Source organism: Tachyglossus aculeatus, chromosome 26, assembly GCF_015852505.1.
Source record: "Tachyglossus aculeatus isolate mTacAcu1 chromosome 26, mTacAcu1.pri, whole genome shotgun sequence".
Lineage (NCBI taxonomy): Eukaryota > Metazoa > Chordata > Mammalia > Monotremata > Tachyglossidae > Tachyglossus > Tachyglossus aculeatus.
Genome location: NC_052091.1, coordinates 11,385,650 through 11,529,828, shown reverse-complemented (window position 1 = coordinate 11,529,828; position 144,179 = coordinate 11,385,650).

Sequence of the window (144,179 nt, the reverse complement as noted above, 5' to 3'; positions counted from 1 at the left end):
AGAAGAGTAATAATAATAGTACTCCGCCACCCCTCACATCCCTCTCCACCGCTGGTTCCACCCTAAAGTACAGGCTTAGACTGGGATTCCATTGCTCTAAATTCTTCCTCTGCCACCAGAAGCCAGTCTCCTCCTGTGAGGGCAATGAACTACATTGCCAGTTTTCCTTTCCCAGAAGAAGCCGCAGAGCAGGCCAACTGCAAACAGAGGGGTTGGATGGTCCACTCCGCCTCCTGCGGAAATCATCTACTGTAGGACAGGAGCCCCTCTGACAGGATGAGGCTAGCCCAGAGGCATTTGGGCATTTGCCCAGTGGCTTGAAGAGTAAGCCGTGCTGTAATGTTACTACTGTTCTGGGCCCAAATATATACCACAAAAAGCTGGTTTGTTGACCTACTTTGAAATGCTACGGCAACTTCTGCTGCTTCTCCTTGTTCTTCCTTCTCTGCTCTAGCCCTTCATCTCTACTGTTGGAACTTTCCTAACTCTTAGTAGGGCACTGTTCTATCTGATGGGCATCACTTAACCAGGGGCAAGTGGGGAGAAGCCGCCTCTCTGGCCTGCCCTAACGCTGCCCTGAGTGATGTCATGTAGGCAACAACTAATCCCCAGGAGTCTCACTGTTGAGCATCCTGGTAACTTGCCCAGCCTGCCCAGTGCTATGACCTTGCACTTTAGGTCCTGGGATTCTATGATGTGAAGATTCCACACAGAGGTTAGAGTCCACTGGTTGTATGAGTCTACAGGTGACTCCAAGCCAAGCAGAAAATTGGATGGTAGATGCATCATGGTTTGGTCTCAAACAGACTCAGTTCTTCCTCCAAGAAGCAGTGCAATCTAGTGGCTAAAGGATGGGCCTGGAAGTCAGAAGACCTGGGTTCCAATCCTGTCTCTGCCTGCTGTGTGACCTTGGGCATATCACTTCACTTCTCTGTGCCTCAGTTCCTTCATCTGTAAAATGGGGATTAAGAACCTCGAGTGGGACATGGACTGTGTCCAACTGATTAACTGGTAACAGCGTTTAGAACAGTGCTTGGCACATAGTAAGCACTTAGCAAATGCTATCATTATTATTATCTAGATAGAGACGCAGCATGGCCAAGTGGATAGAGCACAACCCTGGGAGCCAGGAGGGCCTGGGTTCTAATCCTGTCTCCTCCACTTGCCTGCCGTGTGACCTTGGGCATGTTGCTTCACTTCTCTGTGCCTCAGTTACCTCATCTGTAAAATGGGGATTAAGATTGGGAGCCCTATGGGGGATAGGGACTGTGTCCAACCTGACAACTTTGTATCTACATAGTAAGCACTGAACAAATGCCATAAACAGAATTTTCTGGAGAAAAGACTCTCCTACTACTGTTTGCATTTAGAAGCATGGATCTATCCCTTAAAAGACACAGCCATGAGACGTAAACTGTGCTGTGCTGGGTCACAGTGATGGGTCACAGCGATGGGTCAGCCCATCCAGAGTGGGTGACTCAGCCCATAACAGTAAAGATTATTTAGGCGAAGTGCCTGACAGTTGCTCTCTCCAGCTTCCAATCTCATAGTCTCATCGAACATCCTTAACATTTCCCTCTGGACCTGACCTTCATGAATTGGGGGTGTACTTTTATATTCTCAGAGAACTCAAAAATCTATTATCTCATAATTCTTGATGAATTGATGCCCCAAGAACTTCTTGAGTTAATGTTTTCTGCTTCTGCCTCTTCCAGGGGTAACAAATTCCATACCTTGCCTTCTCCCTCTTAATAATCATCCGGACTGCAGTTTTCAATAAGTGCCCCCTTCTCAAGTTGTTGTGGGCAGAGAATGTGCCTGCTTATTGTTTTATTGTAGTCTCCCAAGCATTCAGTACAGTGCTCTGCACAAAATAAGCGCTCAATAAATACGAGTGAATGGACTACAGCATGATGCTTGTTAATAGATCCAACATTGTGTGTGCCCTTTGTAATGATGATAATTATAATGATAATAATAATAGTAATATTTGTTACATGCTTACTATGTGCCAAGCACTGTACTCAGTGCCAGGGTGACTGTAAGATAATCAGGTCAAACAGAGTTCCTGTCCCACAAAGGGCTCATGGTCTAAGTAGGAGGGAGAACAGGTAATTAATTCCTTTTTTACAGATGCGGGAACTGAGGCCCAGAGAAGTGAAGTGACTTGCCCAAGGTTTCACAACAGGCTACTGGATCCAATCAATCAATGGTATGTATTGAGCTCTTACTATGTGCAGAGCACTGTTCTAAACTCTTGGGAGAGTACAAGACAATCAGCAGACATGTTCCCTACCTATAACGAGCTTAAGGTTTAGAGAAAGCAGCTGGAGAAAGGGGGAGAGGGCCAGTCAATGATAACCTTGGAAAGGCAGGTGGTAGGAGCCAGGATTAGAACCCATGTCCTCTGAATCCCAGGCCCCTGGTCTGCTCCCATCATCATCATGTTAGCACAGACTAGTGGATAGAGCCTCTGAGAGTCAGAAGGTGATGGGTTCTTATTCCAGCTCTGCCACTTGTATGCTGTGTGACCTTGGGCAAGTCACTTCACTTCTCTGTGCCTCAGTTACCTCATCTGTAAAACGGGAATTGAGACTGTGAGCCCCACATGGGACAAGGGCTGTGTCCAACTTTGGGGTTATCCTTGATTCCACTCTCATTCACCCCACACATCCAATCCATCACCAAAACCTGCCGGTCTCACCTTCACAACATCACCAAGATCCTCCTTTTCTCTCCATCCAAACCACTACCTTGTTGGTACAATCATCATCCTATCCCGCCTGGATTACTGCATCAGTCTCCTTTCTGATCTTCCATCCTCCTGTCTCTCCCCACTTCAGTCTATTCTTCACTCTGCTGCCCGGATTATCTTTCCACAGAAACACTCTGGGCATGTCACTCCCCTCCTTAAAAATCTCCAGTGATTGCCTATCAACCTTTGCATGAAGCAAAAACTCCTCACTATTGGCTTCAAAGCTCTCCATCACCTCGCCCCCTCCTACTTCCCTTCTCTCCTTCTACAGTCTAGCCCTCACACTCCACTCCTCTGTGTGCCGCTAACCTCCTCACTGGGCCTCGTTCTCACCTGTCCCACCATCGACTCCTGGCCTATGTTCTACCTCTGGCCAGGAATGCCCTCCCTCCTCACATCCGCCAAACTAGCTCACTTACCCCTTCAAAGCCCTACTGAAAGCTCACCTCCTCCAGGAGGCCTTCCCAGACTGAGCCCCCCCTTCCTCTGCTCCTCCTCCCTTCCCCATCGCCCCTACTCCCTCCCTCTGCTCTACCCCCTCCCCGCCCCACAACACTTGTGTATATTTGTACATACATATTATTCTATTTATTTTATTAATATGTAGATATCTATAATTCTATTTTGATACTATTGATTCCTGTCTACTTGTTTTGTTTTGTTGACTGTCTCCCCCCTTCTAGACCATGAGCCTGTTGTTCGGTAGGGATTGTCTCTATTTGTTGACAAATTGTACTTTCCAAGCGCTTAGTACAGGGCTCTGCACACAGTAAGCACTCAATAAATACGATAGAATGAATGAATGAATGAATGAATTTGCTTGTATCCATCCCAGCACTTAGCACAGTGCCTGGCACACAGTAAGTGCTTAACAAACACTGTAATTATTTTTATCATTTTTCTACGTGTTTTCAGAACCCTCATTAAGTGAAAGATTCTACCAATTTGTCAGGTATGCTTTTAGCCTCCATTGGCCTATAATTCTCAGGTTACTCCAACTGCCACCAGTCCTTTGGGGCAGTGGCCATTTGAAATTATAGGTAGCACTCTTTCCTCAGGGGTTCTGCAGTTTCTCCTCCCAGTTGTCCCTGAAGGCTTGGAGGGTTGCTAACTGATCCCAGCAATTTGTTCACATCTATTTGGTCAACTTGGTCAAACATTCTTTGGTTTTATCTCAGTTTGATCCAAGACCTCGGACCCTGTCTCCTACAAAAAAACCATCTGAGCGAGGGCCTCTTCCTCAGTCAGATCTTTGAAGACCACTGGTTTGATTTTTCGGATTGATGGAGCTCCCAAGTCATAGGGAATGTGCGTTCTTGACTTGTCCTTCTCCAAATTATCCAACTGGTTTTAATCTACTCTCTTCTGCTTGTAAGCTTCAAAGTTATGAGGAGAATGTTCAAAAAATGGACTCTGGAAATGAATTGGAGAGAGAAGCCAAATAAACGAGCATCTTAAGTGAAAACATTTCATTTTCCTCAAGTGTGGGGACCAAATGTTCTAAACTTTTGATCTGAGGCTTATAAGAAGCCTATCTAGAGAGGCAGGAGCAGGGGGTGGGGGAGGTGGAAGGAGAAAGGAAGGGGATACTCCAGAGAGAAGCCCCCGTGATTGCATTTTATTTCAGATATGTCGACTCTCAGTTTCCAGCTGCTCCAGCTGCAAGTGAATCTACCACGCTGTGTCATCAGCACAAGAACATTAGCTTTCTTCTGAGAGGAATTTCCCAGCAAGAAACAGGAGTCCCCATCCTGATTTAAGCAGGGTCCTGATTCAACTCCATAAATTAGCTAAGTGATTCAGGTCCAGTAGCTACTGGAAATCAAAGTTGGGAATTAAAATTCTGCTCTCCTCCCCACTGTGGGCAAGCTGAATTGAAGATGAAAAGGAATTAGAGGGCTTCCTCCTAGCTATTCAGCCTCATTCTGGAAGATGATCTTGGTCTCTATAGGTCATCTTGGCCATTCTCCTATCTTTGGGTCTGATCCGATCAAGTCTAACCCATCCCAGGCCAAGGAGAGACCCTCTCGTTTGAGGCGGGGTTGTGTGTGTGTGGTTATGGGTTTTTTTTTGTTTTTTCTGTGGTATTTATTAAGTGCTTACTACATGTGTCAAACACTATTCTAAGTGCTGGGATAGATACAAGTGAATTAGGTTGGACACAGTCCCTGTCCCATAAGGGCTCACAGTCTACAGGTGTTGAATAATCAGGCTTTTATCAACAAGAAACAAGGAAGCTGGTCCCACTTCAGTTTAGTAGTGATAGTAATAGTATTTATTAAGCATCTACTATGTTCAAAGTCCTGTGATAATAATTATTATTATGGTATTTGTTAAGTGCTTGCTATGTGTCAGACACTGTACTAAGTGCTGGGGTGGGTACAAGCATATCAGGTTGGACACAGTCCCTGTCCCCTTTGGGGCTCACAGTCTCAATCATTTTACAGAGGAGGTAACTGAGGTCCAAGGAAGTGAAATGACTTGCCTAAGGTCACAAAGCAGACAAGTGCTGGAGCCAGGATTAGAATCCATGGCATTCTGACTCCCAGGACCCAGCTCTACCCATTAAGTGATGGGGAAAAAAAATAAGTTTAGACATGATCCCTGGCTCCCAAAGGACTCTGTGCAAAAATCTCAGACCACCTTGGGAATTTGGAATTTGGTCTCCAAATTCCCAGATGAGCATCAGCTGCTGGGCTCCCAGGGAAGCCACCCCTTGCCATCCCCTTCATCAACTTTTGCACTACCCAGAGGGCTTCAGTCCTGTGTCGTCTGGACAGTCAGTCAGTTAGTCAATCGTATTTATCAATCACTGTACTAAGCACTTGGGAGAGTACGATATAACAGACACATTCACTGCCTACAACAAGCTTATGGTCTAGAGGGGAAGACAGACATTAATAGAAATAAATTACAGATATGTGTATAAGTGCTGTGAGGCTACTATTATTACTACTACTTCTGTTACTGCTAATGCTACTGCTGCTGTTGCCACTACCACTCCTACTATTACCTTGGGCCTTGTGACCTTGGGCAAGTCACTTAACTCCTCAGTGCCTCAGTTACCTCAGGGGTGGTGGAGGCAGGGCAGGACTGGTTTTAGACGACTCACAAGGTAGGCTGTAGCCTTGGGGGTGCTGTCAGAGAGGTGGGATTAGAGTAAGAGCCTTGGTGAAGTGGGTAATATGGTGGAGGGTGGGGAGAGGGAGTCACTGTGAAGCGGACGAGGCAGTGGGGTGGAAGTCAGGGTGAAGTGGATGTGGTGGTGGGGAGTCATGTTGAAGTAGACATGGCAGTGGAGCAGGAGTCATGAAGTGTATGTGGAGGTAGGGCAGGAGTCACGGTGACGAGGGCATGATGGTGGTACGGGAGCCGCCATGAAGAGGGTCTGTAGACTGGGAAGGTTTTTTTTTTAATTTTTCTTATGGTATTTATTAAGCACTTACTACGTGTCAAGCACAGTGTAAGTACTGGGGTAGATACAAGTGAATTAGGTTGACACAATCCCTGTCTCACATGGGGCTCATGGTCTAAGTAGGAGACCAGCAGCATGGTCTTCTCCTCCTAGAGAAGCAGCGTGGCTCAGTGGAAAGAGCCCGGGCTTTGGAGTCAGAGGTCATGGGTTCAAATCCCAGCTCCGCCACCTGTCAGCTGTGTGATTTTTGGGCAAGTCACTTCACTTTGGGCCTCACTTCCCTCATCTGTAAAATGGGGATGAAGACTGGGAGCCCCCGTGGGACAACCTCATCACCTTGTAACCTCCCCAGCACTTAGAACAGTGCTTTGCACATAGTAAGTGCTTAATAAATGCTATCATTATTATTATTATTATAGGAGGAAGAACAGAAGAACTGAGGCACAGAGAAGTTAAGTGACCTGACCAAGATCATAAAAAGAGTAATTGGCGGTGCTGATATTAGAACCCAGATCCTCTGACTCCCAGGCCTGTGCTCTTCCCACTAGGCCATGCTGCTTCCCAGTGAGTATTTTCAACAGCCTGAATCCACTTTCCCCAGCATTCTGGGAGAAAGAGTCTCCATGTTGGCTGCAGTCTTAGGTTGATGGGTTTGACCTGTCAAGGTGAGTATCGATTACTAAACAAGCTTTTTCCAATGGCCTCCGGCTGGAAGGACTGAAGACGTGCAGGCTAAGGGAAGACCTACCATTCTGGCATCTGATTCACTGGGCTTTCTAAAGTGGGGGGCAGAGCTGCGTGTTGTACTCTACTAGACGCTTAGTGCAGTGCTTTGCACACAGTAAGCATTCAATTAATGCGATTAAATGAAGGGAAATGCACACAGTAAGCGCTCAATAAATACAATAGAGTGACACAATAATAATGATAGCAATCATCAATGGTATTTATTGAGCACTTACTGTGCACAGAGCAGTGTACTAAGTGCTAGGGAAAGTACAATATGGCAGAGTTGGTAGATAAGTTCCCTGCCCAAAGGAGCTTGCAGTCTAGAAGGGGAGACAGAGCTAGACTGTAAGCTCATTGGGGTCAGGGAACATGTCCATTTATTGTGGTATTGTACTATCCCCAGTGCTTAGTACAGTGCTGTACACACAGTTAGCTCTCAATAAATACTAATGAATTTATTAAAATAAATTATGGATATGGGCCTAAGTGCTGAGGGCCTGAGGGTGGGGTGAATACCAACTAGCCAAAGGACACAGAGCCAAGTGCAACTATTATTATTATCATGATAATAGCAATGGACATTATTGCAATTATTGTTAGCTACTGTAGTGTATTATTGCTATTAACATTAAGTGCTTGTTATGTTGTATTAACACTGTTTTTATTATTATCATTAAGTACCTGCTGTTACATTGTATTGCATTCTTATTATTATCATCACAAAGTGGCTTGCTATGTGCCAAGCACTGTGCTAAGCCCTGGGGCAAATACAAGATAATCAGGTCGAGCACAATCCCTACCCAACAAGGGGCTCACAGTCTTAGGAAGTGGGAGAACGGGTATTGGATCCTAATTTTACAGATGAGGAAACTGAGGCCCAGAGAAATGAGGTGACCTGTCCAAGGTCACGCAGTAGTGGTAGAGAAGGATTAGAACCCAGGTCCTCTGATTCCCAGGCCCATGGTCTTCTCACTAGACCACACTGCTTCCCAAAGTTCTGAGGTGGCTTCTCCCTCTCTGTCTTCCTCTTTCTCCCCCTCTTCCCATTCTCCTCCCTCTCCATCTCCCACTCCCTTCCGGTCTCCTTGTCCCCAATAACTGACTCATTGGCAGAGAGGGATGAAATTGCTGAGATCCCCTCAGGAGACGCTCCTGTTCAAAACGTCACCGACTGGGGCACCTGTCCAAGGAAGCTTTACAATCAATTAATCAATCAATCCATCAATCAGTGGGATTTATTGAGTGCTTCCTGAATGCTGAGCACTGTACTAAGGGCTTGGGAGAGCACAATATAACAGAGTTGTATCCACCCCAGCGTTTAGTACAGTGCCTGGCATATAGTAAGCGCTTAACAAATACCACAATTATTATTATTATTAGGGGTGAGTGTGTATGTGTGGTGGGGGTAGGGTGGCAACTGGAGTTTGCAGCTCTTGTTCAGTCTGGACAGCGGCTCTTTCCCCAGGAACAAGAGACCCGAGCAGGGTGCGTAGCCCAATCCCCGAGCAAGCTAAATCCCACCTTCTCCACTATGGCTCTTCCCCCTTACATTATCCCCTTTTCTCTCCAGTGGAGTTGGGGTGGAGGGTCCATTTGGAAGGGGGCAATCCTCTCTGGCCGGCTTCCAGGGGGTGGGCAGTGGAATGAGGCAGGCAGTGTAGGTCAGGGAGCTCAGGAGAAGAAGATATTGAAAGCCTGGATATGAGAGAGTATGCATGTGTGTGTGTGAGAGCCTGTGTCTGATTGAGTGTATGAATGTGTGGGCCTGTATGTTTGTTTGCACAAGTGTGTGTTGGGGGATGGTGCACGGTGTGGGGAGGGAGGAGAGAGAGGCAGGCAGTGTGAGTGGTGAAGCCCTGGGAGATGATGGCGAAGACCTGGACAGGATATGTGTGTATTTGCCCTTGTGTGTGAAAACATGTATACATTTGAGTGCATGCATTTGTGTGTCTGTATGTTTGCACAAGTGTGTGTGCATGAGGGTGTGTGTGTGTATGCTCATGTACATGTGTGAGAGTGTGTGTGAGTTTGAGTGTATGCCTGTGTATGCCTGTATGTTTGCACAAGTGTGTGGGCCTGAGGGTGTGTGTGTGTGAGTGCACAGTGTGGGGAGGGAGAGGAGGGAGGAAGGCTGTGAGGGGTGGGGAAGCCTGGGAGAAGAGTATGGCGAAGACCTGGAGAGGATTGTGACTCTGCTGTGTGCGTTTGTGTGTGTGTGCGCGAACAGACATGCACTTGGGTGGGGGAAAACAGGCAACAGTAGTGGACGGTGGCAATGATATTCTAGTTCTGAGGTCAGGATCCTCCCCCAAGTCTGGCCTAGAGCTGCCCCATCACACCCACAACTCTCCCCCTGAATCCCTGCCCTGCACTCCCACTGTCCACACTGAACCTTAACGAGCTGGGCCGGGCTGAGCTGCCCCAGCCAGATCTCCATGTCCACCATCAACACACATTTGCCATGTGGCTTCCCACCCTCTCTCCCAGCAATGCTCTGCTCTGCTCTGTTTTCACGGAACAAAGAGGGGTTCCATCATCCCCAGGCTGCCCAGTCACGCTGGGTGGGTTGTGGGGTGGGGTGGGGGTGCGACCAAGCGTTTGAGGACCTCCTGGGCCCAGAGACTCTGCCCTCCCCCCAACCCGTCCCCATCCCCTCCCCCTCTGTGGCCCATCGCTTTTTACCTCACAGAGCCCTGGTGCCATTTGGGTTCGTTGTCCTGGTTAATTGATTTAAAGTGACAATATTCCCCGTTGAAGCTGTAAATGAATTTGGAACAGGGGAGCCAGGCCACCCATGGCTTGGATATCATATTGCAGTGACAACATTCAAACTTGAACAAACCCCAACTGAGGAAAATAACCTCAAGTGAAAACACATTTCCAATTCTGTGTGCTCCAGTCCCTAAGAAAGTGGAAACAGATGGATTGTGGCTTTGATAATGAGAGAGGCTGATTGCTTTAGATATCTTTTTTTGCAACTAAATACTACCAAAACGGGACAGTCCTGACAGTAGAACCCAGATGCACAATGTTCCATTTTCAAGGCTGTTGACTTGGTAGATTTCTCTCCCTGAGCTGTCTTCTTTCAATCTCTCTCTCTCCCTCTCTCTTTCCTTTCCTCTCTCTCTCCCTCCCTCCCTCACTCCCTTCTTCCCCCTCCTTCCTCTTTTCTCCCCATCCTTGTCCCCCCTTCCCTCTTCTCCCTCCCGCTTTCCTTCTTTCCCTCTCCTCCCCAACTCTCTCCCTCCCTCTCTTTCTCTCTCTCCTCCCTCTTTCCCCTCCCTTCTCTCCACAACTCCTCTTTTCCCCCCTCCCCCTTCTCTCTACCTCCCTTTCTTCCCCTTCCCTCCTCTCTCTCCCCTGCCATCTCTCCTCCCTCTCCCTTTCTTCCCCCTTCCCTTCTCTCTTCTTCCCTCTCTCCCCATCCTCCCTTCATCTCTCCCCCTCCTCTCCCTCCCTCTCTTCTCTCTTTCTCTCTCTGTCTACCCCTCAGCCCCCCATGTTTCTAAAAGCCCCAAATGTCAGCTCTGAAAAAGTAGATCCCTGTGGAAATGTCCAACACATGAACTCTGTCATCTTTCCTTTGGAGAAAGGGGAGATACGCAGCGAGCATATTCCACAGCTCTGGAATATTAACTGTTGAGGAGATGGGGCCCTGGGGACTGGTGGCCTCCCTAGGGGTCCCCTGATAAAAGGGTCTGGGTCTGGTATATCTGTGTCTCTTCCTCCAGGACCCTTGAAGGAAGGCCTGTGCAGCCAGAGTGGAGAGGGGGAGAGGAACCATGGAGTTTCTGGGCTTCAGGAAGAGGTGATTTGAAATTAATAAAGGGAGAAAACTGAACGTGGAGAAGAAAGCATGCCTGGAGGTTTGCCCTCCTGAATCAGATCCCAGAACGAGCCTGTGCCAGCCTTGTGGTGAATAAAAGAACAGAGCAACATGTTCAGGGGGCACCTGTTACATGGAGACCCTGCTGCGGTGCAGATGTGGGGAGGTGGGGGGGGTGGGGTGGTCTGGGAACTTCCATGGTGGTCTCTGCGATGGGCAAACCTCTAATTGGGCAGCCCTCCGTCCCCTCGGATGGTCTCTGTTTACATGATTATTTGCATTCCTGAACCCCTGCTAGAAAGGAGATCTTCGAAGGGAGGAAAAGAAACATTTAAAAGCGCTGGATTCTGGGTGGCTCTGCGTTTGAGCATGTTCCTGAAACCAGGCACTCTCCACAAATTCGTTCAGCTTCAATTTCCTCTGGCCTCTGGGCAAACGTTCCACCACTTCACTGGCTCCCCAGGGCCCTGCTTGCAAGAAGTTTGTCTGCTTTCCCCATTAGCTGAGTGGAAGAGCCCTCCTGCCCCAGCCCCCCCAAGACCGGCAACGTGGTGCTTGAAGCTGACCCAGTTCACATCCTTTTTTTTTCCAGTCAGACTTCAATCCTGGACATGGCTGTCCGGTGGCTGGCAGCCTGCAAGCCTTCCCAGGCAAGAGGGCGGCTAGAGGGTGCTGGTGGTGACTTCTCTCTCCTAGTTGTCCCTGGCTCTCGGCTCTCCCACCTCCATCCCATCATTCACATGGCTGTCTTGGCTCGGAATTCCCTCCCTTCCCACATCAGATGGATCCCTGTCCTCCCAACATTAAATCCCAGCTAAAATCCCACCTCCTTTCCCACTAAGCTTCCCAGATTGATCTCTCAGCACCCTTTGCCATATGATCCCTTCAGTCATCTCTTGCACTTATGAATTCCTTCACATCTTTCTTAGTACTTGTGTATATATGTCCACACTATTTATTCTCAACATTCTAGTTGCAAATAGTTTTACATTTGTCTCTTTGATGGCAGAAAACTTACCGTTTCTTCTCTCTGAACCTCCCAAGTGCCTAGTACAGTGCCCTGCACTTTGGGTGCTCAATAAATGCTATTGATACTACTACTGATACTACTACTACTACTACTACTACTACTACTACTACTACTACTACTACTGTTATCAATCAATCAACACATTTATTGAGCACTTACTGTGTGCAGAACACTTTACTAAGTGCTGGGAGAGTATAGTATAACAGAATTGATAGATACGTCAATCTATCAATCTATCAATCTATCTATCATTGTGACTGCTCACAATGACCTTACAGTCTAATGTAGTAACAGTCTAGACTGTTACTGCTACTCTTCCTGCCCAGTGCTTAGAACAGTGTTTGGCACATAGTAAGCGCTTAACAAATACCATTATTATTATTATTACTACTACTACTACTTCTGCTACTGCTACTACAACTGCTGCTACTATGATTACTTCTGCTACTACTACTTCTACTACTACTACTAATAATAATGACAGCATTTGTTAAGTGCTATGTTCTAGATACTGTACTAAGTGCTGGAAGGATACAAGCAAATTGGGTTGGACACAGTCCCTGCCTCATTTGGGGCTCACAGTCACAATTCCCATTTTCCAGAGGCACATCTCCTCCAAGAGGCCTTCCCTGGCAAGTTAATCAGGTTGGACATAGTCCCTGTCCCTCATGGGTCTCACAGTCTTAATCCCCATTTTACATATGAGGGAACTGAGGCCCAGAGAAATGAAGTGACTTGCCCAAGGTCACATAGCAGATAAGGAAGGAGCATGATCTAGTGGATAAAGCATGGGCCTGGGAGTCAGAAGAACCTGGGTTCTACTCCAGGCTCCGCCACTTGTTTGCTATGTGACCTTGGGCACCTCCCCTTCCTCTCCCTTCCTGGAGAAGTGATCTTCAGCAGAGAAATGGTGAAAAGGTTAGTAGAGGATGAAGCAAAGGTCCTAGATAGTCCAATCACTGGCTGATCAGCCCCTGCAGAACCCAGTCGGGAGGTTTTTTATGGTGTTTGTTAAGTGCTTATTATGTGCCTGGTACGGTACTAAGTGCTGGGGTAGATACAAGCTAATCTGGTTGGACACAGTCTACATCCCACATGGGACTCAGAGTCTTAATCCCCGTTTGACATATGAGGTCACTGAGGCCCAGAAAAGTGAAGTGATTGACCTAAAGTCACACAGCAGACAAGCCGGGGCAGGATTCCTCAGTTCATTGTCTCTCACCTTTCCCTGGGTCCCTTTCTCTTCTCTGTCGCAGCTCTGACCTCTTATTCAGTGCTCAAGCAGCCCAGGACCAGGTCCTTGGGAAAAGACGTCAGAGAGAACACGAGCTGAGCCAGAAAACAGGTCAGCAGCATCTCGAGATAACGAGGTTATGTTGAGGGCTGGAGTTTGCTTATTCTCCTCTGAGGCAGCTAAAGGAAATATGTACACAATGTGCCTCGACGGGACAGTAGAAAACCAACAACAAATCATTATAATCTCCCCTCTGCCTTGTGGTAGGATGTAGGCTGACTGCGAAACCACGTTGGCTTGTGGGAGGGATCCACAGAAAGGAATGGATATTCTTGCTTCCACCCAGCTACACAGAGAGAGAAACAGAGAGGGAGAGAGAAAGAGCAGGCCCTTAACTTCTCCCAGTCTCACTGGGTTCCCGCTAGCAGATACACATACCGAGGTCCAGAGAACTGAAGTGACTTGCTCAAGGTCAGATGGGAGACAAAGGGTGGAGTTGGGATTAGAACTCAGGTCCTCTGACTCCCAAGCCAGTACACTGAGGAAAGGCAGAGCGAGAAGAGGGAGAGATCTGCTAAAAGGAGGAAAAGGCAAGATAGTTGAAGCCACCCGTGCTCTATTCACTACGCCATGCTGCTTCTCTTCTTTTGCATTGTACTCTCCCAAGTGCTTAGTGCAGTGCTCTGCACATACTAAGTGTTCACTAAATACCACTGATTAAGAGGAAGAACAAAACCCTCTAACCATAGTCTGGCCCTCTGCCCCTCCTGCCCCACATAGACCAAAAGGCTCCCAGTTGAGTAAACTGAGTCACAGTTTCTCACCCAGGGGCAAGTTCTAGAACCGGTTCTCCAGGTGCTACCTTAACCTATCAACCACTCAATGTGCTCTGCACATAGTAAGTACTTAACAAATACTATTATTATTCCCTTCAAGGCCCTACTGAGAGCTCACCTCCTCCAGGAGGCCTTCCCAGACTGAGCCCCCTCCTTCCTCTCCACCTCCTCCCCTTCCCCATCCTCCCTGCCTTACCTTCTTCCCCTCCCCACAGCACCTGTATATATGTATATATGTTTGTATGTATTTATTACTCTAATTTGTACATGTTTATTCTATTTATTTTATTTTGTTAATATGTTTTGTTTTGTTCTCTGTCTCCCCCTTCTAGACTGGGAGCCCACTGTTGGGTAGGGACCGTCTCTGTATCTTACCAACTTATACTTCCCAAGCGCTTACTACAGTGCTCTGCACACAGTAAGCGCTCAATAAATACGATTGAATGAATGAATGAATGAATGTTGATTGTACAAATAATACTAATTATGATGATAGTTATTGCTATTAATAACAAGAGTTATTTGTTAAGCGCTTATTATGCAACACTCACTGTTCTAAATGCTGAAGTAAATACAAGGTGGGACACAATCCTTGCCCATGTGGAACTTCCTGCCTAAGTAAGAGAGAGAACAGTCCTGTGGGGAGAGCACCGTAGAATGGTAGACATGACCCCCACCTTCAAGAAGCTATGGCCTGGTGGGGGAGACAAATCCTAAAATAAGTTACAGATAGGAGGGAATAATAACTTGTAGACAGTAAGCTCCTTGAGGGCAGGGATCACGTCTTCCAACTCTATTGCATTGTCCTCTCCTGTGTGCTTAGTACAGGGCTCTGCACTCAGTAAGCGCTCAATAAATGCCAGTTATTGACTGCGCTTAAATGTGGGTGTGGTCAGTCAGTTAATCATATTTATTGAGCACTTACTGTGTGCAGAGCACGGAACTAAACTCTTGGGGGAGTACAGTATAATAATAAACAGACACATTCCCTGCCCACAATGAGCTTGGTCTAGAGGGCAGGGAGACTATAAATATAATATAAATATTAATATAAATAAATAAATTACAGATATATACATAAGTGCTCTGGGGCTGGGAGGGGGGCTGAATAAAGGGAACCAGTAAGGGAGATGAAAAAGAGAGTGGGAGAAGAGGAAAGGAGGGCTTAGGGAAGGTTTTTGCAGGAAATGTGCCTCAGTAAGGCTTTGAAGGAGGGGAGAGTGATTATCAATTAGCTCTGAGGAGGGAGGCTGTTTCAGGCCAGAGGCAGGATGTGGGTGAGGGGTTGGGGGGTGAGAGTAGATGACGTGGAGGCGCAGTGAGAAGGTTGGCATTAGGGGAGTGAATAATAATAATAATGATGGCATTTATTAAGCGCTTACTATGTGCAAAGTACTGTTCTAAGCGCTGGGGAGATTACAAGGTGATCAGGTTGTCCCACAGGGGGCTCACAGTCTTAATCCCATTTTACAGATGAGGGAACTGAGGCACAGAGAAGTTAAGTGATTTGCCCAAGGTCACACAGCTGACAATTGGCAGAGCAGGGATTTGAACCCGTGACCTCTGACTCCAAAGCCCATGCTCTTTCCACTGAGTCATGCTGAAGTGTGTGGGCTGGGTTGGAGTAGGAGACTAGCGAAGTGAGGCAGGAGGGGGCAAGGTGGTTGACTGAGTGCTGAAAGGTTGTGAGGAGATGCCAGTGTTCAAGTGATGTGGAAGAAGTGAAGTGGCAGTAGGGGGAGATGAGAGGTGAAATGAGGAATCGGTTTCATGTTGGGTCCTTCCAGGAAGAGGGGATTCCTGAACTCTGGGGTCTCTTCCTCTGGGGACCCCCATCCATTCACCCCCTCCACCTCAACGAGAGGCCATCCAACTCTGCGACTTTCAAGTTAGGGTCTCCGTGAGTCTGCCAGCATTGGGGATAGCCACCAGCTGGCAGAGACCAGTTTTTTTTACAGTAACTCATTAACCTCTTGCCGTCCTATAATGAAGAAAGCATTTAATTGCTTTCTCCTCAAGCTATGATATGAATGACGAAGACAGCTTGATTTTTCCTGGGAGCAGATTTCTATCCGGCGCCAAAATCTGAACAGATTGGCACGAACAGCTCAGACGGGAGTGAATTTTCGTGGCTGAATGTGGTGGCAGTTTGAGGGGGGCGTGAATCGGACTGGTGGCATGGCAGGGTAGAGAGCACACAGCAAAGGAGGTGGGTTTTCATCCCTTTTCTGGCAACACCACCTCCAGATTTGGGTGTCTAAATTTATTTAATTTATTCAATTACTCTTGTGGGCAGGGAATGTGTCTGTTTATTGTTATATTGTACTCTCCCAAGGGCTTACTACACTGCTCTGCACACAGTAAGCGCTCGATAAATAAGACTGACCGACTGACCTTCAAAGCCTTATTGAAGACACATCTCCTCCAAGAGGCTTTCCCTAAGTCCTCATTTCCTTTTCTCCCACTCCCTTCTGCTTCTCCCTTATTTGCTCCCTTTATACACCCCGTCAGCCCCACAGCACTTATCTACATATCCGTAATTTATGTATTTTTATTAATATCTGCCTCCCCCTCTAGACTGTAAGCTCATTGTGGGAAGGGAACATGTCAGTTATATTTATTTATTTTTATATTTTTTTATGGTACTTGTTAAGTGCTTACTATGCGTCAAACATGGTTCTAAGTGCTGGGGTAGGTACAAGTTAATTAGGTTGGACACAGTCCCTGTCCCACATGGGGCTTACAGTCTTAAATTGGAGGGAGGACAGGTATTGAATCCCATTTTACAGTTGAGAAAACTGAGGAATAGAGAAATTAATTAACTTGCCCAAGGTCACACAACAAGCAATTGGCAGAGCAATTGGCCCAGCCGGAATTAAAACTCAGTTCCTCTGACTCCCAGGCCTGTACTCACCCTGGCTTGCTCCCTTTATTAAACCCCCCTCCCAGCCCCACAGACCTTAAGTACATATCTGTAATTTATTTATTTAATTATATTAATCTCTGCCCCTCTAGAGTGTAAGCACATTGTGGACAGGGAATGCGTTCACTTATTTTTCTATTGTACTCTCCTCAGCACTTAATACAGTGCTCTGCATTTAGTAAGCACTCAATAAATATGATTGAATGAAAGAATTTCCACTAGCCCAAGCGCTTAGTACAGAGCTCTGCACACAGTAGGCGACAATAGATACTATTGACTGATTGATTCAAACTGTGTTTATCTCTGTATGTGTGTCCACGGACGTCAAACATTGTGAGCCCTTCCCAAGAGACTTAGGAAACTGAGATTCAGAGAGGGTAGTTGAAAATAGGCCAGCGAGGCAGTTATCTCTCCACGGGCAGGCCCTAGCTCAGCCCTGCCTTTGCGAAGACAAGTCTCGGTGGACAAGTGAAAAGCAGTGCGGTGTAGTGAATAGAGCACGGGCCTTCAGGAACAAAGGGTGGTGAGTGGAAGAGGAGGAAGATTCCTCCCCACCATGTGTTTACCTCTACCTCTCCTTCTATCTCAATTTTTTAAATCGTACTTGTTAAGCACTTACTATGTGTTAGGTACTGTACTAAGCGCTGGGGTAGACACAAATTACTCAGGTTGGACACAGTCTCTGTCCCATATGGGACTCACAGTCTTAATCCTCATTTTACAGTTGAGGGAACTGAGTCACAGAGAAGTGAAGTGACTTGTCCCAGGTCACGCAGCAGACAAGAGACAGAGTTGGGATTAGAACCCCGGTCCTTCTGACTCCCAGACCCATGCTCTATCCACTAAGCTATGGTGCTTCCCTACTTTCATTTCACCCTTCCTCTTCCCCGTATTTTTCCATCTCTTCCCCTTTCATCTCTTTCCTTTCCCCCTTTCTTTCCATTTTTTGCCTTTTCCGTCTCTACCTTCTCCTTCTCTCTTGCCCCCGTTTCTGTCCTTATCCCATTTAAGGGTAATAGCGGCACATTGTAGAGCTGGAAGGGAAATGAAGAGTTCATCTTGTCTACCCCCCTGCCTCCCAGCGGAGTGACAGCCCTGGATTTCTCAGGTATACTCTTGTCAAAGTCCTAGCCAGTCCGGGTTAAGCCTGCTTAGCTTTCCAAGACCAGATGTTTTTGGGGTCTTTCTGGCTGACGAAACAGCTCAGAGGCTTTCAGCTCAGTCTCCAGACTTCCTTCCGGGGAAGCCTCTCAGTTAGAAAGATGTTCCTCAGAAGGAGCCATCTGCCTCTTTGAGTCTCTGTAGGCACTTTGGTCCTCTCTGGCTTCCCTACCTCTGGGTTCCATGAACTCTGGAAAGTGGCCCATTTTACGATGGGGAAACCGAGGAAATCAAGACCTTTGACTCAGGTTGGGCCAGATGGAGGCATAGGGCCAGGAAAGAAATTCTTGTCTTTGAGTTTTCCTGGGAGCAGATTTCCTGGAAGTCAGAAGGTCATGACTCTGACAGTTGTCTGCTGGGTGACCTTAGGCAGGTCACTTCACTTCTCTGTACCTCAGTCACCTCATCTGTAAAATGGGAGGAATTGAGACTATGAGCCCTATGTATCCACCCCGGTGCTTAGTACAGTGCCTGGCATGTAGTGTTTAACAGATACCAGAATTATTATTATTCTCCTTTCCATTGCAGTGTCTCTCTAAGCTTCCGTTTTGATTTCTGGGAGACCTGGGCCCTGTTACCTCATCCTCCTGGCCCTCTGAGGTATGGAGTCAGATCCTGGCTAGAAAAGACTCCACGTTCCTCCAGCTGACCTCTCCCTCCACTTGGGGCGGGCCCTGGTGGGCAGAGGTGGGGTGTGAGATTGAGGGGCAAACATGAGGGACTTTTGGAGCTCTTCAGGAAGTCCAGCCACAGTAGGGGGGGAATCCCCTGTACCCCACCCCCAACTGCCTTGCCTTCTGGGAGGTTATGGTGAGCCTGCTTCTTTCTGCTCTGAATCCGTGGGCCGCACCCCCCTCAAGAGGCTCCCCCCAACCCCCAGATGTAGAAATGGGTGCTGGGGGCTTATTTCCAATTAAAATGTAACTTGGCTACGATTAGATCTAGAAGCCAGACAAAAATGTAAATAAGCAGTTTTATTTTTCTGCTCATCATCGTTTCTACAGATGGAGCACGGCAGAAGTGGCTCTGATTAGATTATCTGATATTTTTCGAAAGAACAAACTGTTCAGGAGAAACGGCTTTGCTTTTTTTTTTTTGAGAGGTGGGGAGGGTGTTTCTCATTTCAGCCCTGTCTGGAGTCATGGCTCTGGGCCTGGTGGAGTGGGAAGCAGTGGGTCCTGTGGATGGCAGAGGAGAGTGTGCCTCCATCTAATTCTGGCTGTGTGGGGCTCAACCTGCTGTCCCCTCCCTCCCTCCAGGACAACAGACTGGGGGAAGGAACGCCTGGGACCCTCTCTTCCCAGAAGTGAGGCTCCCTGCAATGAAACCACTTGCAGTAATTACAGCACGCAATTACAACTCTAATTGGCTAATTAGAGAACTGATGATTCCAGATTTGCAATGAGGAAAGTGCTCTCTTTTCATTCCCAAGGAGAGTCTTGGTTTTCTCATCCATCTCTTCTCACCCAGTGGTATTTATTGAGCACCTACTGAAGCACTGTACTAAGTGCTTGGGAAGTTGGACAGAAGTACAAGAGGTTTACTGCCCACAAGGAACTTGTGTTTGATCTAAAGAACACTGACAGCCCTCGCCCTTCCCTCTCTCCCTCCCATCCTCCCTCCCCAAGGTTCTGATCTGGGTTCTGCCACTTGGTCACTGTGTGACTTTGGGCAGGACACTAAACTTCTCTGTGCCTCAGATTCCTCATCTGTAAAATTGGGATTAGTTGTCCATTCTCTCTCCTGTTTAGACTGGGAGCCCCATGTGGTACAGGAAAACCTTCCTGATTTTTTTATGGTATTCGTTAAGCACTTACTCTGTATCAAACACTGTTCTAAGCACTGATTTATGATATCTACATCAGTGCTTGGCACAGAGTAAGTGCTTAACAAATACCACTGTTGTTATTATTATTATTCTCTTTTTTATGGCATTTAGTTCAACACACTCTATTTTAAGCATCTCTAGTCTGTATGCTTGTTATGGGCAGGGAACATGTCTGCTAATTCAGTTGGCTTGTACTCTCCCTAGTGCTTAGTACAGTGCTTTGAGCATTGTAAACACTCAATAAATACCATTGATTGATTGATTAAGCCCCAGGTTAGATAGTGAGATATCAGATTGGACATGATCCACATGGGGTTCAAAATCCAGTTTACTCCCATTTTACAGATGAGGATACGGAGGGCCTGGGAGGTTAAGTGACTTGCCTAAGGTCACACACAGCAGGCCAGTGGTGATGCCAAGGTCTAGAACCCTGATCTCCTCACTCTCAGTTCTGTATTCTTATCAGTAGGCCACACTGCCTTGTGTGGACAGTAAGCTCCCCTCTAGACTGTAAGCTTGTTGTGGGCATGGGATGTGTCTGTTTATTGTTATAGTGTACTCTCCCAAGAGCTTAGTACAGTGGTCTTCACCCAGGAAGTTCTCAATAAATGCAACTGACTGACTAACTGACTGACAGCTCAGCTTGTTAGCAAACCACTGGTTTCTGATCATGGGGACGGTCAACTCTCTCTCTGGAGAGTCAGCCAATCAATGGAGTGTAGAACAGAAGCCTCACTGCTCTAACCCAGAGCTGATTGCTGGAACAATACTGCTGAGAGGTAATGGCTCGTGAACATGTTGCTCATGTAAGAATTCCTTTCACTGAGAAAATGCAAATTCACTTGCAATAGGGCTCGCTGCTGCTACAATCCCAGAAAATGGGGAGTGGAGGCTGGGGCGAGGAGCCAGGAAACCTCAGCTTCTCTGCTGTGTCCAGCTGGTCTGTCCCTGGTCCAGCTTTGATCTGGCTCTGGATGGCTTTGCGTCCGCTGTTTTTATTCTCAGCTCCTGGCCTCCTTCTACCTTGGCTCCCACTGCTGAGTTCTGTGGCTCGGAAGTAGTGCCCGTGTCCCTGGGGGTGGAAGAGGGGGAACCTGGAGGCTCTGGGGCGATGGAGAGGGTCGAAGGTCCCCTGGAGACTTGTTGTGGATTCTTGCACACTCAGGCGGACACCTGCAAAATGGGGTTCGTGGCATCATGAAGGACAGATACACGTCCGGTGTCACATGTGCGACGTCCCCTGCATCCACTTACTCCAGCCTGTTCTCCCATAGCACGAGGGTGATGTGCTTGACCTCCAGAAAATGCGGGCAGTGCCACCCGCCCGCTCCCTCACCATACCCAGCTTGGGCAGACCCTCTTTCACATCCTCACAGTTTTAATAACCATTTTAAAGTTGAGCTAACTGAGGTCCAGAGAAGTCAAGTGACTTGCCCAAAGTCATGCAGCAGACAAGTGGTAGAGCTGGGTTTAAAACTCAGGTCCTATGACTTCCAGGCCTGGGCTTTTCCCATTAGGCTATGCAGCTTCCCGTATTTTCAGTCAAACGTGGCTTCCAGCATCAAGAAGGTGGTCCTAGGCCCCTGGCAGTGCTCTAATCCAGCGGCCACGTCAAAGCCCACATTCTGGGGAGGCCGAGGATGGGCAAGCAACAGCACAGCCTTGGTGGACAGAGCATGGGCCTGGGAATAAGGAGATCTGGTTTTAATCCTGGCTCTGCTACAAGTCTGTTGTGTGACCTTGGGCAAGTCATGCAACTTCCCTGGGCCTCAGTTTCCTCATTTGAAAAATGAGGAGTCAATACCTGTTCTCCCTCCTACTTCATTCATTCATTCAATCATACTTATTAAGCGCTCTTGTGTGCAGAGCACTATACTAAGTGCTTGAGAAATTACAATACAACAATAAACAGTGACATTCCCTGCCCACAGTGAGCTCACAGTCTGGGGGGAGGGGGCGGTGGGCAGACATCATTACAAATGAATCAAATTACAGATATATACAAAAGTGTTGCGAGGCTGCTGGGCAGAGGGAGAGAAGAGGGCAGGGAAGAGCAAAGAGAGCAAGTCAGGGCAACCCAGAAGGGAGTGGGAGATGAGGAAAAGTGGGGCTTAGTCAGGTAAGGCCTCTTGGAGGAGATGTGCCTCCAATAGGCTTTGTAGGAGAGGAGAGTAACTGACTGTGAGCTCCATGTGGGACGGGGACTGTGTCTGACCTGATTATCCCAGTACTTGGCACACAATAGTCTTTAACAAATGCCACAGTTGTAATTATTATCAACATTATCACTATTGTTCATTCAACTGAATTTCATTCAATTGTATTTATTGAGTGCTTACTATGTGGAGAGCACTGTACTAAGCACTTGGAAAGTACAATTCAGCAATAAATAGAGACAATCCCTGCCCATACCGGGTTTACAGACTAGAAGCATTCTTAATCTCCATTCGACAGATGAGGAAACTGAGGCCCAGAGTGACTTGCCGAAGTTCGCACAACAGACAAGTGGCAGAACTGGGATTAGAACCCAGGTACTTCTGACTCCCAGGTCTACTGTCTAGAATTATATTATTATCATTATTATTATTGTTATTCCCAGGGGATCATTCCTGCAGAGCAGCCTCTGCTGGGACTTGTTGTATTGTATTCTCCCAAGAGCTTAGTACAGGGCTTTGCCCACAGTAAGAAGAAGAGGAGAAGCAGTGTGGCTCAATGGAAAGAGAGCGGGCTTTGGAGTCAGAGGTCATGGGTTCAAATCCCAGCTCTGCCAATTGTCAACTGTGTGACTTTGGGCAAATCACTTAACTTCTCCGGGCCTCAGTTACCTCATCTGTAAAATGGGGATTAAGACTGTGAGCCTCCTGTGGGACAACCTGATCACTTTGAAACCTCCCCAGCACTTAGAACAGTGCTTTGCACATAGTAAGTGCTTAATAAATGCCATCATTAGTAAGAGCTCAATAAATGCGATTGAATGATTGTGGGTTTCCCAACCAGCAGACCTAGGGCCACTAGAGACACAGGTTGTCCAATCCAGGCTGAGCACCTGAGCTAAAGCCTGTCAGTGCTTCCTCTGTCAAGGGACAGGGAGCTTAACCTGCTTGGGAGTTGACTGAAAATGTGGAAAGCTGCATAGCCTAGTGGGAAAAGCCCAGGCCTGTAAGTCAGAGAACCTGAGTTTTAAACCCGGCTCCACCACTTGTCTGCTGCGTGACTTTGGGCAAGTCACTGGGACTCAGTTAGCTCAACTGTAAAATGGTTATTAAGACTGTGAGCCCCATGTGGGACAGGGACTGTACCCAACCTGATTAGCTTGCATGTTCCACAGTGCTTAGTACAGTGTCTGGCACATTGTAAGTGTTTAAAAAGTGCCATTATTATTATTATTATTATCATCATTATTGAAGATCCTTGTGGTCAGGGAACGTGTCTATCAACTCTATTGTATGGAGCTTGGGAGAGTGCTGGAGTTGGCATCAGGAGTTCTGGGTTTGTGCTCCCAGCTCTCTCTCTCAGTCTTCAAGGGCCCTTAGACAGGCACCTATCCTCCCTAGGCCTCAGTTTCCCCTTTCTGTAACTGAGAGTGGGGAGAAGTCTCCACTCCTGCCCTCCCAGGGATGGGGAGAGGGTAGGTGAGGTCATTGCAGAGGGGGGACTGGTGGGAGAGAGAAGGGGGTTCACGACCCCTGGATTTTATCATGAACATTTCCAAAGTGTGCACCACCACCCGACCCCACCACTTGTCAGTTGTGTGACCTTGGGCAAGTCACTTCACTTCTCTGTGTCTCAGTTACCACATCTGTAAAATGGGGATTGAGGCTGTGAGCACCACATGGGACACGGCACTGTGTCTAACCCAATTTGCTTGTATCCACCCCAGAGTTTAGTACAGTGCCTAGAACATAGTAGGTGCTTAATAAATACCATTATCATCATCATCACCTGGCCCCCATGCCCCCAGTCTATCTGCTTCCGGAAGCTGGTGTCTGTGTGGATTCGGGGTCTAAGCCCAGGGTGCAGAGTCAGGATGAGTAGAAGGTTTCTGAGTTTTTAGCTGGACTAAATCTTAAATTCCTCCAGGGCAGGGATCCTGGCTACCAACTCCATTGGACTGTTCTCTCCCAAGCTCCGAATACAGTGCTCTGCAGGCAGTGCTCAGTGCTTGATAAAGGCCACTTGGTTGATTGACTGACTTTTCCACAGTTTCACCTCCAGGCTCAGAATACCTCTCCATTTTCTGCCTGGTTGTGTCCCCTTGATCAGGGGGTGTGGTGGCGGGTGGGGAGAAGGAAGCAGCAAGCACTGATGCTGCCCTAAGTCCTTGGGAGAGGAGGAGAAAGCCAGAGCATCAGAAGCAGGAGGGGATTGAAACAATTTAAAATTGCAAAGTAGAACCATCTGAGCCGTCCTAAATTTGAAAAGTGTGAATCTGTTGGAGGGGGTCTCATGCAAAAATTCCAAGATGAAAGCCAACTTGAGTGTAGTAAAACAGAAGGGCGGTAATACTCAGTCTGACCTGCTTTTACTTATGGGCCCCGAGTGTGGATTGTGAGGCGAATCAATGACGTAGCTGGACCTCAGTTCATGGAGACCTCTCAGAGGCCTTCAAAGTGCTTCCCAGATGGTATGCTTTTACAACTGTTTTATGAGAAACACCATGGCCCAGTGGATAGAGCCTGGGCCTGGGAGTCAGAAGGACCTGTGTTCTAATCCTGGCTCTGCCACTCGTCTGCTGTGTGACCTTTGGCAAGTCACTGCACTCCCCGGACCTCAGTTCCCTCATATGCCAAATGGGGATTAAGACCTGGAGCCCCAGGTGGGTCAGGGACTGTGTCCAACCTGGTTGGCTTGTATTTATCCCCAGTGCTTAGTATAGTGCCTGGCACATAGTAAGTACTTAACAAATACTATTTAAAAAAACACTGTCTCTGCATACTAGAGAGGAAAGTCTGATCCTCATTCCACCACTTGGGAAACTGAGGCCCAGAGGACTCAAACAACTGGCCTGGGGTCATACATCAAGGTAGGGGTGAGGAAGGACCAGAACAGAACCCAGGGGGCCTGATTCCCAGCTCCATTGCTATTGAATAAACCAATGATACTAACTGAGCACTTACTGTACAGATTACTGTACTAAGCACTTGGAAGAGTGCCATACAGTAAAGTTGGTAGATGTGTTCCCTGCCCACAAAGATCTCACAGTCTAGTCGGGGAGACAGGATAAAATAAATCACAGAGGGGAAGCGGCAGAGTATGAGGAGCTGGACATAAGTGTGGTGGGGTGAATATCAGAGTGCTTAACTACTGCAGACTCAAGTACATAGATGACATAGATGAGGGGGTTAATTGGCTCACTGTAATTTTCCTGGTTTTTAAGCATTTTTCTCAGAGGGTGGCAATCAGGATAGGGGACAGGTGAGGACAGTGTGTTAAAGGATAAAGACCAGGAAGATGCTTGCTGCTACAACTCTACTTCTCTTCCTACACCTGCTACTACAACTGCTACTACTACTCTGAATTTGAGTATACGGGTCAGGGACTGCATCCAACCTGATTATCTTGAATCCACCACAGAGCTTAGGGCTGCCCAATATGCTAATGTCTCAGTTCTAGAAAGACTTAATAATAAATGTTAATGGAAACAGAAATTTTTCCATTGAAGAAAACAGGTCAATTCCTATCTTGGACTAAAAATTCAGTCTTTCCTGATTCGCTGCTGATGTGTTTGACATTTCATAATTTTCTCTATTGCCACTATTCATTTGGGGGAATTTTTATAAAATGGCTCTCGCTCTTCTCTTAACCACACACACCCTTCATGAGTTCATGCTAGGATTTCTCAACTCAGGGTTGAAGTCATCATTACTTGGTTACTTTGACTAAGCACCCATCTATTATGCTCAACAGAGATGCAGCATGGCCTAGTTCATTCATTCATTGATTTGTTCAATTCATTTAATCATATTTATTGAGCGCTTACTGTGTGCAGAGTACTGTACCAAGCGCTTGGAAAGTACAATTCAGCAATAAAGAGAGACAGTCCCTGCCCACACCGGGCTTACAGTCTAGAATGTGGGGGGAGGCAGACATGAAAACAAGTAAACAGGCATCGATATAAATAGAATTATAGATATGTACATATATACACAAGTGCTGTGGGGCGGGGAGAGGTGGATGGAGGAAAGGGAGTGAGTCGGGGCAACGCAGAAGGGAGGGGGAGCTGAGGAAAAGTGGGGTTTAGTCTGGGAAGGCCTCTTGGAAGTGACCCTTCAGTAGGGTTTTGAAGTGGGAGGAGTGTGATTGTTTGGTGGATTTGAGGAGATGCTCCAGGCCAGAGGTAGGACATGGGCTAGGGGTCGATGGCGGGACAGGTGAGAACGAGGCACAGGTAAGAACGGGCAAGGTGATGGAGAGCTTTGAAGCCAATAGTGAGAAGTTTTTGTTAGTGGAAAGAGCCTGGTAGTCAGAGGACTTGTGTTCTAATCCCAGCTCCACCATTTGTGACTTGCTGTGTGACTTTGGACTAATTGCTTACCTTCTCTGGGTCTCAGATCTCTCCTCTGTAAAATGGGGATTAAGACTGTGAGTCCTATGTGGGACAGGGACTGTGTTGGACCTGATTGTCTTGTATCTACCCCAGTGCTTAGAATAGTGCTTAGCTCATAGTAAGTGCTTAACAAATGCCACAATTATTTATTATTATCTGACTAAATCCTTGACTGGACAACAGAATTCTCTGGGACACAACCCAGCTGAATTTAATTGATTACTCTTTTACCTGGAGGTGTAGCCACTGCAAAAACCATCCACATTTAATTTGCAAACCCAATTTGCTTTTTAATCCACTCACTTATTTGGCATCCATTTTAGGCTCCAAGTTGTTGTATTTTTCAAGAGTTGCATTTGTTAAGACCTAACTATGTGCCATTTAAGCACCAGCAAAAGTAATAATAATGTTAAAACTGTGGCATTTCTTAAGTGCTTACTATGTGCCAGGCACCATACTAAGTGCTGGGGTAGATACAAGCAAATTGGGTTGAACACAGTCACTGTCCCACATAGGGCTCCCAGTGTTAATCCCCAGCTGAGGTGGCTGAATCCTAGAGAAGTGAAGTGACTTGCTCAAGGTCACATACCAGACAGGCAGCAGAGCTGGGATTAGAACCCAGGTACTTCTGACTCCCAGGCCCCTGCTCTATCTGTTAGGCCACACTGCCTTTCTCGTGGTGGAGATAAACCCTACACATTTCTCTCCCAAATGGTCACTAATGGTTCTCTGAGTGGTATTTCCAAGGACTGACAGATCAGCCAAAGACCGACTTTTTTTGGGTGCAAAAATGAGTCCTAAGCTTCCTTTTCTATTTGAGTGAGTCTCTACCTCTGCCGTCAATCTCAATGCACATCTTCTTGGTCTCCAGTGTCACCCACATGGGCTCTGCTCCTATCAATCCCTACTGAGAGCTCACCTTCTCCAGTAGGCCTTCCCAGACTGAGCCCCCTCCTTCCTCTCCCCCCCCACGTCCCCCCGGCCCTACCTCCTTCCCCTCCCCACAGCACCTGTATATATGTTTGTACAGATTTATCACTCTATTTATTTTACTTGTACATATTTACTATTCTATTTATTTTGTTAATGATGTGCATCTAGCTTTACTTCTATTTATTCTGACGACTTGACACCTGTCCACATGTTTTGTTTTGTTGTCTGTCTCCCCCTTCTAGACTGTGAGCCCGTTGTTAGGTAGGGACCATCTCTATATGTTGCCAGCTTGTATTTCCCAAGCGCTTAGTACAGTGCTCTGCACACAGTAAGCACTCAATAAATGTGATTGAATGAATGAATCCTATCAATCCTACCAATCAATTTTGATGCGATTGATGCCTGTCTAATTGTTTTGTTTTGTTGTCTGTCTTCCCCTTCTATCATCATCATCAATCGTATTTATTGAGTGCTTACTGTGTGCAGAGCACTGTACTAAGCGCTTGGGAAATACAAGTTGGCAACATATAGAGACAGTCCCTACCCAATAGTGGGCTCACAGTCTAAAAGGGGGAGACAGAGAACAAAACCAAACATACTAACAGGGTAGGGATTGTGTCTATTTGTTGCCGAATTGTACTTTCCAAGTGACTGAATCCCTCAATCAGTGGTATTTATTGAGCACTTACTGTGTGCAGAGCACTGTATTAAGTGCTAGGGATAATACAATACAACAGAGTTGGTAGACGTGTACCCTGCCCACAAAGAGCTTCATCCTCAGAGTGTTCACTGGGGTGGAAAGGGAAAGAGCAGGGAGCTGGGAGTCAGGAAACCTGGATTCTTGTCTTGGCTCTGCCCCCTGTCCTACTAGGTGGCTTTGGCCAAGTTACTTAACCTCTCTGGGCCTCATTTTCCTGTTCTTTAAAATGGGGATGATATACTGCCTCAACCTTCCTCCCAGGAATGCTGGAAGGCTGAACGGAAAGGAGATAGTGAATGTGAAATGGTCTCGGGAAAAAAAAAAGCACTATACTAAAAAGAAGGTATTATTTCAATTTCTCGCACATTGAAAGGTTTTAATTTCAGCTATTTAGACTGTGAGCCCAAGTGGGATAGGGACTGTATCTAACCTGATGAACTCGTATTTACTCCAGCACTTAGAACAGTACCTGACACATAGTAAGCACTTAACATATACCATGATAATAATAATAAAAAATTGCTAAAATCTCTCTGAGGGTATCTTCCCTGACATTAATAAATATTTTTCCCCCACTGGAGAGATCTTTTCTTGTGCCAAGTTTGGGCTGTACTTTCCAAAAAAGTGAAACACGCTAAGAACCCTCCCTAACCCCTCTTTGTCTCTCAGAACAGATACGTTTGTGATAATTCTGTAGTCTGTTCTGATCTATTTCTGTACCATCTGCCATCAGTTTCCCCCAGAAAGATGAAATTTTCTTCCAACTAAATTTACGTTGACTTTTATTCCACTTCACACCCACGTGGCATATTTTCACCAAGTCTTCTATCAAGTTCCAAATCGATGTCATCAATATGTTCTTTTGTGCCTTTTCCCTCTTCTGGTATTTGTGGAACTCTCTGAGGAGAAACTTCAGTAATAGGACTCAGCTGCAATCACAGCCAGTAAAGTAATGCTCTTAAAATGACAGAGTGGGTACCTTCGTCAGCTCACTGGATTCTTGTGATAGGATCCACCAGAATCCTAACGATGCATCAAGACTACATATGCCATCTTTTCTTGGCAAGGAAAAATGTGGGCAGGGAATATGCCTGCTTATTGTTCTATTGTACTCTCCCAAGGGCTCAGTACAGTGCTCTGCGCACAGTAAGTGCTTAATAAATATGAGTGAATGAATGAACAATCAATCAGTTGTATTTATTGAGCACTTACTGTGTGCAGAGCACTGTACGTAGAGCTTGGAAAAGTACAGTACAACAGAGTTGGTAGACATGTTCCCTGCCCACAAGGAGCTTACAGTTTATAATGTATGTTTATAATGTACCACCTATGGGAAGCGTCCCTTTACTCCTCAAAAACCTCTAATGGCTTCCCATCTCCCTCTATGTCAAGCAACAGCTCCTTACCTTCTATTTCAAGATGTGAGAAGCAGCGTGGCTTAATGAGAAGCTGCGTAGCTCAATGAGAAACAGCATGGCTCAATGGAAAGAACATGGGCTTTGGAGTCAGAGGTCATGGGTTCAAATCCCAGCTCTGCCAATTAATAATAATAATGATGGCATTTATTAAGTGCTTACTATGTGCAAAGCACTGTTCTAAGCACTGGGGAGGTTACAAGGTGATCAGGTTGTCCCACGGGGGGCTCACAGTCTTAATCCCCAGTTTACAGATGAGGTAACTGAGGCCCAGAGAAGTTAAGTGACTTGCCAAAAGTCACACAGCTGACAATTGGCAGAGCCTGGATATGAACCAATGACCTCTGACTCCAAAGCCCAGTCTCTTTCTACTGAGCCAGCTATGTGACCTTGGGCAAGTCACTTAGCTTCTCTGGGCCTGTTACCTCATCTGTAAACTGGGGATTAAGACTGTGAGCCCCACGCGGGACAATCTGACCACCCCAGTGGTCATCCCCAGTGCTTAGAACAGTGCTTAGCACATAGTAAGTGCTTAACAACTGCCATTATTATTATTATTATTAAGACAGTGCCCTGCCCAGTGTAGGCACTTAAAAAATATTATTGATTGATCAATCGATCAATCAAATGATTTCTTTCCCCCTCTAACATCTGGGCACTCTTCCTTGGATAGTTCACACTTTCCTAGTCCATCCAAGTTCATTTTCCAACAGTTCCTCATTCTCAACTCTTCTTGTTCTGATCCCCTGTTGACATCATCCTTCCTGCCTACAATTCCCTTTCTCCATAGGTAATCTTTCTCACACTTAGTTTTTTTCACTGGAATCTCAAATAACTCTTGATATCTATATTTCAGTTTTATTCTATCTCCTTCTTTCAAATTATACACTTTTAATTAACCCATTAAACATGCCTTTTTAAATCCCCAACTGCCACACAATTCCCCTTTACAATACTATTTGAACAGTTTCCTCCTGACTTTTAAATTGTATTGGTACATTATAAAACCCAAAGTAGGACTATTACTTTCAGAATATGATTTGAGAATAACCTCTGGACATTCATATAGATTTAGATGAATTTTAAAGGTTTTACTTGGGTGTCTATGGTGAACAAAAATTCCACTTCATTTCCATTGAGTATTAATAATAATAATAATGTTAGCATTTATTAAATGCTTACTATGTGCAAAGCACTGTTCTAAATGCTAGGGAGGTTACAAGGTGATCAGGTTGTCCCACGGGGGGCTCACAGTCTTAATCCCCATTTTACAGATGAGGTAACTGAGGCCCAGAGAAGTTGTGACTTGCCCAAAGTCACACAGCTGGCAATTGGCAGAGTCGGTATTTGAACCCATGACTTCTGACTCCAAAGCCCGTGCTCTTTCCACTGAGCTCCAATCTGGACTGTTTCCATTGAGAAGCAGCATGGCCTAGTGGATAAAGCGTGGGCCTGGGAATCACAAGGACCTGGGTTCTAATTGTGATGTTGCCACTTGTCTGTTGTATTACCCTGGGCAACTCACTTCACTTCTCTGTGTCTCAGTTCTCTCATCTGTAAAATGGGGATTATGACTGTGAGCCCTGTGTGGGATACGGACTGTGTCCAACCTGATTAGCTTGTATCTTACCCCAGTGTTTAGTACAGTGCCTGGCACATAATGTGCTAAACAAATACCATAAAAAACCCCACAAATTTAATCGATCCCATTCTCATGTCCTCCTTTACTGATCCATGATCGATTTCTTGTCCTTTGTAAAATGATCAAGTATGCTGTTGTCATTTTAAATCAGTTGCTTCTTCAGTCATTCAATCAAATTTATTGAGTGCTTACTCTGTGCAGAACACTGTACTAAGGGTTTGGGAGAGTAGAGTACAACAGAGTTGGTAAACATGTTCCCTGCCCACAAGGAGCTTAGAATCTAGAAGGTAGAGACAGACATTAAAATATCTTATGGAGCTGTATGTAAGTGCTGTGGGGTTTAACTAGGACCCATCTTCCTTCAGTTGTCCAGGGGGTTAAATGCAAGTGGTGATATTTGCTTCCTAATTTAGGTTTGCGGGAGTCCTGGCTGAGAGGTGATGACTGAGTCGGTGATTGGACCAGATCTCCAGGCTGGATCAAGCTTACAGAGGTCTGTCTCTCTGCTGGACTGCTTTTTAAACCAGCAGGGGAAAATTCATTTCATTTTTAAGGAGCTCCAAGAGAGGGACATTTCACAGTGCCCCCACCATGGGGCACCTGTTCCAACCTCAAATAACCCTTCCTGATCACAAAAGGAATTGGTTTGGGAGTCTAGGTCCGACCATAATTGTTTTTAATGTCGTTTGTTAAGTCTTACTATGCGACAGGCACTGTACTAAGTGCTGGGGTAGATACGAGATAATCAGGCCAGTCACAGTCCCTATCCCACATGGGGCTCACGGTTTTAATCCCCATTATATAAATGAGGGAAATGAGGCTTAGAGAAGTAAGATGACTTGCCCAAGTTCACACAGTAGACAAGTGGCAGAGCTGAAATTGTCCTAAGTGCCGGGTTCAGAGTGATAGGGCCAGCCATGAGTAGGGATGAGAGTGTTCTGTTTTTTCTTTTTTTATGGTATTTGTTAAGTGCTTTTCCTGTGCCAGCACTGTACTAAGTGATGATGATGATGATGATGATGATGATGATGATGGCATTTATAAAGCACTTACTATGTGCAAAGCACTGTTCTAAGCGCTGGGGAGGTCACAAGGTGAACAGGTTGTCCCACGAGGGGCTTACAGTCTTTATCCCCATTTTACAGATGAGGTCACTGAGGCCCAGAGAAGTGAAATGACTTGCCCAAAGTCACACAGCTGACAAGTGGTAGAGCCGGGATTTGAACCGATGACCTCTGACTCCAGAGCCCAGGCTCTTCCCACTAAGCCACGCTGCTTCCACAAGTGCTGGGGTAGATGTAAGTTATTCAGGTTGGACACAGTCCCTGTCCCACATGGGGCTCATGGTCTTAATCCCCATTTGACAGATGAGGTAACTGAGGTACAGAGAAATGAAATGACATCCAAAATTCACACAGCAGATGAGTGGTGGAGCCAGGATTAGGACCCAGGTCCTTCTGACTCCCAGGCCTGGGTTCTACCTACTAGACATCACTGCTTGAGTTGGACTCAGTGGGGCTGGACTTCCAGAACCAGGAGGGACCACAGGAAGCTGTTCAGTTCATCCCTGGCTTGCAGATAGGGTCTCTATCCCAGGTCAAACCACAAAAATCCCACCCACTGAGGTTGTGTTTCCCATCGGCTCCATGGGGATGCATCTGCTTTTAGCAAAGCATTCGAAGATAAAAGACTCCAAGTTGCAGACACTTGTCTTGCTCAGTGTAGACCCCAAATGGGACTCCAGTGGTAGAAGAGCTGTTATTGGAAGAGTTTCTAGAATGTAACTGGAGAGTGCAAATCAAGAACTTCGAGTTTCTAATTTCCCCCCATGGTACCCCTGGGCTAACTTCACGTCTCATTTTTCCTAATGGAAGGGGGAAATATCATCTGGAGATTTCATTCTGGGGGATATTTACCTAGTTTTACAATATTACACATTGAAGTTCTGGCAGGCAGGTTACCCTTTCATCTGTGTTTTGCTCGGGAATCTCCTGATTCTCTTGGCTCTGACTTGTTGCCTCTCCCTATTCCCTCTTTGTCAATCGATCAGACAATCAGTGACATTTATTAAGTGCTTACTGTGTGCAGAGCCCTGTGCTAAGTGCTTGGGAGAGTGCAATGCAGCAGAATTGGTAGGCACAATTTCTGCCCACAAGGAGTTAGAGAAGCAGCATGGCTCAGTGGAAAGAGCCCGGGCTTTGGAGTCAGAGGTCATGGGTTCAAATCCTGGCTCCACCAATTGTCCACCGTGTGACTTTGGGCAAGTCACTTCATTTCTCTGTGTCTCAGTTACCTCATCTGTAAAATGGGGATTAAGACTGTGAGCCCCCCATGGGACAACCTGATCACCTTGTAACCTCCCCAGCGCTTAGAACAGTGCTTTGCGCATAGTAAGCGCTTAATAAATGCCATCATAAAAGGAGTTTACAATCTGCAGGGGGAGACAGACCATTAAACCCTCTTCTGGTCATGCCACACCACTAGCCACTTTACTAGTCATGGGGGTGTCTATCTGTTCATTTTGTCTCACTTCCTTAATTTAACTGTCTTGGTTGATAATCATTCACATTGAGAAGCAGCGTGGCCATTGGATAGAGCACGGGTCTGGGAGTTAGAAGGACCTGGGTTCTAATCCCAGTTCCACCACTTGTCTGCTATGAGACCTTGGGCAAGTCACTTCACTTCTCTATATTTCAATTCTCTCATCTGTAAAATGGGAATTAAGACTGTGAGCCCCATTTGGGACAGAGGCTGAGTCCAACCTGATTACCTTGTATTTACCCCAGCACTTTGAACAGTGCCTGACACATAGTAAGTGCTTAACAATTACCATTAAAAAAATTGATCCTCATGCTAGTTTGCCTATTGTATATTTGGCAATTGTCTCTCTCCTTCTAGTGTAAATTCCTTGAGGGCAGGGACAGATTCCTTTTGCTACTGCTAGTCAACCAGTCAGTCACATTTATTGAGACCTTAAACAAGCATCATAATTATTATTAAGTATCATAACTATTAGTAGTAGTGGTAGAACAGTAGTAGTAGTGACAGCACTTTTGAGCACCCACTGTGTGCAGTACACTGTACTAGGAGCTCGGGAAAGTACAACAGAAACACAAGTCATACTTACACTCCACTGGGGAAGTGAGACAAAAAATGATTTATAAATGGGGTAATCAGAGTAAATAACTGACAGTGCAGTCGATTGTATGGATATGCGCAAGTGCTGTTGCAGAGCATAAGTGCTCTGATAAGTGCAAGGAGAAGCTGCCTGGTCTAGTCCATAGAGCACAGGCCTGGGAGCAAAAGGTCTTCGGTTCTAGTACTGGCTTGACCACTTGTCTGCTGTGTGACCTTGGGCAAGTCACTTCACTTCTCTAGGCCTCAGTTACCTCATCTGTAAAATGGGGATTATGACAGTGAGTCCCATGTGGGACATGGACTGTGTCCAACCTGATTACCTTGTATCTACCTGAGCTCTTAGAATGGTACCTGGCACATAGTAAGCACTATGGTATTACATAGTAATACCATAAAAAAAAAAGCACTCGAGGTGGCAGCAGAGCTGATACGACTCCAGAGATGGAGATTCATTGGGGAAGTCTGGATGGAGGAGGGGGCATTTTAGGAGGACTTTGAACATGGGGAGAGCTGTGGTCTCCAGAATTTGAGTTCCGAGCAGGGAAGCCGAGTGGGTGAGAGAGCGGAGATGGGACAGTGGAAAGCGAGGTACAGTTAGCTTGGAAGGAATGGAGAGAGTGAGCTGAGAGTAGTGGGTAAAGTTGGCCAATAGATAAGGCTTTTTGGATCAACAAGGGGAGGCCAGAGAGGGAGGAGGAGTTGAGGACCACCAATCAGATAACTGGCCACATCAGATAACTCTAGGAGAAGGGGATAATAATAATAATTATGGCATTTGTTAAGCACACTTACTATGTTCCAGGTACTGTACTAAGTGTTTGGGGTGGATACAAGCAAATCATGTTGGACATCATCCCAGTCCCATGTGGAGCTCACATTCTCAATCCCCATTTTACAGATGAGGGAACTGAGGCCTAGAGAAGTGAAGTGACTTGCCCAAGGTCACCCAGCAGACATGTGGAAAAACTGGGATTAGAACTCATGACCTCCTAACTCCTAGGCCCAGTCTCTATCCACTATGCCATGCTGCTTCCGGCTGCCACCTTGGAGAAGACAAGAGGTGGAATAAATAGCTGGTCAGGAGGTGGTGGCACAGAGAGATGGTTGGCAGGTAGTGGCTTAGAGTTTTTTTTTAGTGGCATTTGTTAAGCGCCTACTAAGTGCCAGGCACTGTTTTAAGCACTGGGTTAATACAAGATAATCAGGTTGCCCACAGTCCATGTCCCACTTGGGGCACACAGTCATAATCCCTATTTTACAGCTGAGGTAACTGAGGCACAGAGAAATGAAATGACTTTCCCAAGGTCACACAGCCAGACAAGTGGCGGGGGTGGGATCAGAACCCAGGTCCTTCTGATTCCCAGGCCCGTGCTCTATCCACTAGGCCATGATGCTTCTCGGCAGGTGGTGGCATAGAGAGCTGGTCAGCAGGTGGGGAGCTCAAGAAGTCTGACTGGACATCGGTTCTGCTGGACCAGCACCTCAGAAGGTGACCCTGGAAATTCCCACGGCCCCATCCTGGAGTGTGAATGGACTGGCCCAAATTCACAGGACCAGGCTTGTCACCAATCCAGGCTTGGAACCCACCCCTCGAGAGTCCAGCATGGACTTAAAGCACAGTCCCCACCCTCGCCACTTGACATTCTGGGTGGTCCACACTCCAAATCCCAGAATTCTGTGAGGCAGAGATGGAATGTGGTCAGAGTGTACTCTGCCAAGTGGACAGATCCTTTTAGTCAGGACAGTCCCAATCTGGGGACATTTTCCTACTTTTCCCAAACCTCCCGGGACGGCCTAGAAATACCCAGGATTATCACAGCTAAATTGGGATGTATGGTCAGTCTGTGTAGGAGTTAGGAGGCCCATATGCTCATTTGCATAGGAATTGTATATAATTTGCACGTTCTATTCTGTGCCATCAGCTCAAGTTAAAATTCCATTATTGCCCCTTTGAAGGTTGTCATTTGTTGATTGTCCTCTTTTGGTCTACTTTCTAACCTCTTCCCGACCCGCTCCCAGCTCCCTGACATGCACACTGATATTAACTGTACCCGAGAAATATAACCCATTTATGGGGGGGCTTTGGAGCTACCCAGATCTCCCCAACCCTCCCCCACCACAAAAAGCGTCAGAATCCAGGCCTCCGTTTGGAGACTGTAGTGCTAAATTATCCACTTACAGCCACCCGTAGCACTTTTGTACATATCAATTTAACATATGCTACTCCACAAAACCATCTCCCTCCGTCCTCTTTCTTTTCTTCTTCCTACCTGTAAATTATTTCCCAGGGAGGCTGTAAATTCCTTGAGGGCAGAGATCATGCCTTCTACTACTAATCTATCCTCCCAAACTCATAGTACTGTGCTCAGCACCCAGGAGGCGCTCAATAAGTACCACTGATCAGTCATTAGTACTTATTGAGCACCTATTTTGTACAGAGCACTGTATTATGCACTTGGGAAAGCACAATGGATAGATGATCCCTGCCCTCAAGGATTTTCCACATGTCTGCTGTGTGACCTTGGGCAAATCACTTCACTTCTCTGGCCTTGGTTACCTCATCTGTGAAATGGGGATTTAGAGTGTGAGCCCCATATGGGACAGGGACTGTGTCCAACCTGATTAACTTGTATCTACCCCAGTGCTTAGAACAGTGCTTGGCACATAGTAAGAGCTTAACAAATACCATAGTTTTGTTATTATTATTGTTATTATTACTATTAGCCAAGTACCTCTAGAGCGCAGGCATTGATTTGCCTTACTAATTCCCTTCTCACCAGTCTCAGCTATGGGAGGGAGAGTCAAGCAGAGGCCTATCCATTTCATTCCTAGCTTGAGCAGTGGCTACTGAGTGGAAGGCAATCTGCTACAAGTCAAAACTCACCTGGGTTGGCCAGCAGCGGCACAGGAGAGAATCGAGGGCAGAGACTCAAGTTTACTGTGCAGAAGAAGGCAATTGTAAACCACTTCCAAATTTTTACAAAGAAAACTCTATGGTTACACTACCAGGATGATTTCAGATGGAAGTGGGGAGTTCTGGGAGAGATGTGACCATGGAGTCTCTATGGTTCGGAGACAACTTGACAGCGTAAAACAAAACTTGCGATCCTGGAAAAGGGAGGGAGTTAGGGTCTTTTTAAATTTTATTTTTTTATTTTTTTGGTATTTGATAAGCGCTTACTATGTGCCAGGCACTGTTCTAAGGGTTGTGGTAGATACAAGATAATCAGATCAGACCCGATCCCTGTCCTGCAAGGGGCTCACAGTCTTAATCCCCATTTTACAGATGAAGTCACTGAGGCCCAGAGAAGTGAAGTGATTTGGCTGAGTGGTGGAGCCGGGAATAGAATCCAGGTTCTTCTGACCCCCAGGCCCGGGCTCTACCCACTAGGGAATGCAGGTTCCTGCGTTCAGCTGAGGCTAAAGATCAAATGAGATAAATCCTGTGGTAAAGATCCCAACTTCCACCCAGCTCCCTCGTGACTGATCTAAACCTGATCCACCCGCCTCTCACTTTAAATTGCCACTTTCTGCAGAAACACTTCACAGGATAGAGACTGCCGCCCGACGACTGAGGCACGTGTTCTTTGGCTTGTTTTTTCCTAGCATAAAGATAAATCGTTACTATTATGGAGGAAGCCATAATTATCATAAATCTATTTTAATCTATTCTGCCTTTTTAAATATTCGAAGTTCTCTTTTAATAAGAGGTAGGATTCGGCTTTGATGTGTTAGCGGTAAAGGTGCAAAATCTTCCCTCTTGCTGGAAACACTAATTGAACAGCCTCTTTTTCCTCTTCATTAGCTGCATTAACACCTTTTAATATCTCTTTAAAATCCTGTTCAATTCACTTTCTTTAATCTTCTCCTTTCCCAGGGGCTTACTGCACTTTGATCATCATCTTCCTCTGTTCTTTGATGACAACTTTGGGCTTCATTTGGGTTTTGGAGTAGAAACCGAATTTAGGCTGGAATTCTAAATTCGCCTCCAGGCCACGAGAGGATCATTTGGGTCAGTGACCTGGCGTATCTTCCTCTCATGGTTCATCATGGTTTAGCGACAAGGCTTGCTTCAGATAAGAGGGGGCAGATGGTTCTAAAAAGCACCCCTATGTAACTTTTAGGACGAGATCCAATTCAAGCAGGAGGGTTTTAGGTAATCTATTTTAAAGCAGGCAGCATGACCTGGTAGTCATAAGACCTGGATTCTAATCCCAGCTCTGCCATGTATCTGCTGTGTGAACCTGGGCAAGTCACATTATTTCTCTGTGCCTCAGTTACCGCAAATGTAAAATGGGGATTCAGTACCCTCTGGGATAGGGAACGTGTCCATCCTGATTAACTTGTATCTACCCCAGAGTTTACAACCAGACTTGACACATAGTAAGTGCTTAATGAGGTCTTAACCCTAAAAAAGAAATAAATAAAAATGTGTGCCTCCTCCTGTAGACTGTAAGATCTTTGTGGGCAGGAATTGTGGTTTACCAACTCTAACGTGTCATACCCTCCCAAGCTTTTAGCACGGCACTCTGCACACAGAAATCACTCCATAAGCACTCAATAAATATGATAGACTGAGTAATTGATAAATACACTTGATTGATTGTGGGAGAATCCTCAGAGAGTAACTGAGCTGGGGGTTGGAGAATAGCCTTCTCTGGAGAGTTTTAAGAACTGGATCCTCTCAAAACTGGTTTAAGAAGAACAGGAATGGAGGCTGGGAGTTGGATGAGAGGACATTGGGAGTGACCGTCTACTGTGTTTCTAGGAGTCCAGAAGAAGGGGACAGAGTATGACCATTGGACATGGAGGGAGCCATTGGAAGCCTGGAGTCCCGGCTGAGGCCCTCTAGACTGTAAGCTCATTGCGGGCAGGGAATGTGTCGGTTTATAATGTTATATTGTACTCTCCCAAGTGCTGTGCACACAGTAAGCTCTAGAAAAATATGATTGGTTGATTGATTGATTGATTGATTGATGCTCATACCTTTTTTTTACCTGTCTTCAATGGAACTCCCACCCAGTTGTATGGAAACAGGTGGGCCTCCAGCATACTGGCAATATATTTGCATGTAATTTGCATGTATTTCCTGCCTATATTCTTTAGCAGCTTTCATCGTGGTGATATTAATCAGTCAATCAATCAAAACAGTGCAGAACACTGTACTAAGCACTTGGGAGAGTATAGTAGAATTAGTAGACAGGATCATTACCCTGAAGGAGCTTCCAGTCTATCAATCAATCAGTCATATCTTCTGAGCACTTACTGTGTGCATATACTGTATAGCACATACTATACTTGGGAGACTACAATATAATATAGCAGAGTTGGTAGGCATATTCCTTGGCCACAGCGAGTTTACAGTCTAGAGAAACAACAAACATCAAACTCCAAGGGCCCCAGGTGGGACCAGGATGGTGTCTGAACTGATTTTTAAAAATAATATTTGTTAAGTGCTCACTATATGCTTACTGTACTAAGTGCTGGGGTAGACTTAAAATAATCAGATTGAACATAGTCCCTGTCCTACATGGGGCTCAGAGTCTTAATCCTCATTTCACAGATGGGGTAACTGAGGCCCAGAGAAGTAAAGCGGCTTGCCCGAGGTCACCCAGCAGACAAGAGGCAGATCTGGGATCAAAACCCAGGTCCTTCTAATGATCTTATATCTACCCCAGGGCTTAGCACAGTGCTCAGCTCAGATAAATTGCATAACATTATCATTATCATTATTATCTTCCCTGAGCCTCTGGAAATCTCTTTGGCCTTCAAGAGGTTAGAGATCCTGCTGTCTGGATTGCTGTGCTCAGAGAGACTGGGAAGTTCTGTTTCAGTGTGGGAGCAGAATTCTCCCCTGGTTCACCGTCCCCAGCCCCGTGTCTGGGGGTCTTGGACTGGGCCTGGCCTGCTGAGCAGCTGGGGTTCACTGGGGCATCATGGGAATCACTGAGTGGTGACAGAAAGAGCATGTGCTCAAAATGGAAAACAACCCTCGTTCCTTAGGATTCAGTGACAGGCCCGGAACGGGGCAATGTACAATCCACCCAGCAGAACAAACCAAAGCCACAGCTTCAGCCTCTAATGAAATTCAACACTCCACAGTGCCCGAGGCAGGAAGAGGGGAGAGTTTTCCCAAGGTTATAGCTTCAACAATGGAAAAAAATGACTGGAAAACACAGATGCATGCCCCACCTCCCCCAACCCCCCTCCACACACACACACACACACACACACACACACACACACACACACGCACGCACGCACCCCCCCCCCCCCCCCAAATGTCCTCGGGTGGCACAAATCTACTGGTTTTCGATCCCAGTTAGCCATGCACGGGTGAACTGCAATCTTGTTTGGACTACACCACAAGGTCTCCGGGAACCCAAGACTCTTTCCATCTCAAATTTGGCAGGAAAACCTGGTTCGTTGCATTATCAAGGGGGTTACCCTCCCCCCACCCACCCCCATTTCCCTCTGCTGGATATTCTAGTTCTGGGGCCCAAGGTAGCTCTGGTCAGACTCTGCTGATGGGAAATTGAGCCTTTTCACCCCCGCCTGGTGGGGCAAAAGGCCCATCCATCATTCCCTGGCCCCCTGCCATTTCTAGGAGCCTGGAGTGCGACACTCTTGGGCTATCACTTATTGGGCCCCACCCGGGGCTACCACCTTTTCCTGGCCAGAAAGGAAGGGCGTCCAGCCCTGAGAGCCACCCCATTGACCCTCAGGAAGGAATTGCAATTGAGTCCATCTGGGAGCCCAAAGGAAGTCCCCTCTGTAAGAACAACGTGGCCTAGTGGATTGAGCACAGGGCTGGGAGTCAGAAGGACCTGGGTTCTAGCCCCAGCTCCTCCTCTTGTCTGCTGTGTGACCTTGGGCAAGTCACTTCACTTCTCTGGGCCTCAGCTACAAAATGGGGATTAAGACTGTGAGCCCCATGTGGGACAGGGACTGGGTCCAACCCAATTAGCTTGTATCCACCCCAGTGCTTAATGCAGTGCCTGGCACATAGTAAATGCTTAACGCATCTTATTAAAAAAAAGCACAGGCACCTCTTCTTCCTCTCTTCCACTCCCTTCTGTGGCATCCTGACGTACTCCTTTATTTATCACCCCTCCCAGCCCCACAGCACTTATATACATACCTGTAATTTATTTATTTATATTAATGTCTGTCTTCCCTTCTAGATTATAAGCTCGTTTTGAGCAAGGAATGTGTCTACTTATTGTTGAATTGTAATAATGATGGTACTCTTTAAGCTCTTACTATGTGCCAGGCCCTGTTCTAGGCTCTGAGGTAGATGCAAGTTAATCAGACTGGACACAGTCCCTGTCCCATATGGGGCTCACAGTCATAATCTCCGTTTGACAGATGAGACAACTGAGTCCCAGAGAAGTGAAGCGACTTGCCCAAGGTCTCACAGCGGACGGGTGGCAGAACAAGGATTAGAACCAAGGTCTTTCTGACTCCCAGGCCCGTGCTCAATCCACTAGGCCATGCTGCTTCTACATGTCCTCTCCCAAGTGCTTAATACAGTGTTCTGCACACAGTAAGTACTCAGTAATTAAAGCGTTGTCTCACTGTCTGAATATAAAATACAATAGAATTAGGAGACCTGATCCCTGCTCTGAAGGAGCATATAGTCTAGTAAGGTTTATCATTCAGTGATACTTACTGAGCGCCCACTGAGTGCAAAGCACTCTGCTAAGCATTTGGGGGAGGCCAACAGAAGCAAGACACATCCTCTGCCTTCAGGGAGTTAAGAAGCAGTATGACCTAGTGGATAGAGCACAGGCCTGGGAGTCAGAAAGGCATGGGTCCTAATCTCGGCTCTGCCCGCTTGTCTTCTGTGTGTGACCCTGGGCAAGTCACTTCACTTCTCTGTGCCTCGGTTACCTCATCTGTAAAATGGGGATTAGAACTGTGAGCTCCATGTGGGGCAGGGACTGTGTCCAACCTGATGAAGTTGTATCTACTACAGTGACTGACATATAGTAAACACGTAACAAGTACCATAAAAAAATCTGTAAAGGATTGTATTTTCTGCTTTGTGTTGCCCATGGAGCTGGGTGGGTGGGAGTTTGTGGATAAAGGAAACCCACCCACCACTCCCAAAGCTCAGAGTCTGGGACCACCACACAGATGGCTGTTTGTGATTCAGGGAGAAGGGAGAAAGAGAGGGAGGCTGTTCAACTTCAGGATTCCTTCGGGGCTGATTTTACCATCTCTCAGGTGCTCTGGCACTTGAGGGTCCTATCCACAGATCTCGCTTTCTTAAACCTTCAGATCTCAGGGGAGCCCCTGGTGGTGAGGGTGGGAGTGGAGAGGGTCGGGGGTGGCATTCCCGCCAGCCCCGAGCCAGGATGGGACTCTGTACTCAGAGAAGAGACTGAACAGTGCTCTCTTGGCCCAGTCTCTTGGTTCTTTGGTGCTCAGTAGTAGCTTCAACTGCTGTCAGTGACAGATGAGAACCAGATCTGTGACTTCAGGATGCCTTCTCCAAAGGGCACACTGGGAACCCCACCCCTCCGTGATTATTCTCTTGTTTGAGGCTTCCTCCAGCTGGAGCTGGGCCTCTGGGGTGAATTGTCAGTGTCATTATGTTACTATGGGGGAAGGGGGCATCACTGGACTGTGAGACCCATGAGGGACAGGGATTGATTAACTTGTATCTACCTGGGAAGAGGCATGGCGTAGTGGATGGAGCACGGGCCTGGGAGTCAGAAGGTCATGGGTTTTAATCCTGACTCCTCTGTTTGTCTGCTGTGTGACCTTGGACAAGTCACTCCTCTGTGTCTCAGTTTCCTCATCTATCAAATGGGGATTAAGACTGTGAGCCCCATGTGGGAAAGGGAGTGTGTCCAACCCAATTTGCTTGTATCCACCCCAGTGCTTAGTACATTTCCTGGCACATAGTGAGCTCTTAAATTCCACCATTATTGTTATCAACAGTGCTTGACATTTAATACATGCTTAACAAATACCATTAATATGATGAATGTCTTCCCAAAGGGCTTTAACATGACTTAGCTCATCTTTGTTCTCGCCACAGCCTTATGAGGAAGACAGATAAGGAAACTGAGGCACACAGAGGATAAATGACTCTCTCAAAGTCACACAACAGGCAAGTGGCAGAGCGGGGACTAGAACCCAACCCTTCCCCCTGAGCTCTCTGGCCAGCATGGCTCTGTCTCTCTGGTGGTCCTTTCTGCATGCAACTGAGGTTCACTGTGACTCTTTCAGGGCAAACCCCAAACTTTCTGTCCTCCCTTGGGCTAGGCCACAGGTTGATGCAGGGGTGATAAGGAAGGAAATCTCTTTGGCTCCTCGTAGAATTGAGTTTCCCCTCTCAGGGTTGCACCGGGAGAGTTTCCAGTACTTTACCACTGTTGACTAAGGGAGGGATAGTCAAGCAGAGGCATACACCTTTCATTCCTAGCTTGGCCAGTGGCTAGAGAGTAGAAGGCCATCTGCTACAAGTCAAAACTCACCTGTGCTGGGCAGCAGTGGCATGGGAGAGAATACAGTGTGAAGACTCAAGTTGAATGTGCAGAATGAGGCAATGGTAAACCACTTCTGGATTTTTTCCAAGAAAACTCTATGCAGATTCGTTCATTTATTCAATCATATTTATTGAGCGCTTTCTGTGCTCAGAGCACTGTACTATGCACTTGGGAAGTACAAACTGGCAACATGTAGAGACGGTCCCTACTCAACAACAGGCTCACAGTCTAGATGGAGGGTGGGGTGTTCTGGGAGAGATGTATCCATGGAATCACTATGGGTCGGTGATGACTCGGCAGCATAAGACAAGGCAAGAATTGAGTTTGTTTCATCGCTGGGGAGAAACTAGTGAGGAGGAGATCCCTTTAAATGAAAAGCATCACTCTCTCCAGTGCGTGACAGGAAACTGGCAGAGAGAAATCTTCTTACCCGATCTGTGAGCTATTTCTGGATCATAACTTCTCCCTTGGCACGATAATTATTAAAGGGGAGCTCTTCTCATTATTCAGTACAGTAGCAAGCCAGTCTCCAAACTAATTGGGACTGAAGCTATTTCATAGAACAACCCCCCCTCCCTGGCTCGGGAGAGTAAGCGTCCTTGACCTTCTGGGAGGTAGCGTGACCTAGCAGAAAGCAGCCCGATGGAGAGCTGAAATTGGGTCAGTTTCTAAGGATTCAGGGCTTAAGACTTGCTAAAACAAGGCCTGGAACAGTGATGGGGCATTTCAGGTGTGTTTCATGATGGAACTCTCCACCTCAGACTCAACGGACGGGGACATACTACCCTGTACTGCTGCTGTCGGAAAAAACGTGTCTCTCTTGGAGACAAAGAGAGAGGCAAGGAGGCAAAGGAGAAAACAGCGCTGGGCTCCTCCAACATTAAGTGTGACAACACAGTAAGGGATGACCTTTTTGTGAGTACAAAGTGTCAGAGATTATGGAACCTGCATTGGCCTTCTCAGCCACACCTGCCCTCACAGTGAGCCTTACCTTTGATGGATTTTTTTTCTTTAAATTTGAAGGACAACTATACTCAGTGGAAAGGGCTCAGAGCTAGAAATCAGGGACCTGGGTTCTAGTTCTGACTCTGCCAATGGCCTCCTGTGGGACCTCAGATAAGTAATATAACCTCTCTGGGCTTCAGTTTCCTCAATTGTAAAATGGAGATGATAATTCCTGTCTCACTTTGAGATTGTGAGCCCATTTTGGGCAGGAATTGTCTCTATTTGTTGCTGAATTGTACTTCCCAAGCGCTCAATTCAGTGCTCTGCACACAGTAAGTGCTCAATAAATATGATTGAATGAATGTATTGAGGATAAAATGAGATAATTGGTATGAAAGCACTTTGGGAGAGGAAAAGTGCTCAACAAAAAAACAGGTATTATTAGTGTTCGCGTACCTCATTCATTCAGTCGTATTTATTGAGCGCTTAATGTGTGCAGAGCCTTTTCCAAGTGCTTGGAAAGTACAATAAGCGCTTGGAAAGTACAAAGTGCCTTCTCTAGACTGTAAGCTCCTTGTGGGCAGGGAACACATCAACCAACTCTGTTGTATTATGATCTCCCAAGTACTTAGTACAGTGCTTGGCACACAGTAATTGCTCAATAAATACCACTGATTATTGCTGCCTCAGGCGAATACACCCCCAAGTTTGTCTGGCTCAGTATCCTAGTTGAGGAGAGTCAAGGGTGTAATGCATAAACATCCCAGGATAAATCTCAGGTGGTTCTAGTAGACTCCCCTCCCTCTCCTGCCTGTTTTTAATTGGTATTTGTTATGCACTTACTATGTGTCAGGCACTGTTCTGAAACCCGGGGTAGATACAAACTAATTAGGTTAGACCTAGTCCAAGTCCCCCATGGGGCTCACAGTCTTAATCCCTATTTTACACATGAGGTAACTGAGGCACAGGGAAGTTAAATGACTTGCCCACGTCACACAGCAGACTAGTTGTATAGCTGGGATTAGAATCCAGGTCCTCTGACTTCCAGTCCTGTGCTCTTTCCACTAGGCCATGCTGCTTTGCTGCATTGCATTAAAACAGACTGTAAACTTGCTGGGACAGGAATGTGTCTACTATCTCTGTTATAGATCATCCTCTCCCAAGCACTTAGTAAAGTGCTCTACACACACTAAGAACTCAATAAATACCACTGATGGACCAACTGAAGTGACCTGGCATTGGGGCCAAACAGGAGGGCTGTGGCTCTGAGAGCCCCCTTGTGACAGCCCAGGGAGGAGCTTGGTCCTAAGGGCCATCCAGCGTCCCTCCCCGAGGCGGGAGAGGTCAGTGCTACTTATAGACAGTGAACATAAGCAGCATCCCTCCCCCTCCTCCTGTCCCAGGCGTGGCCAAGCGTGGTGCTGCCTTCATATTCACTCTCATGCTCCGATCAGCCTGACCTCCCGTCCAGTGGCATTTTTCTGGAGCAAAGCAATGAATCTGACCGGTGCTCACCCTAGAAAGCCGGCAATTTGTCTTCTCTTGCCAAAGTGGTTAAAGAGTGCTTGTTCTTGCAGCCCTGAAGCAATGCCCGGGTTTCTGCCACAGCTTCTTCACGGCCCTCCATGCCCCAGGCCCTCTTTCTCTCCCTCCAGCTGGTCCTCCCCAGAGCTCAGTCTGGAAGTCAGATGACCTGGGTTCTCATCCCAGCTCTGCCACTTCATTCAATCATATTTATTAAGTGCTTACTGAATGCAAAGCTCTGTACTAAGCACTTGGGAGAGTACAGTATAACAATATAATAATAATAATGATAGCATTTATTAAGTGCTTACTATGTGCAAAGCACTGTTCTAAGCACTGGGAGGGTTACAAGGTGATCAGGTTTTCCCATGGGGGGTTCACAGTCTTAATCCCCATTTTACAGATGAGATAACTGAGGCACAGAGAAATTAAGTGACTTGCCCAAAGTCACACAGCTGGCAATTGGCAGAGTCGGGATTTGAACCCATGACCTCTGACTCCAAAGCCCATGCTCTTTCCACTGAGCCACGCTATAATCAGGTTGTACACAGTCCCTGTCCCACATGTGGCTCACAGTCTTAATCCTCATTTTCACAGATGAGGGAACTGTGGTCCAGGGAAGTGAAGTGACTTGCCTGAGGTCACACAGCAAAGTGGCAGAGGGTTGGAATCCAGATCCAGATCCTTCTGACTCCCAGGCCTCTGCTGTATCCACTAGCAGCAGCAGGGAACAGACACATTCCCTGCCCACCATGAGCTCATAGTCCAAATAAAATTACGATATTTGTTAAGCACTTACTATGTGCCAGGCCCTGTTCTATTCTGGTTGAACATGGTTCATGTCCCACTTGGGGCTCACAGTCTTCATCCCCATTTGACAGATAAGGTAACTGAGGTCCAGAGAAGTGAAGTGACTTGCCCAAGGTCACACAGCTGACAAGTGGCGGAGCCAGAATTAGAACCCAGATTCTTCTGACCCTCAGGCCCGTGCTCCATCCATTTGGCCATGCTGCTTCCACTTGCCTGGTGTATGACTTGTGGCATGTCGCTGAAGTGTTCTGTGCCTATCTTTCCTCCTCTGTAAAAGAAGATTTGCTATCTATTCTTTCTCCCACTTAGACTGTGAATTCATGAGGGACAGGGACTGTGTCTGGGCTGATGGTTTTGTATCTAGCCCCATGCTTAGTACAGTGATGGTAAGTAACTACTTAATAAACACCACAGTTATTATTTGCTATCTTCTAGAAATCCCAGCTGGACCCCTGTCACCCCCATCCTCAAAGGCCACTCAGTTGCCACCTACAGCTACTTTCAGTCTCTGACCATCATGGGTAAGGATATGGTTCTCCCAAGCTGCCTTTCTCACACCTTTTCCAACTATTCTACCACTTTTTTATGCTATTCGTTAAGTGCTTACTATGTGCCAGGCACTGTTCTAAGCACTGGAGTAGATACAAGATAATCAGGTTGTACACAGTCCCTGTCCCACATGCGACTCACAGTCTTACTCCTCGTTTTTACAGATGAGGGAACTGCGGCCCAAGAAAGTGAAGTGACTTGCCCGAGGTCACACAGCAGACAAGTGGCAGAGGATCAGAATCCAGATCCTTCGGACTCCCAGGCCTTTGCTCTATCCACTATGCCATGCTGCTACTCCACCTGAACTCCTGGGATGATGGGAGCCGAAGCCCACCAAAGTACTGGAGAAGGTCACATTTCTCCCCTCCTCAGTAGCCTTCGTCTAATGCCCGGACATCCAAGTCAGACACAAAGCCCTTATCACTGGCTTTCAGGTTGTCTATCAGTCAGTAGGTCATTCAATCAGCCTTATTTATTGAGCACTTATTGTGTACAGAACAGTACACTTGGGAGAGTACAATATAACAGTAAACAGACACATTCTCTGCCCAACATGAGCTTATAGTCTAGATAGGGAGGCAGACATTAAAAGAAATAGTAAGACTGTGAGCCCCATGTGGGACAGGGACTGTGTCCAACCTGAATAGCTTGTATCTACCCCAGCGCTTAGTACAGTGTCTGACACATAGTGTTTAATAAATACCTTTATAAACAAAAGTGCCCCTAGACAGAAGCATGCTGAGGAAATCCTTCTATCTCTCCCCTGCCCCGCCTCTTGCAGGCCCTCACTACATCTTTCCTGATGAATCTTTCATGTGGACGAGGGCCCATTTAAAGAGCGAAACACTTCTTGCCGACCTTAGCTTTGATGAATCTTTAATGCTGCAGCGTTCAGGGTTTCTGCAGCAGATGGACGTTGGGGGTGGGGTGTGGGGAAAGGAGTGACCCTGAGAATTTCTGCCAGCGCACTTCACCTCCCCAATTTGTGTGTTTTGGTGGGAAGAGGCCCGCACACATTTAGATTGTCGAAAGCTGCAGCTGGGTTCAAGATGGATCACACCTATAGTCAAGGGAACCCCAAAGAGCTGGGAGGTGGTGAGGTGGTAAAATGGCACAGGAATATGTTTGGGGAGACTGTGCTTCTGGGAGACTCTGGGAGGGAGATGGGGGGTCCCGGAGAGCTCTAGAAAAGGACAAACAGCTGCATTTTTAAAAAATGATATTTGTCAAGCGCTTCCTATGTGCCAGGCACTGTTCTAAGAACTGGAGTAGATACAGACTAATCAGGTTGGACCCAGTCCATGTTGCACATGGGGCTTGCAGTCTTAATCCTCATTTTACACATGAGGGAAGTGAGGCAGAAAGTAGTTCAACGGCTTGACTAGGGTCACACAGCAGGCAAGTGGTAGAACTGGGATGAGAACCCAGGTCTTTCTGCCTTCCAGGTCCCTGCTGCATCCACTAGGCCATGTTGCTTCTCAATGCAGTGAACCCCCCCACCCCATCACCTAGTAGATTTCCTGCCACACGACCACCCCCATCCAAGCCCCTCCCCCAAGTGCACGTAGTCCCCTGTCATGTAGGAATCGGGCCTGGATAACTTCAGGTGTAGTGTTTCTATTCTCAGTGTCCACCCTCCCTCCGCCTTCCAGTTCTGCAGTTTGGAAGTGGTATCCATCTTCACTGGGACCTGGTGGGACAGGGACACTATTGCTCTGGACAGCAGTCCTGCTTTTGAGGGGGGAACTCAGACAGGTTTTAGCCAAAAGGTGGCATAGGATGTCAATACATTAATTAGGCTGTGTGTCCAGAATCACATGGCCTCTTCCTGTGCCCATCTGGTATTTTTGTGGGCCATCAGAGGCCAGCCTAGCTGAAGAATAATCATAATGATAATTGTGGTATTTGTTAAGCACTTACTATGTGCCAGGCACTGTACTAAGCACTGGAGTAGGTCCAGTCCCTGTCCCACATGGGGCTCCCAGTCTCAATCCCCATTTTACAGATGAGGTCACTGAGACCCAGCGAAGTGAAGTGATTTGCCCAAGGTCACATAAAAGACAAGTGGCAGAGCTGGAATTAGAACCCACAACCTTCTGAATCCCAGGCCCCATGCTCTTTTCACTATGCCATGCTTCTTCTACGAGAACGGCCAGCAGGTCATAGTTGAGCTTATCCCACTGGGCTAATCTGGAAATTTAGGTCAAAACTATCAACTATGGAACTTCATTTGATCTGAAAGAGCTGTTTATATGGATCCAATTAACGGATAAAGACTAGTGTCATGTGAACAAGACCCAGCTTTTCTCTCTCTGTCTCTCATAGCTTATCTCGTCCCAGAAACACTACTTTCTGGAGTGGATCCATCTCGGTCCTTAGCAAGATGACAGTGGGGACAGGAAAGTGCAAATTAGGAAATATTTTCCATTCTCTTAAGCTTTTATAAAGTTTAATTTTGGGTTCTGCAGCTGATGTGCTGTGTGACTGCACTCAACTTCTCTGGGCCTTGGTCTCCCCCATCTTTGCGAATGGAACAACCCCATGGGAATTTGGGAGACCAGAGAGGAAACTTGTGTTTTAAGCACCTTGGGTGTTTCCCCCAACAAGAAATAGATTCATTCTCTAGCTCTGTGGTACAACTGTAATCGTCATTATGCAATGAATATTTCACGAAAGCCCATTGTGTGTAACGTGGGTGTCGAGGCCAGCATGATGCGATATGGTGGGTGAGGGAGTTCGGAAAACAACTTGGGTTTGGGGGAAGGAGGAGAGTCCAAATGCCAGGTGATGGGGAGCCAGAAGGGCAGTAATAATGATAATAATAATAATAATGACATTTATTAAGCACTTACTATGTGCAAAGCACTGTTCTAAGCGCTGGGGGGTTTGCAAGTTGACCAGGTTGTCCCATGTGGGGCTCACAGTCTTAATCCCCATTTTACAGATGAGGGAACTGAGACACAGAGAAGTGAAGTGACTTGCCCAAAGTCACACAGCTGACAAGTGGCAGAGCCGGGATTTGAACCTATGACCTCTGACTCCAAAGCCCGTGTTCTTTCCGCTGAGCCACGCTGCTTCCCCAGTACTGGAGGTGGGGGTCCCCATTGTGGTTTAAACACAAGAAGCAGTGTGGCCTAGTGGATAGAGCCCAGCATGGGAATCAGAAGGACCCGGATCCTAATCCTGGCTCTGCCCCTTGCCTGCTATGTGACCTTGGGCAAGTTGCTTCCCTTCTCTGTGCCTCAGGTGCCTCATCTGTCAAATGGGGATTAAGACTGTGAGCCCCATGTGGGACAGGGACTGTGTCCGACCTGATGAGATTATACCTGCCCAGGTGCTTAATACAGTGTCTGGAACAAAGTAAGCACTTAACAAATACCATTAAAAAATAAATCTCAGTGCGGACTTTTAGGAATGAAAGGGAGACTGTCCATCTGTGCTGGAAGGAAAATAGAACCCCCTTGAGTTGGCCCATTTGGCCTGGACTCCTTTTTGGTGTCAACTTCAGTTGGAATAAACAATTGTTTGTAGCAGATGGGGAGAGGGAACCCCGGAGCCCAGAGCTATAGAACTCTCTCTACTCCCCAGTGATGGCCTTTTTGCCCAGCTCCGGCTCATTTTCCAACATCGGCAGTTGTGAAAGCGAGAGGGTACTCAGGGGTGCTCATTACTGCTCTCTCTTCCACAAGAGCTCCTTCCTCTCCACTCCCATAAAACGCTTCTCATTTTCACGAGGGATTCCCTATCAAATATTCAAGGAATATTACAGCGAGCTTTGTGCCTGGGAAGGGGGATGGGGAAAAAGAAAGTAAAACCACCCTAAAGTGCTCCGTTGTTGCAGTGAAAACCCTGGGAAGCTAAATTATGGATGGAATGTGGCTTCTCACTGCTGCCTCCCCTTTCACCCCTTTCTCCTTTTCCTTCCCTTCCTCCTCCTCTTTCTTCCCCCAGCTCTCCTGAAATGGTCACACTGCCCTGAGTAGCCGGCACAGGCAGCCCAGTGAGTTATTTGCTATAAATAAAAAGAAGCTGAGTGCCTGACAAACTGCAAGCTTTGGGTTACAGGCTGCAGACTCATAGGGAGCAGAGACTCTATCTTGTAATAGTATTATTAATGATAATAATTGTATCTTACTGCTTACTGTGTGATGAAAGTGGGGGTCGATATGATATATGCAGATTAGACACAATCCCAGTGCTTAGAACAGTGTTTTGCACATAGTAAGTGCTTAATAAATGCCATTATTATTATTATTATTATTATGTGGTGCTCCCAATCTAAGGGAGAACAGGTATTTAGATCCCATTTTATAGGTGAGGAAATCAATCAATTAATCAATCAATCATATTTACTGAGCGCTTACTGTGTGCAGAGCACTGTACTAAGAGCTTGGGAGAGTACAGTATAATAGAGTTGGTGGACACATTCCCTGCCCACAGGGAGCTTACAGTATAGATGGTCCAGTGGATACAGCACAAACTTGGGAGTCAGAAGGACCTGGGTTCTAATACCAGCTCTGTCACTTGCCTTGCTATGTGACCTTGGGCAAGTTGCTTCAATCCTCTGTGCCTCAGTTACCTCATCTGTAAAATGGGAATTAAGACTGTGAGCCCAATGTGGGACATGGGCCCCGTTCAACCCAATTACCTTATATCTACTCCAGCATTTAGAACAGTGTCTGACACATAGTAAGCACTTAAAAAGCACCACAGTTATTATTGTTATTATTATTATTATTAGTGGATGACCTTAAAGCAGGAGAACATTTGATTGGGTAAAAGGAAGAAAGAAATTGTGGCTTTCAGGGTGAGAGCCTGTGGCTGTTTTTTTTTCCTTCTTGATATTAAGGGTTTACCAAATATGACTAATTGATTGATTGGTGTGGCAGGTGCTGTACTTGGGTAGATATAAGCTAATCAGTTTGGATGCAGCCCATGTCCCACATAGGGTTCACAGTCTTTTAATCCCTATTTAACAGATGAGGGAACTGAGGCACAATGAAGTGAAGTGACTTGCCCAAAGTCATGTAGCAGACAAGTGGTGGGGCCAAGATTAGCGTCAATCAGTCAATCAACCAATGGTATTTAGTGAGCACTTACTATGTGCAGAGCACTGTATGAAGTGTTTGGGAGAATACAATACCACAGAAGTAGCAGACAGGTTCCCAGCTCATAAAGGGTTTACAGTCTAGAGAACTCACGTCCTCTGACTCCCAGGCCTGTGCTCTATTCACTAGGCCACACTGCTTTTGGTATAGCAAGGGCGGCTGGTTGTCTCCAACCTGAAGCTTTGTAGAGAAAAGAACACCTTCTTGTTGTTGTCCATCTCCTGCCTGGAGGCAGGACGTTCGACCAGATGGCTTCTTGAGGTCAATCAGTAAGTCAATCGTATTTATTGAGCACTTACTGTGTGCAGAGCCCTGTACTATGCAGTTGGGAGAGTACAATATAATAATAAACAGACACATTCCCTGCCCACAACAAGCTTAGAGTCGAGAGAGGAAGACAGAGAGTAATATAAATAAATAAATTAAAGATATGGACGTTAATGATGTGGGGCTGGGAGCGGGGTTGAGTACAGGGAGCAAGTCAGGATGACGCAGAAGGGAGTGGGAGAGCTTAGTCAGGGAAGGCCTCTTGGAGGAGATATGGCTTCAGTAAGGCTTTGAGGGAGGGGGAGAGTAATTGTCTGTCAGATATGAGGAGGGAGGGCATTCTGGGCCAGAGGCAGAACGTGGGCAAGAGGTTGGTGGAGAGATAAATGAGATGGAGGCACAATGAGAAAGAGGGATGTGCGTGGGCTGGGTTGTAGTGGGAGAGCAGTGAGGTCCCTTCCAGGGTCCAGCTCTACATCAATACCTCCCCTGCCCTGGATAAGATCACCATGCCCTGGGAGAGGTAAGCCACCCAGCAGGGAGAGGCTCCCAGGGTGGACACACAGAGAGCTTTGTTCTACTGGAGGACGCTTTTCTTTTTCTCAATTCCCCCTGGTATTCACATTTAGATATGTAGGAAGCAATTCAGAAATCTTTTAAACAGCACTTTGGCAGGAAAGAGCCCATTAATCCTGGTTAGTGCCTTCACCTCTTAGAGGAGCTTCTGTGTTTTCTACACTCTCTTGGACAGTTCTGAACCCCATCAGGGCTGGGGCTGAGCTAAGGGTGGAAGCCACTGGAGGACAGGCTCTGTAAAGGTCAGTCCAGAGTCACGAGCAGGAGCGGGTTTTAACTGTGGCTTCGTGAGGAATGTTTTCGTTGTTGTTGTTGTTTTTATGGTATTTGTTAAGCCCTTACTATGCACCAGACCCTGTACTGAATACTGGGGAAGATACCAGCTAATCAGCTGGGACACAGTCCATGTTCCACATGGGGCTCACAGTCTTAATCTCCATTTTACAGATGAATCAGTCAGTCAGTCGTATTTATTGAGCGCTTGCTGTGTGCAGAGCACTGGGAGAGTACAGTGTGAGGCATAGAGAAGTGAAATGACTTGCCCAGGGTCAAACAGTCAACAAATGGCAGAGCCGGTATTAGAACCCAGGTCCTTCTGACTCCCAGGCCTGGGCTCTATCCACTAGGCAACACTGCTTCTTAATGCTGTGCCTATTTGGTGAACTGGGTGCTCCCTGTAGTTCCTGCAGTGAGATTGCACCTTTCCTCCTCATTTTTAGATGTTTAGAGGTGGTGCGGAGTCCCCCGGGGCAGTGAGAACCTGTGTGGTGTGGTGGAAAGAGCACAGGCTTGGGAGTCAGAGGACCTGGGTTCTAATTCTGACTCTGACACTTACCTGCTGTGTGATCTTGGAGAAATCACTGACTTGCCTGTAAGATAACCAATTTCCTCAACTGTAAAATGGTGAGTAAAAACTCATTCTTCCTCCTACTTAGACTGCGAGCCCCATGTGGAACAGGGACTGTGTCGGACCCTATTAGGTCATATTTGCCCTAGCACTTAGTGCAGTTCCTGGCACATAGTAAGTGCTTACCATATCTTATAATTATTCTTATTCTAATTCTTATTCTTATAATCATTTTTACCACAGTGAGTCCAGTGGTTAGAGCAAACCTGGGATAGCAGTGGCAGTGCTGTTATCAGTTTAATATAGTGCTCAGAACACAGGGCACCAAGAAAGCCAAAACTGGCTTCAGACCTTTGCCTGCCTTGAACGTGGGGCAAAATTTGCCACCCTGCCCCCTTCAAACCCCAAATTTAGAGTGCTTCCATAAATCAAACATTATTGAGCTCTTACTGTATGCAGAACATTCTACTAAGTGCTTGGGAGAGGCTGGAACAGACAAACACTGGCTTTTCTGCCCACAAAGAGCTTACAGTCTAGAGGGGGAGATGGTCATTAGAATACATTACAGATATGTCTGTAAGTCCTATGGGGCCAAGGCAGGAGTGAGTAAAGGGTACAGATCGAAATGCAAGTGTGATTCAGAAGGGAAAGGGAGTAGGGAAAATAAGGGCTTACTCAGGAAAGTCCTCTTGGAGGAGGTGTGTTTTTAAGAATGCTTTGAAGATGGGGAGAGCCGTGGTCTGTTAGAAATGAATGGAGGGGGAGGGAGTTTCAGTCCAGAGGCAGGACATTGGCAAGGGGTAGGCAGTGAGATAAGCCAGATCAAGGTACAGTGAATTGGTTGGCATTAGAGGAGTGCTGGACTGTAGTAGGAGAGCAGTGAGGTGAGGTAGGAGGGGACAAGGTGATTGAGTTCTTTAAAGCCTGTGGTAAGGAGTTTCTTATTTGATGCGGAGGTGGATGGGTAACCCCTGGAAGTTCTTGAGGAGTGAGGAAACACAGACTGAGTGGTTTTTAAGGAAAATGATCCAGGCAGCAGAGAGAAGTATGAACTGGAGCGGGGAGAGACAGGAGTCAGGGAGGGCAGCAGAAGGGCTGATGTAGTTGTTAAGCTGGGATATAAGGGCATAGATCATCATAGCAGCAATTGGATTCAAGAGAAAAGGGTGGATTTTAACAATGTTAGGAGGGTTGAACTATCAGAATTTAGTAACAAATTAAATATGTGGGTTAAATGAGAGAGATGAGTTGAGGATAACACCAAAGTTATGGGCTCGTGAGGCAAAGAGAATAGCCGTGATGTCTACAGTGATGGAAAGTCAGAGGGAAGGCAGGGTTTCTCTGGGGGACCCCTAAGTGCCCCCTCCCCTTAGCTCCAGAGCCATTGCCTTTCCCTCCCCACCTCTCTTCACCAGACCCCACTTACGACCAGTGGGGACCCTTACATTTTAACTGCCACCACCCCCTAATCAGTGGTACTTATTGAGCTCTTACTGAGTGCAGAGCCCTGTACTAAGCACTTGGGAGAGAACAATATAAAAGAATTGGTAGACAGGTTCCCTGCCCACAAGGAGCTTACAGTCTAGAGGCTGTTGTGCCCTAGGGCAACCCCCTTATTCGGTTACTGCCTGGAGCCAGCTGGGCTGCAGGGTTATAATAATAATAATAAGAAGAAGAATGGCATTTGTTAAGCACTTACTATATGCAAAGCACTGTTCTAAGCACTGGGGGGGGGGATACAAGGTGATCAGGTTGTCCCACGTGGGGCTCACAGTCTTAATTCCCATTTTACAGATGAGGTAACTGAGGCTCAGAGAAGTTAAGTGACTTGCCCAAGGTCACACAGCAGTCATATGGCAGAGCTGGAATTTGAACCCATGACCTCTGTCTCCAAAGCCCATGCTCTTTCCACTAAGCCACGCTGCTTCATTCTGCTTCCGGGCAGCATAGCTCCCCAAACACCCAAGATGGACCTCATTCCCTAGCCCTGGGCCCAAGCAGGAATTTGATTTCTTTTCTTTTTGTGACCCAACAGATGAGTGAGGCCCTGAAATTCCCAGCTCTTAATAATGATAATAATTATAATTGTTAAGGGGTTACTGTGTGCCAGGCACTGTACTAACTGCTGGGATGGATACAAGATAATGGTGTGGGATATAGTCCATGTCCTACACAGGGCTTGCGGTTTTAATCTCCCTTTTACAGATTCATTCATTCAATCATATTTATTGAGTGCTTACTGTGTGCAGAGCACTGTACTAAGCGCTTGGGAAGTACAAGTTGGCAACATATAGAGACGGTCCCTACCCAACAACGGGCTCACTCAGAGTAGTGAAGTGACTCACCCAAGGTCACACAGCAGACAAGTGGGAGATCCCAAACTAGAATCTAGCTCCTTCTAACGCCCAGGCCCTGGCTCTATCTACTAGGTCACGCTCGTTCTCGTGTGTTCGGGCTCACCTCTAGGGGGGAGCGGGGGTCCTGGGCATCTGGATTCTATTTCAGGCCTGGTGACTCTTCTTTCGACTCCCCCGACTCCCACCCCACCCAAGGTAATTTTTCACTTGAGAAGAGACTCCACAAAAAACAAGGGGGACCTGGGAACAGAAAGGAAGGCTGATGTGGGGGTCCCGGGGAGGCCCGGCTGGAAGCTTCCTTCACCATGGGTGGGGTAGGGCAGCATCCAGGGCTGGCTGTCTTTCAACTGGCTGGTCAGAAGCCTCCAGACGGGCTCTGCCCCCAACCCCCCAATCCTCCCAGCCCTCCAACCCTCCCTCACTCCCTGACTCAGCTACAGAGCTCCACTGAGCTCACTCCAGCCTAGTTCAATAAAGAAATTAATCTCCCTTTAATCCTATATTTAATGTACAGGATTTCTTTTTAACCAGTAAGAAAATGCAATTAATCCCCCATTAATTCTATGTTTGCTCACCCTTGATTTCAACATTTGAAACACCATCCCCATTTACTTCCCACTAGTCATTAGTCAAGGGAAACAAAGACCTAATCTCTTTCTCTTCTTGTTTATATCATTTCACAAAAATGAATCACCCTGCTCTCTCGCCTTGCTGGTTTGTGGGGCTGGAGTTGGGAGTGGGGGTGGGGGAGGCGGGCAAAGGATTGAGAACCAAGTCCCTTCTCTCCGTCCTTAGGGAATGAATTCTGAAAGTCTCCTTTCCGCCTTCTGTCTCTGTGTCTTCCTAATGCATCATCCTGTTCAGGGTGTGAGGGGATTAAGTGTCTCACCAAGCCAGTTTTCACTCCTGCTGAGTCAACTGTAACATTTACTTGGTGACTCATACACACACACACACACACACACACACACACACACACGCACGCACGCACGCACGCACTTGCTTGCTCCTCTCAGGGCTAAGCGAGAGGCCTAGAGTAACATAATAATAATAATCATTATTATTATTATTATGGTTTTTGTTGAACACTTACTGTGCGACGGACACTCTACTAAACCCTGGGGTTGATAAAAGCAAATCAAGTTGAACACAGTCCCTGCCCCACGTGGGACTCCCAGTCTCAATCCTTATTTTACAGATGAGGTAACTGAGGCTCAGAGAAGTGAATTAACTTGCCCAAGGTCACACAGCAGACAAGTGGCAGAGCTGGGATTAGAACTCATGACTTTCTGACTTCCAGGCCTGTGCCCTATCCACTATGTCCTGCTTCGCTGGGGTGTCCCAGCATTCTCTTCTTGTCAGGACGAGAGCATCCCAGAGTCTCTCCCGGGACCCCGCGGAGTTGACCGGGGTCGGGCCGCCTCTAAGGAACGTCAGTCAGTGGCCGGCGGATCGCATGGTACCTGGGACTCAGTCAGTGGGCCGGGCCAGGCTGGGCTGGGCATGTGCTGCAGTCTGAACAGCTGAGGCGGAACCCACAGCAAATCCCCACTGGCTTCAGCCAGCACACCCCCAGAGACACTTGTCTTGGGCTGCAGCAGTCACCTGCCCTGCCCATTGCCCAGTCCTGCCTATCCAGGCTCTTGCCTGGTCCTGGCGGGCCCTGGGGGTGGGGGCTGGAAGCTTCCCAAGGGCCTCCAACAGGCAGCAGGCAGCCCGGGCCTCAAAAGCCCTTGCCCGGTGCCGAGCTAGCGTTTACGAGGGCGCGGACCGCCTCCCGCCCTGGGCTGTCCAGCTGCCAGATCTGTGGGAGGAACTGGTCTGGGGCCCAGCGCAGCACTACATTTTGGCTCTGGAAACCTGTCGGATCCTTTCTGAGAACAGGCTGCGGGTGGGCGGTGGCCCAGGGCCCGGCGCCAGAGATCCCAGAATGGTCACCCAACTAACCTTTGGACGTCAGTTAGTCAGTCAGTCGTATTTACTGAGTGCTTACTGTGTGCAGAGCACTGTACTAAGTGTTCAGAAGAGTATAAAAGAGCAATAAACAGGCACATTCCCTGCCCACAACGAACTTACGGTCTAGTGGAGGTTAGGTAATAATAATTGTGGTATTTGTTAAGTGCTTACTATGTTCTAGGCACTGTAGTAAATGTTGGGGTGGATATGAACAAATCAGACTGGAGGTCTCCGCCTGCTTTAGGGCAATGGGAAATCACTGGAAGCACACATTCGTGATGCAGGGAGTAGGGGCAGGGCTGGAGCAGGATTGGAGATGGTGCAGTGGCTGGCTTAGAATAGCCAGGCTACTGACTGGACAGGAGTGCATGTGGTTTGTGTGCCGTGAATAGATCAATCGTATTTATTGAGCACTTACTATGTGCAGAGCACTGTACTAAGAATTTGGGAGAGTACAATACATACAACAGAATTAACAGACATGTTCTCTGACCATAACGATCTTACAATCTACATTGCATATATGTGTGTGTGTGTTTGTGAGGGGAGGCGGTGTGGAGGGGGCATGTGCTCCTGTGCATGGATACTCACACATGCCTGCATGGGGATATGTACTTCTGTGTGTGATAACCAGAAGCTTATCCACACCTGTATGTGTCCATGCACAGCTGTGTGTGTGCGCAAGAGGAAGAAGCCAGGCTGCTTTCACTCCTCATATACCCAGGTTGTGGGAGGCCAATTTTGGTGTAGTCACAGCTCTAGGGAGGCAGCACCCCAAAACTCCTAAAATCCTGGCTCTACGGCCAGGACAAGGAGCTGACCCACCTAGGCCTCTTTGTCGAGCACCATAATACTAATGATTGGGATATTTGTTAAGCACTTACTATGTGCCAGGCACCGTAATAAGCACTGGGATAGATACAAGCTAATCAGATTGTACACAGTCCATGTCCCACGTGGGGCTCACAGACTTAATCCCCATTTTGCAGATGAGGGAACTGCGGCCCAGACAAGTGAAGTGACTTGCCCAAGGTCACCCACAGGACAAGTAGCGGAGGCGGATTAGAATCCAGGTCCTTCTGACTCTCAGGCCTGGGCTCTCTCCACTAGGCCATGCTGCTACTTATCAAGGAGTGGCCCTGGTTTTAAGGCCTCAAGTCCGTGGCTGGTGCCAACCCTGAGTCAGGATGTCCAGGAGCCCCAGAGACAGACAGCTCTTCCAGAGTCAGGCAGCAGTGCCCACAGGGGCCACTGCACTCCTGGGTGAGCAGCGGTCCTGGGATGCCTGCGTCATCCCTTTTCTTTTTATGGTATTTGTTAAACACTTACTATGTGCGAGTCACTTTACTAAGTGCTGGGGTAGATACAAGATAATCGAGTTGGAAAAAATCCCTGTTCCACATGGGGTTCGCAGTCTTAATCTCCATTTTACAGATGAGGGAACTGAGGCGCAGAGAAGTAAAGTGACTTACCCAAGGTCCCACTGCTGACAAGTGACTGAGCTGGGATTAGAACCCAGGTCCTAATGACTCGGAGGTCTGGGCTGTATTCATTCCTACTCTCTTTCCTGCTCCTGGCCACCCGGCCGGGGTGCCCTAATCAGACTCCACCATCTGCCTCCCTCCTGGTTTAGCACCCCTTGTTTCCAAGATGGGCTGGGGAGGCGGAGATTATGTTTCTGCCCCGGAATGGGTGAAAGGCAGTGGGAGTCTGGGCAGTGAATGTTATAGTGAACTCTTCCTAGAGCTTAGTACACTGCTCTGCGTACAGTAACAGCTCAATAAATATGAGTGACTGACTGAATCTGGAGAAGACACAGGGTTCGAGGTGATGAATTCCATCTCTGATAGGAGCTCCAGATGCACAACGACAGAAAGTTTCCTTTCCTCTTGCCAGAATCATTTTCCTATATATATGTTCAGTTCATGTTTCCCCACTCCTCAAGAAACTCCCATGTCTGCCCAACCACCTCTATATCAAACAAAAACTCCTCATGATTGGCTTTAAAGCAGTCAATCACCTTGCCCCATCCTACCTCACCTCGCTGCTCTTCTACTACAACTCGGCCTGCACACTTTGCTTCTCTAATGCTAACCTCACTGGATATAGATCTCGTCTATCTCACAGCCGACCTCTCACCCATGTCCTGCCCCTGGCCTGGAAAGCCCTCTCCCCTCATATCCTACAGGCAATCACTCCTCCTGCTCTCAAAGCCTTATTGAAGGCACATCTCCTCCAAGAGGCCTTCCATAACTAAGCCCACCTTTCCTCTTCTACCACTCCCTTCTGCGTCACCTTGACTTGTTCCCTTTATTCATTCCCCTGTCCCAGCCCCACAGCACTTATGGCCATAGCTGTCATTTGTTTATTCATACTAATGTCTGACTCACACTCTAGACTTGAAGCTCACTGTGGGCAAGGAATGTGTACCTATCATCTTATTGTACTCTCCTGAATGTTTAGTGTAGTACTTTGCACACAATAAGCGCCCAGTAAACACTATTGAATGAATGAATGAATGAATGAGGGATGGGCAGACCTGCCAAGCTCTGTGTTTAGAATGAAACTCCAGCTGAATGCTGACCTACTAGTAATGAGACAGTCTCATTTCCCTCAGTTTCCCCACCTTTAAAGGGGAGAGGAGTCAGAGGATGAAGGAGGGCAAGCCAGGATGGGTTTCTGTGGAGACCATGTGTATTTTCAGAGGAGATTTCGTCAGTGACTGCGGTATTTGTTAAGCTTTTTACTCTGTGCAAGCAGTGGGGTAGATACAATACTATCAGATTGGATCCACAGTCTAAGGGGGTGGGAGAAAAGCGATTTAACCCCCATTTTACAGATAAGGAAATTGAGGCCCAGAGAAGTGAAGTGACTTGCCCAAAGTCACACCGCAGGCAAATGGCAGAGAGGGGATTAGAACTCAGATCTCCTAACTGGAGTAATGAATGGTTGGGTCACATCTCCTCCAAGAGACCTCCCTGATTAAGCCCTCATTTCCCCAGCCTGCTCTCCCTTCTGTGTCGTCTTCGCACTTGGAACTGTGACCTTTGGATATTTGATATTCACTGCACTTCCAAACCCACAGCACTTATATACATCTCTTTCAATTCTATATTATAAATGATTTATTTGTATTACTGCCTGTCTCCCCCTCTAGACTATAAGTTCGTTTTGGGCAGGGAACATGTCTGCTAATTCTGTTGTATTGTACTCTCCCAAGTGCTTAATACAGTGCTCTGCGTATAGTAAGTGTTCAATAAACACCATTGATTGATTGATTGATTGACGGGTCAATGAGAACTTTGAAGGAGGGTGGAGGGAGCACAGATGATTTAACCTGGGGAAAAGAAGGCTGAGAGCTAACCTAATAAATGTCTCCAAGTTTAGGGAAGGATAGGTCACCCAGACCTCCTCCATCTCCCCTGAGGTCAAAGCTAGTGGAAAGCCTTCTGAGCTGCAGCAGGGAGGATTTAGGTTAGATACAAGGAATAATTTTAAGTTCGAGAACTGGTCAACAAGAGAGGCTGGGTGGGACTCTGAAATCAAGGCCGAGGGTTCAGGCTGGGTTGATGGTGACCAGGTGACTCGGAGAGTCTCGCTCTTGGGATCTGGTGTTTCCTCTGTTCTCCCGATCTCCTCAGGGAGCAGGATGATGGGGAGTGGGGCAGAATGGGGGGCCGGGGGATGTGGTCATTCTCCCCTCTGCAGCCCAAGAGTCTGTCATGAGCCTGGCCTGGGGCCAGAGCTTCTCCTCCGGAGGTAGGGGCCCGGGTCTATCCTCCTGCCCTGCCCTGTCCAGCCCTTTCCAGCTCACCAAATCTACAACTTGTCAGCGTGAGTGCGGGGTAAGAGGGGGTGGGGAATTAACCAGGGGTGTGTGGGTGAGGAACAGGGGTGGGACAAATGGGGAAAGACAGGCCGCAAAGGCCGAACAGGCTGGGGAGCAGCCATTTTGAGTCTTTTCAGCTTCAGCTGGAAACTCTTGGGTCCCCTCTGAACTCTGGGGTGAGCGAGGCTGGGAGTTCTGCTCAGACAGCCGTGGGGCCACGTCCCCTCTCATCCCTGGGGAGCAGCTCCCCAGAAAAGTCAGCCAGCAGCCTGGACCCCCAGCCCACCCCCAGCCCACCCCTGACTGCTGAGGGAGCTGGGGGTGACCTGCTTGAGGCATTTCACTCCCAGCCAGGCATCCGGGAAGATGATGAGCCACTGAAAAATGCATGAGATAGTGGCAGGGGGCGGGGGGGCGGGTGGGGAGGATCCCAGTTCCCAACAGGAGCTATGGCAGGCGAGAGGAGAGGGGGCGAGTCCCAGTAATAATTATCCTGCCAGTCAGGAGGAATGAATCCTTTACTCACCGATGAAGCCCCACTGCCGCATGGGGCCCACGGAGGCTTTTGTCAACATTCCTGAGCACTGTCGCTTGGTTAAATGCTCCTTAATAATGTATGGCTCCCGGCAGAGGAGAGAGGTGGTGGAGGGTGGTGGATTGGATCGGAAATAGAGTGGTCGCTTTGAAGGAAGCTCTGGTTTATTGAAGCCTGAGGAAGCAGGGCTGGTCAATCAATCAATCAACGGCATTTATTGAGCACTTATTTTGTACAGAGTACTGTACTGAGTGCTCGGGAAAGTACAATACGATAGAGTTGGTGGATGTGAAACCTGCCCACAAGGAGCTTACAGTTTACGGGGGAGGCAGACATGGAAATAAATTACAGATAGAGGAAATATTCATTCATTCATTCTTCTAGACTGTGAGCCCACTGCTGGGTAGGGACCGTCTCTATATGTTGCCAACTTGTACTTCCCAAGCGCTTAGTACAGTGCTCTGCACACAGTAAGCGCTCAATAAATACGATTGATTGATTGATTGATTCATTCATTCATTCAATCGTGTTTATTGAGTGCTTACTGTGTGCACAACACTATACTAAGTGCTTGGGAATGTACAATACAACAATAGACAGACTTATTCCCTGCCCACAGTGAGCTTACTGTCTAGAGGCGGGGGAGACAGACATCAATACAAATAAATAAAATTACATATACGTACGTAGGTGCTGTGGGGCTGGGATGGGGGAGGAGCAAAAGGAGCAAGTTAGGGTGATACAGAAGGGAGTGGGAGATGAGGAAAAGTGGGGCTTAGTCTGGGAAGGCCGCTTGGAGGAGATGTGCCTTCAATAAGGTTTTAAAGTTGGGGAGAGTAATTGTCTGGCGGTTTAAGGAGGGATGGTGTTCCCAGCCAGAGATAAGTAGAGTAGTCGAGTAATAGTACTGATAGAATAGTTGAGTAGAGCAGAGTAGAAGTAGCATGGTCTAGTGGGAAGAGCAAGAGCCTGGGAGTCAGAGAACCTGGGTTTTTTTTTCGTTTGTTTTTTTTTAATTTTTTTTTATTTGTTAAGCGCTTACTATGTGCAAAGCACTGTTCTAAGCACTGGGGAGGTTACAAGGTGATCAGGTTGTCCCACAGGGGGCTCACAGTTTTAATCCCCATTTTACAGATGAGGTAACTGAGGCCCAGAGAAGTTAAGTGACTTCCCCAAAGTCACACAGCTGACAGTTGGCGGAGCCGGGATTCTAATTCCAGCTTGGGTTCTAATTCCAGCTTGGGTTCTAATTCCAGCTTGGCCACTTGCCTGCTGCATGACATTTGGTAAGTCACTTAACTCTCTAGGCCTCAGTTACCTCATCTGTAAAATGGAAATTGAATACTATTCCCTCCTACTTAGGCTGTGAGTGCCAGACAGTGCTAGACTGTGTGCCCGTTGTTGGGTAGGGACCGTCTCTATGTGTTGCTGACTTGTACTTCCCAAGCGCTTAGTACAGTGTGCTGCACACAGTAAGCGCTCAATAAATGCAATTGAATGAATGAATGAATGTGGGACAGGAACTTTGTGTCCAACCTGATTAACTTGTACGTAGCCCAGCACTTAGTACAGTACTTGGGACATAGCAAATGCTTAACAAGTACTATCGTACAGGCCTAGGAGTCAGAATGTCATGGGTTTTAATCCCTGCTCTGCCACTTGTCTGCTGTGTGACCTTGGGCAAGTCACTTAACTTCTATGGGCCTCAGTTACCTCATCTGCAAAATGGGGATCGAGACTGCAAGCACCACATGAGACAGAGACTGTGTCCGACCCAATTTGCTTGTACAGAGACTGTGTCCAACCCCAGTGCTTAGTATAGTGCCTGGCACAGAGTAAGTGCTTAATGAATACCATTATTATTATTAGTAGTAGTATTAGTATTATTATTATTAGTAGTAGACAGATACATACATAAGTGCTGGAGGGAGAGCTAAAGTGGCTATCAAAGAGTATAAGACACCCAGGCCAGGATTCTTTCCACAAGGCCACGTTGCCTCCTTAGCCTGGGGCTTTTGGAGCGGGGCGAAAGGAGCTAGGGGAGCCTAGTGTACCCCCCCTCTTCTACCTCCTCCCTCTTCTACCCTCTCCCTCCTCTGCCCCCCACCCCCGACCCTGGTTCCACAGCTCGCCCTGCCCATGCTCTGCCCATGCTCCATTTATTTTGTTAATGATGTGCACTTAGCTTTAATTCTATTTGTTCTGACGACTTGACACCTGCCTACATGTTTTGTTTTGTTGTCTGTCTCCCCCTTCTAGACTGTGAGCCCGTTGTTGGGTAGGGACCGTCTCTATATGTTGCCAAGTTGTACTTCCCAAGTACACAGTAAGCGCTTAATAAAGACGATTGAATGAATGAAATGAATGAATGAATGAATGATTGAATGTGTGAACAAGAGGCGGTGCCACCAGGGGGCGCGCGCGTCCGCAGCAAAGGTGGATGGGAAGCGGCCGGCTTGGACACTTTCAGCCTCCACCTGCTGCTCCTGCTTTTCCTGCTCCTGCTTTTCCTGCTCCTGCTGCTGCTAGACCAGCTGGCCACACACCCACCCACCCACCATTGCCTGCCGGCTCTCTTGTCCAGTTACCCTGCAAATTGGTAATACAGAAAACAGCTACGGAGCCGGGGAACGGCTTGGAGGGTACGTGTGCGGAGTTGGAAGCTGGGAGAGTGTGACCCGGGAGAAGAGAAGAAAAGTTAATCTGGGAAAGCCTCCTGGAGGAGGTGGGATTTCAGTGGGTTTTGCGTCATGGCTTCACACGTGCACACTCACACTCCCCCCCCCCCCCTTTTAGCCTCCAAAATTGCTTGTAGTGGGGAAAGTTGGGACACACTGTACTGTACAGGTAATAATAATAATAATAATTATGGTACTTTTTAAGCATTTACTATGTGCCCGTCACTGTTGTAAGCACTGGGGTAGATACAAGTTAATTAGATTAGTTAATTAGATTGGACACAGTCCATGTCCCTCATGGGGCTCACAGTCTTAATCCCCATTTACAGATGAGGTAACTGAGGCCCAGAGAAGTGAAATGACTTGCCCAAGATCACACAGCAGACATGTGGAGTCAGGATTAGAACCCCAATCCTTCTGACTCCCACACCTGTTCTCGATCCTCTATGCCACAATATGTGTGGTATTTATCCAGCCTCTCGGGATTCCGTTTCCCTTCAGTTAGTTATGTGGAGAGGGCAGGGGGGGACATACGCTTTTTTATATTTAAGTGCTTTCTATGTGTCAGGCACTCTATTAAGCACTGGAGTAGAAACAAGATAATCAGGTTGGACACAGTCCCTGTTGCACATAAGGCTCACAGTCTCAATCCCCACTTTGCCAGGGAGGGAACTGAGGCCCAGAGAATAATAATAATAATAAAGGTATTTGTTAAGTGCTTACTATGTACCAGCCACTGTACTAAGCCCTGGGGTGGCTACAAACAAATCAGGTTGGACACCGTCTCTGTCCTGCACTGGGCTCACAGTCTTAATTCCCACATTACAGATGAGGTAACTGCGGCACAGAGAAGTGAAGTGGCTTGCCCAAGACCAAACAACAGACAAGTGGTGGAGCTGGAATTAGAACCCATGACCTTCTGACTCCCAGGCCCGTGCTCTATCTGCTATACCATGCTGCTCCTCTAGAAGGTAAGTGACTTGCCCTAGGTCACACAGCAGACAAGTGGTGGAATGGGGATTAGAAACCAATTTCTCCCATCTCCCTGAGAACATGGGTGCCTCTTCTTCCAGGCCCATGCTCTATCCATTGGACCACACTGCTGCTCAGTTTTCCTCCAGACTTGTGTGGTCCTGGGCTTTGAGTGTCACTCAATCAATCAATGACAATTATTGAGCATTTACTCGGTGTAGAGCACTGTACTGAGTGGGCAAGTGGCAGGCGATGACTCGATCATTCATTTTACTGGTTGATCTGGTTTATCCTTTATCTACCCCAATGCTTAGCACAGTGCTTGGTATCTAGTAGGGGCTTAACAGGTACCTGGTGTGAGGGGCTGACATATTTGAAATAGAGGGGAAGATTGTGGGGTTTGTTTCCACCAGGGCAAACACTGACCTTGGCCCTTCCCCTGGCACTCCCCCTGCTTCAGTATGAGAAATGTCAGGCTGGGCATAACCCGGTGCCCCCTGGGATGTGTGGTTACTTAAAGTATTCAAACATCTTGCCCCCTCCTACCTTACCTCGCTACTCTCCTATTACAACCCAGCCCGCACACTTCACTCATCTAATGCTAACCTTCTCACTATACCTCGATCTCATCTCTCTCACCTCTGATCTCTCACCCACGTCCTGCCTCTGGCCCGGAACGCCCTTCCTCCTCATATCTGACAGACAGTTACTCTCCTCAGTTTCAAAGCCCGATCGAAGGCACATTTCCTCCAAGAGGCCTTCCCTAACCAAGCCCTCCTTTCTTCTTCTCCCACTCCCTTCTGCGTCACCCTGACTTGCTCCCTTCAATCATCTCCCCTGGCCAGCCCCACAGCACTTGTGTCATTTATTTATTTCTATTACTGTCTGTTTCCCCTCTCTAGACTGTTAGTTCACTGTGGGCAGGAAATGTTTCTGTTTATTGTTCTCTTATACTCTCCCAAGTGTTTAGTACAGTGCTGTGCACACAGTAGACTCTCACTAAAGACGATCAAATGGATGAATGAATGAATTTGCGAAGCTTCATTGGTGGGCTCAGGGGCCAGCCGAACCCCATTCCCCTGGAATACCAGGCTCCCTTACCAGGCCCCCACCTCACTGTCCTCCCCCGTGTGGTCTGGAAGGCCTCCTGCCAGGAACAAGCCATCCCTGGGGCCTCGCCCCTGGGTCCTTCAGCCCTGTTGTCCTGAGGGAAGGTCCTGCCTCTGGCTACTCTGGTGGCCGCTACCCAGAGGAGAGAGGCCCTGTGCAAGTCACTTCACTTCTCTGTGCCTCTGTTACCTCATCTGTAGAATAGAGATTAACGCTGGGAGCCCCATGTGGGACATAGTTTGGGTCCAACCTGATTCCCTTGTGTCTACTCCAGAGCTTAGAACAGTGCCTGGCATAAAGAAAGTGCTTAACAAATACTGTCATTATTATCATCATCATCATACTGAGCTCTTTCTGTGGGCGGATCACTGTTTTAAGTGCTTGGGAGAGTACAAAACAACAGAGTTGGTGGACTTGTTCCCTGCCTGCAAGAGCTTACAGGCCAAGGGTGTGACTCCGAGGATCTCGGTGCGGGGGGGGGCAGGGGAGGCCCCAGGCGGTTGTTCCCTCCCACCCCCCTTTTCCCACAGCGCAGGACCAGTGCAGTGAGGAAGTGGAAGTGACCACTGATGCAATGACCATGACTTGGGTCCATTTCTTCCGCTTTCAGACCACATCGGTTTGAACACAGGGAGGGGAAGTGTCGCAGTGCTCACTCCTCCCCGGCAGGCGGTGGGAGGTACTCAGGGAGCAAGGAGTAGCAATTCCCAGTTTGCTTCTACATTTCTGGCCGGGTGGCCATGGAGAATCTCCATCCTGAGGGTAGCCGTTCTCTCCTGGCGGGAAGAGGCAGAGTGGGTGCCAATGGGAATGAATGCTCTTCTGACCAATGGAAGCAGCTGCCAGCTTTAGGGTCGGAGGGGCCTGGGGCAAGGAGAGGAGATGTAAAAGCCCACTAACCCTATTGGACTCCCCCACTAACGTAGTCAGTCCTCTGCCCACAGTAAGCGCTCAATACCACTCATTGATTGGACTCCCCCAAGCATGTAGGACTGTGCTCTGCACAGAATAAGCTCTCAGTAAGTATCGTGAGTGGACTCTTCCACTTACATAGTACAGTACTCTGCACCAAGTGGTCAGCACTTATGCACCTATCAATACATCGTATATTATATATAATTTATTTATATCAATGTCTGTCTCCCCCTACATACTGAAAGCTCATTGTGGGCAGGGAATGTGTTTGTCAAGTCTGTTGCATTCTATTCTCCCAATTGCTTAGTAAAGTTCCCTGACTTGCTTCTTTTATTCATCCCCCATCCCAACCCCACAGCACTTACGTACATATCTGTAATTTATTTAGATTGATTGCCACATCTTTAAAATGGGGAAGAGGAAGAGTGGGAGCCCCGGGAGGGGTAGGGACTGGGTTGAATCACATAACCTCATATCCACCCCAGCATTTAGCACATAGGAAGTGCTTAATAAAAACCAGAATGCTCAGGTTGCTTTGGCAGCAGGCTATTGCCAGGGAAGTCAAGCGCTGACCTCCTGAAGGCTCTAGCTCGGCTCCCTCCTGGCTGCCCGGCCTCTGCCTCACCACCCTGGCCCCACCACCGGAAGACCTGCCTCAGGTTTATTTCCTGGGCTGTGACTTGGAGGGGGTTCGGGGAGCATTGAAAGGGCTACTTTCCTCCCTGCCAGTCTCTGACCAAGCCTAACTTCAGCTCAGATCAGCTTGCCTCCTGGTAACGCAGTCTTTGGATTTCACTGCTCTCTTCTGCTGCTGGCATGGTGCCAGCCTGACCATTCTCCCTCTATCCCCACAGACTGCTGCCTTCTCTTTATAAGGTCTCCTCCTCATCTTTCTCTTCCTCCTTATCTTCTTCCTTCCCTTCCTCCTCCTCCTTTTCCTTTTCTTCCTCTTCCTCCTGGTCTTCCTTTCCTGCCTCTTGTGCCCCCTCCCCTCCCCTCAAGGTCCCAGCCCCCCGGGCAGTGGTGATGGACTCCTCGGGTGACTCCCATATCTGCTGGCCCCAGGCCATCTTGAGGGTGCTGGGTCAGGTCAGGACCACACTGGAGATACCACAAGGGCTGCTGACGGGCATCTGCAGCCCAGATCAAAGAAAAACAACTGATGACAGCAGGGAAGTGAAACCTTCCGCTCAGCACTTGGCTCGGTGCCCGGCCGAGGAAGGGGCATGCAGGAGAGCCGGGGAGGGGGTTTGCAATAGGAAAAATGGGCCATCCACCTGGGAACTCCACAAAACTGTCAGGAAACCGGCAGATTGGGGCATTAAATATTTATGAATTAGCGGAGCCGGCCGCGTCTCCCAAGCTGTAAGTCCTCATGACGAGTATGTGGTGAGCGTCGCCCACCGTGGCCCCATGCCCATCCAGCCTCTCAATGCCGTGACCACATTGTCATCAATCACATGGCCAGGGCTGTGCCTGGCCCCGGGGATGGGCAAGGTTGACAGCCCTGGTTTTGCAGCCCGGACGGGGGCTGGTGGGGTCAGGGAGGGGGCCAGGGGCCCGTCCTGGACCAATGCCCACACATATGTGGGGGGTAGCTCGGCCCTGTGGGGGTCGACTCTGTTTATGAGGGGAAGGGGACAGGAGAGAGGCAATGACTTCTAGAGCTGACAATTATTATTCTCGAAAATCCTGCCAAGGAGCCCGGGAGTAATTCAATCATAATTGGTAATTATTCACTCGAAGTAACCTGCTAAGTGGCTGGAGGGCTGAAACCGGAAAGCCAGGCCTCTCCCCTTGGCGATGGTTGGTCACAGCTCTGATGAGATGATTGAGGCCCTCCTGATCCTGCCTCTTCAATCTGGGGAGTGGGTGCCCTCTTCATTGGCCGCGGCCTTGGGGACTCCTGCCCCCCTGCTTTTCCTCTTGGAGATGGAGGGTTATCATGGTGAGCGCTGGACTGGGGACTCGACATCCAGCTGTTGCTCTGCCCTGCCATGCTGTGTGACCTTGGGAGAGTCCCTGGTCCTCTCTGAGCCCAAACCTCATCCTTACCTCCTCCTTGACTTGGACTGAAGAGGCCTGGGGGATCGGCCAGTGTTTGCACAACCAGGAGCAGGGAGTCCAAAGGAAACGGACACATTCTTCCCACCCAGGCTTTCTCGGCCTTCGCTGGCTTGTTCTCCAGGCAGGCTCTGGTTCTCCGCTTGCTCAAAAACCAGGACTAGAACACAAAACTTTTTTTTTTAAATGGTACTTCTTAAGCGCTTACTCTGAGCCAGTCACTGCAATAAGCACTAGAGTAGATACAAGCTAATTAGATTGGACACAGTCCATGTCCCACATGGGGCTCACAATCAATCCCCATTTTACAGATGAGGGAACTGAGGCACAGAGAAGTGAAGTAACTTACCCACGGTCATGCAGCGGAGAAGTGGCGTAGTCAGGATTAGAACCCAGGCCTGTCCTAGGTTCACTATGCTGGTCACCCCCTGCTTGGTGAGGGGCCCTCGCAATTAGACCCTCACACTGGCATCCAGTGCCTCCATGTGGTCTTCCCGACAGTCCCACGTTCAGCCAGTCCACCTCCTGTCCAGAGCAGATACAGTTCCCAGCCCTTGGAGGGCTACTGTTTCTATTTCCGACACCCTGCTTCCCCCTGCCTCAGTTCCCTTCTCTGAGTCCCAGGGCTTGGAAGTGATGCTTGGAAGGGATGTGGGGAAGGGGTCAGGGAGTCTCTCGTCCCTCCCAGAGAAATTCATTCAATCGTATTTATTGAGAGCTTACTGTGTGCAGAGCACTGTACTAAGTGCTTGGGAAGTACAAGTTGGCAACATATAGAGACGGTCCCTACCCAACAATGGGCTCACAGTCTAGAGGGGGAGACAGACAACAAAACAAAACATGTGGACAGGTGTCAAGTCGTCAGAACAAATAGAATTAAAGCTAAATGTACATCATTAACAAAATAAATAGAATAGTAAATATGTACAAGTAAAATAAGTAGAATAATAAATCTGTACAAACATATATAAAGGTGCTGTGGGGAAGGGAAGGAGGTAGGGTGGTGGGGGGATGGAGAGGAGGAGAGGAATAAGGGGGCTCAGTCTGGGGAGGCCTCTTGGAGGAGGTGAGTTCTCAGTAGGGCTTTGAAGGGAGGAAGAGAGCTAGCTTGGCAGATGTGTGGAGGGAGGGCATTCCAGGCCAGGGGGGAGGGCATGAGCTGGGGGTCGACAGCGGGACAGGTGAGAACGAGGTGCAGTGAGGAGGTTAGCAGCGGCAGAGGAGCGGAGGGTGCAGGCTGGTCTGTAGAAGGTGAGAAGGGAGGTGATGCTTTAGGTTGGGGGCATCATGGATGGATTTTTATGAAATATCCCATATAACGTCACTGTATTTGTAAGGGTTGCCTATCTCCCAAGTGGAGCTGGGAGTAGGGGGCAGGGTGACAGTGGTAGGGCATAGGGGAGGGGATGTTAGTCCTGTGGAGCTAGACAGTGGCTACTGGGAACTACACCAACACCACCACCACTAGCATAAAAATCCTATTAGTCCCCAGTTACACCACAGTGCTCAGGGAGCACTGCGTGGCTGACTGGAATTTCAGATCCTGGAACCTGGGGATGACTGAAATCTGGATGGAAATCCAACCTAAGGACCCACTTGCTCCCCAAATATACCACTGTTACGAAAAAGCGAATAAGCATGACGACAATTATGATAATCAAGTGGAGGAATTTGTGAGAACATACTAGCTTACAAGCCCTGTGCTAAGTGCTGGGATAATCCATCAATCAATCATATTTATTGAAATCATACTGTGTGCAGAGCACTGCAATAGTGCTTGGAAGAGTACAATAGGGCAATGGAGCCGAGTGGGTAGGTTCCCAAAGAGCCAAGATGGGCATCACTGGGGCAAATTTTGATTGGCCTAGAGGCGTTGCCCCTCCCTCCCTTCCCCTTGGGTCCCACCCCATCTAAGGGCAGAAGGACTCATAAAAGAGGGAGAGTGGTTTCTCAGTTCAATGTCAAAACCAAACAAACAAAGCATCCCTGAAAAACCACCCAGTAAGCTGCAGGGAGCTGGATTTCTTTACATCACCCAAGAGCTATTTGGAACCAGCATCCCACTTTTACTAAACCAATCTGGTGGTTTACTTTATTTATTTTTCTAGTAACTGGATCATGAGTCAGTTGGCTTAGCAGTAGAACTCAGCCCACCGCTATCAAGGAAATGGCCGATGGTCTCCATGCCAATAATCCACTCATGGCTTCAGCAATGCTCTTGTTTTCTAGACTTGGCCCCGGCCAGCTGGAGTCATGGCTTTTCCCAGTAGCTATTGCCCACCCCTGTTCAGGAGCCTCAAACAATTGCCTCACAATCACCATCCCTTGCCAGTGTGCATATCTTGGGTAATTACCCAAGGTAAATAGGAGGGAGACAAAGGACTTGTTGATTTTGGATCTGGCTCTGGTTGGGAAAGGCGAGAAGGGGCTCCTTGCAGAGTGTGGGAAGTTCAACCCACTCCTTCTTGGTGAGGACGTGACAAGCTGGAGCAACTGTTGAAACGGAGCTGTAACAAAACAAGGAACTTGTGTTCCTCTAAAAGGAAAGTTAATTCCTCCCCCAGCCAACAAGTGCCTAACTGATCAGGATGCCACCCCTGGCCCCTCCCTCCGTCCCTGCCAGAGAACTGAAAAATCCCCATTGTCTCCGGCACCTCCTTGTAAGACCCAAACCATGGAGCTGGATATTTGGTCCAGGAAGGGGTAGCCGTCCTTTGCAGCTTTGGGGAGGGAACGTTTCTACCAACTCTGTTATATTGTGCTCTCCCAAGCACTCAGTACAGTGCTCTGCACGTGGTAAGCGCTCAATAAATACTACTGGTTGATTGATTGATAAGAAACAAGTTGGGCCTGGCCTGACTCCTGGCCTCCAGAAGGTCAAAGTCACCTGCTAGGTTCCCCAGCCTCCAAGAGTGTCGAAGGGAGGCAAGGAAAACAACAAAAAATATTAAAAAAAAGTCCTATTGCTCCCATTGAAGTTTCTTGAACTGGCACTCAGCCACGAATGTACTTAGGCGGAAAATCACCAGAAAAATGATATAATCTGACAGATTTTTCACAGGCTTAAATATTCATGAATTAAAAGAATTGGCAGAATTTTCTACATTATTAGCTTTCATCATGGCTACAGGAGCAGTTGGCCCACTGGCTGCTCTTCAAGAACTATTAATCTCGTCTGTCATCGGAGCAGCCATTTTCAAATGAGCTATTTTGCTGAATGATCTGGTGTGGGGGGTGGGGGGAGGAGATTGGAAGATGTTGATGTGATTAAGGTTTAAAGGTTCGCTGTTCCAATTCTCCACCCACGACTGAAACAGCAACCATGTCGGAGTGACCGAGGGCGGGGTGACCCTTCGTCTCAGAGGGAGCAGGAGGAAGAGGTTGGAGCGTGGAGGCTCCACAGATGGTGTGGGTGAATTTGTTGAAAGGGATACATTGTCCCTGCAAGGAAAGGTCATTGCATTCCTTCTTGGTATGCAGTAGGGGAAGCAGGATGACCTAGTGGAAGGAGCACAGGCCTGGGAGTCAGAGGTTCTGGGTTCTAATTCCATATACCCCACTGTGTGATCTTGGGCAAGTTGTTTCATTTCTCTGGGCCTCAGTTCCCTCATCTGTAAAATGGGGGTTAATGATAGCATTTAATGATAACATTTATTAAGCGCTTACTATGTGCAAAGCACTGTTCTAAGTGCTGGGGAGGTTACAAGGTGATCAGGTTGTCCCATGGGGGGCTCACAGTCTTAATCCCCATTTTACAGATGGGGTAACTGAGGCACAGAGAAGTTAAGTAACTTGCCCAAAGTCACACAGCTGGCAATTGGTGGAGTCGGGATTTGAACTCATAACCCCTGACCCTGGCGACCCAGGTTTGATGTCTGTAGTGACGAGGGACGTAGTCTCCTGTCCCCTAGCCTCAATGGACCCAACCCTGAACAGGTCTTCTGGTCAGGGAAGACTTAACTCTTGGAGGCTGTGGGGAGTGGATGAGGCATTGGGTTTCCAACCCCTGAGAGTTATTCTGTGTCCGGTTCCAACGGGTACTACCGTCTTATCTTGGGGATGGGCAGGCCTCGACTTACAATACGTTACAGCATCTCAGCTTTACAACATATCAGTTTCCACTTGATGACGCAGACCTAGAGCCTTAGGCCTGGGGGAAGGCTGAGTCCAGCGGGAAGGGACAGGCCCTGTCTGGTTCGGGGGCAGGCCTGGCCCGTCCCGGTGGCTTTTGGGAAGGAAGACGGATGATTGAGTGACCCTGGTGGGCTGCCCTCTGGACATAATAGTGATATTTGTTAAGCACTTACTATGTGCCAGTCACTGTTCTAAGCGCTGGGATAGAAACAAGGTAATCAGATTGCCCCACGTGGGGCTCACAGCCTTAATCCCCATTTTACAGAAGAGGTAACTGAGGCACAGAGAAGTTAAGTGACTTGCCCAAAGTCACACAGCTAAGTGGTGGAATGGAGATTAGAACCCACTACGTCTGCCTCTTAAGCCTGTGCTCTTTCCACTAAGCCATGGCCAATGGCTGGCTCCTCCCAACATCAAACAGCAAAGGGATGCCAAAGGCAGAAGGGCATGGGGAGGTAATCGGGGGTCCAGGATGGAGCCGCTAAGCTAGGCAGGGTGCCTCCCCTAAGCTGGCAAAAGGGACAAGCTCAATCAATTAATCAATCAATATCACCAAATTTATTGAGCGCTTACTGTGTGCATAGCACTATACTAAGCTCTTGGGAAAGTACAATATAACAGACACAGTCCCTGGCCACAATGAGCTTGCAGTCTAGAAGGGGACACAGACATTAATATAAATAAATAAATGACAGATATGTATGTAACGGGAATGAAGAAAGGGAGCAAATCAGGGCAACGTAGAAGGGCAGAAGGGAGTAGAAGAAAAGGAAAGGGTGATTTAGTCAGGCACGGCCTCTTGGAGGAGATGTGCCCTCAATGAGGCTTTGAAGGCAGGGAGAGTAATTATCTGATACGAAGAGGGAGGGCGTTCCAGGCCAGAGGAAGGACGTGCTGAGAGGTCGGCAGTGGGACTGATGAGATCGAGGTACACTGAGTAGGTTGGCATTAGAAAAACATAATTTTTGGGCTGGATTGTAGCAGAGAAGTAGTGTTGCTTAATGGATAGACTACGGGCCTGGGAGTCAGAAGGACCTGGATTCTAATTCCAGCTCTGCCACGTCTGCTGGGTGACCTTGGGCAGGTTACTTCACTTCTCTGTGCCTCAGTTACCTTTTCTGTAAAATGGGGATTGAGACTGGGAGCCCTATGTGGGACAGGGGCTGCATCCAACCAGACTGTAAACTTGTCGTGGGCAGGTAGTGTGTCTGTTTATTGTTATATTGCACTCTCCCAAATGCTTATTACAGTACTTTGCACACAGTAAGTGCACAATAAATATGATTGAATGAATGAATGATTATCTTGTCTCTACCCCAGCGCTTAGTATTGTGCCTGGCACATAAGTGATTAAAAAAGGCCGCAATTACTATTATTAGGAGAGTAGTGAGGTGAGGTAAGAGGGGACAAGATTAGGAGTGCTTTAGAGCCGATGGTAAGGAGTTTATGTTTGATGGAAAACTCTGAAGCAGGGGGGCCAGAATGAGAAGGCTGTCATTAACCCCCCAACCCCAAATCCCCGGGTAACCAAATGCCATCCCACCTGCATATTAAATGTTGGAACCTTCTGCTGCATTTACAGCTGGAGGCGGATACAAGCTCCATCAGCCTCCAACGTGAAGCAGGTATCTCTGTCAGGCGTCTGGTAGACAAGCAAACCCCTTCGGTGTTATTGGCAGGCTAATTAATGATAAACCCAGCTGGCTAGGTTTGGGGGTGGGGGGAGTGGAGGAACAGCTGGAAAAAACAGGCAGATATCCAGATCCTGCCGAGATTCCAGACTTGATCATTTTCCTACTGGAGAAGTCGGCCCGGTTCCTAAGGGAAGACGCTGCTCTGATACTTGAGGTTCATCCATTCATTCAGTCATGTTTATTGAGCACTTACTCTATGCAGAGCACTGTAATAAGTGCTTGGGAGAGTACAATATAAAAATTAAAACACACATTCCCTGCCCACAGCGAGCTTACAGTCTAGAGGGTGTTCCTTCTCTTGTTAGATTGGCGGCTGGGTCGCATATCGTCTGGCCTGGTCATCTGGAATGGGTCTGGGGAAGGGAAACAGCCACTCTGTGGGGTTTTTTTGCCTCATTCCATCAGGAATGATCTCCCAAGCGCTTAGTACAGTGCTCTGCATACAGGAAGCATTCAATAAATATCATGGATGATGAGGAATGGGTTTCTCATTGCCCCCCACCCCCAACCTCTCAGGAGAGTGTGGCTGTGTAATTGACACTTTCGTCTGTAATTGTAATTGTGGTATTTGTTAAGCTCCTACTATGTGCCAGGTACTGTTCTAAGCAAAGTGGGTATACGCAAATAGGGTTGGACACAGTCCTTGTCCCACATGGGGTTCATGATCTTAACCCCCATTTTACAGATGAGGTAACTGAGGCACAGAGAAGTGAAGTGACTTGCTCAAGGTCACACAGCAGACACGTGGTAGAGCTGGAATTAGAACCCAGAGCCTTTTGACTCCCAGGCCCGTGCTCTATCCACTAGGCCATGTTTCTTCTCATCTACTAGGTCACACCTGAGACCCAATTTGGTAAGAGAGTACTTGCCAGGCCATCCTACCCCATTCCACGGTAAGCTTCTTGTGGACAGGGATAATAATGTCAGTGTTGGTTAAGTGCTGCTTTTATGCCAAGCACTGGACTACATCTCAGGGTAGAGACCGGATACTCAGATTGGTATTTCTGTTCTGCTTTCCCAGTGCTTAGGACACAGCACCCATCAGGCTCTAGAAGAGCTGGGATAATTTCATGGGTGGGTGGCCTGAAATGGGTACTGGATGAGCAATTAGGGAAACAGAGGGAGAGGTCAGATGATTTTTTTTTTTTATGGTATTTGTTAAAGCACTTAACTATGTGCCACACACTGTACTACACACTGGGGTAGGTATAAGCTAGTCAGATTGGATACAGTCCATGTCCCACGTGGGGTTCACCCTCTTACTCCACATTTTACAGATGAGGGGACTGAGGCACGGAGAGCAAAGTGACTTGCCCAAGGTCTCACGGCATACAAGTCGTGAAGTGGAGATTAGAACTCAGATCCTCCAACTCCCAGGCCTGTACTCTTTTCACTAGGCCATGCAGCTTCTGATGAGATGATTTATCTCTAATCATATGTTGGAAGTCAGGGAGAATGCCAGCATTATGACACCTGTGGGTAGTTTATTGACACATGGCATAAGATCTTATGTCTCAAGGTTGATGGGGCACTTACGTCCTTATCTTTAAACTCTGTTTTCTCCCCACTACCTGTGATTAATGTTAACGTGTGTCTCCCCAGCTTGGTTAAAAGCTTACAACTCCTTGAAGGCAAGGATTGTGTCTACTCACTTTATTGGACTCTCCCAAATTCTTAGTTCAGCGTCTTAGCGTACAGTAGACCCCAGGGGAAGAATGTGATTGACGTGATTAACAGCACAGCTGCTGTTTCCCATAACTGCAGATTTCCTGAGATCCTAAAGCATTTCTTTGTAGGGGTGAGGACCCCAATTCCCAGATCCCCTGGAGTCATCATGTTCCCTCCCGGGCCCGTGTGAACCCTGGTATCACTTCCGAGCCACAGAGATCAACAGCACAAGTCATGGCAGAAGGAGGTTCGGGGCTGGAAATAAAAAGAAACCATCCAGTTTGGTATCGAGACCGGACAGGGAACTGTGCAGCTGAAAATCAGACTGACCAGTATAAGACCCCAAAACTGGCCATCCTGCTCAGAGGAAAAGTGCCTAGGACAAGCTGGGTGCCTGATAAACATCTGTTGATATCTACCTTACTTGCTCTTGTGATTTTTCTGTCTAGAGCCTTTCCCTCTCTCCCTTTATTGAGAAGCAGCATTCCCTAATGGAAAGAGCATGGGCCTTGGAGTCAGAGGACCTGGGTTTTAATCCCGCCTCTGCCACTTGCCTGCTCTGTGACCTTGGGGAAGTCATTTCACTTCTCTGGGCTTCAGTTCCCTCATCTGTAAAATGGGGATTCAATCCCCGTTCTCCCTCCTATTTAAAGTGTTAGACCCAATTCATTCTTTCATTCATTCAATAGTATTTATTGAGCGTTTACTATGTGCAGAGCACTGTAGTAAGTGCTTGGGAAGAACAAGTAGGCAACATATAGAGACGGTCCTTACCCAACAATGGGGTCACAGTCTAGAAAGGGGAGACAGGCAACAAAACAAAACATGTAGACAGGTGCACTTTATGATCTTCTTTCTACCCTGGTGCTTAGTACAGTACTTTGCACATAGTAAATGCTTAACAAATAGAACTGTTATTATAATTATTGTTATTTTTATCATTACTATTTCACCAAGAAGACTCTAAAATGCCACAGGAAGACAGAACCACCCAATCTCAGCCTCAGCAATGTCAAGTGGGATTTCAGGAGAGGGAAGGAGGGAGAATTGGACAGATGGATTGACGAACTTCAGGCCCTGATACCATAGAGGCCTGGGAGTTTGGTGGGGGAGAAGGAGCTCCCATCCAGCTCATGGCTTCTGCCCTCTGGAATGTAAGCTTGTTGTTGGCAGGGAATGTGTCTGTTATATTGTGTCTTAATACAGTGCTCTGCACACAGTAAGGACTGGATAAATCGACTGACCGACTGTGGGCAAAAAGAAGAACATCCTCACTTCCAGATACTGGGCTTCTCGCTCATTAGCAGAGCTTGAGACAATTAAATTAAATGATGCCTGTGGCACACAGACCTCTGGTCATGGGCAGGACAACCGGGGCTTATTGAACATGGCAGTGCCAAGAGCACTAAGCAGGAGGGGTGGTTTTAATTGGTTGTGGACCTGAGAACGCCAAAGCTTTTTCTGGAGACCTCAGGAAGGTTTCAGGACAGATTGGTGCCAGAAATGGGTGGGAGAGAAGAAAGGGATTCTCTCTCTAGTAGCCATAACCTCATTTTAAAGGATAATCCAATTTCTGGATCTGTAATCTTCTGCCAGACTCCATAGGGCAGTCCCGTTCTCCAGGCAGACAAATCCCCATTTTTTCTTATGGCATCTATTAAGCATTTACTATTTGCTGGACACTGTACTATGCTCTAGGGTAGAGACAAGATAATCAGCTTGGACACAGTCCATGTCCCACATGGAGCTCACAGTTTTATTCCCCATTTTACAGATAAGGGAACTGAGGCACAGAGACGTTGAGTGAATTGGTCAAGGTCACATGGCAGACAAGTGGCAGAGCTGGTCCAGTGATAACAATAATAACAATGATAGTAATATTTGAGAAGCATTTATCATATGCCACGCTCTGTTCTTAGGAACTGGGGTAGATACTCCTTGGTCTGGATTATCTTTTGCTGCTGTCTCCTGATCATCTTCTGTTGGGCTGTGTAATTAGGGGTTAAGCTTCTCTGCATCTTCAAAGGGTTTTTTTGTACCCATGCTGATAGAACTAGTTCACCTCAGCTCTCCATAGAGTCACTGGGGGACTATCCTGTTGAGGTCCATTCTCCTTACAGAGCAGGTGAGCCTTCAGTTGGTCTGTACTGCAGTAAATATGGATTTAGCACCTTGAGAAGCATCATGGCATAGTTAATCCAGCACAGGCCCAGGAGTCAAAAGATTGAGGGTGCTAATCCCGGCTCTGCCACTTGTCTGGTGTATGAACCTGGACAAGTCACTTCACTTCTCTGTGCCTCAGTTACATCATCTGTAAAGTGGGAATTGAGACTGTGAGCCCCATGTAGGACAGGGACTGTGTTCAACCTGATTTGCTTGTACTTCCCCCAGCGCATAGTACCGTACCTGGCACATAGTAAGCACTTAACAAATACCACAGGTCTTCTTCTTCTTACTATTATTATTATTACCTTTCCATCTGGAAAGAGCTCAGTGCTGGAACTCAGGGGTCTGGGTCTAATCCCAGCTTTGTCACTTGCTCACTATGGGGCTTCAGGCAGGTCACAACTTCTGAGCTTTAGTTTCCTCATCCGATATATGGGGATGAAATACCACCCTTTCTCCGATGTGAGTCTCCGATGTGAGCCCCGTGTAGGACAGGGACTGTTGGATCTGATTATCTTGTACCTACCCCAGCACTTAGTTCAGTGCTTACATTAATAGTGGTATTTGTTGAACTCTTATTATGGGGCAAGCACTGTACTAAGCACTGAATGGATACAAGATAGTCAGGTCAGACAGAGTCCTGTCGCACAGGGAGTTCACAGTCTAAGGAGATGGAGGACAGTTATTGAATCCCCATTTTACAGATGAGGAAAATGAGGCCTGGAGAAATTGTGGCTTGCCCAGTGTCCCTCAGCAGCAAGTGACAGAGGTGGGATTAGAACCAAGGTAGTGATGATGATGATGATGGCATTTATTAAGCACTTACTATGTGCAAAGGATTGTTCTAAGTGCTGGAGAGACTACAAAGTGATCAGGTTGTCCTACAGGGGGCTCACAGTCAATCCCCATTTTACAGATGAGGTAACAGGCACAGAGAAGTGAAGTGACTTGCCCAAAGTCACCCAGCTGACAATTGGTGGAGTCAGGATTTGAACCCATGACCACTGACTCCAAAGCCCATGCTCTTTCCACTGAGCCACGCTGCTTCTCTTATAGTAATAGTTATAATACAGTAATAGTAGTAGTAGTATTGATAGTATTTATTGAGTGCTTACTATGTGTAGAGCACTGTACTAAGCATTGGGAGAGATCACATGGGTAGGAATTAGATACAGTCCCTGTCCCTAAGTGGTGTCTTCTGACTCCCAGGCCCATGCTCTTTCCACTAGGCCACACTGCTTGCCTAAGTGCTTGGCACATAACAAGAGCTTAACAAATAATACTATTATTATTATCATGATGATTTTTTATTATTGACCATTTTTATTATCAGTTATTATTTTTGACTTTATTCTTATTTTATCATTATTATTGCCACCTGGTTCCACTGCTCGGAGTGGCAACGTTGTTCACAGGGCCCCGATTAGGAAGCATCGGGATGGAGGAGGGGCCAGGGGAGGAAGGGGCTGGGAGGGAGCCGACTTCTCTACAGCGATTGGATCCTGTGCAGATCTTGGGCTATTTCAGCAATTAGCACCTGCTGAATCTGGATTTTACCTCTTGTGATCGTTTGGAACCTGGATATATCTGGGCTTCAATCCCATTTCCTATTAATCTGTCCTCTAGGGAGACAGCCTTTTGAAGAGTCTTGAAGCATCCTGGGTGTTTGCAACCATTGTCCCTTATCCTGGAGATAAGTTGGTTTTTGCCTCCCAATTATCCATCACCCTATCTAACCAGAGTGAAGCGACAGCTTTATATCTTCTTCCTTTACATTAAAATTGCTTCTTTTAAGAGAACCCTTCTTCTGTCATCTTGAAGGGCTTCTATCTCCATTTGTCAGTGGGTTTCTAACCTCCTGAAGAGCTTGAGGAATCCCACCGGAACTCTCTGAACCAGAGGGGATTTGGAAAGCGGTAGTGGCAACGACCAGAGACTTTTTCAAAGAGCATCCTGTGGATTTAGAATATTTTAGAGCATGGGTGATTTACTGAGTGGCGATCAGGACAGGAGTGTTGACCTCTTTGCCCGTGGCTTCCCTATTGTGAGCAGAAAGTAGCCCCTGCTGAAACTCTCCCCTGGACCCTGCCAACTGGACTCAGCCTTGGAGAGCAGAATGAGAGGATGATTCAGGGATCTGAGGAAATATTAGGTGGGTGAGAGCATTAGGGAGAATCAGAGTACACTGGATCCTCTACTCCTCACCTCTAATAGTCACCACTGTGGCATTAGTTAAATGCTTACCATGTCCCAAGCACTGTTCTAAATGCTAAGGTAGGTACAAAATACTCAGAGCAGACATACTCCCTGTCCCACATGGGACTCACATCCTAAGGGGGAGGAAGGACAGGTATTTCATCCTCATTTGACAGAGAAGGGAACTGAGGCTAGAGACGTTAAGTAACTTGCCCATGGTCACACAACGAGCAAGTGGCATAGCTGGGATTAGAATCAGGAAACCAGAGGACCTGGGTTCTAATCCTGACTCCGTCACTTGCTTGCTATATGATCATGGGCAAGTCACTCAACCTCCATTTCCTCAAATGCAAAATGGGGATTCAGTACCTGCTCTACTTGCTACTTGATTGTGAGCCGCATTTGGGACAGAGACTGTTTCTGGCTTGATTAACTTGAATCTACCCCAGAATTTAGAACAGTGCTTGACACCTACTAAGCACTTAACAAATATCATAAAAATACAACAACCCAGGTCTTCTGACTCCCAGCCCTGTGCTCTACCCACTAGGCCACCCTGCAGGAATGTCGGCTGCCTGGGTGTGGGGTTGAACAGGGCCATTATCTCTATTTTGGGACCTGCCTTCCCACACGGCTGGTTGGAGAAGCAGCAGGCTAATTGCCATCCCTCTAGATTCTCTGACCTCTGGGCTGTGGTGGAGAGATAAAGACTTGGTGTGTGTGGAGCTATAGCGTGGCTTTGCCACCTCTGGGTTGGCATTGAGAAACTCCTCTGCACCCCTAAGGGGAACCCCCCGTGGTGAGGCAAGTCCCACGTTCTGTTCCATGAGAGCAATGTCTGTTGGGCCATGGCCACTTGGGGGTGTGGGAAGGTGATGCACAGTCACTCTACTTGGCTCCTGGATGGGGAGACTCTGCCACTCCCCTCTGCCCCCTGACCTGGGACCCCCAGGTCCAGGAGCTGGCTTTGAAGGAGGGATGGACAAGGGAGGCAATGCCAACTTTCAGTTGTTCTCTCTGAAGCAGCCCACTTTTTTATTTAATGGCATTTGTTAAATGCTTACTATGTGATAGGCCCTATACTAAGTGCTGCTGTAGATACAGACTAATCAGGTTGGACACAGTCCAGTCCCACAGGGGCTCTCAGTCTTAATCCCCATTTTACAGGTAAGGTAAATGAGGTCCAGAGAAGTGAAGTGACTTGACTGAGGTCACACAGCTGACAAGTGGCAAAGCTGGCATTAGAACCCAGGTCCTCCTGACTCCCAGGCCTGTGCTGTATCCACTAGGCCACACTGCTTCTCATAGCCCCTTGCTCAAAGGCTTGTGACAGGCTGGGCTGTGTTTCTGAAACCAGTAGGGTCAGTGGTCCAGGAGGCATAAAAGTTGGTTTGTTGTAACTGGGTATTTCGCTGGTGGAGGGGATCGCTCTTGCTTTGGATGATGGATTCCCACAGCTGGAGTTTTGGGGAGCCGGAGGCCTCTAATCCCCTTCCAGTAAATCAACCAGTCAATCAGTCATTCAGTAATACTCATTGAGCATCTACTGTGGGTTGAACCCTGAACCAAGCAAATAACAGTAACTGTGGTGTCTGTTAAGCATGGACAAGTGGTAGTAACAATTGGATGAAACATATTCCCTGGCCACCCAGGGCTCACAGTCTAAAGGGGAGGGAGACAGGTGTTGAATATCTCCATTTTGCGGTCAAGGGAATAGAGGTCTGGAGAAGTGGTGTGATGTGCCCAAGGCCATTGGACAGGAAAGTACGGAGTTCAAATTAGAACCCAGGTCTCCCATTTCCAAGCCTGTGCTATTTTGTAAGCACATTTTGGGCAGGGAACGTGTCTACCGACTCTGTTGTATAGTACTCTCCCAAGCACTTAGTACACTTACCTCAGTTACTTAATCTGTAATATGGGGATTGACACTGTGAGCCCCACATGGGACAGGAACTGTGTCCAACTTGATTTGCTTGTATCCCCCCCAGTGCTTAGTACAGTGCCTGGCACATAGTAAGCACTTAACAAGTATTATTATGTGAGAAGCAGCATGGCATAGAGGATAGAGCAAGGGCCTGGGAGTCAGAAGTTCATGGGTTCTAATCCCGGCTCCTCCACTTGTCTGCTGTAACCGTGGGCAAGTCCCTTCATTTCTCTGTGCCTCAGTTACCTCATCTGTAAAATGGGGATTGAGACTGTGAGCCCCACATGGGACATGGACTGTGTCCAACCTGATTTGCTTGTATCCATCCCAGTGATTAGTACAGTGCCTGACATCTAGTAAGTGCTTAACAAATACCATGATTATTATTATTAATTATTATTATTACAGTGCTCTGCTCCCAGGGTTCAATAAATGCAACTGATTGATTGATTGATAGGCCATGCTGCTTCTCAGAAACTCTTGGGAACATCCCCAGGAGCTGACTTATAATAGGAACATTTTCGGTGAAAGTCTAGATTTTTATTATGCCTTTCTACAGAAAGGTCAAACCCATAAGAGTGTGGCTGTGAGGTCAGGACTTCCTTGTCAGTTCCCAAATCTTGTTGCGGGGAGCTAAGGAAACCTCCAGGATGTCCAGGGCAGATCCACAGGAAGAGCAGGTTGGGCGGGGACATTACTGATGGTATTTGTTAATATTGATGGTATTTGTTAAACCCTATTTGTTAAACCCTTACTATGTGCCAGGCACTGTACTAAGTGCTGGGGTGGATACAAGCAAATCAAGTTGGACACAGTCCCTGTCAATCAATCAATCAATCGTATTTATTGAGCGCTTACTGTGTGCAGAGCACTGTACTAAGCGCTTGGGAAGTACAAGTTGGCAACATATAGAGACAGTCCCTACCCAACAGTGGGCTCACAGTCTAGAAGGGGGAGACAAAGAACAAAACCAAACATATTAACAAAATAAAATAAATAGAATAGATATGTACAAGTAAAATAAATAGAGTAATAAATATGTATAAACATATATACATATATACAGGTGCTGTGGGGAAGGGAAAGAGGTAAGACGGGGGGCATGGAGAGGGGGAGGAGGGGGAGAGGAAGGAAGGGGCTCAGTCTGGGAAGGCCTCCTGGAGGAGGTGAGCTCTCAGTAGGGCCTTGAAGGGAGGAAGAGAGCTAGCTTGGCGGATGTTGGGAGGGAGGGCAGTGCAGGCCAGGGGGATGACATGGGCCGGGGGTCGACGGCGGGACAGGCGAGAACGAGGCACGGTGAGGAGATTAGCTGCAGAGGAGCGGAGGGTGCGGGCTGGGCTGTAGAAGGAGAGAAGGGAGGTGAGGTAGGACGGGGCGAGGTGATGGAGAGCCTTGAAGCCGAGGGTGAGGAGTTTCTGCCTGATGCACGGGTTGATTGGTATCCACTGGAGATTTTTAAGGAGGGGAGTAACATGCCCAGAGCGTTTCTGGACAAAGACAACCCGGGCAGCGGCGTGAAGTATGGATTGAAGTGGGGAGAGACACGAGGATGGGAGATCAGAGAGGAGGCTGATGCAGTAGTCCAGATGGGATAGGATGAGAGCTTGAACGAGTAGGGTATCGGTTTGGATGGAGAGGAAAGGGCGGATCTTGGCAATGTTGCGGAGCTGAAACCGGCAGGTTTTGGTGATGGCTTGGATGTGAGGGGTGAACGAGAGAGCGGAGTCGAGGATGACACCAAGGTTGCGGGCTTGTGAGACGGGAAGGATGGTAGTGCCATCAACAGTGATGGGAAAGTCAGGGAGAGGGCAGGGATTGGGAGGAAAGACAAGGAGTTCAGTCTTGGACATGTTGAGTTTTAGGTGGCGGGCAGACATCCAGAGGAGATGTCCTGAAGGCAGGAGGAGATGCGAGCCTGGAGGGAGGGAGAGAGAGCAGGGCAGAGATGTAGATTTGGGTGTCATCAGTGTAGAGATGATAGTTGAAGCCGTGAGAGCGAATGAGGTCACCAAGGGAGTGAGTGTAGATCGAGAACAGAAGGGGACCGAGAACTGAACCTTGGGGAACCCCCACAGTAAGGGGATGGGAGGGGGAGGAGGAGCCTGCAAAAGAGACTGAGAATGAACGACCGGAGAGATAAGAGGAGAACCAGGAGAGGACGGAGTCTGTGAAGCCAAGGTTGGATAGCGTGTTGAGGAGAAGGGGGTGGTCCACAGTGTCGAAGGCAGCTGAGAGGTCGAGGAGGATTAGAATAGAGTATGAGCTGTTGGATTTGGCAAGCAGGAGGTCATTGGTGACCTTTGAGAGGGCAGTTTCCGTGGAATGTAGGGGACGGAAGCTAGACTGGAGGGGGTCGAGGAGAGAGTTGGTGTCCCATGGGGGGCTCACAGTCTCAATCCCCATTTTACAGATGAGGTAACTGAGGCACAGAGAAGTGAAGTAACTTGCTCAAGATCATACAGCAGACAAGTGGCAGAGCTGGGATTAGAACCCATGACCTTCTGACTCCCAGACTTGTGCTGTATCCACTGCACCATGCTGCTTCTCACATTATCTGTTAGGATTAAACTCCCTCCAGGCAAACTTGTCCTTTGGAATTAAATTTCCCTGGGGATGGTAAACTCCTTGTGGGTAATGTTCCGTGACTACTAATTCTATTATACTGTGCTTTCCCAAGCACTTTGTCCAGCACTCTGCACGTGGTAAGCATTCAATAAACACCACTGGTTGATGGATTGTTTTCTCAGCCCCTTGTGGCTAGTCAGTGGCAATGCCTAGAGCTTGGAGCCCTTTGGATCCCAGATTTGATGGAGCAGAAATGCTGGCCTGTCTACTTTAAGGCACATAGTCAGCTCCCTTTCCCCAGCCTACCTATCCTTGCTCTTCTCTGATCTCACCCTAGCCCACACACTTTGCTCCTTTCAAGCCAAGCCACTCCCTGTGCCTCACTCTCTTTTCTCTGGCCATTGACCTTTCTCCCGTGCACTCTGTCCTGCCTGAAACTCCCTCCTCCCTCTTATCTAGAAGACCACTGCCTTCCCCATCTTTAAAGTCCGTGGGAAATCACATCTCCTCCAGGAGGCCTTTCCTGATTCGCTTCTCAACTTCACTTCCCCCTCCTCTGTCTCCCCTCAGGCCCGAATGGCCACTTCAGACCTTCTGCGACATCTAGGCCTTTGGGGTTGGGATCCAAGATTATCCTGAGATGTTCCTGAACCTTCCCTGACAAGCCCTCAGGCTAGGAGCAAGGCTAACCAGCCAGGGCTCCCAGCCCACTCCTGCGCAACAGAGTTGGATCAAGCGGGCTCAACCGACTTTCCCGGCCCCAGGTGGCGCATGGGAAGGGTGGCCAACTGCCATCCCCTTACAACCAGGCCGGTTGTCATTCCCCTCACTAGTTCATCACATCTCGTTTCCCCACGAAGCAGCCATTCACAGCCTCATCTGAACGATAGCTCATTAAGACCTGCTGAATGACTCTGAGGCGATGTGGGGAGCCAGGGAGGCGAAGGTTTGCCAACTGGAGCCAGTCTATGGAGTTTCTTTCTTCTTCCATATTTAAGAGGGAGGGCTTTATAACCCTCCCATTTCAGCCTTCTGCGGGCAATAGGTGAGGAAGGATGCCAGTCGCCCCTGCCCCTGGAGACCCCAGCTATTTGGAAAAAGACCACGCTCCCTTGGCGTCTTTTCATTTAGGATGTTGGTCTTCATTTGGTTCTCGGAGGAATGTTAAGGGGAAAAATGAGGAAGGGAAAATGGCCCCAAAGAGCCTCTGGGAGAATGAGAATAGATCAGGAAAAAGGCCTCAGTGGTAATACTACTACTCTACTACTGCTGATAATAATAATAATAATGATTGTGGCATTGATTAAACATGTACTGTGTGCCAAGCACTAAGTGCTGGGACAGATCCAAGATAATCAGTTCAGATTCAGTCCCTGACCTGCATGGGGCTCCCAGGCTAGAGGAGAAGGAGAACTGATATTTAATCTCCATTTTCCCGAAGCAGAGAAAAGTCAAGTGACTTGCCTAAGGACACACAACAGGCATGTGACAGAGCCAGGATTAGAACCTAGGTCCTCTGACTCTCAGGTCTGGGCTCTTTCCACACTGCATCTGTGGGCTTTTCTCAGTTCAAGATAATCAGGAACCCCAGTTACCATCTGAAAGCAGGGGGAAGATGGCATCACCCTGAAGTTGAGGATTTCTGGGGCCATAACCCATGCCAGGAGTGATAGAGAGTTTTATTAAGGGAGCCGAGCTCTGGTTCTAGTTCTTCAGCTCAATGGTGGTGGCCACCAGCCAGGGAAGCAAGGAACAGAGCCAGGCAGGATTTATTGAGGGAGGCAGTTTTGTGGTCCATGGTCCAGTCATCTAAGGACACAGAGGGCTTGGCTAGGGGGAGGGGGTCCCTGAGATTTGTCATCACTTCCTCCTGCTCGCCCCATGTGATAAATGGCCAGCCGGTCAGTCAATCATATTTATTAAGCACTTTCTATGAGCAGAGCACTGTACCAAGTGCTTGGGAGAGTACAATATAACAGACACATTCCCTGCTCACAGTGATCTTACAGTCTAGAGGGGGAGACAGACATTAATGTAAATAAATTATAGGTGTGTAAATGAGTGCTGTGGGGCTGGGTGGGGCGATGAATAAAGGGAGCAAGTCAGGGCAGTGCAGAAGGGAGTTGAAAATAGAAAAAGAGGACTTAGTCAGGGAAAGCCTCTTGGAAGAGATGTGCCTTCAATAAGGCTTTGAAGGGAGAGAGAGTGATTGTCTTGGATATGAGGAGGGAGGGAGTTCCAGGCCAGAAGCAGAATGTGGGTCATAGTTTGGTGTTGAGATAGACGAGACCGAGGTACAGTGAGAAGGTTGGCATCAGAAGAGCGAAGTGTGCAGACTGGGTCGTAGTAGGAGAATAGTGAGGTGAGGTTGGAGGGGGCAAGGGGATTGAATGCTTTAAAGCCAATGGTGAGGAGTTTCTGTTTGATGCTGAGGTGGATAGGAAGCCATTGGAGGTTCCACAGGAGTGGAGAGAGACAGAAGGCTGGGAGTTCAACAGGAAGACTGATACAGTATTCAAGGTAGGATAGGATAGCTTACAGACTGGTGGGGGAGATAAACCCCCAAAATAAATTTCAGGTAGGGGAAACAACCATATTTAAAGGTATGTACATAAGTGCAGTGGGGTGGGTTGAGGACATAAGTGCTTAGGAGACTGTAATCTAGACTGTAAGCCAATTGTGAGCAGGGAATGTGTCTACCAACTCTGCTATATGGTACTCTCCCAAGTGCTTAGTACAGTGCTGTGCACACAGTGAGCACTCAATAAATACCATTGAGTGATTGATTGATTGAGGTACAGACTCAAGGGCGTGGGAGATGTAGTTGGGGGTGGGGGGTAAGGAGATGAGAGGTTAGTCAGGGAAGGCCTCCTGAAGGAGATGTGATTTCAGAAGAGCTCTGAAGATGGGGAGAGCGGTGATCTGCCTGATAGAATGGGGAGGGAGTTCTAAACAGAAGAGAAGCCATGAGCAAGAGGTTGGAGGTGACAGAGAGGCTAGAATGGAGTACAGTGAGTAGGTTGGTTCAAGTGGAGTGAAGTGTTTGATCTGGAGTGTAGTGGAAGAGGAATGAGGATGGTCAGGGAATGTTTCTACCAGCTCTGTTACAATGTACTCTCCCCAGCACTTAGTACAGTGCTCTGCACACAGTAAGCACTCAATAAATATGATTGATTGGTTGATTGAAGTAGAGGGCAAGAGAGTTGTCTGGGTGTCTTAAAGCCAGTGGTTAGGAGTTTCTGCTTAATGCGAAGTGGGTGCCAAACAATGACTTAGAAAAATCATCCGGGGAGCCGAGTGAAGAATAGACTGGAAATGGGAGAGGCTTGAGGCAGGGAGGTCAGTGAGGAGGACGATGTTATAATTGAGTCAGGTATTGACAAATGCCTGGGCCAGCGTGGTGGCTGCTTGGATAGAGAGGAAGGGGCAACTTCTGGAAAGGTTGGAGAGGAAGAAGACAGGATGTGGTGACTGACTGGACATGTGGGTTGGAAGAGAGAGAGAGGAGTCAAGGACAATGCCAAGCTTAAAGAATTGAGAGACAAGGAGAAAGGTGGAGGTCTTGTCCACAGGATCCCGCTTCACTCTCTCTGTCTCACCACCCTCACTCACCTAGTGGCTCCGAGGGGCTCAGAGCTGCCCAAGCCTGAAGTCAGTCAGTCATATTTATTGAGTGCTTACTATGTGCAGAGCACTGCACTAAGTGCCTGGGAGAGTACAGTATAACAATAAAGAGAAACATTCCCTGCCCACAATGAACTTACAGTCTGGAGGGGGAGACAGATATTAATATAAATAAATAAATGACTTGGTTCCTCATGGGGCCCTCTGGAGGATAAGGGCAGGTGTAGAGGCTGACCCACTGCCAACAAAGAGGACTTGTGAACCTGTGGAGCCGAGCACTTGGGTAAAGGAACAAGGAGCAACTCTGGACTGCCACTGGACTGATGGACCTGGACGCAAAGAAGAAGCTGAGCACGGTGAGGATGTCTTAGACAGGCAGCATTTTTTCCACTAACATAGCCTCCTTGGGTCCACAAGAGAAAGGGCATTCCAGCACCATTGTTGTCTCTGTTTTCCTTCAATGACTCATAAAGCAGTCACCTAAATATGATCTCCATTTCAGAGGGGAAACAGTACAGGCCATCTTTTTCCCATCTCGTCTCCCCCAGTTCCCACATTGTCATCTCACAAGTTCTTGGGTCGCTGCCTGCGCATGTTGTTATCTCTGGTTTTAATAATAATAATAATGGCATTTATTAAGCGTTTACTATGTGCAAAGCACTGTTCTAAGCGCTGTGGAGGATACAAGGTGATCAGGTTGTCCCACGTGGGGCTCACAGTCTTAATCCCCATTTTACAGATGAGGTAACTGAGGCACAGAGAAGTGAAGTGACTTGCCCAAAGTCACACAGCTGACAAGTGGCAGAGCCGGGATTTGAACCCTTGACCTCGGACTCCAAAGCCCGTGCTCTTTCCACTGAGCCATGCTAGTTTTGTGTTCTAACCTTTTATTACAAAACCTTCAGAAATTCCATGAATCGTTTCAGCCTATCACATCCTCCACGGTGCACTTGGGTGAGCCCCTCTTCAGCAGCAGCCTTCTCAGCTGCATCACATAATAACAATAATAATAATAATAATAATAATAATAATGGCATTTATTAAGTGCTTACTATGTGCAAAGCACTGTTCTAAGTGCTGGGGAGGTTACAAGGTGATCAGTTTGTCCCACGGGGGGCTCACAGTCTTAATCTCTATTTTAAAGATGAGGTAACTGAGGCACAGGGAAGTTAAGTGACTTGCCCAAAGTCACACAGTTGACAACTGGTGGAGCTGGGATTTGAACTCCTGACCTCTGACTCCCAAACCTGGGCTTTTTCCACTGAGCCATGCTGCTTCCCCATAATGTAGCTTGTGTTCTGAGACTGCTGTCCTGGCTCTGCCCCCTCTCCCCGCATCCTCCTGGCCTCTGGATTGAGGTTTTGTCAAGTTTCCCAGCTGATTCCCAGGCCTCAAACAGGAGAGAAGTGGAGTGAAGGAAGGGCCGTGGAGGCAGCCCCGGCTGGGGAGACCGACAGGCATCAGTGTCCCGGGGATCTTCTCCTGGGGGACAAATGATGGTGGGAGGGAAGAGGGGGCTAAAGGAGACACTTCTTGGTCGGGGAGGCACACTTCCATCATTTTTCTGTAATGGATTCTCACAGCCCTAAAATGTCCCAGAACACAAATGTCTGAGAAGAGAAAATTTGCCAGGGGACATCTTCAGAAAGTCCAAGGTGCTGATGCTTTAGATTGAAAATGTCAGCTTGCAGCAAAAATAGAGTGAGGGTGTTTAGTGCCTGCCATTGCCAGTGTGTGTGTGCGTGCGTGTATGTGTGTTTGTGTGTACACATGTGCGCATGTGTGCATGTGACTGGGCTGTGACGGGCAGAGCTTCTGCCCATCTCCAAGGCCATTCAGGTACCAGTCAGAGTAGTCTATTATTTTATTAATTAGTTCATTCAGTTGTATTTATTGAGCAATTGCTGTGAAGAAAGCACTGTACTAAGCACTTGAGAGAACACAATATAACAGACACATTCCCTGACCACAATGAGCTCACAGTCTCGAGGGGGAGACGGACATTAATATGAATAAGTAAATAAATTACAGATATATACAGAGATATAAATATGTGCTGTAGGGATGGTGAGTTTCAGAATAATTACGGGCTTCAGACCCCAGTGCATAGGTGATGTGGAAGGGCAAATAGGGTGAGAAAATGAGAGATTAACAAGGGACGGCTTCTTGGAGATCTGATTTTAGTAGGCATTGAAAATGGGAACAGTGGTGGTCTGGCAGGTATGAAGGGGGAGGGAGTTATAGGCCAGAGGGAGGGTGAGGGCAATGGGCTGAAGGTGAGAGAGTTGAGGTAGAGGTACTTCTGAGCCCAAGTCATGGTCTGGTCATGGTCTGAGTGAGCCTCAGTAATCCACTCTGTTGGTCTCACGCTACATGCACCCACAAACTTCTGGTATCTGGTATCTGTCATCACCAACTCTCTCCTCAACCCCCTCCAATCTGGCTTCTGTCCCCTACATTCCATGGAAACTACCCTCTCAAAGGTCACCAATGACCTCCTGCTTGCCAAATCCAACGGCTCATACTCTATCCTAATCCTTCTCGACCTCTCAGCTGCCTTCGACACTGTTGACCACCCCCTTCTCCTCAATACGCTATCCAACCTTGGCTTCACAGATTCCGTCCTCTCCTGGTTCTACTCTTATCTCTCCAGTCGTTCATTCTCAGTCCCTTTTGCAGGCTCCTCCTCCCCCTCCCGTCCCCTTACTGTAGGGGTTCCTCAAGGTTCAGTTCTTGGTCCCCTTCTGTTCTCGATCTACACTCACTCCCTTGGTGACCTAATTCACTCCCATGGCTTCAACTATCATCTCTACGCTGATGACACCCAAATCTACATCTCTGCCCGTGCTCTCTCTCCCTCCCTCCAGGCTCACATCTCCTCCTGCCTTTAGGACATCTCCATCTGGATGTCTGCCCGCCACCTAAAACTCAACATGTCCAAGACTGAACTCCTTGTCTTCCCTCCCAATCCCTGCCCTCTCCCTGACTTTCCCATTACTGTTGACGGCACTACCATCCTTCCCGTCTCACAAGCCTGCAACCTTGGTGTCATCCTCGACTCTGCTCTCTCGTTCACCCCTCACATCCAAGCCATCACCAAAACCTGCCGGTCTCAGCTCCGCAACATTGCCAAGATCCGACCTTTCCTCTCCATCCAGACCGCTACCCTGCTCATTCAAGCTCTCATCCTATCCCGTCTGGATTACTGTATCAGCCTCCTCTCCGATCTCCCATCCTCCTGTCTCTCCCCACTTCAATACATACTTCACGCCGCTGCCCGGATTGTCTTTGTCCAGAAACGCTCTGGCCATGTTACTCCCCTCCTCAAAAATCTCCAGTGGCTACCAATCAACCTACACATCAGACAGAAACTCCTCACCCTCGGCTTCAAGGCTCTCCATCACCTCGCCCCGTCCTACCTCACCTCCCTTCTCTCCTTCTACAGCCCAGCCCGCACCCTCCACTCTTCTGCCGCTAATTTCCTCACCGTGCCTCGTTCTTGCCTGTCCCGCTGTCGACCCCCGGCCCATGTCATCCCCCTGGCCTGGAATGCCCTCCCTCACCACATCCACCATGCTAGCTCTCTTCCTCCCTTCAAGGCCCTACTGAGAGCTCACCTCCTCCAGGAGGCCTTCCCAGACTGAGCCCCCTCCTTCCTCTCCCCCTCCTCCCCCTTTCCATCCCCCCACCTTACCCCCTTCCCTTCCCCACAGCACCTTTATATATGTATATATGTTTGTACATATTTATTACTCTATTTATTTTACTTGTACATATTTATTCTATTTATTTTATTCTGTTAATATGTTTTGTTTTGTTCTCTGTCTCCCCCTTCTAGACTGTGAGCCCACTGTTAGGTAGGGACCGTCTCTATATGTTGCCAACTTGTACTTCCCAAGCGCTTAGTACAGTGCTCTGCACACAGTAAGCGCTCAATAAATACGATTGAATGTTGAATGAATGAATGAATGGTATCTGGCTTTCCCCAAGAATGAAAGACCACTGGGCCTCTGTGCCTTCAGAACAAAGGAAGCAGCATGTCTTGGTGGATAGACCACAGACCTGGGAGTCAGAAGGCCATGGGTTTTAATCTCAGATCCACCACTTGTCTGCTGTGTGGCCGTGGGTAAGTCATTTCAATTCTCTGTGCCTCAGTTACCTCATCTGTAACACTGTGAGCCCTTTGTGGGACAGGGACTGTGTCCAACCCAATTTCCTTGTAACCACCCCAGCACTTAGAACGGTGCCTGGAACATAATAAGCGCTTAACAAATACCATGATTTATTAAAGGATCTGAGTCTCAAGATAATGACAGGCACCCTTCACTCTAAGTTAATGGTGGAGAGGAAACTATGTTGGGTTATTAGAGGTGGACAATCAGCTAGGAAGTTACTAGAACTAATTGGGCAGTTTGCTCTGGATGATGAAAAAAAGATGGGAGAAGCAGGCCATCTTTGACTGTGAACCCCATGAGCTACAGGGACTATGTCCAACCTGATTAGCTTGTATCCACCCCAGAATTTAAAAGAGTGCTTGATGCATAGTAGGCACTTCACAAATATATTATTATTATTAATTATAATATAATAATAATAATAATTCCCCAGAGCAGGAAAGGGAGGGAGGGAGACCCTCATTCATTCATTCATTCAATCGTATTTATTGAGTTCTTACTGTGTGCAGAGCACTGTACTGAGCACTTGGGAAGTACAAGTTGGCAACATAAAGAGACGGTCCCTACCCAACAATGGGCTCAGAGTCTAGAAGCCACTTAATCATGTGTATTGAGCACTTACTGTGTGCAGAGCACTGTACTAAGTGCTATGGAGAGTGCAATATAACAGAGTCAGTAGTCATGTTCTACTAAAACCGTGAGCCCCATATGGGACGGGACTGTATCCAACCTAATGATTCATTCATTCATTTAATCGTATTTATTGAGCATTTACTGTGTGCAGAGCATTGTACTAAGCACTTGGGAAGTACAAGTTGGCAACATATAGAGACGGTCCCTACCCAACAATGGGCTCACAGTCTAGATGATCTTGTGCCTACCGTACTCCAGTCCTCAGTATAGTGCTGGGCACATAGTAAGCACTTAATAAATACCATAATAGCAATTATTATTATTTCAGATTCATTGTCTTAGGTGGAGTCACGGGCGGGGGCGGGGTTATGGGATTGAAAGAGAAGGAGGAGTCAAGGATAATGCCGAGTTTGCAGGCTTCAGAGATAGAAAGGGAGAGAGAACCAGAGACTGCTTTTAAATGGGTATTTTAGTTTCAGATGAGAACACTGCCACTAAATTCTCCTATTCAAATCTCAAATTAATTATGTCTGCCTTTGAGAAAATTAAAGAAGAGCACCTCTAACCCAGGAAAAAGCTTTGACATATTTCATGCATATTTTCAAATGAGAAAATCCTGAGTTGTACATAGATTCTCCTCTTTATTTTCCATTGATTAAAATTGCTTTAATCCGAATCTGCAAGAAAATTCCTTATTGTTGCTTTTTATTTTTATTTATTAAAGTAAAGCAAAATGCCAAAGATTGCACATATCTTACCTTCATTTCCCCCTCCCCCACCCCCACCTTTGTGATTTAGTAATCTCAAATCACCAGCCACACTGGCCAATTTAGCATAAGACCTTAAATGAATTCTCATGTTCGGACTCAAAATGTAAATTCCTTTATTAATAATTTAAAACACATTTATTTATGCAGTTTGATGTTTTTCAGGTTCAAGGAAGCAATTAAGTTTTGCTCAAGTCGCTGAGAGACAGGGCGATTAAACTAATGCTCTTCTCTAGGATTACCACAGCTAGCCCTGTAGATTATTAAGAGGGTCTGCTTTCCTCTCTTCCACCCAAGGCACAAAGCAGCTAGACTGCCGGTTTTATAATGAACCATCTGAACACCTCTCTGCCTGACATATTTATTTTCTCTTATTAACAATAATAATAATAGTGATATTTGTTAAGCGCTTACTCTGTGCTAATAATCACTGTATTTGGTACGTGCTTAATATGTGCTATGCACTGTTCTAAGTGCTGGGGTAGATACAAGATAATTGGGTTGGACACAGTCCTTGCCCCACATTGGACTCACAGTCTTAATCCCTATTTTACAGGTAATGGAGGCCCAGAGAAGAGAAGAAACTTACCCAGGGTCACACAGCAGACAAGTGGCAGAGCCAGGATTAGAACCCATGTCCTTCTGATGTCCAGGCTTGTGCCCTATCCACGAGCCCACACTGCTGTGGCTCCTGACACCAAATTCCCCATCTCAGATGTGGCCGCCAAATCCACATGGGGCCAAAAAGGGATTTTAAACTTGCTGTGGTCAGGGAATATTTCTACCAACTCTGTTATACTCTCCCAAGAGCTTACAGTGCTCTGCTCACAGTAAGCACTCAATAATAGGATTGATTGATCGAATGAAGGGAAGGCAATGGCTCTGGGGGAATTGGGGAAACCAAGGCACAGAGAGGCTCAATGACTTACCCAAGATCACCCAGTGGGTGAAGGTTGGAGCTGGGTCTAGAATCTGTCACTCCCCACTTCTAATTCCAAATTCTTTTCAGTAGGCCACACCGCCTCCTTGCTGGCAATTCCCCCCGAGTGATTTTAATGTTGTTCTTCAACCTTAAAGCAATGACAGATCCTGTGATGGGATCAGGGGGACAAACAGCATTTTGCCCCAGGGGGAGGAATAAGTAGCAGTTTTCACCGTTACCCATCTAGTACCATGGTCTAGTTGATTCCATTGGCTTCCGTTTGGGGTTTTCGTTTACCCAATTTCAATACTTCCTCCTTGGTAGAAGAGGCAAGAGTTGGCCAGGGCTACACCAGGGAGAGTACCACGTTGGGACAGTTGCAAGAATTAAGTGAGTTCCTATGTGGCTAAGGGCATTTTCTCCTTACCGGATCCTACCTGGTCCTAGGGCCCATGACTGAGAAGCATTGCCATTGGCTTCAGAAGAGCAGGGCCCGGAGCAGGTCCAGATTAAGGTTCTGCTTGGACCAGGATAATAAAAGGCTGGTGGTTCCCCTCTCCCCAACCCTCATGGCCCCCAGGGCAAAGTTCACCCATTCTCTGCCTCTTTTGAGAGTGAAGGGGCCTTCTACACTTCTTGCATGCAAGAACTCCCCTCTCTCACTCTTCCCTGAAATTGTTTACCTCTCTGATGCCGTTGAGATGAATTTTCTCTGAGAGGTGGCATGGGGCAGATTAAGGTGGGAGAGGTTGTTTTTGGGAAAGCTGAAAGGAAAAGGGGGAAGAGAGGAGGATCCTGGCTGATCCCAGGGAATGTCCTTGAGATCAGAGGGTCTGGAGGAGGTACCTTTTTTACGTAGTGGTTAAAATAATTTCCCACTCCTCCCACACCCTTTGGGAGCAGGGTTACTGGTCACATATACTTCTCCCCTCATCTGAGATTTTGAGGCCTCCCCCTGGCCCCCTGTCCTCCCCTACCCCTTGAGTCTGTTATCAACCTAGAGGTTCTAACCGGATGCTTCAGTAGCTCTGTGCTGTCCTTTCCCTTCCTTTCCCATTCCTCTCCTTGCACCTCCCCCAGATTTCCAAAGCAAAGGTAGGCTGCCCCTCCTGAGAAAAGAACCCCCCAGAATTGCAACCCAACAGATGGCCTTCATTTCCATCTTGTGTAATTTTATGGCCTTTCCCAACTAGTAATTAAGGCTCCACCAGCTTCCCTGTCATGTGGAGTCATTCTTGGAAACTGCTTCTCCTTTTCAAGGCCCCGTGGGATATTTCTAACTCAGTTGGGCTGGCGTTCTCGTCCCAGGCCTGCATCTTGGATGGCAGAGCTTTCACGCCGTCCATTCCCACGTGCCCAGAGGAGAAAAGGCTAGTGGAAAGAGCACCGGTCTGGGCCTCAGAGACCAGAGTTCTAGTCCCAGCTTCTCCTCTTGTCTACTGGGTGACCCTGGGCAATTCACCCAACCTCTCTGGGCTTCAATTTTCTCATTGGTGAAATGGGGATAAGAGGCCTGTCTCCCTCTGTCTTAGAATGTGTTTGATCCTGCATCTACCCCAGAGGTTAGCATATAGTAGGTGCTTAAAAAATACCATCCTGGTTCTTTTAGGGAGGAATGGACCAATTCCTGCCAGCCTAGCACTTTGGAACCACACAAGCAAAGGCCCTCAGAGCCAGCTCTGCTCAGCTCCAATGTGGCCCCGGGAGGCAGGCTGGTAGGCCCTCAATTCAATTCAGAAAAGTCCAGGATGTAGGGATGCCACAGATTGCTTGGCATTAAATGGGGGCCGGTGAAAGAAAGCCAGAGAAGCAGAATGGCCTGGTGGAAAGAACTCGGGCCTGGGAGCCAAAAGGACCTGGGTTCTAATCATCATGTGTCTTCTGTGTGACCTAGGGCAAGTCACTTCTCTTCTCTGTGCTTCATCTGTGAAATGGGGACTAAGACTGTGAGCCCCATGTGGGACAGGGACTGCGTCCAGCCTGGTTAGCTTGTATATACCCCAGTACTTAGTACAGTGCCTGGCATATAGTAAGTGCATAACAAATACTTTAAAAAAATGTGAGGGGGTGCCTTCCTCCTCTCTCTGCCCAATAAACCAATCAATCAATCATTGGTATTTATTGAGCAACTCGGCCTAGTGGAAAGCATGGGCCTGGGAACGAGAGGATCTGGGTGCTAATCTCAGCTCAGCCACTTGCCTGCTGGGTGACCTTGGGCAAGCCATTTCATTTCTTTGGGGCCTTAGTTTCCTCATCTGTAAAATATGGATTCAAAACCTGTTCTCCTGCCTGCTTAGACTGTGAACACAGTATGGAGCAAGGCTTGGGTCAGACCCTTAGCACTTAGTACAGTACTTGGCACATAATAAATACTCAACAAATACCCAATGATTATTATTATTTATTGCTATTGCTTATTGTTATTATTACTTTTTATGGCATTTGTTAAGTATTTACTACGTGCCAGGCCCTGTATTAAGTGCTGGGTAGATAAAAGCTAAGTAGGTTGGACACAGTCTCTGTCCCACACAGGGCTCACAGTCTTTCTCCCCATTTTACAGATGGGGTAACTGAGGCACAGAGAAGTGATGTGACTTGCCCAAGGTCACCCAGCAGACAAATGGTGGAGCTGGGAGTAGAATTCGGGTCCTTCTAACTCTCTGGCCTGTGCTCTATCCACTACTAAAGAAATGCTTTGAAGTGTGATTACATCCTAGATACACATCACGTAAATAATTACCCATGTACCAGTCAGAATATGAAACACTTCAGTGCTGCAGATTGTACAGAGAAAGTCCTCACCAGGCTGAGAGATAATAATGAATAATAATAACTGTGGGATTTGTTAAGCGCTTACTGTGTACCAGGCACCATACTAAGCACTGGGATAGATACAAGTTAATCAGGTTGGACACAGTCCCTGTCCCACACGAGGTTCACAGTCTCAACCCCCATTTTACTGATGAGGGAACTGAGGTCCAGGGAAGTGAAGTGACTTGTCCAAGGTCACCCAGAAGACAAGTGGTGGAGCCAGGATTAGAACTCATGACCTTCTGATTCCAGGGCCAGTGCTCTATTTACTATACCTTACTGCTCCTCTGTCGATCAGAAATCTGGAAGTCCCTGCAAAATGTCCTCTCATTTGCTGGATATCACCATGGAGTGCCAGCTCTGCCAAAGACACAGCAATGCAAGTAAACTAAAGTTGGCACGTTGGTGAGCGGGTGAGCAGTCTGGGCAGTTGGGTCTTGGACCCTCTTGGTTTGAATTCTGTCCAAGTGTCTGGAAAGCAGAAACTTCCAAGGTGCCAGTCTGTATGTAGAACTCCCTCCCACTTCCTACCTGGTAGACCCCTGCCCTCCCCATCTTCTAAGGCCTTCTGAAATCACAGGTCCTCCAGGAGGCCTTCTCTGATTCATCCCCCTGATCCAAGGCCTATTTCTTATTCACAATAATGTAGTAATAATAATTGTGGTGTTGGTTAAGCACTGACAATATGCCAATCGCTGTACTAAGTGCTTTGTAGATGCAGGATAATCAGGTTGGATGCAGTCTAAGCCCCACATGGGGCTCACAGTCTAAGGGGGAGGAAGACTAGGTAATGAAACCCCATTTTGCATATGAGGAAAAGGAGGCAAAGAAAAGTTGTCACTTGCCCAAGATCATACATCTGGCAAATGGTGGAACTGGGATTAGAACCCAGTTCCTCTGGCTCCCAGGCCTGGACTCTTTCCACTAAGCCACACTGCTTTTATTTCCACCCCCTACTGCCACTCAAACACCATTACATCACTGAGCATTTGGGTTATTTCCCTCTGCCCCCTGGTAGCACTCATTTCCATATCTTTATACTCTGGGCCTCCCCCTACCTGTAATTTATTTTAATGCCTGTTTCCCTCTCCAGACAGGGCAAAGATTCTGTCTCCTATCCCTGTTGAATTGTACTCTCCCGAGTACCCTGCACACAGTAAATTCTTAATACATACCATAGATCGATTGATTGTTCTTTACAGAATAAATGTTCGTTCGGTACTATTCATTGATTGAATGATTGATTAAGGGCTTGTCTTGTTTTGTCTTATGCTGTCAAGTTGTTTCTGACTCATAGAGACTCCATGGACACATCTCTCCCAGAATGCCCCACCTACATCTGCAGTCGTTCTGGTAGTGGATCCATAGAGTTTTCTTGGTAAAAATACGGAAATGGTTTTGCCAATATCTTTTTCTGCGTGGTAAACTTGAGTGTCTGCCTTCGCTTCCCTCCTATGTTGCTGCTGCCCTGCATAGGGGAGTTTTGACTTGTAGCAGCTTGCCTTTCACTCATTAGCCACTGCCCAAGCTGTGAATGGAATGGGTATGCCCCTGCTTGGCTCTCCCTCCCATAGTTGAGACTGGCAGAGTCCTGGAAACTCTCCAGGTGCGATACCGAGAGAGGGATTAAGGGTTTAGGATAGGATTAAAATCATAATTACCAAGTGTGGCAATTGTGTTATCAATCAATCAATCATATTTATTGATTGATTGCTATCTGCAGAGCACTGTACTTAGAGCTTGGGAGAGTACAATAAAATAGAATTAACAGAAACATTCCTTGCCTATAATGAGCTTACAGTCTAGAGGGGGAGATAGAATAATATGAATAAATAATCAATTTTTAAGACATAATTTAAAGATATGTACATAAGTGCTGTGGGGTTTGGGCTGGAGCGAATATCAAACATCCAAAGGTCACAGATTGAAGTGCATAGACTTGATCGAAGTAAACTAAAGTTGGCACATTGGTGAGCGGGTGAGCAGTCTGGGCAGTTGGGTCTTGGACCCTGTTGGTTTGAATTCTGCCCAGGTGTTTAGAAAGCAGAAACTTCCAAGGTGCCAGTCTGTATGTAGAACTCCCTCCCACTTCCTATCTGGTAGACCCCTGCCCTCCCCATCTTCAAAGGCCTTCTGAAATCACAGGTCCTTCAGGCGGCCTTCCCTGATTCATCCCCATGATCCAAGGCCTATTTCTTATTCATAATAATGTAGGGTCAGAACCCATGTCCCACCAAGCCCGCAACCTTGGTGTCATCCTCGACTCCGCTCTCTCATTCACCCCTCACATCCAAGCCGTCACCAAAACCTGCCGGTCTCAGCTCCGCAACATTGCCAAGATCCGCCCTTTCCTCTCCATCCAAACTGCTACCCTGCTCATTCAAGCTCTCATCCTATCCCGTCTGGACTACTGCACCAGCCTTCTCTCTGATCTCCCATCCTCGTGTCTCTCTCCACTTCAATCCATACTTCATGCTGCTGCCCGGATTATCTTTGTCCAGAAACGCTCTGGGCATATTACTCCCCTCCTCAAAAATCTCCAGTGGCTACCAATCAATCTGCGCATCAGGCAGAAACTCCTCACCCTGGGCTTCAAGGCTCTCCATCACCTCGCCCCCTCCTACCTCACCTCCCTTCTCTCCTTCTACTGCCCAGCCCGCAACCTCCGCTCCTCCACCACTAATCTCCTCACTGTACCTCGTTCTCGCCTGTCCCGCCGTCGACCCCCGGCCCATGTCATCCCCCGGGCCTGGAATGCCCTCCCTTTGCCCCTCCACCAAGCTAGCTCTCTTCCTCCCTTCAAGGCCCTGCTGAGAGCTCACCTCCTCCAGGAGGCCTTCCCAGACTGAGCCCCTTCTTTCCTCTCCCCCTCGTCCCCCTCTCCATCCCCCCATCTTACCTCCTTCCCTTCCCCACAGCACCTGTATATATGTATATATGGTTGTACATATTTATTACTCTATTTATTTATTTTTAAATTTTACTTGTACATTTCTATCCTATTTATTTTATTTTGTTGGTATGTTTGGTTCTGTTCTCTGTCTCCCCCTTTTAGACTGTGAGCCCACTGTTGGGTAGGGACTGTCTCTATGTGTTGCCAATTTGTACTTCCCAAGCGCTTAGTACAGTGCTCTGCACATAGTAAGCGCTCAATAAATACGATTGATTGATTGATTGATTGATTGATTCTGACCCCCAGGCCTGAGGTCTAGGGGTCTAGAGAAGCAGCGTGGCTTAGTGGAAAGAGTACAGGCTTTGGATTCAGAGGTCATGGGTTCAAATCCCGGCTCCAGCTATGTGACTTTGGGCAAGTCACTTAACTTATCTGGGCCTCAGTTACCTCATCTGTGAAATGGGGATTAAAATTGTGAGCCCCCGGTGGGACGACCTAATCACCTTGTAACCTCCCCAGCACTTAGAACAATGCTTTGCACATAGTAAGTGCTTAACAAATACCATCATCATCATTATTATTATTATTATTATTATTATTATTATTATTAAACCAAGGTTGGGGAGAATTGGGCCCTGTCTTCACGATGCTTATGAAGGTAGAGCCCTTTCCTCCACCATCAATGCTTGAAAGCAAGGCTGTCTGCAGGGTGTAAGCGAGTGAAGCAGCGGCCTCAGGGTGCATGGTTAGAGGGGGTGGGGGGACAGTCGTGGTTGAAGGTCAGAATGCTCTCGTCCTCCCTCCCACCCCCAGAGTGGGAAGCAGCACGTATGTTCACAGGGATCCGGGAGGGAAACATTACAACTCTGGACATTGTGTATGTTGCAGGGGTGTCAGGGGCTCCCCTGATGAAACACTCTAGACTCAGGGGTTCAGATGGACTTCTGTATGGTGTCCTTAGCCCCATAGCTTATCACAGTGTTGTCATACAGAATGGAAGGAGTGTCAAATTTTTCCCCCACCTCAAGAAAGCTGAATGTCTGAAGCTGGCCTGACTTAAAGGACCTCTAAAGGTTGATCGATTTCCGGGAACTGCCCAAGAGGTTTGGATGGTGGCCTTAGTCCAAGGAGTCTGACTTTCTAGCCACCTAGCTGGGTGACCCCTTGACCTATTCCAAGTCCCTGCTTCTGCTACTCCCTCTGGTCCTCTAGGCATATGTTAAACAATGCTGGCCTGCTTGACACCCAGGCAATGATTGCACATGTAGAAATCATTTACAAGGGACCCATTCACTCACTTAGGGTCAAAATGCACCAAAACAGTACCCCCCCCCCCCAGCCCTTCAGCCCCTCCCTCCTTTCCCCAGGCTGATGTCGAGAAGCAGTGTCGCCTAATGGAAAGAACACTCACCTGTGAGTCAGAGGAACTGAACTCTATGATCTTGGACAAATAGCTGAACTTTTCCTGGCCTCAGTTTCCTCATCTGTAAAAATGTATATAAGATACATGGTCATCCTCCTCCCTTTGACTGTGAGCCCCATATGGGACAGAGATTGTGTTCAACCTGATTCTCTCATATCTACCTCAGCACCTAGTACAGTGCTTGGAACAAAGTGCTAACAAGTACCACAGTTATCATTATTCAGTAAATCACTGGTAGTTACTGATCTCACTGTGTGCAGAGTACTGTATTAAGTGCTTGGGAGAGCACAGTGCAATAGAGTTGGGAAACACAGTCCCTGTAGCCTAAACTGCTTGTAAATTGTTACACTGGCATTTGAGTTTTGCGCCTGAATTTTGCACAAAGTGACCCACTTTGATTGCTAGCTCCTTGAGGGCAGGCATGCTGTCTTTTTTTTTGAGGCATTCTCCTCAGCAATTAGAACAGTGTTCTGCACTGAGTAGACACTCACATCTATACCATTGATTGGCAGCTTGATGAAGCTCGAGTCTCCTGTTTTTAATGGTATTTGTTAAGCACTTACTATGTGCTGAGCACTGTTCTTAGCGCTGGGGTACATATAAGATAATCAGGTTGGACACAGTCCCTGTCCTACATGGGGCTCACAGTCTTAATTCCCGTTTTACAGATGAGGTAACTGAGGCCCAGAGAAGTGAAGTGACTTCCCCAAGGTCACACAACAGACAAGTGGCAAAGTCAGGACTAGAACCCAGGTCCCTCTGACTCCCAGGCCTGTGCTCTATAAACTAGGCCATGCTGCTCCTCTGATTGGATTCAGCCCAAACTGTCCATGAGGGCCCAGCTGGATCCATTTGTAGACAGAGAGAGCATCTTCCACATTCTACCCTGGTCAGCCAAACAGAATGGCTCCCCAGCCCCGCATCAGCCTCCGGAGCAAAACCGAGGCAGCAGCTTCCGGCCTCCTCCTGACCGAGTCCTTGACCCATTCCATCCCCTTGGCTTCCCTCCTAACAGGGGAGAAAACCCTACCCCTCATCTCCCACCCTCTAAGGGAAACATGAGGCAGGACCATTGATTTATGATCAAAAGGGAGAAGGAAGGAGGGGCTGGGAAGAGCCAAGAAGAATAAAAAGAATACTCAAAGCCTGTAAGACAACAGAGTCTCAACTCGTCCCGTCAAGGTGCGCGCTTCGGGTCTTTTATGTAAAATTAAACGGAATTAAGAATGAGGGGACACCGCCCGGAGACTGCAACGAGCCTTGTAGCCCTCGATTAAAATTAATACAGGCCTTGATCTCGGCAATTTATTAATAGCCCGGTGCCATGGTTAGGGGAGCCAGTGGTATGTCGAGCCCCTGCTCTAATTTGGATCATCTCTGGTCTCTCTGTGTTCCTGCTCAGTGAATCCCAGTGACTTTATAATTGGTCTGACTTGTTACGTTTCAAACCCGGCAGAACCAATTAGCAGTGGCCTTCCCGACCTCGGGTGTCCACGGTGTAAGGGGGGAAAAAAAAACAAGTGAAGACTTAAAATGGAAAACCAAGAGCAAAGACCTAAATCTTTTTGGTTTTCTGATTAATAACCTTGTCAGGCCTATCACAGGCACTAAACAGGAATGCCGGGCACAGCTGAATTTTTTATACTTTCTATTAATCTTTAATGATAGCTTGGTCACCTAGTCTCTTTTATCTTGTCAGATAAATGTATGGTTAACAGGCTAATGAGATTTCTAAAGCTCTGTTCTAGCTTCCAGCCATCTAGTGTGTGAGCTGACCCTGACCCCAGTCAGGGAGCAGAGCTGGGGTGATGGTAATTGGAAGATGTGCTGGGGAAGGCTTGGAAGCTGACTGATGGTTTAAACTTTGATTTGAGGTCAAGAGGTCACCCAGCTCTGGAAGGCAACCACGATTTTATTACTCAGAGATGCTGATGGGGATATAATTAGATGTAGCTATTGCTTTATTAATAAGTAATTGTTTCTACTATTGCTTTAGGTTAGCAAATATATTCCACTGATAATTTAAGACACTGCTCTAACTTTATTAACAAACATATATCAAGCATATTTTGCCTGAGGGTTGTTGGGGGGCAGGGGGGCTAACCAGATTTCTAGACTTCCTAGAAATACACACCAGTATTGACCAATTTGGGAATGAAACAGTCGAACATTAAACATCACGGGGGCCATAAAAATCCCTACTTACGTTGGTGTCCCTTAGATGGAGGTGTGGGGAGGTCCTCTTCACTAGGCTTTTAAAGTGAAACCTCCTATTTTTATCTAAAAAGAAATGTTGAGAGGAAAAATAGAAAGGAGATGAGGGGATAGCTGAGTTGACAGTTTGCCCTACTTGTAAAATCTTCGGGGAAACAAACTTCTAAAGGAAAATCTCAAGGTCCTAGAACCCGATGATGTCTCTCTATGAGGGAAGATGATTTCACAGACTGGTGATGTCAGAGATGCTGTTTGCTTTTCTGCCACTTAGGAAAATAAATGCAGGCTCTCTCAACTCCGTACAAGATGCAGTGGCCAATCCTCTCTCCCATCTGTTTCCCAGGGCCCTCAGAAGAGGGAAAGTTGGAGATTATAAAGCCAGTACAGGCACTAAGAACCAAGATTCTTTGTGGGACAGTCAGTCAATCAGTTGTATTTATTGTCTACTGTGTGTGAAGTACTTTACTAAGCACTTGGGAGAGTACAATGTAACAATCTCATCCAATCCCGTCTGGATTACTGCGTCAGCCTCTTTGCTGAACCTCCCAGCTTCCTGCCTCTCGCCACTGCAGTCCATACTTCAGTCTGCTGCCTGGATCATTTCTCTATAAAAACATTCAGGCCATGTTTCCCCATTCCTCAAAAAACTCCAGTGGTTGTCTACACACTTCCTCATCAAACAGAAACTCCACCATTGGCTTCAAAGCAGTCCATTACCTTGCCCCCTCCTACCTCACTTCACTACTCTTCTACTACAACCCAGCCCACACACTTCACTCCTCTAATGCTAATCTTCTCACTGTGCATCGGTCTCATCTATCTCAACGGCAACCCCTGGCCCACGTCTAGCCTCTGACCTGGAACGCCCTTCTTCCTCAAATCCGACAATTACCCTCCCCTGCTTCAAAGCCTTATTGCAGGCACATCTCCTCAAGGAGGCCTTCCTTGACTAAGCCACCCTTTTCCTCTTTTCCCACTCCTATGTTGCCCTGACTTGCTCCCTTTGTTCTTTCCCCCTCTCACCCCCACAGCATTTATGCACATAACTGTAATTTATTTATTTATATTGATGTCTATCTCCCCAACCCTCCGAAGACTGTAAGCTCATTGTGGGCAGGGAATGTGTCTGTTTATTGTTGTGTGTACTCTCCTAAGAGCTCAGAGCAGTGCTCTGCACACTGTAAGCACTCAATAAATGAATGAATGAATAACATATGAATGAATGAATGAATGAATGAATGAATGAATAACAATATGCAATCCTTGACCACAACAAGCTTACAGCCTAGAGGGTGGGCAGAAGTTGCCCCTAGGTGTTTCTCTGCCTGGGATCAGTTCTAAGGAGTCCGAACAGTGCTTACCCAAAAGACCCAAGTTCCTCCCAGGCATAAAGAAGAGGGCAGGCCAGGGAAGCAGTGAGGGAGCAGGGGGAGGGAAAATAAATAAAATAATAATGGCATTTATTAAGCACTTACTATGTGCAAAGCACTGTTCTAAGAGCTGGGGAGGTTACAAGGTGATCGGGTTGTCCCACAGGGGGCTCACAGTCTTCACCCCTATTTTACAGATGAGGGAACTGAGGCCCAGAGAAGTGAAGTGACTTGCCCGAAGTTACACAGCTGACAGTTGGTGGAGCCAGGATCTGAACCCATGACCTCTGACTCCAAAGCCCGTGCTCTTTCCACTGAGCCACACTGCTTCTCTAAGGGAAGGGGAGATGGAAAGAGAAAGAAAGGGAGAGAGGGGAAGGGAGAGATGGAAAGAGAGGGAAAGAGGGAGAGAGGGGAAGGGAAAGATGGAAAGAGAGGGAAAGAGGAACAGAGGGAGCAAAGGAGAGATGGAGGGAGGGGTGATGGGTTCTAATACCAGCTCTCCTGCATTTCTGCTGGGTGCCTTAGTCACCTCATCTGTAAAATGGGGATTAAAGCTGTGAGCCCTAGGTGGGACAGGGACTGTGTCCAGACTGACTAGAAATCATCTACCCCAGCACTTAGTACAGTGCCTGGCACATAATAAACACTTAACAAATATCATTAAAAAAAGAGTGAAGTCACCCAAGTTAACGGCCCAGTTCACTGACTCAGCCCCAAAGACCGGAACTGTGGAGGGAATTTCCTCCTCCCAAGTCCAGGCACCCACCAATCACTACACCCCTCCACTGGTGCTCATTTACTGTCCTCAGCTGAAGCCCAAACCTCAATCTGCTACCAAAGAAGAAGCCATCTGCACCGTGAGATGCTGCTGACTAAATGAAACCGCTCCTGAGATCGGCTTATGACAAAAATCGAGTCTCAGTGTTGTGGTTCTATTCAGTAAAGATTTTTCTGGGACTGCAGAACGAGCCATTCCTTTCACTGCAAAGTGGAGCTGCCATTTCTCCCCCATCTTAAGTCGGGTAAATAGTCTGCACAGCAGCAGGCGGAGGGCTCATCTTGCTGTTTATTCTCACTCACTCGAGACGGCTTGATGGAGTCTGCTTGCGGCTCCGCTCTGCTCTGACATGCAGGCGGTTTGTGGTCTCTTGAAACTTGTGAAAATAAATCTCCCAGGCCCACTTCCTCTGGGGGCCTGGCTGGGCGTATGTGGCAGGAGGGCTGGAGGAAGGGAGAAGCTGAGTGAAGAAGGTGTCCAAAGTGCACTTGAGTATAAACACTATACCACAGGAATGGAGGTGGGAGGAGGATTCTAGAGATCTTTTTACATATTTTTACATTACTTTATGGCATTTGTTAAGCCCTTACTATGTGCCAGGCACTGTACTAAGCACTGGGATAGATACAAACTAATCAGGTTGGACACAGTCCCTGTCCCCATGGGACTCACTGTCCTAATCCCCATTTTATAGATGAGGAACTGAGACGCAGATGAATGAAGTGACTTGCCCAAGGCCACACAGCAAGCAAGTGGCAGAGCCAGCTTGAGAACCCATGTCTTCCTGGCTGTCAGGCCCGTGCTCTATCCATTAGGCCATACTGCTTCTCTAGGTGAAAGTAGAGCGCATAAGATTTGGAGACCGACTGAATATGTGTGCTGAATGAGAGAGATGAGTCAAGGATAATTCATTCATTCATTCAATTGTATTTATTGAGTGCTTAGTGCAGAGCACTATACTAAGTGCTTGGGAAGTACAAGTTGGCAACATATAGAGACTGTCCCTACTGCCAAGGTTACAGGTTTCTGAGTCAGGGAAAATGGTGGTGTTGTCCAGAGTGATGGGCATGTCAGTGGGCGGGCAGGGTTGGGTGGGAAGATAAGGAATTCTGTTCATTTTCTCTATTGGACTACTTCATTGTTGGGACCTGGATTACTTCTGTAATTCTCCTCAGCTCGAAGCAATGTGACCTAGTGGAAAGAGCCTGAGACTGTGAATCAGAACACCTGGGTTCAAACTCCAGCTCTGCCACTGGCCTGCTGTGAGACCTTAGGCAAGTCATTTAATCTCTCTGGGCCTCAGTTTCTTCAACTATAAAATGGCTATTCCCTGCCTCTTGGACGGTGAGCCCTTTGTGGCACAGGAACCGTACTGTACTTTCCCAAGCGCTTAGTATGGTGTTCTGCATACAGTTAGCACTCAATGAATGCAACTGAATGAACGAATGAATGATATAACTGTCTTCTATCATCATCATCATCAATTGTATTTATTGAGCGCTTACTATGTGCAGAGCACTGTACTAAGCGCTTGGGAAGTACAAATTGGCAACATATAGGGACAATCCCTACCCAACAGTGGGCTCACAGTCTAAAAGGGGGAGACAGAGAACAAAACCAAACATACTAACAAAATAAAATAAATAGAATAGATATGTACAAATAAAATAAATAAATAAATAAATAGAGTAAAAAAATATGTACAAACATATATACATATATACAGGTGCCGTGGGGAAGGGAAGGAGGTAAGATGGGGGGGATGGAGAGGGAGACAAGGGGGAGAGGAAGGAAGGAAGGAGCTCAGTCTGGGAAGGCCTCCTGGAGGAGGTGAGCTCTCAGCAGGGCCTTGAAGGCTCGGGGGGTCGGTCGCGTTCTATCTTTTCTTATAGTATTTGTTAAGCACTTACAATGCTCCAGGCTCTATATTAAGCACTGGGGTGGATACAAGCAAATTGGGTTGGACACAGTCCCTGTCCCACATGGGGCTCACAGTCTCAGCCTCCATTTTACAGATGAAGTAACTGAGGCACGGGGAAGTGAAGTGACTTGCCCAAGGTCACACAACAAACCAGTAGCAGAGCCAGGATTAGAACCCAGCTCCTTCTGACTCCCAGGCTATCTGCCCTAGCACTTAGCACAAAGTATTTGCTTTGTAATTTATTTTAGCATCTGTCTCCCTGGCTAGATTGTAAGCTCCTTGAGGGCAGGGACTGTGTCTACCGAGTCTGTTCATAGTGTACTCTGCCAAGTGTTTAGCACAGTGGTTTGCACACAATAGGCACCCATTAAATGCCATTGATTGATTGGTCAATTATTATTGGGGGAGATGAGACGGAAGACTTTCCTGTGTGGCCAAGTGGGGGACAGAAAGGGAGATGTTCATGATTTCCTGCCAAACTCCCTTTGTGGTCAGACATGATCGAGAGAATTGGAGTCACTGCGGGTATGTCTCTGCCATCAGGGCTGTTATGAGTTTTGACAAGAGAAGCTATCGTGCAGATGCCCAGGACCCTATCAAATGGGCTCAGAGCCCTTAAGTACATATCCATAATTTAGTTCTTTATATTAATGTCTGTCTCCCCTTCATTGTGATCAGGGATCAGGGAATGTATCTACTCACTCTGTTATAGGTTACTCTCCCAAACACTTAGTACAGTGCTCTGTAAACAGTAAGTGCTCAATAAATACCATTGATTGATTGACTGGATCAGGACAGTCTATCTGGGAATTTCCAGGAGGGTGGGAACAGAGTCACATTTTCACATTCTATCGGTTGTCCAGATGGTGGAATTTTCCCCGGCCCCTGCTCAGCCCTTCTTGGTCTTTCCTTACTGCCCTGGTTGGCAGGACCTCTGGTGATGGTGAATCTAGGGCTGCGGAGAAAATTTAAGACAGGTTCAGCATCCAGCATTACTCTTGGGTTGACTGGGCCTTTTGTCACCAGTGGCTGTTTCCTTAAAACTCAATGACTCTGAAGGCTGTTGGTGAACCAATAATAATAATGATGATGATGGTATTTGTTAAGTGTTTTAAGCGATGGGGAGGTTACAAGGTGATCAGGTTGTCCCACGGCAGGCTCACAGTTTTAATCCCCATTTTACAGATGAGGTAACTGAGGCATAGAGAAGTGAAGTGATTTGCCCAAAGTCACACAGCTGACAGTTGGTGGAGCCGAGATTCAAACCCGTGACCTCTGACTCCAAAGCCTGAACAGTGAAAAGATCCTCTCCAGAAGGAAAATGGGGACCCAGAGTTGAAAGATATCAGAGTAATAGTAATAACTGCGGTATTTGTTAACTGCTTACTATGTGCCAGACACTGTACTAGGAGCTAGGCTGGAAGCTTGTCCTCCAGACTTTAAGCTCGTTATGGTCAGGGAATGTGTCTGTTTATTGTTATAATTGTACTCTCCCAAGTGCTTAGTACACTGCTCTGCACACAGAAAGCACTCAATAAATATGATTGAAGGAATGAATACAGCAAATTGGGTTGGACACAGTCCCTGCCCCACATGGGGCTCACAGTCCTAATTCCCATTTTACAGATGAGGTAACTGAGGGACAGAGAAGTGAAGTGACTTAATAATAACAATGGTATTTGTTAAGCACTTACTATGTGCCAAGCACTGTTCTAAGCACTGGGGTAGATACAAGGTAATCAGGTTGTCTCACATGGGGCTCACAGTCTTTATCCCCATTTTACAGATGAAGTAATTGAGGCACAGAGAAGTTAAGTGGCTTGCCCAGAGTCACCCAGCAGTCAAGTGGCGGAGCCAGGATTAGAACCCAGGTCTGTAGGATTCCCAGGCCTGTGCTCTTTCCACTAGGCCACACTGCTTCTCAGACTGAGGTAAACTGTGATCTGAGGCTCTGGCTGCCTGCTTTTCCCTGCTTCTTCCCCAACCTCAAAATGCAACCCCATCCTCCTGCTCACTTTCTCATCACTGTTGATGACACCACCATTCTTCCTGTCTCACAAGCCTGTAACCTTGGCATTATCCTTGACTCCTCTCTCTCATTCCACCCACATATTCAAGCTATCATTAAATCCAGGCAATTCTACCTTTACAACATCTCCAAAATCCGCCCCTTCCTCTCTGTCCAAACTGCTACCACATTAATGCAAGCACTTATCCTATCCGGACTTGATTATTGTATCAGCCTCCTTGCTGACCTCCCTGCCTTCTGTCTCTCCCACTCCAATCCGTACTCCATTTTGCTGCCCGGATTATTTTCCTCTGCCAATTGCAGCTATGTAACCTTGGGCCAGTCACTTAAGTTCTCTGTACCTTAGTTCTCCTGTTCTCCCTCGTACTTATTCTGTGAGCCCCATACGGGACAGGGACTGTGTCCACCCTGATTAATTTGTCTCTACCTCAGTGCTTAGAACAATGTTGGACACATAGTAAGGGCTTAACAAATGCCATTAAAAAAAGAACAAAACATATCCTAATGCTGTTTGCATTTATACAGCACATACTATATACCAAGACCGTTGTGTTTGTTTTTTGTTTTCTTATAGTATTTTAAACACTTACTCTGTGCCAGACACTGTACTAAGCTCTGTGGTAGATACAAGGTTGTCAGGTTGGACACACTCCCTGTCCACAAGGAGCTCACAGTCCTAATCCCCATTTTACATGAGGTAACTGAGGCATAGAGAAGTGAAGTGGCTTGTCCAGGGTCACATAACAAAAAAGTGGCAGAGCCAGGATTAGAATCCAAGTCCTGACTCCCAAGCCCATGTTCTATCCACGAGGCCACACTACTTCTCTATTGTGCTAAGAATTGTGCTAAACATTAGGGCAGATACGAAATCATCAGATTGGGTATGGCCTCTGACCCACTGGGGGCTCACAATCCAAGTCTGTTTTTTCTCTTTGGCATTAGCTTGGGCACCCTAAAGATTTTTTGGGAAACTCTCTCTTCTTTGGGTTGATGCCAGATCCAGGAAAGGGATGGGAGTCAAAAGACCTGGGCTGTAATCTCTTGTGTGGCCTTGGGCAAGTCACTTAACTTTTCTGGGCCTCAGTTTCCTCATCTGCAAAATGGGGATTCAATGCCCGTTATCCCTCATACTTGAACTCTGAGCCCCAAGAGGGACAGGGACCATGTCCTACCTGATTAACTTGTATCTACCCCAGCGCTTAGACTAGTGCTTGACACAGAGTAAGTGCTTAACAGATATATAATAATAATAATAATGATAATGGAAGAGACTGATTTCATCTTCCAGATGGTATAGGTCTATCATGGATTTTGGTGTCAGCCTGGTCTTTTGTTTCTTCGGACACCAGAGGTGGCTCTTTGCCTTAACAGATTGGTATGCGCCGGACCTGTCATCTATTGTCTCCTTAGCACCGTTTCTCATAAAGCTGTCCTCAAATGACACCGAAAGCAGCTGCTTAAGCAATTTTGCCAATTAATGGGTCTCTGAAATTAAAACGCCTACACAGTAGAGATGAGGTTTCTCCAGGAGGGAATTCAGCAATTGTCTTCATGATAATCGGGCTTGACTCATCTTAGCACACATTAATAAAGAAGCAAATGCATTCAGAGAGATGCCCTTTCCCGGAGCATATCGACAATATCGTAATGAGCCTTAGCGAAAGGGATGGCGAGGCATGGCTGTGCATGTTCAAAACAATTTCCTTATATTAGGAAGATTGGTTTTCCTGGCCGGGGCTGAGTAGCTTCTCCGGAGATGGGATCCAAATGCAAAGTTCAGTTTTTTTCTGAGGGAGGAGTGCCTGGCTGAGATCCATGGAAAGCTCAGTAGGGATTTTGGAGACCAATAATAGTATTATATGAATAGTAATAATTAATAATACAAGCACTTAGTATGGTGCTTTGCACACAGTAAGCGCTCAATAACATGATTGAATGAATAATAATAATGATAATAACTGTGGTATTTGTTAAGCCCTTACTGTGTGCCAGGCATTGTACTAAGCACTGGGGTGGATACAAGCTAATAGGGTAGGACACAGTCCCTGTCCCACATGGGGTTCACAGTCTCACTCCTCATTTTACAGATGCGGTAACTGAGACCCAGAGAAGTGAACTGACTTGCCCAACGTCACAGTGTAGACAAGTGGTGGAGCTGGGATGAGAACCCATGACCTTCTCACTCCCAGGCCCGGGCTCTATCCACTACGCCATGCTCCTTCTCTAATCCAGGCCATCTGAAACAGAAAGTTGCATGAGTCTCAGCTCCCCAGACCATAAGGAAGATTAAGTGCTTCTCCCTCCTACTTATACTGGGAACCAGAGGGTCAGGGAATGTGTCCAACCTGATTATCACGTATTTTGCTCCAGGGCTTAGTAGAGTGTGTGGTGCACTTTATGAGAACTGTAAATATTGTAAATGTTATTATCTATTCATTCTAGTCCCACACTACATATGTAAATATATTATTATTATTAATAATAATAATAAGAAGAAGAACGTATTTGTTGAGCAGTAACTATGTGCCAGGCATTCTACCCTGCGCTGGGGGGAATGTAAGCAAACTGAGTTGGTCACAGTCCCTGTCCTACATGGGGTTCACAGTCTCAATCCCCATTTTATTACTATTATTATTATTATTATTATTATTATTATTATTATTATTATTGTTATTTTGGTACTTCTTAAGTGCTTATTATTTGCCAAACACTGTTCTAAGCACTGGGGTAGTTCCAAGTTAATCAGGTGGGACATAGTCCAACAGATGAGGTAACTGAGGCCCAGAGAAGTAAAGTGACGTGCCCAAAGTCACACAGCAGACAAGTGGCAAAGTCAGTATTAGAATCTAGGTCCTTCTGATTCCCAGGCCTGTGCTGTATTCCCTCGGCCACTCCGCTTCTCGTGTACTTTCCTACTGCAATTCTGCGGTTCCAGAGGCAGGGCCAGGAACTTTGATACAGCTGGTGTTCCTGCCACCAAAGCTGTGCCGAATCTGTGGCTGAGGGAAAGTTGAGAGGGTTTTGAAAGAGAGTCATTCATCCAGGGTCTGAAAACCATTAGCAGCAGTAGTGGCTTTTACTTGACTCGATGCCATCTGTTACCTTGTGCAAAGCTTGGAGTCCTCCCCGCGGGGCTGAGGGAGGGCTTCTCTGTTACAGGGTGTCCTGAACCTAAGAAACGTCTGTTCAGGGGGTGGGGGGAGGAGGGGGTCTTTCTAATATACTGTCAGTCTGTGTTTGTGTGGGTCTTTCTAATATACTGTAAATCTGTGTCTGTGTGTACATGTGAGTTGGGGCATAATAATCCCTTCAGGTCAGTTCACTGGCCACCAAAATATTCACTGGCTCCACACATTTCCTAAGACTCTCTCTTCAATAATCCAATAGCATTTATTGAGCCCCTACTGGATTAATTAATTTTTCAGTCAATCAATCATATTTATGAGTGCTTACTGTGTACAGAGCACTACACTAAGAGCTTGGGAGAGTACAACATAGAATTATTAGACTGTGAACCCCATGTGGGATAGGGGCTGTGTTCCACCAAATTAACCCATACCTGCCCCAGGGCATAGAACAGTGTTTGACAAATAGTAAATGCTTAATAATAATTATTATGATGATGATAGTATTTGTTAAGTGCTTACTATGTGCTGAGCACTGTTCTAAGCCTGGGGGAGATATAAGGTAATCAGGTTGTCCCACGTGGGGCTCACAGTCTTCATCCCCATTTTACAGATGAGGTAACTGAGACAGTGAGAAGTTAAGTGACTTGCCCAAAGTCACACAGCTGACAAGTGGCAGAGCTGGGTTTAGAACCCTTGATCTCTGACTCCCAAACCCATGTTCTTTCCACTGAGCCACGCAAAATGCCATGAGAAAAAACAAGATTTGGTAGACATATTCTTGGCCTGAATTGGCCATAGTTGTATTAACGACTGTGTTTTATATTAATGTCTGCTTCTTCCTCTAGACTAAAGCTCACTGTGGGCAGGGAACAGCTCTACCAAGTCTATTGTATTCTCACAAGCGTCTAATACAGGGTTCTGGATACAGTAAGCACTCAGCAAATACCATTGATGATAGAATTATTAGATTAGAAGCCAGGTCTTCTGACTCTCAGGCCCAGGCTCTTTCCACTCAGACATGTTGCTTCCCTTCGGGAGAGAGGAAAAATCCCTGCAGCTTGGAGCTGGCTCGACAAGGTGGGAGGAGAGGAGATCAGAGCAGCAGCAGAGGCTTCCCACAGTGTTGGTTTGCTGGACTTCCTGCTGTGGGCTAGGCAGTTTTGTTCTGGAGCCAATAGAGGCAGCAGCATGGCATAGTGGATAGAGCACAGACCTGGGAATTAGGTCATGGGTTCTAGTCCTGACTCTGCAACTTGTCTGCTGTGTGATGATGACGATGGTATTTGTTAAGCACTTACTATGTGCCAAGCACTGTTCTAAGCGCTGGAGTAGATACAAGGTCATCTGGTTGTCCCACTTGAGGCTCACAGTCTTAATCCCCATTTTACAGATGAGGTAACTGAGGTAGCAGAGAAGTGAAGTGACTTGCCCAAGATCACATAGCTGACAAGTGGTGGAGTTGGGATTAAAACCTACAACCTCTGACTCCCAAGCCCGTGCTCTTTCCACTAAGCCACACTGCTTCTCTGGCCTTGGGGACATCATTTCACTTCTCTGTGCCTCAGTTACCCCATCTGTAAAATGGGGATTGAGACTGTGAGCCCCATGTAGAACAGGGACTGTATCCACCCCAGAGCTTAGGACAGTGCCTGGCACATAGTAAGTGCTTAACAAATACAACAAGGTTTTATTTTTAGAAAGTAATGACAGGGTCAGTGGGGAGCTTAGCTGATCTGATGCAGTAGCTTACCTCCTGTTTCTGTCTTTTTTAAAATAGTATTTGTTAAGCACTTACTATGTGTCAAGCACTTTTTAAAGCACTGGGGTAGATAATCAGGCCTTACACAATCCAGTCTACACAGGGAGAAGAACAGATATTGAATCCCCATTTTGCAGTTGAGGAAACTGAGGCCTAGAGAAGTTAAGTGACTTGCCTAAGGTCACATAGCAGGCAAGTGGCAGAGCCAGGATTAGAGCCCAGGTACTCTGACTCCCAAGCCAGTGCTCTGCATACGAAGTCTTGCTGCTTCCCACGCTCCCGTTGCTTCGGTTCAGCTCAGGACCACCTCTGGCTCCCTGGAGTTCTCGCTGCTGCCACCACTGCCATGGCTGCCAAGGTCAAAAGCCGGGCTCTTACCAGGCCAGCAGGTGCACACTGGTCCCTCTGGGGATGACACCCAAGGTCGCGTTGGGCAGGGATGGCCCAGGGACTCTGACAGGGCCGATGGTTTGATTGCTGTTTCCACAAAACCGGCAGCTTAAACGAATGAGTCATCCCCTGGAGAGATGATGTGAAGGGTCAGTGGGTGAGGGTGGGGCAAAGGAGGGCTCCTTCAGGGGAAACCCCAGGGCCCTCCGGGTCATGACAGAAGCTCTTGCTGGCTGCCACTGGGAACCGGATCCTGACCACATGGGAATGTTTTATTTTGAGGACCTGTTCCCAGGATAGCTCCGTTCCAAGGAAAATACCCGAGTGCCATTGGCTTTGCCCACCCATTGGCCTGCCAGGCCTCAGCCCCTCCCCGTCCCTCCTCGCCATTGGGCCGGACAGGTCCCGAGATGGGGGAATCAGTTTTCCTTTTTGGTTTTAATGAGCCAGTTCAAAAAAAAAATTCCAACCCCAAACCACAGAGGGAACAAAATGACAGGCCAATTAGTCAGGCAGACAGCAATTGCTGAGACCACAATCTACATGCCACCACCTAGGCACTTGATGCACAGGGTGGAGGGAATGGGCAGGGGTTCTGCCTTCGAGATGCCGCCTGGAACTTCCTGCCTCCACATAAGTGATGGACCAGCACTCTCCCCATCTTCAAAGCCCTGATGAAATCATGTCTCCTTCAGGTAGCCTGCCTGGGTTCAGTTCTCATCCTTCCCCACCCTACTTTCCCTGCTTATCACCCCTCCCATACACTTAGTCCCACTCCCAAAAGCCTTTAGTACTAATACTAATAACGATATATGATAAGTGCTTACCATATGCCAGGCACTGTACTAAGTGCTGGGGTAGATACAAGCAAATTGGGTTGGACACATTCCCTGTCCCATGTGGAACTCACTGCCTCAATGCCCATTTTAAAGCTGAGGTAACTGAGGCACAGAGAAGTGAAGTGACTTAACTAAGGTCACACAACGGACAAATGGCGAAGCCAGGATTAGAACCCATGACCTTATGGCTAGTGGAGGGAGGTAGCCACCCCCAACCTCAACTTTCGCTGCTGCCAGCAGCATCCCACTTGGCAGAGTAGTGCTCAGAGCTCTGGAGCGGGAGTTTTGGGGCCGGGCCGTTACAACCGGCTCAGGAGCATAAAGAAAGAAAACACAATGTTTTATTGGCACCGGAGACGTTTATTTTCAGAGTTAACAACAATAATAAACTCCTTTATGGCAGCAGCTTTTACGATGCTCCCCAGGAGAGCTCACACCTGCTGCTTTATTTGCCTTCATTGTGGGTTGCAGACTCCAAAGTACCAGGCAGAGGCACAAGGTTTGGATATTTGGATAATCTGGTGGCTCCTTCCCTGTCAGGATAGAAGATGGGAAGAAGGGAAGGAGGCCGGAAGGAAATGGGAGGGAGGGGGTAGGAATTGGGTGACCCGGTCCCAGTGCCGGGTAACTACACACTTCCTCTCTCCAAGGAACTCAAAATGCTGGATAAGATTTTTTTTTTTTGCTTTTCAATAGACATATGCTCAGTTGAGTGAGCGTTCATTCATTCATTCATTCATTCAATCATATTTATTGAGCGCTTTCTGTGTGCAGAGCAGGTAGGCCACAGAGAGCCACATGAAAAATAGCTAGTGAGGGGTGTCTGGGGAAAGCCTGGGCCCAAAACATTCCCAGTGCCGACCTTCCTGGGTCTGTTTGTGCCCGCACTGGGCCCCAGGGAGTGAGGTGGTGGCACAGCCCCAATTTCCTCAGAAATCCAGCCTCTGAAACCTCTTGCCTTGCAGCGCAGCAGCATTGCCTAGTGGCTAGAGCTCAGGCCTGGGAGTCAGAAGGACCTGAGTTCTAAGCCCGACTCCACCACTTGTCTGCTAGGTAACGTTGGGTAAGTCACTTCACTTCTCTGGGTCTCAGTTCCCTCATCTATAAAATGGGGATTAAGACTGTGAGTCCTATGTGGGACAGGGACTGTGTCCAACCCGATTATCTTTTATCTACCCCAGCACTTAGAACAGTGCCTGACACATAGTAAGCACTTAACAAATGTCACAGTTATTATTATTAAAGAGACTTTGGGGAGGAAAGCCGGTTTTTGATCAAGATACCTATTTGAGGAAAAAAGCTGAAAATGGGAAGTCCCAGATGAGAGGAAGTCAGCCCACGATGAGCCATCGGGAAGGACTGTCCTTTGCCAGGGAGGAAGCCTGGGGGACTTGAGGAAACCATAAACTTGGTGGGAGAAACACCCCTTGGCCAGATAATAATAATAATTTTGGTACTTGTTAAGCACTTACTGTGTGCCAAACACTGTTCCAAGAGCTGAGGTAGAAACAAGTTAATCAGGTCAGGCATAGTCCCTGTCTCATATGAGGCTCCCACTCTCAACCCCCATTTTACAGGTGAGGTAACTGAGGCCCAGAGAAGTGAAGTGGTTTGCCTAAGGTCACACAGCAGACTTGTGGAGGAACTGGGATTAGAACCCAGATCCTTCTGCCTCCCAGCCCCTTGTTCTAGTCATTAATTAATTAATTAATTAATTAATTAATTAATTAATTCATTCATTCATTCATTCATTCAGTAGTATCTATTGAGCCCTTACTGTGTGCAGAGCCACTAAGCCATGAGAGTCCCCAGTAATCAAGAGAATGTACTGAGCACCTCCTGGGTGCTGAGCCCCTGTCAGTCAGTCAGTCACATTTACTGAGCGCTTACTGTGTGCAGAACACTGTCCTGAGCAGTTGGGAGAGTACAACATAACAGACAGTACAATATAATGAGTTTATAGTCTAGAGGGACCTGAGAGAGTAGTAGTGGTATTTATTAAACTCTTTCTATATGCTATGCAGTGTGAGAAATACAAGATAATCAGGCCGGACACAGTACCTGACCCACGTGGGTCTCACAGTCTAAGGCAGAGATAACAGGTCTTTATTCTTGTAATGGGCAGGGAATGTGCCTGCTAATTCAGTTGTACTCTCCAGAGCGCTTAGTACAGTGCTCTGTACATAGTAAGTGCTCAATAAATATGATTGATTTATTCCCCATTTTTCAGGTGGTGAAACTGAGGCCCAAGATGTTAAGTGACTTGCCCAAGGTCACACAGCAGGCAAATGGCAGAATGGGAATGAGTCCTGCACTCTGTCCACTAGGCCATGCTGCTTCCGTGAGAAGACAGAGGCCCCAGCCTGAAGAAGTGTACAGTGAAGCAGAGTCAGATGGAAGATCCAGGATCATTTTCCTCCCTGTAGGGAGCGGGTTGTAATGACTGTGGGCTAAACCAGCCTGGTGGGTCCACTGTTTATACTGCCCCATGGGATGACTAGAAGTCCATCCACTTCCTGACTGGAACTCTGCAATCCCCACTCTGCAGAGGAGGGAGTAAAGGTCATGATTTTCTGCCTACAGATAAGTCAATCAGTGGTATTTATTGAGTACTTACTATTTGCAAAGCACTACAATAAGTGATTGGGAGAGCACACTACATTCAATTCATTCAATCGTATTTACTGAGAACGTACTGTGTGCAGAGCACTGTACTAAGCACAGTATGATGTCTTATCGATCATCAATCTGGCAGCATATCAGAGAAGAAAATCTCCAAAAAATGAATCACACATTCAGGAAGGGCGACCAGTCATCCAACTCACCAACGGGCAGCGGGCCTGTCCCCATCCACTTCCGAAACGTTTTGATGTTTGACTTTTGCTGCTGAGCCTCCCTCTATCTCCAGACTTCATGCTCTGGAGTGAGCAAAGGACCTAGGGAGCTCCCAAGGGAAACATTCCAGGATCACATGAAAATGGCGTTTTTCCACAAATCAGTCAATTGTATTTCTTAAACACTTACTTTGTGCAGAGCACGGTCCTAAGCGCTTGGGAGAGTACGCTCCAACAGAGTAGATGGAAACGTTACCCGGCCAACATGTGCGGCTCTGATGTCATCATATGATGAGCAACTCGGAATATCAGAAGAACGTATCGCTTGCTGTCTGTGTGAAGAAGTGTTTGAGGCACTTACAATTTCAGATGAATATGCATTAGGGCGGATGGTGCAATTCACCTGTGCATCCTGACTGCGGTTGGAGCCATGGAAATGCGGGTAATTATCTGTGCATTATGGGCCTTGTCTCTTTCTCTTCTTAATTAAGTAACTAATCTGGTGGGGAAGAGCTCTGTTTGTACTTGTTTGGCAGGTGCATCCGTGTGACAGTTGTCTGGAGAAGTTTCTTGGCAATTTCTGAGGCTAAAACTTATGGAGGAAAATTCCTCCTTTGGTTAGGTAAAGTATGTGTTAAGCATTTCTTAAATGCCAAGCCCTATGCTAAGCACTGGGATAGATAGATGATCAGGTCAAATACAGTCCCACTCCCTCACAGGATTTGTGATATAAGAGGGAGGGAGAGAAGGTGTTTCATCCCCATTACACATTGGAGCAAACTGAGGCCTAGAGAATTCATTCATTCATTTACTGGGTGCTTACTATGTGCAGAACACTGAACTAAGCACTTGGGAGAGTACAGTATAATAATAAATAGACACATTCCCTGCTCACAATGAGCTTACAGTCTAGAGGGAGCTTACAGACTAGAGAAGTGAAGTGATTGGCCCAAGGTCACCCAGCAGGCCTTTGGCAGAGCCAGGACTAAAACCCAGGTCTCCTGACTTCCACTCCCATGTCCTCAGCTCTAATCAGCTGATGACTGAGAGGAAGGGAGGGTGCTGGGAGTCTCTGGGAAGGCCTCTATCAGCAAATTCCCACCCAGAAAGAATTGAAATCAGGTTGGCTTCAGGCAAGGGCAAGACCCAGTGAAATGAGCATTTGTGCTGAAGGTTGGTTTCCAATTCAGAGGACCAGACAGGTTCTCATCCTAATCTCCTGCCATCAAACCAGCTTGCAGAGAAGTTAAATAAAATACCAGGCACTGTACTAAGCGCTGGGGAAAATATGCGGTAATCGGGTCAGATGCAGTTTGAAGAAAATGGCCACACTTGCCAGAATTTTCAGTAGCCATTTTTCTTTGTAAATGCCCCATCCCACTCAATCAACCAATCAATCCTGCTTACCCTGTGCAGAGCACTGCAATAACCACTTGAGGGAGTTCAATACAATGGAGTTGGTAGACATGCCCCCTGCCTACAATGAGCTTGCAGTCTTAGTGGGGGAAATAGACATTAATATGCCTCTCACTCCTCTTACTCCATCCATCAATCAGTGGCATTTATTGTGTTTTTATTTTCCTCTGTGGAGTGGACTGAACTGTTCAGTAGAGTAGGAAAAGTTCAGTAGCGTTAGTAAGCACGATTCCCTGCCCTCAGGGAGGCTCCAATCTAGCCAGGGATCCTGACACTGAAATAAATTTACAGGGAGGGGAATCAGAAGAGTTTGAAGATGTCTAGAAAAGAGCTATGGGAAGGGATCGAGTGAGTTGCCTAAATGGTTGGGGGAGAGCAGGGACTCAAGTGCATAGTTAACCTGGAAGTGTTGAAGTGGCAGCAGTGGGAAAATTGGGTAAGCATATGAGAACAAGGAAGGACTCTGTGAGGAGATGTTGCATTCAAGGGTTGTTTGAAGATAATAATAACGTGGCATTTGTTAAGCTCTTACTATGTGCCACATACTGTACTAAGCATTGGGGTGGATACAAGCAAATTGGGTTGGACACAGTCCCTGTCCCACGTGGAGCTCAGTCTTAATCCCCATTTTACCGATGAAGGAACTGAGGCAAGGGGAGAGAAGTGACTTACCCAAGGTCATACAGTAGCTAGGTGGCAGAGACAGGATTAGAACCCAGGTCCTTCTGACTCCCAGGCCCATACTCTATCTACTAGGCCACGCTGCTTCTCAAGATGGAGATAGCAGTGGTCTGCCAGACAGGAGGGGAGGTGGGAGCCGGAGGTCAGCAATGGGAGAGATGAAGGTCAGGCAAAGTGAGTAGGGGGGCTTTACTCCCCATATCAGTGGGTACAAAGCACACTGACAGCTCCCCTCAGAGATTCATTGCCTGTACTCCCTTATACTTGGACTGTGAGCCCAATGAAGAGCAGGGACTGTGTCCAACTTGAGTATTTTTTATCTACATTTAGTACAGTCTTTGGCACATAGCAAGAACTTAACATATAAAGTTACTGTTAGTATTATTATTAATAATAATTTCTCCCTGGGCTCACTGCTCATGAGAAGCCAACACAAAGGGTGGGAATAAGGGATTTTTTGCCCAGTCTCATTTAGGACCTTCATATCCGAAGGATATGATCTCCAGTGGCTACCAATCAATCTGCGCATCAGGCAGAAACTCCTCACCCTAGGCTTCAAGGCTCTCCATCACCTCGCCCCCTCCTTCCTCACCTCCCTTCTCTCCTTCTACAGCCCAGCCCGCACCCTCCGCTCCTCCGCCGCTAATCTCCTCACCGTACCTCGCTCTCGCCTGTCCCGCCATCGACCCCCGGCCCACGTCATCCCCCGGGCCTGGAATGCCCTCCCTCTGCCCATCCGCCAAGCTAGCTCTCTTTCTCCCTTCAAGGCCCTGCTGAGAGCTCACCTCCTCCAGGAGGCCTTCCCAGACTGAGCCCCTTCCTTCCTCTCCCCCTCGTCCCCCTCTCCATCCCCCTCATCTTACCTCCTTCCCTTCCCCACCGCACCTGTATATATATGTTTGTACATATTTATTACTCTATTTATTTATTTATTTATTTTATTTGTGTATATCTATTCTATTTATTTTATTTTGTTAGTATGTTTGGTTTTGTTCTCTATCTCCCCCTTTTAGACTGTGAGCCCACTGTTGGGTAGGGACTGTCTCTATATGTTGCCAATTTGTACTTCCCAAGCGCTTAGTACAGTGCTCTACACATAGTAAGTGCTCAATAAATGCGATTGATGATGATGATGACGATTACCCTCCCCACCTTCAAAGTCTTACTGAAGGCTCATCTCCTCCAAGAGGCTGTCACTGACTAAGCCCTCCTTTCCTCTTCTCCCACTCCATTCTGCGTCACCTTGACTTACTCTCTTTATTCATCCCCCCTCCTTCCCCCACATACAGATCTGTAATTTTATTTATTTCTATTAATGTCTGTCTCTCCCTCTAGACTGTAAGCTTGCTGTGGACAGAGAATGTCTGTGTTATATTGTCATATTGTACTCTCCCGAGTGCTTAGGACAGTGCTTTGCACACAGTAAGCGCTCAGTAAATCCGATGACCACCTGACTGACTTGCTGACCAGGGCTCTTGCTAACTGACCCAGCTGGCAGCAGAGTATTTTTCTGACTGTCTTCCCCGTTAAAAGTGTAAGGTCCTTGTAATCAGGGACCATTCTTTGTTGATGATGATGATGATGGTATTTGTTAAACGCTTACTATGTGTCAAGCACTGTTCTAAACTCTGGGGTACATACAAGCTAATCAGGTTGAACACAGTCCCTGTCCCACATTGGGCTCACAGTCTTAATCCCCATTTTACAGATGAGGTAACTAAGGTCCAGAGAAGTGAAATGAATTGCCCAAGGTCACACAGCAGAGAAGTGGAGGAGCTGGATTAGAACCCAGGTCCTTCTGACTCCCAGGCCTGTGCTCTACCCATTAAGCCACACTGCTTCTCACAATCTAAGTAGGAAGGACATTAGGTATCCCCATTTTAAAGTTGAGGAAAGTGAGGCACAGAGAAGTGAAGCATATTGCCCAAGGTCACAGAACAAGCAATTGGCAGAGCTGGAATTAGAACCCAGGTCCTTTGCACTGCCAGGCTTATGCTCTCTTCAATAGGCTATGCTACTTCTCTCTTCGATTGGCATAAGTGAGATGCTGCTTCATTTAAAATTTGACAGGAGCGAGAGTTGAAGGCAGTTTTTTCTGGGATTTTACCTTGTTGGCTGGAGGGAGTTGAGGCCCTTGAGAAAGAATGTTGGTCAAGAAGCTGCATGTCTCCTCATACAGTGCTTTGTATACAGTAAGCACTCAATAAATATGATTAATAATGATAATAATAATAAGTAGTCTGTGCCTCAGTCTGAGACCTTTGGCAACTCACTTTACTTCTCTGTGCTTCAGTTTCCTTATCTGCAAAATGTGGATTCAGTACCTGATCTCCCTCCTACTTAGAATGTGAGCCCCGTGTGGGACACAGACTGTGCCCATACTCATTAACTTGTATCTACCCCACAGCTCAGAATAATGCTAGACACATAGTAAATGCATGCACATATAGTAATAATGATGATAATAATAATAATTGTGGGGTTTTTGTGGGTTTTTTAATGGCATTTATTAAGCGCTTACTATGTGCAGAGCACTGTTCTAAGTGCAGGGGGGGATACAAGGTGATCAAGTTGTCCCAGGTGGGGCTCACAGTCTTAACCCCCATTTTACAGATGAGGTAACTGAGGCTCAGAGAAGTTAAGTGACTTGCCCAAAGTCACACAGCAGACATGCGGCGGAGTCGGGATTTGAACCCATGACCTCTGACTCCAAAGCCCGTGTTCTTTCCACTGAGCCATGCTGCTTCTCTAAGCTCACTGTGTAGCAGGCACCTCAGAGGGCCTGATTCAATGGGTATGAACTTTTTTCACTGGTTCTCTGTTGATTGTAGTAAACGCTGGGGTAGAGGTAAGATAATCAGGTTGGACACAGTCCCTGCCCCACATGGGATTCACAGCCCAAGTAGGAGGGAGGAGGATTTAATTCCTATTTTCCAGGTAAGGCAACCCAGAGAAGTTAAGTGACTTAGCATAACTGGGATCAGAACCTAGGTTTTCTGACTCCCAAGCCTGAGCACTTTCCACTAGGTTATACTGCTTCCCCTCTCCGGCTCCTTCTCATCTCTTCCTCCCTGTCCCCCTACAACTGGTATCTTGCTACTTGCAGCAGAAACCATCCCTTACAACCCCTACCCTAGACCGTTAATTCCTTGAGAGCAGGAATCGTGTCTACTTACTCCATTATGGGGGACTGTCCCAAGTGCTCAGTACATGGTCTGCGGAGGGTGAGTGCTCATAAAATGGAGTGATTGATTGGTTGATCCAGGAAGCAGTGAACTCTGACAGAAGTTCCCCCATTTCCATTTCCTTAGGGGCCTCCAGAGCCTTAAAAGGTCCCCATTATATAGGACATGCTTGATTTGCAAATCAAACGCTTGAGTGAGGCCTAAGATCCCACCACTGCAAATGCACTTTGGCACCCTGCCAAAAGGCCCTTCCTGCAGAGAAAATGATGGACCAGTCTGGAACTCTCCTCCAGGAAGAAACACAGCTAGGAAAAAATGAGGCAGGAAATCACCTACCGAAGTAGAGAATAATAATAATAATAATAATAATAATAATAATAATAATAATAATAATAGCATTTGTTAAGCACTTAGTATGTGCAAAGCACTGTTCTAAGTGCTGAGAAGCAGTGTGGCCTAGTGGAAAGAGCACGGGCCTGGGAATCAGAGGACCTGGGTCCTAATCCCGGCTCTGCCAATTGCTTGCTGGGTGACCTTAGGCAAGTCACTTAACTTCTCTGTGCCTCAGTTACCTCATCTGTAAAATGGGGATTAAGATTGTGAGCTCCATGAAGGACAACCTGATTACCTTGTATCCCCCCCAGCACTTAGAACAGTGCTTTGCACATAGTAGGCGCCTAACAAATACCATCATCATTATTATTATTCTCTGTACCTCAGTTTCTTGAACTGTAAATTGGGGATTGAATACCTGTTCTCCCTCCTACTTAGATTGTGAGCTTCACGTATGACAGGAATTGTAATGTCTGACCTAATTAGCTTGTACAGAACAGAACAGTGCTTAACACATAAGTGCTTCACAAATACAATAAAAAAAGAAAAGGAAATAAGGACAATCCTGTGCAGAAAACCCCTCTTTTACAGGAGAGACCTTCTGGATTTTTCTCTTTCAAGGAGCTGACATCTCAGATCTTCATAGCCGTCTTCGTTTAAATAAATGTTTTGATTACATCCAAGTGAGAACACAACAAAAGCTGTTTGAATGGAAATGACGCCCTCACTATTAGTTTTAGACAATTTGTTCTAATATCGCCTTGAATCATCCATTTATACACCCATAAAGATTTGATTACTTTACTTGTTTCATTAATCTTTATTTGTTTAATCATCTGTTTAATCTGTTTAATCATTGGTTTAAGTGGAAAGACTACATGAAGATGTTTAGTGTCTGACGGCACATCAACACATCCAACATCTATCCTGAGCTTTCCTTTTTATTGCTGTTTATTATCCTCTTTTATAGCGCTCCTCGAGCCACTTGGAAGTTCCATCCGAGGCTTCTGGGAATTCAGTAATTTAGCAGTTCTTCACCAGTGCACATAGGATTGTTTAAGTTATTATTTAAATACACAGTTTTTGCCAACTGATTTGATTTCCATTCGGGGACCGGCGCTTCCCACCGAAAAGGAAAGCGGGGATTTTGTCCCTGCTGGTGTGCCCTGATTGATGGGAAAACCCACTGTGGTTCACACTCATCTGTCCCCGAGGCCTGGTTCTGTAGTGTGGCCTAATGGTTAGGGCATAGACCTGGAGTGAGAAGGACCTGTGTTCTAATTCCGACTCTGCCACTTTTCTGTTGTGTGACCTTGGGCAAGTCACTTCACTTCTCTGGGCCTCAATTCCCTCATGTGTAAAGTGAGATTAAGATTTTGAGCCCTAAATGAGACAGGGACTGTGTCCAGCCCGATTGGCTTGTATCCACCCCAGTCTGGCATATATTAAGCACTTACCGAATACCAAAATTATTGTTATTATTAGAACCACTGACTTGGCAGCAAAATTGGGTGACTGGGGTGTGGTGGGTCCTTGCACTTCTCTTTGGGTGGGTCCAGGGGGCAAAATGCCCCACCTAAACGTCATCTTTTCTTCTCCCTTCCCCCTGAGGGTGTTAGCCTCCTCCCCTTCCCACAGGAGAGTTTGATGGACACAATTGCCATTGTCATTTTAAGGGTGAGAAGGTAGAAGTAGGTGGTGGGACTGGGGCAGAATTAGAACCTCTCGTCACCTCTCAATCTACAGGAAAAGCAATCAATCAATAGTATTTATTGAGTACGTACTATGTGCAGAGCTCTGTACTAAGTGCTTAGGTGAGCACAGTACATCAGAGTTGGTAGACACATTTCCTGCCCACAGTGAGCATGCAGTCTAGAAGGGGAGATAGGTAATAATATAATTTATTTATTGATATGTATATGATGAATTAATCAATCAATGATATTTATTAAACATTTAATGTTTGCAGAACACTGGACTAAGTGCTTGCCAAAGTACAATACAGCTGAATTGGTATTCATGTCCCCTCCCTGCTCAACACGAGCTTAGGGTGGGAAGCGTAAGAAGCAACATGGCCTAGTGGATAGAGCACAGGTCTGGGAGTCAGAAGACATGGGCTCTAATCCCAGCTCTGCCACTTGTTTGCTGTGTGACCCTAGACAAGTCACTTAACTTTTCTGGCCCTCAGTTACCTAACTGTAAAATGGGGACTAAAGCTGTGATCTTCTTGTGGGACATAGATTGTGTCCAAACTAATTAGCTTGTATCTACCCCAGTGCTTAGCACAGTGCCTGGCACATAGTAAGAGCTTAACATTAGCATTAACATTAAAAAAAAGATGCGAGTGTCAGCTGATCGTGGGGGCGATGTTAGGAGGGACCCTGCTTTCTCCTGAGAGACTTAGACTGTGAGCCCACTCTTTTAGACTGTGAGCCCACTGTTGGGTAGGGACTGTCTCTATATGTTGCCAACTTGTACTTCCCAAGCGCTTAGTACAGTGCTGTGCACACAGTAAGTGCTCAATAAATACGATTGATTGATTGATTGATTGAGAGTACCCCATCTAAATTGGAGGTGATTCATTCTGAGGATCCCCTTGGTATTAACTAAGTGCTTACTATGTGCCAAACACTGTACTAAGCACTGGGGTAGTTACAAGGCAATCAGGTTGGACACAGTCCCCATCCCACATGCGGTGGCAGTCTTAATCCTGATTTCGCAGATGAGGCACAGAGAAGTGAAATGACTTGCCTAAGGTCACACACAACAGACAAATGGTGGAGCCGGGATTATAATGCAGGTCCTTCTGACTCCCAGGCTTGTGCTCTTTTCACTAGGCCATGCTGCTTCCCCAGAGGAGACTTCCCTCTCCCACCCCGATCCCGGAAACCCCCATCAACACTTCGCGTCATTTGTCGAATTGTGCTCTCCCAAATGCTTAGTACAGGGCTCTGCACATAGTAAGGCCTGGATAAATACCATTGATTGATTGATTGATTGTCCATCCCATTTGATGGATACAGCTGGCCCTGTAGTGTTTTGGAAGGGATATTGAAACTGAGTCCACGAGAGGGCATTCATCAAGGGTTTATTTATTTTTGATTTAAAAAGTGGAGCAGGACAAACTTAGAGATGAAAGACTCCTTTCTTATCCCAAAAAATAAATAAAAAGGAAACCCCAGTTTCTGGAATCCATCCAAACATGCGGGAAAAGCCTACATGGATTTGTGGCTTTCAAGTTATCACTTAGCCATATTCTGAAACTTCCATCCCAGCCATTGCTCAGAAGCCAAATAAAAACTCCCTTTCTGTGCACTTATTTAGTTACATAAGCAGGTTCTTTTTCCTCTTTCCTGAGTTTATATAACTCCTCTATTCCCAAAGCACTTTCACATTACTTTTCTCATTTTTGTCCTAACAATATCCCTTTGAGGTAGGGAGAGAGGCAGGTATTCTTATTCTTCTTATTCCCATTTTGAAAATGAAGAAACTGAGGCCCAGAGAGGTTAACTGACTTGCCCTGAGACACACAGCAGGCCATAGGCAGGGCTGGGACTATAGTCATAATAATAATAATAACAATAATAATAATAATAGTAATACTTTGGGGATTTTATTTTGTATAGTTCTTTTATTTTCCCTAAATTCTTTTCCATCAATTATGTCGCTTTATCCTCATAACATCCCTGTGAGGCAGGAGCAGCTTGGCTTAGTGGCAAGAGCCCGGGCTTGGGAGTCAGAGGTCAAGGGTTCTAATCCTGGCTCTGCCGCTTGTCAGCTTTGTGACTTTAGGCAAGTCCCTTCACTTCTCTGTGCCTTAGTTACCTCATCTGTAAAATAGGGATTAAGACTGTGAGCCCCACGTGAGACAACCTGTTACTTTGTATCTACACCAGCGCTTAGAACAGCGCTTGGCACATGGTAAGCGCTTAACAAATACCATCATTATTATGATTTTATTATTGTTATCCCCATTCTACAGAGGGATAACCTGAGGCCTAGAGACAGTGAATGACTTGCCCCAGGTCATCCAGCAGCCCAGGGGCAGAGCTGGGACTATATCCCGTGTGATCCAATTCCCATACCTGGGCCCTTATCCTGTCTCCACACTGGGGGTAGGAGAGAGCAGAAGCTGAGCAGTCCCAAGGAGGCAGGTTGACCCTTCAAGCACAGGTGGCAGCTTCAGGTGGGCATGGGAGTAGGTTGTCAACTTTAAGGCCCAACAAAGAGTGTTCTCTCAGCTGGACACCTCAGCTCAGAGGAGATCCCCTGGGCAAAGCACTGGAAGGGAAAAGAAAGAAGGAGGAGGAAGAAGGAAAAAGGTGGAGTAGAGGAGGAGGAAGGGAAGAGAAGGAGAAAGAGAAGAAGGAGATGGAGAAGAAGAAAGAAGAAGGAGGAGGAAGAGAAGAAGATGGAAGAACAACAACAAAAATGGTATTTGTTACTATATGCCAAGCACTGTAGTAGAAACAAAGTAATCAAGTTGAGATGCAGTGTGGCTTAGTGGAAAGAGCCCAGGCCTGGGAGTCAGAAGGACCTGGGTCCTAACCCTGGCACTGCCACTTGTCTACTGTGTAACCTTGGGCAAATCACTTAACTTTTCTGGCCCTCAGTTACTTCCTTTGTAAAATGGGGGTTAAGACTGTGAGCCCTATGTGGAACAAGGACTGTGCCAACCTGGTTAACTTCTGTCTACCCCAGACCTTTGTACAGTGCCTGGCACATAGTGGATGCTTAACAAATACCATAAAAAATAAGGTCAGAAACATGTGGCTCACAGTCTAAGAAGGAAGGAGAAAAGGAAACTGAGGCATAGAGGAGTTAAGTGGCCTGCCCAAGGTCACACAACCCACAAGAGGTGGGATTAGAACCTGACGCTCAGGCCCAGGCTCTTTCCACTAATACCACAAATAGTATTATTATTAGGCCACACAACTTCTCTGCTCAGTCTCCCCCATTAAATTGAGAGCTCTCTGTCCACTGGTAATGCAGTTCTACTGCAACTGTATTTATCCAAGTGCTTAGATCAATCCTGGGCATTCAGTGGACATTTAGTACCACTGGTTAATAAGCCAGGCAAACCCCAGGTCATCTAGGGCCAGAAGCAATTGTCTCACGGACAATTACTCTTCCCTCATTAAAACCTTATTGAGGGCACAACTCCTCCAGGAGGCCTTCCCTGACTAAGTCCTCCTTTCCTCTTCTCCCTCTCCCCTCTGCATCACCCTGACTTGTCCCCTTCAATCATTCCCACCCTCCCAGCCCCATAGCACTTAGGTACATATCTATAATTTATTTATATTAATAATAATAATAATAATAATAATGGCATTTTATTAAGCACTAACTATGTGCAAAGCACTGTTCTAAGCGCTGGGGAGTTTACAAGGTGATCAGGTTGTCCCACAGGGGGCTCACAGTCTTAATCCCCATTTTACAGATGAGGTAACTGAGGCCCAGAGAAGTTAAGTGACTTGCCCAAAGTCACACAGCTGACAAGCGGTGGAGCCAGGATTTGAACCCATGACCTCTGACTTCAAAGCCCGGGCTCTTTTCTACCGAGCCACGCTACTTCTCTAATGTCTGTCTCCCCCTCTGGACTGGAAGTTCACTGTGGTCAGGGAACGTGTTGGTTTATTGTTATATTGTACTCTTCCAAGCACTTAATACAGTGCTCTATTCACAGTAAGCACTCAATAAATACAATTGAATGAATGAAAGAATAAAGGAAGACTCTCTCAAACAGCTGACCCTAGTCAGAGACAGCCCTCGATGTAGACTAGGTTACATCATCAGCCCAGAGACCTGCTCTAATCAGAAAGAGACCTTCTCTGCCCAGTAGTCTTCAGCTGGAGGATACAGCTAACAGTTCATCAATTATTGGTACTGACTGAGCACTTCCTCAGTGCAGGGCAGTGTACTGAGTCCTCCTTGTGGTCAGGTAATGTGTCTACCAACTCTGTTATGTTACACTGTCTCAAGAAACGTAACTTTAATGGAAAGAACATTGGCCTGGGAATCAGATAATCTGGGTTCTAATCCTGGCTCTGTCAATTGCTTGCTGTGTGATCTTGGGCAAGTCACTTAACTTTTCTGTGTTTCAGGGTTTTTTTTAATGGTATTCCTGAAGCACTCACTACATGTCAAGCACAGTTCTAATCGTTGGAGTAGATAGAGGGAGAGAGAAAGATGGAGGGGGCAAGATAGAGACAGAGAGAAAGATAGGAGAGAAACAGAGGGAAGATAGGAGAGCCATAGAGAAAGATAGGAGAGCCATAGAGAAAGATAGGAGAGAGAGAGCCAGAGAGAAAGTTAGAGGGAGAGAGAGAGAGAGAGAGAGAGAGAGAGAGAGAGAGACAGATAGAGGGAGAGGGAGAGACAGATAGAGGGAGAGAGATAGACACAGAGAGAAAGATTAAAGGAAGGAGAGACAGCTAGAGGGAGAGAGAGGGAGAGAGAAAGATAGAGGGAAGAGGGAGACAGAGAGAAATATAGAGGGAGAGAGAGAGATAGAGGGAAGAGAGAGACAGAGAGATAGAGAGAGAGAGAGAAAGAGGAGGGGATGTTGGGAGTGGTTCCATCAGACTGGGGCTCCTGTGGAGACGGAAAAGATAGTTTATTCTGCTTTTCAGGACCTTTATGCCACTTCAGCCGGAGGCTGGAAGAGGGAAGTGATCATCTCAAGGACCCGTGCAGCCTTAGCGAAGGAGACGTGACAGCAGAGGAGAAAACATGGTGTCTCCCTCCTCCCTCACCCCTGTACCAGGGGGCCACTTAGCTCTGGCCACGCACAACCTCCCGGCTTTCTTCACCCTCAATAGGGCCAGCAGGAAAGGGGGAAGATTTCCCGCTCCATTTTTGTTGCCCCTGTTTTCAATCACAGAGGCCTGAGGGAAGGCCTGTGGTATTTCACCAGCTCTCGTGTTCGCCTGCTTCAGTGATCCCACCCTCAATCACCGGCGCAATATTTTACGAATTAATAAAAATGATCACGGACAGTCCGAGGGGACCCTGGGAAAAAAAATAAGAAAACGTGCACCGTAGAATTTTAATGAGCTCCGAGGGGAATTTCAACCTTAGCTTTGCTCCATCCCCGCCCCCACTTTCTCTCTTGCCTCTTTTTTTTTCCTCCTCCCACCCGCCTTGAGCAGTATCCTCCTGGCGAGCAGCTCTAAATCACTGTCACGCAAATTAGGTATTTCCCATCAGCCTGTTGTTTGGCCCATAACACGGCCATTGCAGGCCTCCAACACAGGCAAAGCGCACCTGCTCTCCTGCCCTAATTGAACAGATGATCTGCCAATTTGTCATGCTTATCTTTAGCCTCTCCCCAACCCCCAAACCATTGGGCAGATGTAAGCAGTGTTTTTATGACAGATCTTGTGCTCATTATTGAATAATTCATTGTTGCATTAATGTCTTCGGATATCATCTCTCACTTCCTCACTCTTTCTCTCTCCGTCGCCCACTTGGGAAAATGGTATTATGCCTTGCTCTGAGGACAGAGTATACAGATAAAAGATAATTGCTTGGCTTGACTCCTCCATTGATATGAAAATAAGATTTAAATTATTCACTTCAGTTTAAAGGTTAGTTGAAGGTTATTACAGGGGATAAAAAAATCACTCTTCATAACATTTCAGGTTGAGATGAGACAGGTTTGAAAGGTCTGATTTGCACTGCAAGCAGAAGCGGCTTGTTGTGAATAAACCGAGAACCCCTCAAGAGATTTTCATCTCGGAGAAGTCAATTATTTATAAGCAAATTAAAGTTGGCTCTTCCTATATATAAAACACTGTTAGTCCTGAGGAAGAGCAAGACGGGGCCTATAGCGAGGGAGGTCACTGACGGCATTTAAAAATGCTGGATGCGGAGGTGCCTGGGATGTCACGTGTGTTACCCAGGGCAAGTGTGTGATGGGATGATGCCATTTTACAGAAGCCTGCCTTGTTCGCCTGAAATTAGATCATTTTTCGGGGGGGGACCCTGGACCCAACAACCCCTAACAGGCTCCAGACTTGACATAGTCACATCCCGGGAGCCTCTGAAACAGGTGCCACATTCCACGACCAGGAACTCAGCAGCTGAAGTTGAGGTGGAGGGGTCAGGGGAGCATCAGCCCATCGCTTGACCGGCTGGTGTGAAAGGGGATGATGGGCAACCCTTTTCTTAACCCTCAGTAGCCCCTTTGCTTCTCGTATCACTGCAGGCCCCAGGCCTGGTGGAACACTGAGGCCACTGGGGTGAGACAGTGGACCAGACTATCGGTTTGAAGTGAAGCCCCTGGCCCCGCCAGACCGGAGAGAGGCCCGGAGCCTGGATTCTCAGATCCTTGTAATGAAGGCAAAGGAACTTCACAGGATGACACACTTTCCCAGAAGATTGGTCATTCCCAAAATCTGGACAAGTCTAGATCCATTAGCTTTGGAGTTCGGGAATCCAGTTTTGTGTGACAGTGTTCCCGAGGAGGAGGATCTGCCAAACTGGATTAATAAGGAACGACGTCACTGGTCCTGAAGGTCTGGTGGTGTCTACCTCAATGGTGGCTAGTATGTTGATTGTCGTTGGCTGATTGGACCAAAATAAAGAGCTTTGGAGGTGAGACCCATTTTCACTGTAGAATTGAGCAGCCTGCTCGTACCCAGAGCCCGTCAATTGCATTTACTGAGTGCTTACTGGGTGCACAGCACTGTACTAAGTGTTTGGGAGAGCCTTCTTCTTCTTAGATGCTGTCAAGTCATTTCTGATTCATAGCGACTCCATGGTTCTTTTTCCATAGAGTTTTTGTGGTAAAAAATATAGAAGTGGTTTACCGTTGCCTTCTTCTGCACAGTAAAAACTGAAGTCTCTGCTGTTGTCTTCGCTCAACATTTTGGTCACTTGATCATCCTCCTTTTACTCTTTCTTGTGCCACTGCTGCCCAACACAGATGAATCAACTTTGTTGGGAGAGATTCCATGTCATCTATGTACTTTCATTTCTACCCCTTAGCACTTTGATATCCCACCCCCATAGGATGCATGGTCCTATTCTCATAATTTGTGTTTTACACTCTATAATTTATTTTAATGTCTGCTGTCTGTCAGCTCCTTGAGGGCTGGGATTGCATCTACCGGCTCTATTATACTCGACTCTCCCAAACGCTTAGTCCAGCACTCCACGCACAGTACCAATTAATCAATCAGTGATATTTAGTGAGTATTTACTATGTGCAGAGCACTGGATTAAGCGCTTGGGAGAGTACAGTAGAACAGAGTCGGTAGACACGTTCCCTGCACACGATGAGCTTACAATCTAGAGGGACTGTAGGCTCTCACTAGATACCACCAATTGCTGAGTCAATTGAGTGGACAGAAGAGTTCCACAATCCAGAGGGGACCGGGAAACTAGGGAGAAGAGAGAGAGGTACAGAGCCCAAGAGGGGCCAGAGCCATCCTGGGGTTGGTGGTGATGCGTCCAGATAATTGCCCGATCTTTCCCTTCCAGCAGAGATGAGCGGAAAAACAGGCCTCAGAGGATGGGGAGGGTGGAAAAATGATCACAACAACAATAATAAAGTTACAGGACACTCTGGTCCCCGGCTAAATGCTCCAGGGACTTCTCGGGCTCTGAGCAGCAGCAGCAACAAGAGCAACAGCAGTAGCCACGGCCCTGCTATTCCCCGTTTTCCAGATCAGGGTTATCCCCGGCCCATCTTCAGGATGAGCTACGGGCCTGAGGGTAGGCGGGGCACAGGGTGGAGGGGGCCAGGGGCCGGGCCAACGTGCCCTTTGTTTAGTAGCTCGTAACGATCCATCAGCTGGAGGGGCGCCGCTCTGAGATGATTACAGAGTCTTCAAGCTGTCAGTTGAGGTTATTTATTCCCATGTATTCTGTTTGAAATGAGATGTAAGCCAAGCCCAAGGTGGGGGCCCACTCCCCTTCAGCGGAGCTGTAGAGAAGAGAGAGCCCAGGATGGGGCCATGAGCACATCCAGGCCTTAGGTGGGCAACTGTTCCTCGTGGGGTGGGGGCCCTGGTGGGAGGACTGGAGGGTGGTGTTCTGCCAATCCTTTCTCCCAACCACCCCAGGAAATGCAGGCGGGGTGGCTTCGGTTCGCTTCCGAGGCCAGGCTTCAGTTCAACTCCCTCTCCCTTTTATTTAAAATGCACAGAGGCTTGACAGGTAACTTCAGGAGGTAGATCATTATGGCAGCCTAGTGTTCACAGCCTAGTGCTCACCTGGAGCAAATGGTGCTTTGGCAATCTCTTGGCAGATGTAATAGGCTCTTTCCCCACCAGCCTCCATCCCCACAATCCTCTCTCTCTTGCTCTCTCTCTTGTTCGCTCACTCTCTTGCTCTCTTTCTTTTTCCATTTTGTACTTAGTGCCTAAGTTGGGCCGGAAGCCAAAGCCCCTCCGAGCTGGATGTCTGGACCACTGGGAGATGAGAGAGACATGGCAGAGTCTGAGAGGGAAAAGAGAAGGCCCCTCAGGGAGGGGGCAGAAGACCCGCTCGGGTACCCCAAGACCAGGCCGGAGCATGAGCCTCCGAGAGGGGAGGTAAGCGTTGTCTTGGCCTGCTTGGCTCCTGACCAGTGGTCCATATTTAACGCTTGACTTAAATACTAGGAGAAGCAGCACGATGTAGTGGATAGAGCACGGGCCTGGGAGTCAGAAATTCATGGGTTCCAATGCCAGCTTTAACATTTGTCTGCTGTGTAACCTTGGGCAAGTCACTTTGCTTCTCTGTGCCTGAGTTACCTATCTGTAAAATGGGGATTGAGACTGTGAGCCCCTTGTGGGACAGGAACTGCGTCCAACCCGATTTGCTTGTATCCACTCCAGTGCTTAGTACAGTGTCTGGCACATAGTGAGCACTTAACAAATGCCACAGTTATTATTATTATTGACTTGGATTTCACAGGGCTCAGAAAGCAGCCTCCAGGCTCGGAAGCTTGGAACTGCTGTACCCATCAGGCTTCTCTCCCTGGGGCCAACTCAGGGTGGTTGTCTGGGTCCAGTGCCCAGAAGTGGATGTTGTCACACCTTTACTGAGAGGTGACGGTGGAGATCAGGGTGGAGAGGCAGAATCATCAGGGCCTAGCTCACAGTTGAGGAAAGAGGCACATCCAGTAGGCCGTAAGCTCCTTGCGGCGGGTAGCGATCATATCTACCAACTCCCCTGTGACTGTGCTCTCCCAAGCTCTTCGTACAATGCTGCACACAGGAAGCACTTGATAAATGCGATCATATCTACCAACTCCCCCGTAACTGTGCTCTCCCAAGCTCTTTGTACAATGCTCTGCACACAGGAAGCACTTGATAAATGCCACTGATTGACTGACTGATTGATCAGTCCATCTCTAGGCAGCTGAAATAAAGCAGCAAACTTTGAAATCCAGTGGTCAGCGTGGACATTGACATCTTCAGTCAGTCAATCGTATTTATTGAGCACTTACTGTGTGCAGAGCACTGTACTGAGCACTTGAGAGAATTCAAAACATCAAGAAACAGACATATTCCCTACCCATAATGAGTGTACAGTCTAGAGGGGGAGACAGACATTAATATTAATACATAAATTACAGATACGGACATATCTGCAGAGCAAGGTAGCCGGCTTCATTTTTAGGACAGCAGAAGCATGCGGGATGAATCTGTGTCTGGTAATGGATCTGTACAGAACCCAGTGCTGGAGAGCCCGAGAGGCAGGGGTGAGGTTGGGTGATGATGGAGTCTCTTTTTTATGTTATTTGTTAAGTGCTTCCTATGTGCCAAGCACTGTATTAACCTCTGGGGAAGGTACAAGCTAATCAGGTTGTACACAATTCCTCTCCCACATGGGGCTCACAGTCTTAATTTCCATTTTAAAGATGAGGTAACTGAGACCCAGAGTAGTTAAGTGATTTGCCCAAAGTCACACAGTAGACAAGTGGTGGAGCTGGGATTAGAACCCAGGTCCTTCTGACTCCCCAGGCCCGGGCTCTAGCCAAGAGGGCACACATAGCTTCCAAGGCTGTCTCCTGCCATGAATGACCGGTGAATCGGAATCTGGGAGAAGGGCTTCCTATCACACCCTTGCATTTCTCTTACCCGTGAACTCTCTCGCTCAGTCTATGGTATTTCAACTTAGGCAGCGCAGCCTAGTGGAAAGAGCATGGACATGGGAGTCAGAAGGAAGCCGGGTTTTAATCCCTACTCCAGAGCTTGTCTGCTGTGTGATCTTGGGCAAGTCACTTCACTTCTCTGGGCCTCAGTTCTCTCACCTGTAAAATGGAGATTAAGACTGTGAGACCAATGTGTGACAGAGCCTGTGTCCAACCCGATTATCTTGTACCTACCCCAGCCCTTAGTACAGTGCTTAGCACATAGTAAGCACCTAACAAATACTATTAAAAATGGTATTGAGCACCTTACTGTACTAATCACTTGGGAGTGTACAATCCATGCCCTTTTCCCCCACATGCTTTCTTGTTTGAAAGCGCTTCTCCAACAACTCATACCTCTGTGCAACATCCCTGTGCACTGGAATAAAATTCCATTTTATAAGAGGCAAAACTGAGGTACTAATCACTTGGGAGTGTACAATCCACACCCTTCTCCCCCACATGCTTTCTTGTTTGAGAGTGCTTCTCCAACAACAACTCATACCTCTGTGCAACATCCCTGTGCAGTGGGATAAAATTCCATTTTATGAAAGGCAAAACTGAGGCTCAGAGATGTTGAGTCACTTGCTCAAGGACACTCAGCAAGTCGACAGAAACAACAGAGACTCGAACCCTGTTCCCCTGAGCCCTCAGCTCAATATTGTTATATTGTACTCTCCCAAGCGCTTAAGCACAGTGTTCTGCACATAGTAGGTGCTCAATAAATGTGATGGACTAACTGAATGACTGGCTCGGCTGGTCCCTGGGAGGGGCCTGATGGAGAAATTCAGCTCTTTGTGAACAGGGGATGTGTCTACCAACTTCCTTCTAATGTACTCTCCCAAGCGCTTAGTACAGTGCACTGCACATAATAATAATGATGAGGATAGTATTTGTTAAGCGCGTGCTATGTGCCAAGCACTGTTCTAAGTGCTGGGGTAGATACAAGGTAATCAGGTTGTCCCACGTGGGGCTCACAGTCTTAGTCTCCATTTTACAGATAAATGCTCAATAAATATGATCAATTTATCATCATATTCATTATCATATATTTATCATCTTATTTTAATAGAGGTGTTAAAATGAGGTGTTTGGGTTATCAACAGATTTCAATTATCCAGGCCCTCCGTGATCATGGTCAGTGGCTGGACCGCTCCCACCTCCTGACCTGGTTTGAACCATTCCAGGGTTCTTTGTTCCAGGGAGCTCAATGGGGTAGCTGAGAAAAGGCAGGAGTGATGGATGAGCAGAACAGGACCGTTAGGCTAATGAACACGCAGCGTGCTGCTTAAGTCGTGTGCATTTAATCTCTGGATAGTGCAATCGCCCTAATCACTTTGTCAAGCCGACTCCCTGATGGGATTTCCTCACTGGGCCTTAAGGTCTCATTAGCCACCCTCTTGCCCAGGATTGCCGAGGGGGGGGGGGGGGGGGGGGGGGGGGTGGTCGTCCCATTGACCACAGATAATTGGCTTGCCCACTTCCTGGAGGACACCCCTGGGCAACCAGTGCTGGTTTTCTAGGTAGGAGGCAGCATGGCCTTGAAGCCAAATTAGGGCCCCTTGAGAGCTAGGAGATCTGGATTCTAATCCCTGCGCAGCCCCTACCCTGCGATGTAGTCTTGAATGACTCTCATAACCTCCCTGGACCTCAATCTCCTCCTCTGTAAAATGGGAATGAGTTAGATTGTGAGCTAGATTGTGGGATGGGGGGACTGGATCTATGCCATTGACCCTGCACCTTCCCAGTGCCTAGCACATAGTAAGTGCTTAATAAAATCCCATAGTTGGGAGAGAAACAGTAGGGTTTAGTGGAAATCATATTGAATTGGGAACCAGAAAACTTGGGTTCTAATCCTCACTTTGCCATTTACATGCTGTGTGACCTAGAGCAAGTCACTTCTCTGTGACTGTTTAATCTGTAAAATGGGGATTGTATCCCCCTCCCCCCTCAGATTGTAGACCCCATCTGGGACAGGAACCAAATCTGACCTAATTATATTGAATCTACTCCAGTGGCATAAACACTTAACAAATACCAGTATTCATTAATTAAATTTCCTCTCTGTCCTGTCTCACTGGATGAACCTTTCCTGTTGGATTTTGCTAATCCTGTAGTGGAGTTAACTGGGCTTGAGTCACAGGAAAAGGGAGCTATGCTGTGCTGAAGAGACCCAGAGCTCTAGGCTTTTACTCTTTGGGGGTGGGGGGCAGCCCGAATCCTACTGGTGCCTGGGGGCGCTGCTCGGAATGAGATGTAGTGGTACTTCCAGGGCCAGTTGCCACAAGAATAATAATAGTGGTATTTGTTAAATGCTTACTATGTGCCGGGCACTGTACTAAGCATTGTGGTAGATACTCGGGGTTTGGGCCCACAGAATGGGAGGGGACAGATAAATATTTTCTTGCCTCAAAGGGGCTGATATCTGAAGCCAGCCCTGGGTCATTCATTCATATTTATTAAGCACTTACTGTGTGTAGAACACTGTACTAAGCTCTTGGGAAAGTACACTACAACAATAGACAGTGACAATCCCTGCCCACAACGAGAGCTCACAGCCTAGAAGGTCAGAATTCTACAGCTCTACTCCCCATCTCCTCTCCTCACAGGCAGGTTTGAGCTGACGACCCTGGGAAGGAAGAAGGGTCAGAATCCTACAACTCTGCTTTATTCCCCTCTCCTTCCCTCAAGCTAATGAAATCCCTCTCCTCACAGGCAGGTTTGAGCCTCCAGCCCAGCCTCAGGCTTTTTAATGGCTCATTAGGAGGCTGACTGTGAAATCACCTGGACTCCTTGCCAGCTGGAGAGGCCTGTGTTCTGGCTGATTCTGACCCCTGTTAAATCATTGAGGGGTCTTTAGTAGATTCACAATGTGGACTCCTGCATAAGGTCTTCACGATCTCTTCTGAGGGGGAGGATGCCGAATGGGTGACATTTCAACATCTGTGAGGAGCAGATGAGATGAAAGAGGGAGAAAGGAATCAGAGTCCAAGAGCTGTTACCTGCTGCCAGGATGAAGGCTGCTGCCTCAGCAGGGAGGAAGCCCCCCCACCCCGCCAGGGGAGAGGAGGTGGGGAGGGGACATTTTCCTGTTTGAGTGGCCTGTGGGACTCCCTGAGGTAGGATAAGGTGAGGGTTTGAAATCATCAGGACCATGAAAGCATCGCCCCAGAGAAATTGGTCTTCCTGAGGTGGAGCCCCAGAAGGAGATGGTCTGGGGTGTCGGGTTGATGGGGTACCACAACTCCTACTCAAAACAAGTGGCAGGAGGCAGTGTGGCCTAGTGGATAGAGCACAGGACTTGGGTTCTAATCCCAGGCCACCACTTGTCTGCTGGGTGACCTTGAACAAGTCACTTCTCTGGGCCTGAATTACCTCATCTGTAAAATGGGGATTAAGACTATGAGACCCATGTGGAACATGGAGTGTGTCCAATCTGATTATCTTGTATCTACCCAGCGCTTAGTACTGTGCCTGGCACATAGTAAGTGCTTAACCAATGCCATAAAAAAGGGCAAGTCACTTGACTTCTCTGAGCCTCATTTTCTTCAACTGAAAATGGGGATTAAATACCTGTTCTCCTTCCCATAGACTGTGAACCCCATGTGGGAAGGGACTGTTACCTCCCAATCAATCAATCATCTACTAAAATAATCAGGCAAAAACTCCTCACCCTTGGCTTCAAGGCTCTCCATCACCTTGCCCCCTCCTACCTCACCTCTCTTCTCTCCTACTACAGCCCAGCCTGCACCCTCCACTCCTCTGCCACTAATCTCCTCACTGTGCCTCGTTCTCGCCTGTCCCACCATCGACCCCCGGCCCACGTCATTCCCCTGGCCCGGAATGCCCTCCCTCCGAACATCCACCAAGCTAGCTCTCTTCCTCCCTTCAAAGCCCTACTGAGAGCTCACCTCCTCCAGGAGGCCTTCCCAGGCTGAGCCCTCTTCTTCCTCTCCCCCTCTTCCCCCTCCCCATCCCCCCAGCCTTACCTCCTTCTCCTCCCCACAGCACCTGTATATATGTATATATGTTTGTATGTATTTATTACCCTATTTGTTTATTTTATTTTTGCATATTTATTCTATTATTTTATTTTGTTAATATGTTTTGTTGTCTGTCTCCCCCTTCTAGACTGTGAGCCCACTGTTGGGTAGGGACCGTCTCTCTATATGTTGCCAATTTGTACTTCCCAAGCACTTAGTACAGTGCTCTGCACACAGTAAGTGCTCAATAAATACAATTGAATGAATGAATGAATCTACTAGATTGTCAGTTCTTGAGGGCAGGGATCATGTCTACCAATGCTTAGGTAGAAGCAGCATGGCATAGAGGTTAGAGCACGGGCCTGGGAGTCAGAAAGTCCCAGCTCCGCCACCTATCTGCTGGGTGACCTTGGGCAAGTCATTTCACTTCTCTGTGCCTCAGTTACCTCACCTGTAAAATGGGGATTGAGACTGTGAGCCCTATCTCAAATCCACTGAACTAACACACCTCCCCCCTTCAAAGCCCTGCTGAAGGCTCACCTCCTCCAGGAGGCCTTCCTGGACAAAGCCTCCCTTTTCCTCTACTCGCCCTCCCCTTCCCATCACCCCTACTCACTCCCACTTCTCTACCCCGCTTCCCGCCCCACAGCACTTGTGTGAATATATGTACATATTGATAATTTTATTGATTTTATTAGTGATGCATATACCTATAATTCTATTTATTTATATTGAGTCCATTGATGCCTGTTTACTTGTTTTAATGTCTGTCTCCCGCTTCTAGACTGTGAGCCTGTTGTTGGGTAAGGATTGTCTCTGTTGCTGAATTGTGCTTTCCAAGTGCTTAGTACAGTGCTCTGCACACAGTAAGTGCTCAATAAGTATGATTGAATGAATGAATGTGGGACAGGGACTGTGTCCAACCCTATTGGCTTGTATC